The sequence below is a fragment of the Onychostoma macrolepis genome, chromosome 01 (genome assembly GCF_012432095.1).
Source record: "Onychostoma macrolepis isolate SWU-2019 chromosome 01, ASM1243209v1, whole genome shotgun sequence".
Lineage (NCBI taxonomy): Eukaryota > Metazoa > Chordata > Actinopteri > Cypriniformes > Cyprinidae > Onychostoma > Onychostoma macrolepis.
In genome coordinates, this window is record NC_081155.1 from 16,561,523 (window position 1) to 16,682,309 (window position 120,787).

The 120,787-nt window shown below is 37.3% G+C and overlaps 7 protein-coding genes and 1 long non-coding RNA gene across 21 annotated transcripts; 5 read left to right on the forward strand and 3 right to left on the reverse strand.

Moving 5' to 3' along the window:
* Positions 1-2,421: 2,421 nt before the first annotated feature.
* prr36a (proline rich 36a) lies at positions 2,422-27,775 on the reverse strand. Of its 3 annotated transcripts, XM_058777587.1 has the most exons (7): positions 27,424-27,775; positions 17,817-17,981; positions 15,463-16,176; positions 15,087-15,174; positions 8,216-8,361; positions 5,392-8,097; positions 2,422-3,446 (listed from the first exon to the last, which is right to left on the reverse strand). In XM_058777587.1, exons 3-7 carry the CDS (start codon positions 16,064-16,066, stop codon positions 2,425-2,427), a joined length of 4,566 nt encoding a protein of 1,521 aa, XP_058633570.1. In that variant the 5' UTR covers positions 16,067-16,176; positions 17,817-17,981; positions 27,424-27,775; the 3' UTR covers positions 2,422-2,424. The 3 variants fall into 3 exon arrangements, 2 of the variants coding, with proteins under 2 accessions (XP_058633570.1, XP_058633560.1); XM_058777577.1 differs by lacking the exon at positions 17,817-17,981; XR_009271556.1 differs by lacking the exon at positions 17,817-17,981 and having other exon boundaries at positions 3,308-3,446; positions 4,210-8,097; positions 27,424-27,764.
* A 421-nt stretch (positions 27,776-28,196) lies between these two features.
* Positions 28,197-43,733, reverse strand: mcoln1a (mucolipin TRP cation channel 1a). The gene is made up of 15 exons (XM_058788850.1): positions 43,466-43,733; positions 38,461-38,702; positions 37,943-38,107; positions 37,566-37,722; positions 37,137-37,218; positions 36,949-37,045; positions 36,166-36,265; positions 35,972-36,078; positions 35,730-35,879; positions 35,517-35,618; positions 34,966-35,088; positions 33,210-33,326; positions 33,028-33,117; positions 32,558-32,688; positions 28,197-31,411 (listed from the first exon to the last, which is right to left on the reverse strand). The coding sequence occupies exons 1-15, from the start codon at positions 43,506-43,508 to the stop codon at positions 31,375-31,377; spliced, it is 1,743 nt and encodes a 580-aa protein (XP_058644833.1). The 5' UTR covers positions 43,509-43,733; the 3' UTR covers positions 28,197-31,374.
* Positions 43,734-44,711: 978 nt separating this feature from the next.
* On the reverse strand, positions 44,712-47,098 carry trappc5 (trafficking protein particle complex subunit 5). The gene is made up of 3 exons (XM_058788822.1): positions 46,948-47,098; positions 46,368-46,694; positions 44,712-45,667 (listed from the first exon to the last, which is right to left on the reverse strand). Exons 2-3 carry the CDS (start codon positions 46,635-46,637, stop codon positions 45,371-45,373), a joined length of 567 nt encoding a protein of 188 aa, XP_058644805.1. The 5' UTR covers positions 46,638-46,694; positions 46,948-47,098; the 3' UTR covers positions 44,712-45,370.
* Positions 47,099-47,161: 63 nt separating this feature from the next.
* On the forward strand, positions 47,162-52,564 carry serhl (serine hydrolase like). The gene is made up of 13 exons (XM_058788812.1): positions 47,162-47,300; positions 47,567-47,653; positions 47,816-47,959; positions 48,089-48,202; positions 48,555-48,596; positions 49,339-49,358; positions 49,701-49,775; positions 49,884-49,993; positions 50,621-50,700; positions 50,784-50,818; positions 51,082-51,158; positions 51,727-51,808; positions 51,898-52,564. The coding sequence occupies exons 2-13, from the start codon at positions 47,596-47,598 to the stop codon at positions 52,042-52,044; spliced, it is 984 nt and encodes a 327-aa protein (XP_058644795.1). The 5' UTR covers positions 47,162-47,300; positions 47,567-47,595; the 3' UTR covers positions 52,045-52,564.
* A 2,569-nt stretch (positions 52,565-55,133) lies between these two features.
* LOC131553842 (small integral membrane protein 45-like) lies at positions 55,134-56,864 on the forward strand. The gene is made up of 2 exons (XM_058798812.1): positions 55,134-55,342; positions 55,581-56,864. Exon 2 carries the CDS (start codon positions 55,589-55,591, stop codon positions 55,793-55,795), a length of 207 nt encoding a protein of 68 aa, XP_058654795.1. The 5' UTR covers positions 55,134-55,342; positions 55,581-55,588; the 3' UTR covers positions 55,796-56,864.
* Positions 56,865-57,111: 247 nt separating this feature from the next.
* Positions 57,112-73,993, forward strand: septin3 (septin 3). Of its 3 annotated transcripts, none has more exons than XM_058797723.1 (11): positions 57,112-57,688; positions 58,007-59,697; positions 63,808-64,047; positions 64,137-64,265; positions 65,733-65,814; positions 66,739-66,876; positions 68,399-68,516; positions 68,606-68,701; positions 68,832-68,928; positions 70,972-71,023; positions 72,629-73,993. In XM_058797723.1, the coding sequence occupies exons 1-11, from the start codon at positions 57,276-57,278 to the stop codon at positions 72,762-72,764; spliced, it is 3,192 nt and encodes a 1,063-aa protein (XP_058653706.1). In that variant the 5' UTR covers positions 57,112-57,275; the 3' UTR covers positions 72,765-73,993. The 3 variants fall into 3 exon arrangements, with proteins under 3 accessions (XP_058653706.1, XP_058653859.1, XP_058653783.1); XM_058797800.1 differs by lacking the exons at positions 57,112-57,688; positions 58,007-59,697 and adding exons at positions 61,097-61,171; positions 62,144-62,414; XM_058797876.1 differs by lacking the exons at positions 57,112-57,688; positions 58,007-59,697 and adding an exon at positions 61,094-61,171.
* Positions 73,994-74,375: 382 nt separating this feature from the next.
* atf7ip (activating transcription factor 7 interacting protein) lies at positions 74,376-110,856 on the forward strand. 10 transcript variants are annotated; one of them, XM_058798163.1, is made up of 15 exons: positions 92,969-95,322; positions 95,672-95,752; positions 102,853-102,915; positions 103,620-104,217; positions 104,669-104,847; positions 105,386-105,532; positions 105,632-105,706; positions 105,896-105,957; positions 107,493-107,554; positions 107,643-108,308; positions 109,142-109,176; positions 109,285-109,342; positions 109,570-109,659; positions 109,774-109,802; positions 109,909-110,855. In XM_058798163.1, exons 2-15 carry the CDS (start codon positions 95,687-95,689, stop codon positions 110,374-110,376), a joined length of 2,598 nt encoding a protein of 865 aa, XP_058654146.1. In that variant the 5' UTR covers positions 92,969-95,322; positions 95,672-95,686; the 3' UTR covers positions 110,377-110,855. The 10 variants fall into 10 exon arrangements, with proteins under 10 accessions (XP_058654068.1, XP_058654291.1, XP_058654219.1 ...); XM_058798085.1 differs by lacking the exons at positions 92,969-95,322; positions 95,672-95,752 and adding an exon at positions 74,376-74,474; XM_058798308.1 differs by lacking the exons at positions 92,969-95,322; positions 95,672-95,752 and adding an exon at positions 76,180-76,465 and having other exon boundaries at positions 109,909-110,854.
* A 2,696-nt stretch (positions 110,857-113,552) lies between these two features.
* LOC131544775 (uncharacterized) lies at positions 113,553-118,653 on the forward strand. The gene is made up of 3 exons (XR_009272222.1): positions 113,553-113,734; positions 115,340-115,429; positions 117,070-118,653. It is a non-coding gene; the product is annotated as an uncharacterized LOC131544775 (long non-coding RNA).
* The last annotated feature ends 2,134 nt before the right edge of the window (positions 118,654-120,787 follow it).

Genomic DNA, 120,787 nt, shown 5'->3' on the forward strand with positions numbered 1-120,787 from the left:
TGCTGGCAGTCAAGGCCCACTGCCTACTTTTCTCTGTAAAACAAAGAAATAAAACAATCCTTCCTTTCAAAGTAATAAATTACAAAAATATACACAATAAAAGCTGGAATATGTACCACACAGAAGCAGTTATGTCTCTGCACAGTTGTTGGAAAACATGGTAAAGATCAGTGGAGAGGGCAGAGCATTATGAATAACGCTGTTGTATTCCTTATTATGTCTTATTGTAAATCGGCCCAGTCAAAGCTATTCTCAGTGCATTTTTTTAACTGCGGGTTTGTGTGTCTATACAGTAGCTTTCCCTGTATGGTATTTGTATCTGTGATATGTCAAGTTATACAACAGTAGTTAAGCCAAAATACAGTGAAAGTCAGAATCTACCTGGAATCCCTGTGTTCCCTGATTATAAAATGTAAAGCGGTTCCTTTGATATACTCTAAAAAAAAGTTTGATTTAAATAAATGCTCCTACATTTACAGTGTCAAACACAGTACTATACAGTCTCTAAACTACTTCACAGCACTAGACAAATAGGCAGTACAACAGTACAGTACAAGTGAAATTAAAACAGTAATCTCTCTTCATAATACACTAAACAGACTATCACTGTCCCTTTAAAATAATATACATGCACCATCACGCACGACAAAAAAGATAATAGGGGCTCCAATAATCAAATTGTGCTTTAATATTCCACTGGGCTACGATCAGTCAATTCATTCAGTCAGATATGTGACAAACAAAACTCCTCACCGGACTCACAAACATCAATGTTTATATAACATTATCGTTATAAGTATTATAAGTTAAATTTAGGTGAACATGTTAGGCCTATTCATAATGTGACCTATTGATTTCCATTTTCTTTAGAATATTCTTTGTATTCCAATAATTCAGATTTATTTATTTTTGTTTGTTTGTTTGTTTGTGGTGGCAGAGAAAGACAGAGACAGAACAGTGCAGAGTACTTAAAAAAAAAATAATAATAATAATAAAATTCATACTACTAGATAAGACCAACCAATTTCTCCAACCAAAGTAGGGACAGTAAACTTGGGAGACTAATCTGACACAGTGTATGAGAGTGCTTATTTAGCAAAAAGTCCTTCCAGCCCTCTAAACATGGGAGTCAACCTCAGGCACAGCAAACCAGAAAACTTCATTTAAACTGCATGAGTGCTGTTATGAGAGCTGCTCCTTGTTCCTCAAATAGATACTAATCATTCATAGTTCGGACAGGTAAGGGAGGCACAGTGTTCAGAAGGTTCACAGTAAAGATTATCATCTGATGTAGCTGCACAGTTTTTCCTGTATCACTAAAAATATAATTAATAATATAATTAAAAATCCCTGTAATGCATTAATCTACAGTGGCAAAGGTTCTAGTGTCGGCGATTTTTCAAATGTTACAGCAGTGCATATACTTGAGGAAAAATGACTTTGTATGTCATGCTTCTTGAAGATAAGGTTTAGACCAAAGATGGTCTTTGAACCTGTGCATGCTTTGGAAAATTTGTAATACTGTCTTCTATTTTACAGTTATCACAATTACTCAAAGAATTAAACATTTCATTTGGAACAACTACAGTTGTCGATTCAGCAAAATTTACTTCAAAATACTCTCCTTCACTCTGTAGTTAATCCTGCAAATCTTGTGTCAAACAGTAGAATGCACAAGCACTAAAGCATGTTGAGCTATTGAACAAGAGTTAAACCAGTTTGGGTTTTTGTAATCATAGTGCAAGAAAGAAAAAAAGCCTGCTTGATCTTGAATTTTAAACCTGCTGGTTTCGATTTACCTCAAGGATTTATCGTTTTTAAAGATCTTCTGCTCCAAGAAGTCGGAGAAAGGAGCCCATTTTGTTTTAACTTGCTCAGTCATCGAGTTGGCATCTTGCCTGCATTGTGGGTAGAGGGCTCAATAATGACTAAGAGAAATATAATTTAGTTCAAGCCAGCCTGACATCTCCATTAAACCTTAAGGAAATGGCCTTCTGGCATGAGGGCAGGTCAGATATGGCTGATCAGTTTGGCAGGGAGGTTGTTTTAGTGACATAAAAGTATGGACTTGTAGTGTTCCATTGCTTTTGGATGGGTGGGGAGTGCAAATGAAAGCTCACTGCACTAGAATAACTCTTAGGAGGAAGACGAACCAAACAGAGAGCAAGATGGTGATAGTCCAGCACACTGTTCTGCAGTATCGGTTTCAGGTTCACTCAATTTCCTACTCCAACACTCGCTGAAATACTGCAGAATGAAAACCGATGAATCAGTCAAATCCATGACTAGATCCTCTGTAAGATTTTATCAGGAGAAGGCTCTATTATCTAATGCTACAACATACGCTTCCCTACTGATGGACCTTCATCTCAAGTCTTTTGAGTTCAAAAGTTCATATTTGGCAAGCATTTTATTCAGCTTTCCTCAGTGATGTGTCTCCAGCTCTACAACGGTCCACTCACCCTGAGCAGAGCTGCCTGGAGCCTCGGGTGAGAAGCTGCTCACAGACGTCACTGTGGCTGAAGGGGGTGTCAGAGGTGGCAACAAGTTGGGCCACAGGCTGCTTTCGAGGGGGCTGAGTGTCCCACCTGCTCCTCCGGGTAGCAGAAGAAGGGGCGAGCAACCATCACCTGCGAGCAGTAATGTCTGATTGATGAGCTGCTGGACAATGTCCACTTTCTTGCCCCAGTCAAACTCCAGAGGCGGAGGTCGTTCAGGAGATCCCAAGGGAGAAGGACTATCTTGGTCTGCTGGAGGGTCTGTCTCTTGAAGTTCTCGCTGGGGACCCTGAATAATAGACTCTGGGGAAGGTGTTGTGCATTGTGAATAAAGATCAGCAGAGTCATTTTCTTCAGTGCATCTTTGCATGTCTTCTGCAGGGCACACAATAAAGGAGCTTTTACCTTCTACTTCCTCTACCACTCCTTGTCCCTCCTCCTCCTCTTCGTCACTTGTTTCCACAGTTTCATAGATGGTGGTGAGACCTGATGAAGGAGACAGGACAACTGGTGTATGCACCTTGTGTTTTTGCTGCTGCTGCTGCTGTTGTTCAAGTTCTTGTTGCCACTGCATGATCTGCTGTCGCTGCTTTAGTTCTTGCTCTTGCTGCTTAAGTTGCAACTCAAGTAAGTTTCTCTTCTGTTCTTCTTCTTCCTCCTGCTGCTCTCTCTCATTCCTTGCTTGTTTCTCCTCTTCTTCTTGTCTCGCTTGTTCTCTATTACGTTTCTCCTGACGTTGCTGGATCTCATGAAGGTGCTGTTGGTGTTGCTCTAGACATCGGAGCTGCGTGTTTGACACCACATTTGGCATTCTGGGAGGGAGGTCAGTGGGAAGCCGTGGCGGCTGGGTCACATGGGGAGCACGTGGCCGGAGACGAAGTTTTGACGACATCGTCATTTGGATCGAAAGCAAGTCATTTGGTTGTGGTGGAAAATGGGAGTTTCCTTCTGTGAATGAAGCAAAGGGTCCAAAACATGTTAAAAAGGAGAGTTAAGCAGAATGCAATAAAGCAATAATGTTACAGACTGCAGAATGCGGTGAAGCAGAAAAAAAGCATTGTGGGAAACAAAATTGTCAATTTTGCACCTTGGTGACATTCTCTCAAGAATATTTTGTGAAGATATTTGTGCATTAAAAGTGGCTACACCCTGTATATGCAGTAACCTCTAACTATTGTGAAGAGCAAACAAAAACAAGGAAATAAAAGCGGATGAGGTAAACAATCTCCCTTAATGTGACAAGCTGAACACATGCAAAAGTGAGCGCTCACCATGCATAGTATAATACAGCATGAAGCAAACAGGTATTTTTTTAACAATGAGAAAATATGACCCATCAATAGATCCATGCATAAAAATTAAAACATGCTTTACACATAAGCCACCCCAATGTACAGCATATCTCTTTGGTGAGGTGAGCATGCTTAAACAGAGGAAGTATTACAGAAAAGTGCATTGTGCAAAGCAAGTCCAGTTTTGTGGATTAAGAATCACCCAGCATTGGGATTTATTGAAGTCCAATTAGTCCAGGTAAATGCGTCAAACCAGGTCCTTTCAAATAGCTTCAGCTCAAACTGTTAATAATCAGAGTGATTAAAGCAGTTGCACCCAGTTAGTCCCAAAGTGGAAGGTGTGCAAAGTCTACTCCAGAAGCAGTGGTATCAAAATACAAAGATGGAGAACAAAAAAGGATGTGGAGGACTTAAAGCACCTTGATAGAGGGTGAGATCCAGGAGGTTGATGGCGTCAGCTCTTGTTTTTCCTCCTCTGGATGGTAGGGAGTTCAGAGGAAGGTGGGGTCAAAAAAGAAAGGGTGGAGGAATACAAGCAGAAGGAATATACTGGCATAGAATAAACTCTCCTTCTGCTGCAAGCATCCTGTTTTCTTTACATAATTTGCTTACAGAAGGTTCAACGTGTATTTGTGTGCGCAAGTGTATATGTGCAAGTTTACAATTTTGTATTAGTAGCCAACTTATAATGCCACAACAAACGGTACCAAATGGTTTAAGTTAAGGCGAATATTAAATAAATATGACTTATGTGCTCTGATGCTTAATAAAACAATACCATGAATTAGTGTCTCAGCCTTATGTAGTAGTTTTACATGTTTCTTAATATTAAATGCCTAATATTTACTCAAATTAATATACCATTGAAATGTTCATTGTTATTTGGCTACAAATGTGACCAATTTGCAACAGTCCATAGTGATGAACAGTGGGCATTAAAACAAATCTTGAAACTCAAACATCAAGAAACATACAGAGCAAAGAGAAATCATGTTAAATATCTAACCTTTATTTAAAGCTAAGACATTAAAGTACTCCAAATAAACAAGACATAAAAAAGTAAGGGGTTAGCAAACCCTAAAGTGCAGAAGAGTGAAACATGTGAGGACAGGATATGGAAATGACGGAAAAGGGATGAAAGACTTATTTATTTAATAGACAACAGAATACAAAAAGCAATGAATATGCATTTGTTCAGTAAAAAAGAATTGGTAAATACACAGAAAATATGTTGAAAGTCCATTACATTGTTCATTTTTCATCAATGGTTACTTCTGTCATTTTGAAGACTCCACAAACAAATAACTTCATGCCAGTTCAGACCAACACCCATTATTAGATTTAAAAAGAATAGTTGAGAAAAACAGTCACCTTTAGTGTAAATGGTAGTAGCTATTGCACATACAGGTTTCTAAGCCATATACTTATGTAATTTTAATAGCTGTATCATATTGTGAAAGTGGCACTGCTGAATGAGCGTTTTCTTAACTGGTTAAAAAGACATCATCAACACGGAAACCCCAAGCTAGACAAAACCCTTATATAGAGATGACATCAAGGTACACTGGAAGGTGGATTTTAAAGTGCACTCTATACGTTACCTGCCAGGGGACTATCAGTCTTTTCGCATATAGTGGAGTAGTAGGGATGCTGAGAGTCAAGATCTTGTTCCTCTTCCTGGTGCTGTCGGGACGAAGCATCAGTCAAGCCAGACTCTAAGGGTACAGCTCCCGCTACTGAATCAGGCTCAGGCAGCTCACTGGACTCTCCACACAGCATGTACTGCTGCTCTGGGTGAGACTGGAACTCTGCATGTTGGCTTTTAACAGGGTCAATCTTTTCCTCAGATGCAGTAGTGGGTATCAGGGTCAACTCTTTAAGAAGCGATGGATCCTTGGCCTCATCTGGGAGCTGCTCTTCATTTTCTAGAGAAAAGATGCCAGGACTCTTGCTGCAACTCTCGGCAGATGACTGGGCATTGGAGTTAGAGGTCATGTAGTCAAAGCCATAGGATGCAGCAGAAGTGGCAGACTGAGGGGTCTCACTACCACCACCGCCATTCTCCCCACCCATTTCTTCACATTCCTCTAGAGTTGACAAGTTGCGGCCCGCAGGTGCTGTTCCACAGGCATTGCCAGTGCCAGATAGCTCAGCTTGAGGGTCACTGATCTGCATTTCACCTTCTGTGTCACTTGCCTCATCTTCAGTAGCTGATGAAGGAGATGATGGAGCAGTTGCTGGACCACCCAGTACATCATCAGCCGGCAGAGTTTCAGGTTCCTCTTCCTCCTCAGCTCGTTCAAGGTGGATGCCTAGATCCTGCATGATGTCTGGCAAGACCGTGGGGACAGGGTTTAGTGGTTCTGGCTGGAGCTCCACTTTAGGATGAATCTCAGTACGTGAAAAGTTGTTGTCTTTCACCTCTTCTGGTAAACTTGTGTCTCTGTTACTGTCAGATGCTAGGTCAGGGTCACTGGAAGTATCAGGCTGGAACTCGCAGGTTTGAGAGGGTGTCAAGGCTAGTTTGGGGCCAACATTCCCCTCTGCAGCAGATATTGGGGCTTGTTGAGGTGTGCAAGGTGGAGGCTCCAAAAGGTTTGATGGAGAGCCCCTTTCAGAGCTAACATCAAGTCTTGCTTGAGCAGGTGTCTGTGTTGGGGTTTCCGGGTCTGCTTGCCAACATTCAGAGGAAGGACTTGAAAGAAGTGTAGAGGCAGGTTGTGGTGGCTGGGCCCAGGCATCAGCAAAGTAACTAGGCTGGTTCCACTGGGATGCTGGAGAGGCAGAAGGAACCATAGGAGGAGGCTGGATTCGGTTCAAGTTGTCTAATCTATAGTCTTCAGTCAAGTCGTCCTCATCTGCATTCCCATAACTTTCAAGCCCACTCTCAGTAATGCCCTCGCTTGCCATTTCTACATCTTCATCCTCTTCATCATCCTCGTTGTCATGATTCTGCCTATGAGAGTCCTCTGCTCTTTCGGACCCAACCTCCATGTCACAGACTCGGTCATCATCATCTTCATCATCATCATCATCTTCATTAGTAAGAATATCAGAAGCCTTCTCAAAGTCAGGGGACCCAACAGATGCACCTTCACCATCAGCTCCTTTAAGGCTTGCATCCCCTAGATCATCCATGCTCTCCGTGCCCTCCAGGACACCTGGAGCACTTAGCTCTGATGCTCCCTGCTGGCTGCAACTCACATCCTCAGAGTCAAGCTCAGACAGCAAGGCCCCTGCCCGCCAAACAGAGCTGGCAAGCCCAGCTGACCCAGGTCGAGACTCTTCAGTAGGCTGGGTGCCACTCATTTCTGACAGAGACACTTGTTGACTGCCTTCCCTCTCTTCTTCTTCCACATCTTCAGAACAGTCACTGTTAATCCTTTCTGCTTTTTCAGCCACCTCTACACCAGAAGACACTATGGCAGCTGCAGAGTTATCAAATTGCAAAGCAGTTAAGCTTTCCTGCTCAGTTGCTTCTTGTGCAACTGGTGCCTCAGCCGCAATAAGCTTTTCATCAACTTTTCTAGATACCTGCTCTTCAAATTCCTGATCGACTACAGATGATGTTGGACAAGCCACTTCAATAGAACCGGCTTCTATTAAGGCCTCTTGAGCCTCTGGCTCGGTGTTATAAATATCCAGCACACTTTGAGAGCTGACATTAGTGACCTGCACATCTACCACTTCCTGAACATCTAAAGAAGAGGCTGGAACATCCAGAGAACTCTCTACAGTTGGAGTAGCTTCAAGCCCTGAAACAGACTCTTCCCTGGCTATGGCTGCAGCTGTAGCTGTTGCTACAGCTACAGTAGCTACTGCAGCTGCTGAAAGTTGCACATGTTCTGCTGCAGGTTCTTTATCATTGGGTTTTGTTGCAGGTTCTTTATCATTGGGTTTTGTTGCAGGTTCTTTATCATTGGGTTTTGTTGCAGGTTCTTCATCATCAGGTTTTGTTTCAGGTTCTTTATCATCCAGTTTTCCTTTGATAGACTGTGTTGGTTTAGCTGGCTGAAGCTTTGCACTGACCATGCTACCTGGTTGTTTGTGACTGGGAGATGCTGCAATGTTCTTGCCTGATGCTGGCCGTGAGGCATTGTTTCGTGGACTAGAAGGCACCTTACGTGTTGGTACACTTTTTTTGTCATCTGGTTTGGGTTGAGGTGCTTTGATGCTAGGTGGAGGTCGTTTGGTAACTGCAGCTGGTTTTGGAGCCTCTGAATTTGAAGGCTTGCTGGCAGCAGATCGGGATATTGTTGAGGGAACTGTTTTTTTTGCAGGTGCCATTGTGCTTGTTTTTCCAACATCTAAAAATGACAAATAGATGTTGATAGCATTATGGAATGAACAAAAAATTAAGCAGTACTTTTCCATAAATAATTTATATACATAATCCTAATGCTATTTCTATGAATGGTACGCCACCTTTCCGAGCAGCTGATGCTGTAACAAGGGGTTTAGTAGCAGTGCGGCTTGTTCTAGGAACTGCAGAAGTAGATGTAGTTGTACCAGTTACTGTTCTTCCTGTAGTTGAAGAAGCAGCTGGTCGTGGGGCAGAACTTCCAGTTGCCCTAAGAGAAAACAAAGAAAAAGTAATTGGGAGCAGCTTCGAAAAAGTGTGATGCCTGTTTGATGTTTGCCATTTTATTTTAGATATTGTGTTTTACATATTCAGATGAGGACGTTTCGATCTGTAGTTGCTTGTTTCATTAGAATGCCTTCCAAGATGTTTTTTGCTAGCACATGTACAAAGTAGGTTCTTATCAAATCAGCTTCCTGTCTTGGGTAGTAATCTGTAGTCTGCATGCGTACCATAAAGCAATCTCAAGCAGCACCAGAAAACTAATCCACTGGGGCCATTCGTCAACTAATGCATCTACATCCCATTTCTCTAACCTGAGAGAACATGACTTGGGTAGGGAGGAAACAGGAAAAGGAGGGGAGAAATGGTGTGATGAAGGGAGTAGAAGTGGGGATGGGTAAAGCATTTTGCAAGTGACCGCATTAGGGAGAAATGGATGATAATCAATTTTTCTTTCAGTCTAGCCTACACTCCCTTAATGTAATGTAGTTGCTTCATAGTTCCCCTTTTCATGTTCCCAAAGGGGAGAATTAGTGATGAGAAGATCGCTTGCATCATCTCACACGCCTTGGTTACTTGCAATTTAATAAATGCTTTTAGTCTTGCAGCCTTGCAGTTCACAATTTGTCTTTAACTAGATAACTGACAGTCATATTTGCCCTTACCGGACCTTACACTCTAATAGGATCTGATAAAGTTCTCGCGTACAGCCTGCTTTATTTGGACAAGGGCACAACGGGATATGTGCCACGGAAACAAATATCGCTACTGAAAATGCTATGGTCACAGGTCAGTTCCAATGTATATTCATACACCTGGATGCGGTGTTAAAATCTACTAACCTAAATAACTGGCTACAACTAATCAGACCTGGTAGTAATAAGAAAATAATCAGAGTAATATGTAGGAGTGGGCGATATGACCAAAATCTTATATCATGATATGAGTCATTTTTAAGATATACATAGACAAGTAAACAGTCAGTGATTAAATAAGAATAAAAAACTAATTACAAGCAATAGGACAAAAAGACTATAGTAGAGCAAATAAGAAATGCTGTATACGTTTTATAAAACAAATCAAATAGGACCTATATAAAAACACTGCATATTCTTCACTGTGTGAATTAAATATTTTTCATCTGATTAAAGTTACAAAAGTGACTAAAATCAAGAGCAGTGATAGACTTTCTCTCTTTTGTTGTGTGATTTTTGAAGTGCTGTCACTTTAAGAGCTGCCCGGATCCAATATACTGTTACACGTTTTCTTTCTCAGCTGTTTGCTTTCACCTAAATTACTGTGTTTTATGAGGATACTTGCAAAGACGGGCATTTTAACGGTTCAAGGTCTATAAAGCAGCAAAAATAACCATTTTCAACAGTCCTGCGATCTATGAGTACCGCTGTCACTTGTTTGCGTCACTGATTGCATTTCAACAGCTTCAAATCACTTGTTTTTAAACCGCAATGCTTAAAAACATGTGCAAACTATACATTTTCGTGAACATGTAGCACAGCAATGTCACATGCTAATCACGATAGGCGATAGTCCAGTCCAAAAAAAACACATATACACATACATATATATATATATATATATAAAATTCTTTAACAGTTGAACAAATTTCTACCAGTTAATTGTCTACCACAGGGCTGGGAATAGAAAAACAATCCCAATTCCAGAATCGGATACTTAAGTTTTACAAGTATCTGATTCCTGACATTTAAAAAAAAAAATTTGATCCCCCTTTCAATTTCTGTGGGCCCCTCTCTTTTTTTCTTCATCTGTGAGGACCCAACCTGGTGATCTGCCAGGGCCTTGCTGATTAATCTAAGCGCTCCGAAGTTTGGCTACAATTGCAATCAGAAGTCGAAAAAGCTCAGTATAATATTTAGGGATGCACGATATTATCGGACCGATATTGGCTTAAAATGTTAATATTGGCATCGGCCCGATATGAAAAATTATGCCGATATGTCTTGCAGATAAGAGGAATAACTCATGTGCTCAGGGTGTGCTAGCGATTAGATCACTTCAGTAGTGTGGTCATTCTTGAAGCAAACTTTTGCTTGAATGATGATTAAATTCACTGTTTTGGATCACTGCATTTCATTTAAGAATACTTGTACAAGATGATGCATTCGGTGTGTGATAGAGTCAACAGTTTCTAGCACGTGCAGTAGCAGCAGCGGCCAGTGTTGCCAAATAGTTTTCAGAGAAAGTTGCTAAAAGGAAGGTCGATTTGTTGCTTAAAGTTGCTAAATAATGTTGTGATGTCATTTCGTGATGACATCATTACATCACAATGCAAAATTCTTTTTTTTATTGTCACTTATCAAAAGTTGCTAAAAAAAAAAAATAAAATAAAATAAAATAAAAAGTTACCAAATAAATTTTAAAAATTGCAAAATTTGTTGCTAGGTGCTTTTGGAAGAAAAAGTTTGCTAGGGTAGTCTGAAAAGTTGCTAAATTTAGCAACAAAATTGGAAAACAGCAGCAGCCTTCCCTGGGTCCTAATGCCCGACCGGCAAGGTGTTTTATTTACATTAGGGGGCGCTGTTGTAACAAAATGAAAGTAAAATACACAGAGTGGTGGAACTTTGTAGGCAAAAACCCAGAAGCGAGTGCATTTTAGCACGTCCGGTTCCATCGTCCCAGAGTCAATGGGTTTTTTGAATGGGATTTTGGTTAAATCCCTAAAATAAGGTCCGTGGTTCAGACAGGCTCAAGATACTTTCACGTTTTATTCTACGACATAAAACACACCAGTTACACCACACTCATGATTTTTTAAACTGTTACATTTCTTAAAAAAGACGGTTGGTAACAAGCTGCTAAATGGGACTACAGGCGCTGTCGGAGACATTCAACGTCATCACACTGAACAGTTTATCAATTTACAGTATTTTCCAATACGAGGTTCCAATTTGAGGTTACCACTGCATCTTTCTAAAAAAATAAATAATATATATATATATATATATATATATATATATATATATATATATATATATATATATATATATATATATATATAAAATAAGCAGCTATTGATATATAGTTGATTTATAATTATTTTCAAAGCTTTCAAATGTACTATTATTATAAAAGAACTTCATTGTTTATTTAATTCTAACAAATAAGTTTGTGTTAAAAACTAACCAAAATTTCAAGCCTGAACACACCATCAACAATGGCGGACGTTGTGTTGCTATTGATGTTCATGGCTTTGCGAACCTACATCGGCAAGGAAACACGGCGAATCCAACATGTTTGTGTTTAGCTGCCATTTCAAATATGGTGGTCAAACGTTTCTGTTAGTCTTGTTGGTCACGGTAACCCCGCCCCCAGCCCCTGACGCAAGCGGTTCTTACTTCAAGCCCAACAATGTTTTGGTGCTACTTACGAACCACTTTTCCTGGTTCAGAGCTGGTGCTTTGGGTGTCGAAAGACAAAGAACCGGTTTGAAACTAGGCTCCGGCTCTGAACCAGCACTCGAACTACCTTGGTGAAAAAGGGGTACCACGTGCAGTACCACCAAGTGGACTCGTTCTCAACATTCACCTCGCGTCTGCACTGTTGTACACGGACAATCCAATCCACACAAGCAGATGGTGACATCCGCAGACACTATTGATGACAAAAACTGCATCATGCGGACAGTGCGTGCACCATCGTGGAATGTGGATGGCTGAACTATACTTTAGACTTTAGTCTTTATGATCAAAAACACCATAAAAAGACCTTTTATTAGCAAGAATCAGAGCCACCAAAACTTAAAAAGATAAGAACTGTATGAAGCATGTTGGAATGCTCAATTCAATGCCAGTAACCATAGCACATACTCCAGCTCTTTGTATAAAAGAATACGGGCAATGAGCAAACTTCTCATAGTAGCGCACAATGTAGAATATGGTCAAACCGCTTGGCCCCAAAATACCAAGACTATAACATCTCCCCCACAGATTATTCCGAAACAACGGCCAATTGTTAAAGAATGAGAACAAAAGAACTGGAATCTCCCATTACAATTCTATGACCTACATAAAGTTTATTTGTACTAACTAGGACACTGATTAAACCATCTTTGGTCAAATTAAAGCAAAATAAAGACAACAACAAGAGGGAGAAGAAAATCACATTACATAAATAGAGGGCAACTAACATAACAGGAGAGCATTAAGGTATAAAATAAGCATAGCACAGCAACTAAGGTCAACATATTTGCATCTTTATCTTCATTTCTGTAGCATTATGCCTATCAGAGGCACCAAAACTCAATTAAAATGATGCAGATGGAAAGTACAAACCAAAAAGTTTCCACAGAGACACTGGCCGCAGACATCCAAAGGCTTAGGTTTTTACAAAAAAAAAAAAACAACTTTGCTTTTCTAGGGCTCATTATCTTCGTGGCCAAACAGAACATAAAATTGCCATGGCTATGATTGTGATAAAGACAAGACTAACAGACAATAAGACTGTTGACCATTATATATCTATTTTTCCAGCTGCTAAACAATAAAATAATGGGTTGAGAAGTTTAAGACGACAATATAAAAGAGGTCAAAGACGTAGCAATCAAACAGGAGCAATCTCCCTTTATCACAAACGGAAAGAACACAACACCCACCGGCACAGACATTTGCATATCAATAATTAAGTTTAAATTAAGTAATGGCCATTAGGATGAAGGTACTGTTCCAGATTAAATGAGTGTCACTCAGCAGAGCCTCAGGCAGTGAATTTCCATTATATTCCAGTTAAACATGGTTTTAAAACTTAACTGCTCCATTCATTCTAGACATTTAAGGGTGTGTGGTCCTTTTATTTTCGACCTCATTAGCACCATTTCAAAATTTATAAGCTCATTCATTTTTAAATATTCGTCTTGTGGTATAATGTAACAGAAGCCATCTGGTTTACCAGTAATTTTGTAGCAAAGGAAAAAGGAAAACAAACGGTGAAAGACTAACCAGCAGCTTGGTTCAAGGGAAATGAAAATGGTCGATGACTTAAGAGTTCAGAAATTCAAGAGGCTCACTTTGAAACAGACCAAAAACTCCAAATACAAGGGAAATTTGATTTGGTAAGCACAGCACTCATCCAAGTCCCATGAAACTATAAACGGAGTGAGCGAGATGGCTGGTTTAGCAAGTTGCAAACAAAGAACCCTGGCAAGTAAGCCTCTTTTACCTCAACAATGTTACCCACAAACTGGCAAAAAGTCCTCTCCTAGGAATGCCATAAATGTCTAGTCAGCACATATACAATACATATACCAGAAGAACAAAGTAAGAGTGAAAGAAGATGAGAGGAGGGGAGATGCTGTGATTGTATCACGAGGAGACTTTGATGGAGCTAATTTACATTTCCCACAGTAGGAGTGTGATTGTGTTTCTGCAGTGCAAACATTTCATTTGAAGCTGCAGTGAGAATATATATTGTGTGGCACGCAAAAAAGGAAAACAAACCCATCTAAACGGACAGATCAAATGAGTGCTCAAATTCATAACCACTATTCACTAACCATTACTCTATTCTCTGAATTAGACATTTCATTCCAGACTGAATTCAGAGTCAGTGCAGAAATACAGTGTGCACACAAACCACACCCTGTATATTTGTCTAAAACAACACACGTCCAACAAAAGTGAGCCTAAACAGCCTTGTAAACTGACATTACCGCATAAATACATAGAATTAAGCACATAATTAAACCGTAATCACAACATAAGACCAGTCATATTCACATTAACTGGCTGACTGCATTTACAACACTTACAATTGATGAGCTTGAATATGTAATCATCTGCAACAAACAAGTTTCCCACAATTTTCGGCCAATGACTTCCAGTTGTTTGTGATTATTAGATCTTTTTTAAATATAGGCCTAATTTTCATTTTCTTTAAATGATAAATATATTAGAAGTCACACTCACAAAGTGGTATTTCTAATTGATACGATTTTAGATCTAAGCAATATTAAGAAAATTCAATTACTAATTTAAGAATGTTAAATCTCTTATATTTCCAGACTTTCTATAGCACTTTACCAAATTTACCCCAAATTGTTTTTTTTTTTAATAAACAAAGTATAAATGGTATTATTAAATCAGCTGGGGATGAAAATCACATTTGTAGGGAAATGGGAAAGAAATCAAACTGATCAATCCTAATCATTATCAGAACCACATGACTAAAATCTCAAAAGTAAAACTTTGTGAGATATAGATATAAAGTGAGATATATGAAATGAACGAACAAGAGACTGAAGACATAATTGGTAATGCAGCCAGCTTGGATCATAAAATCCATTTAACTCTAGTTAAGATACCAATTATCATTCCCAGAGAGTAGCATCAACAAAAAGAGCACTGTTGAGCCTATACTCTGGTAAAGCCTAATCTAAGCAGTCTTTCAGGGAGTCTGACTCAAAGCGACAGAAACTTGAGCCAATAACCACCAGACAAACCAGAGACCCTTCACTGCAAAAAGCATGCAGTCATTGATATTTGTATGGCATATCCACTAAATGGTGTGCAGAACACAAAACACTTCTAAGATGTTACTTCATCCAGATCGATGCAGGAAATCTGCCTTATTGATACCTTAAAGCCACATCAAGAGTTGTGCAATCGTGCACTTCCCAGCATTTCAATTTTCCATTCAAATACAGTCAAATGTCCAAGCTCAAATCTCCAAAAGCTGCTTTACCTGTTAGTTTTGGGAGCTGCAGTGGTTTTGGCTGTGGCTGAAGTGCTGGGTTTGGCAGCAGGGGCAGCAGCTGGCCTTGGAGCAGGAGCTGAGGAAATGAAATTGAAATAAATCATGTTCCAAAGTAAAAACTGACTGGGATTGCTCAAGAAAATAGTGGTAAAATATAATGATGAAAAGAACTATAATTAAATAAAATTACATTTTTATTTTACATAATGACTCACTGCACCACAACAGGTTTGTATTGTCTCTGGCACATGAGAATAATATATCTTATGTTATTTATTAGTACATGTCCAAATCCAATCTTAGAAGTACTAGAACTAAACTCTGTAAGTAACCTAGTAAACCCATACATGCCAGGCCATCTTACCTGCGGATTTGGGTTTGGTTGCAGCACTAGTTGCAGCTGTGGCAGGTCTCTTACTCAGGCTGGTAGCTGTGCTGGCAGCCGGTCCTGTCTTTGTTCCACTGGCTGCGATGGTTGTCGTTGATTTGCTAGTTCCAGCAGTTGTTGCTTTAGGTTGGGCTCTTGAGGTTGCAACGGCAGTAGAATAGGCAACGGGTTTCTTACTTGGACCAGAAGATCCAACGTTAGCGGTGGGTTTCTTCTTGTCTGCTGCCGCAGTGCTAGCTGGAATGGGTTTCTTGGTTGGGGTACTCGATGCAGTCCTTGTGAGGCCATTAGCCACACGGCTTTGGGTTGCTTTGGGTCGTGTGCCTGGTCCGGTGGTAGCTGGACCTGCAGCAATCTTGCCTTTGACTGGGCCTTTGGATTTGCTCTTAGCATCTACTGCTTTCCCAGAAGCTTCTTTTACAGTTGGAGGAGCCGCTTGCTCATTTTGGGGTTCATCAGATTGTGGGGGTGTAGTATTATTTTGAGACGCCCCGTCATTGCCAGTTTGTTCTATTATGGGTTCTGTTCCTTCGGCTTCCATTGGTTCAGGTGATGCTGTGGCCACCCCATCAGGTTTCATCGCCAATATTACCCGACGAACGGTTGCCGCTTGATATGCTCGCTGGATTCAGTGCTGCTCACACACTGAACCCAGGGATAATGGATGTGTTCACCAACTCAGTAACTGCCCTGTAAAAAACAAAAAACAAACAAACAGGAAAGACAATTAAATGCTATTTGCAGTGACTTTTTTTGGCTCTACGCACCTGAAGCAACTTGATTATTACTGAGTTGGAGTGTAACAGTTGCTTCTCGTACAAAAACACAAATACAATCAGTTTGGCAGAGAAATGCTTTTGCTGCGTGTAATAGATCTGAAGAATTTTAAAAGTAACCATGGAACTGAAAGAGAATTTAAAAGTAAAACATTTTACAGCAAGCAGCATTTTTTTTTTTTTTTTTTTTTAAAGAGAACCATTCCTATGAAGGGCAACTTGGAAAATACAGGAAATTATACATTACGAAAGACCCAAAATACAAAAAGATCAAGTCCAGGTCGAACATCCTTCATAAGTCCATGTCATCTTTCAGTTGTTTAGAATCTAGAATGGACTACACTGTAAATATTTTCCTGTTAAATTTACGAAAACAAACAAAAAAACTAAGAATACAGTGACTGTTTCAAGTATTACAGAATGGAATACTGGTACCTGTATATTTTATGACTCATAACATTTCATTTCATTATGTGATATAGCTAGGTAACTTTACAATTAATAGTTTTTACTGCAGCATTTTTAGTTTTTCTGTTCTGCAAAAATTACATTTTTATACTGTGACAGTTTGATAATGATGCGGAAAAGTGTTTCTGTAAGTATTTTGATTGGGTCTCAAAGACATTAGTCTGAATTGAACACTAGGCTGCATAAAAATCTAAGTGTTAAGATGATTTATGGATTTGAGTCATTTATGTGGATCATTTACACAGAGCAGCCACCACCACCTGCCCTACAGAAATATGATGTCATTATCTGGACTTCACCTACCTGTTCATACAAACTAGTAATTTCCTGTCTGTCAAGTGTAAACAGAGATGGCATCATAATTGACAGACAGGAAATTACTAGTTTTATATACATATATAAACTTTTTTTTTTTTTTTTTTTAAATATACCCAAAATCAAAATCTGGCAGAATTCTAAAAGACAATATACCAATTTCACTGGAGCACTGCTCTACGCAAATCGTTTTCTTCCTTCAGGCACTGACGCAAAAGCTCGTCAGCAAAAAGATTGTGGCATGGGATTTGAAGAAAGAAGGATAAAGAGTCAATGTGGTGGAAAGGGGGGCCATGAACCCATTCACCCCGTCCTTTTTCCAAACTCTTTTATTCAGAATCCTCTTGTCTTGCTCTTCCCCCCTTAAACAGTTCTCCTTAGCCACAACCCCCCCTTTCTTCTACTCTCCTTCCCCTCCTCCTCTCCATCAGATCTGTTCCCTGTCTGCAGCCACACAGATGGCCCTAGCAGCTGAGCTATTGTTCTGGCTCTCCAATAAGCCCAAGCCACCAAACCAGAGAGCAAATAAAGACAGAGAAAGGAGAAAATCGTGGGATGAAGTAACAATGACCAGGCAAGCAGAGAAATCAAATTTTAATGTGGCACCATCCAGAAGATGAGTGGAGTCAAGTATGTGTGACAGAATCAAGAAGAGGAAAACAAACAACCAAACTGTGAATAAAAATGACGAAAGCCCCTCAGAAGTGTCCCTCAGGAGACCAAAAACAAAGGGGAGGCATTACACGCATTCTAGAAAACTTGTCAACCTACAGGCCAAGATGATGAATTGGGCGGTCAACTTCTGCCCACGACAGGACAAAAATTACCCAGCAGCCCTGCTGCTGTGTCTCCATGGTGATGTGAAGATCAAAAAGGGGACATTTGAAAAAAGGGATCCAATTTAATCAGAGGACAAAGTTTCAGTACAGCAAGACCCTTAGAAAACAAGAAAAATATCACTTCATTAGTCACTAAACACAAAACACGAGCAAAGTGTGCAGTTTGGATCCATTTTTATTCTTATATTTTCAGTTTTCAAGTTTTAGCAATTGTTGTCATTTTTATTATTTGTTTTATATGTCTAGTGTTTATTCATTTTTCTTCAGTTTTAGTTTTAATAGATCAAGTTAAACTAAATGAAAGAGAAATGTTGCCTTTGCAACTATAGCTGAAATAAAAGGTTTCATTTTTTTAATTTCAGTTAACATTTTCTTTTAAATTGCCCCCATTATGGCATTTTTAAGGTTGCTAATATTGTCTTAGTCTCTAAGGTCAAAAAACACTTTTGTTTTCTCAAAAAATAGATTTAATTTTACCTAATTTCTAAGTGATTCGTAAACGACTCGTGCGAAGCAGTTCGAAGAATCAGTCTCTCTAAACCCCTCCTTTCCGTGAGCCCTCACTGCTGTGATTGGTCAGATGGCGCAGTCCTTCATGATTGGTCTACTGCGTAGTGCGTACAGAGTGAATGACAGCCCATGTGCGGACATTATGCAAATGTGTTACTTAGTGACGTACAGCCGTAACAGAATAAGATTCAAATTCAGAGTCATTTAGGCAATTGAAAGCAGACTTTTTTTTTTTTTTTTCATAGACAACTTTATGGTACACTGTCGGCTTCACAACTTTGCAGATAGTTTATGTTCACATACAGCTACATGACACACTGCATGAAAGGTAATATTCGAAAAGGCATAACAGGGGCACTTTAAGCAATAAAAAAAGAAAATGCTTTCATTTGTAGTTTCAGTTAACTATAACCCTGGAACGCATAAAAGAGAACACAGGGAAAAAGAGATAAGTATAAGGACAAACTATCAAAACAATAAGGGGAGGGTAAGAAAGAATAAGATGTGCTATAATGATTGTGTGTACGAAGAGATAGGGTGGGTTATTGTGTGCGTGTCCTCGTTTGACTGGATGAAACCGTTTTGAGTGTTCACAAAGACAGCGGAAAAGGGTAAAGCCTGCTAATGCAAACAGCTTAATCAAAAAGCACTGGAGATTACGTCTCTCTCACACACACACCTCCATTTCACTCACTACACTTCAAATAACAAAACCGGCTTCTTTCAAGAAATCTATCAGCAAAAGCACTAGTGACAACATTCAGGTGCTCATGGAAAAAAACCTGCTTTATCATCCAAACCAAAGCTGTTAAAAACAGGTTCCTAAAGAGGGGTTATGCATTGATGCCATAAAGGAACCATTTATTTTTAGTGTGAAGAACATTTTAGTAAACTGAATAACCTTATTCTACGATCAATGACCTTTTGTGGACTGGAAAAGTTCTGTGAATGTTAAAGGTTCTTTATGGAACCACAAATGCCAATAAAGAGCCTTTATTTTAAAGAGCGCAGATAACATTTCCACCAACAAATGTCCATGATTTTTCCATGGCCTTTCCAGTTCAACATTGCTGCTACTGAATTTCACACTGTGTGAACCGATTCATCCAATTTATCGAAAAGAACTCACTTGGTAATTTCTTATTTGTAAGCAAATTGTTTCATGGCTTTTGAGCAAGCAGTATCTTATGATATCGTAGCATGAGCATAATTATAAAAGTGTATATTCACTATTAAAATTTCCATGAGTTTTAACACAGTTTTAAAATTTCCTGATATTTCTAGGTCTTCAATGAATGAAGGAACCCCTTCTGCCTCTCCACAACCTCATCCCCATCTTGTCCAATATCTCAATCCACACCATTTGTTTGGATTAGGGCATTTATACATGTATAGACAGAGGATTATAAAGGTGCCATGAGGACAAAACACACGTGTGCTTTCCTAATCCTAAACCTAACCCCTATATTAAACCTCAGGACTTATCAAATCTAAAATAAAATCTTTATAAAGCTGCTTTCCACACAGGAACGCCCTTAAAGTGTGTCTGTCATGTTTTACTTACTGTAATAGCTTGATGGACTGTGCTGTGACTGCTTCCCACTAAGCACTTCAGAAACATCTGCAGGTGACAGCTAGCGACATACACAGGCACTAAGCAAATGCCACATTCTAGGTCCAGTTTCCAGAGAACTTCTGCATGAGAAATACCGATAAAGCTAAAAAGGAACAAATAAAGAGGTCTTGCAAACTCAAATTCCTGCACAGGGCCTCCAGTTCCTCAGGGCCGAGCCATAACCAGCTGTCACAGACAGACATGCAGCTATTTCCATGCAGCTGTAGTTGGCCACATCCTGCATTCTTGTAATAAGAGCCAGTAGCAGGCCTTCGTTTATCAAATATGCCCTTATTCTAATCGACTGGGTATAATTTGTAATTTTACATGAAATTTATAATCTGCAACTTTAACCTGACGATAACAGGAAAATAATTGCGATAGGATGAGAGATGGATTACCAAATCAGACTTCACCAGAAAAAAGACAGAAATGACAAACACATTCTCCTCATGCAATCTGCCCATACAAGGCAGCGCTCTCACAGCTCTACTACTGGCACACATACTCCTAAGAATCAACACATGAAAACATTGAAAGAGCGCAGCAACACACCCCTCCTAGTCCCTCTCTTTTACTCCTTCCACATTACAGTCAATCAACTCCATGAGGCCGTTCTCACCAAGATTAAAATTCTGTAACGTGCATAAAGCTATTGTTTAAGGCTTGTTGTTATTCTTTGTGCATTTTTCACTTGTCAGGTCTAAACATGTCTAAAGTTTGTATTGTTTTCATAACATGAAATGTCTTTACTATCACTTTTGATCAAATTAGTGCATCCCTTTTGAATAAAAGTAAGCTATTATTGTTCCTAAATAATAAATAATAATATTACTGACCCCAAGCTTTTAAACAGTACAAGAGAACATGCAAATAATTAAATATCCTAAAGGCAAATTATCACAAAAGTATTTTGAATAAATAAAATTTAAAAATCATCAGGAATCAAGTGCTTACATATATCTGATGATTCATTGTTCAGCATTTGCACACTTGAAACCAACCTCTGAAATTTGCATGGACTTCAGTCTGTGGGTGTTCACTTTTTACTTTCACTCTTCCCATATAGGAAACAACAGCCAGTAATAACTAGGCCAAACATTTTCAGTATTAACGAAGGATGTGCAGAATATGGCAGATTTTCAAAAACCACCATAGAAAAATGTGGAGAAAAAGCTTCTGTCTTCGCCTGCATATCAGTTACATTCAGAACAAAATGGAACATGCTGTGTAGTGCTGGAAAACCCAGATTCCCATCTTTCTCCCCGAGTAACATCTCGGCATGTTTATGAGCACACCACATTCTTTAAAACGGACAAAAGACAGGAAGTCACAACATTCATATACACCCACAACTGTGAGAGTGAAAACTCCCCCTTTGAAACAGGCTCCTCACAGGAAGGGGGGAATTCTTTAATATGCTCAAGCTAATAAAACTGTTCCCAGTGGTGGGTGCGATTTCTCATCTTTTTGATTCTCCACTCACTATCACATATAAAACCACCCACAGAAATAGAATTTAACCGTATAGATACTGCACAAATCGACACTTAAATTTCTCCCCCATTCACCCTAGTTCCTTCAGGAGGTTTCAGTTTTATCTTGGTCAATTTGAAGCAACTGGTCACCATTATAGAAATAGTTTCCCGTCTGCATGAGTCTACAGATTACAAGTAATAATGTTGTAAATAATGTTCAGTTTCTTGCACAGAGTGATCGTTTTGCTTCATAAGACCCCAAAATATCTTCAGGAGCAGGGGGTTGACCGATTATTGGTGTCGATATTAAGCATTTTTATGCTTAATCATTTTCAAAACTAATTTGCAAATAAAATAATTTAAAAGCATTTTTTTTAAAGTTTGTCATAGCCTTTGTTATTCTTAATTTTGACAATTTTCATTTTTACACCAAACACATATCGGTTATCGGTCTACCTGATCAGTATCGGCCCTGAGAAACACATATTGGTTGACCCCTAATCAGGAGCCACAGGTAGTAATTTTGTGTTGCCTGATATGCTTTTTTAGACTCAAAGTGACAGTAGCCTTTGACTTGCATTTTATGAATCACCAAGGACCACAGTTTCAGCTAAGAGGCTTCTTCTCTGTTCTACCGGATGAAAAAAAAAATTGACTTACATCTTGGATAGCCTGAGGGTGAGTAAATTAATAGAATTGTTCACCCAAAATTTGAAAAATGTTCTTTTAATGCCCCCAAATATACTATGTCACTTCAAAAAAAAAAAAAAAAAAAAAAAGGCCAAAATAAAGTTAATTTGAAGTACATATATTCATCTAAACTAAGCCGCCAGCAGCGTGGGCGGAGTCAGGATGTTTGGTATCAGTATACCGCTGCTCAGGTACTTTTTACCCCTAAGCAAAGAACGTCAAAGAATTTGCATACTGGGGCCTTTAGTAGTTTGATTTGCATTGGTGAATGGTTACTAGATGGGTGTTGGGAAGGATAATGGGTCAGTATTGTGTGTGGGGTCAAGCTGAAGTGTCAGACAGCGCTGAGAGTGTGAAACGGTAGTAACGATGCAGATAAACAGGAAGAAATGCAACGACCCTGCTCCCTCTCACCCAAGAGGATTAACTCCAGACAAGCGAGTTGTGTGTGTTGTCTCAGTAAAGGGTGTGAATGGGGCTTAATGACCCAGCAGGGCTTGATTTTGCCATGCTTAATGTAAGGATTAAGAGAGGACATTCCCCATTGTGTGCAGCATACTATGCTGACGGGGGCTGGGCACGGCTAGAACAGAGCTGCCAAAACAACATGAGAGATACTGGACAAAAACAGGCAGCAAAATGGCACAATGCAAAAGTAAAAGTGGTGTAAAAGGACCGTCGCAGAAACTCTTAACCTCTTATCTTATTGAAGACAGGGCAGAATTAGAGTAAAGTGAAGGCTGCAACCATCTCACATGTTCAAGGCAGACTGACAAAAAAAATATTAGCGTCATAGAGGTTTTGGAGAGGGAGTGAATTATGAGCGGGAGAAGGAGAGAAAGAACAGATGGTAAATGGTGGCGTGATGGTTTGGGTGTAGTTTGCATACTGGACACGCAGCAGGACGCTGTGATGGATAGGGATGGAGCCCAGGAGGATTAAAACAGGACATCAGCTCCATCTAAAAACACACACAAACAAACTGTCTGCCAAGTTATCTAGCACTAGTTTGTAGACAGTTAAAAGCTCTTTTGCCAGTGCCAGTGTTTTAGCAGATTATGGGGTTATAAAACCACCAAGAAGGATTTAATATAATAACGTGGCATTTCAAAATGTTCTTTCCAAATGCAAAACTGACGTCAAGCGCTGAGCAGATTATCCCAATAGTAAAAACTCAGGAAACCATTTCATAGGAAACAAAAGAGTACCAGGATTTGATGGTAGTCTGGAATTTACATTACTGCAACTGGAGTCAATCCAGTTCATACTATTAAATGTAAACAGAATTGATTAAACATATGACTGAATTCAGGTTAAAGTATTTGAAAGGCAATGGATAGGTGCATAAGCAAACCGATTTGACGATTAACATGGTTTATTTCATTAATGCGTAACAGAAAATTGGAGCTGCTTCCTTGCTGGGCATCTGCTTGTTCAACTCGACCACCCCACTGTGAGGTCACGGCTAAGCTGGAGTCAACCACACATCTCAAAAGCTGCTAAGTGGTACAATCTGTCTTGGCCAATGCAACAGTCACATCGATAGAGATGCATAAAAACAACTTTTACTAAATTAAGTGGATAATATTCTAAGATCAACAGTCAGTGCTGGGATAGTTAACCCAAAGGTGAAAATTGTGTCACCTCCACAAGTTCAAACTGTATGAGTTTCTTTCTTCTGTTGAACACAAAAGATGATATTTTGAAGAATGATGACAACCAAACAGTTGATGGTGGACATCGATTTAAATAGCATTTTTCCCATACTATGGAAGTCGATGGCTACCGTCAACTGTTTGGTTACCAACATTCTTCAAAATATCTTCCTTTGTGCTTCACAGCAGAAAGGTTTGGAATAATTTGAAGGGAGTAAATTATGACATTTGTCATTTTGGGGTGAACCATCCCTTTAAAACATGATGGGTGCAGTAGGTGGATTCCAACTGAAATGACTGCTAACGTAAAATTAGCCGAAATTCTGCTAACTTGACCGCACCTTAACTCAGCAAAGAAGTGATGTGTGGAAAAATGGCAGAAAAAGAATCTGAGTTTGTCTGCAAAAAACACAGACCACAGACTTGAGAGGGATCAGCAAACCAAAATCACAACACCACAATGACAAAACCTATATCGGTTCCAGCACAAGATGACTCAACAAGTGATGAAATCATTAGCTCACAGGATGCAATAGAAAGCACAATCAATCGCTACATAATGCCAAAAGTGAACCAAGTCTAGCCAAGCAGCAAGAGAGACTGGTGTGGGCGTCCTGTTTAAACAAAGCCGTTAGTGTCAGGAGTCCTTCATTGAGGAGTGTGGCTAAAACAACCAATGACAGCAGCGGCCCTGCTCAACCCCATTCTGACCGACCTGAGCTCAGGCACACGTCTAAACAGAGAGGGGCCATCATAAATCTTAGGACAAGCAGGCCCTATTTTCATGAATTCTTTGTTCTACCATTCTAGCATCAAATTGGTTTTAGTTCTGGACTGTTCGAACAAGTCAATCGGGTTTTTGGGGGGGGGGGGACCATTACAACAGCTGGCATTACAAAGTGTATGACGAATTCCTGAGACAACTGGGAGGACACAATAGACCATTATGGTCTTAGCAAGACATCAGTGGATTCATATAAGGCATTATATGACATCGACAAGGTTGATTAAAATTACCCTGCAAAGAATTTGATCCCTTGCAAATTAGGTGAGCTCAGTAAGTTTTTGTTTAGCTGTCTCTTATTCAACCTAATAGTACCAGTGGTTTTGGACTTTATAGTAACACTTGGCAGCTTGGATGCATAATCTTTTTTCCACTTGTACTTATTCTATTTGGACTTTCTGGCAAATAGAACATATGCCAATCAATTCTATCTGGACTATGCTGTTAGTCTAATTGCTTAGAAGTAGGGTAAACGTACCTATTAAGCTCACCAAAATCTACATTGAGACATTTTTAGTGCACAAGATATTGGTTTCAGTACAAAAAGTTATGTTAAAATAAAGTATTAATCTCTCACACAAAAATATTTAATTTTATTTTAAATGACAAAAGCATTTCAATTAAGATATACATCATTAAATTCAAACAGTCCGGCTGTGCCTGTTCCCATTAAGCTCACATCATGTTTTCTTGGGGAAAAAAAAAAAAAAAAAAACAGAACACTGAGCTTAATTGGAGCAGCAACAATTTTTTATACATTTCATGTAACATTTATTACAATGACAGGATTTTGCTAAATAAATAGTCTGTCATGTATTAAGTTCATACATATTTTAATATAAACAACTATTATTAACAATATCTATAAAATGATACTTTCTTATTGATGTCACAATGAAGCTGTGTGATTTTCATAGTAGTGTACCCTTTAAGCTCACCTTAAAATAATATGAAATCTTTAAAAATTACAGCAGTGCAAAACCACAGACCAGCAATAAACTGTAAATTTATAATATTATGGATGTAAAAGTACAAGCCAGTAATGCCTGTGAAGTAATATGTTAGCGTAGCACACAATCTTATACAGCTAGTCAGCTAACTGTGTTCTGTAGCATCTGCGCTATGTTGCTAAAACTATCTTTTGGATCTAATGTAATTATTTCCCACATCCAAGTTCCAGGTTATAATATGCAAAAGTCAGAACATTAATGTCTTAATTTTACAACAAGTAGTGAAACTTACCCAAAATAAAGGCTTAAACATCTTTTTTTTTTTTAAAAAGAAAAAAGAAAAAGCACATTTAAGGGGCTACTCTTTTGGTGAAAGTTTTTAGACAGCTTTCAAAATGGCTGCCAGACAGTGTGAACACACGGAGACCCACATCTCAGTGTGCAATGAGGTATATAGTAACAAACATATCAATTGGTTAAGACATCAAGTAGGAAAATACATTATTTTTTCTTTTTATAATCTGATCTCAAAAATGGAAGCGTGCTTAATAGGTACGTTTACCCTACTTACAGGTTTAAGCTTTGAGTACCGTCTAAAATCACTGTACAAAGTGAACATAATATTGTTAAAAATACCAACTAGTTAATTTTACCATACAGCTGGTCACGTGACTTCATGGCCACGCCCATGAGGGGCGACCCGCTCCAGGTAGAACTAAACGGCTTCTGCCGTAAATTGTCTGGAGTCTTCCTCTCATGTGAGTGTATCATTTTAGTCTCAGTATATAATTTTATTTCTCAGCCCATCTCTTTATCTAACCCCTTTAATTTACAAGAAATTAGTGAATGCACCTTAAAATCAACAGTTTCCACACAAAACGACCGCTCATGAAAGAACTGCTCGTGAATGGGCAACAGTTCCCTCAGGCCGCGTAAATATCCGGGCCAAGCGGTCATGAACTTCTAGAATGAGACACAGGGTGTGATGAGAGAGAGAGACACGCTGTTATCTACAGACCTGCTGGCGTTACAAGGCCAGGGTGATAACACAGCAAAACATCAACGCGATTCAAACGATAATTTCCAGTCAAAACAAGGCAGTGGCCAGACTAGCTCCGAGGAGAAGTAGCACAGGCAGCCCACGACGGCAGTCCATGATAGTCCACTCACACTATCGATTTTCTCGGAGCTTTAGTAGTTTATTCGGGTAAAAAGAGGACAGCGATGTGGACCAGCGCGTGCACTAGTTTCGAAGCGATGCTATCAGTGCGCGTTTCGATTCAAATTGGTTTGAATTCCTCAACATCAAATCTCTCGAGCACTGCACATTTTAAGCTTAACCCTATGTTAGAAGAAATCCCCACAAAAGGCAGCGATTTGTTTGCATTTCCAAGACAGATGAATATTTGACGTATTTTTATTTTTGCATTAGAAAATACGATTTATTTTATACGTGACAACAAAAATGTTCATCAAACAGCATTCGTTTTATCCCAAGATTCGCTACATGTAACCACAGCAGCCATGCGAGTCGTTTCATTAGTTACGATGCCCTTCACGGGCTGGGATTAAATGCAAACGTATATTAAAAAAAGAATCGTTGTTAAAAACGGAGCACAGGCCGCTGTTCAGTTCAGACCATGTGTGTGTAAACCGATGCATCCTTTAAAAACCCAGCCCAACCCAAACATGCAAAATCGGAACGAAACCAAACCTGATTCCAGAAAACATTCAGAACGGAAACAGGACGTAAACCAAGTTGATTGTGGTCCCAAATGAAGTGACAGAGAATTTAAACCTGGCAAACAGGTTGAAAGATAAGCAAAGTAAACATGCTCCAAAATGTCATTCATTTACCTTCAGATGATTGTAAAAGCGCCTGGTTTCTACTCTTCTGCTTCAGTCCGGAAAAGCGGAAAATCCACGACTTCACACCGGAGACAAGGTGATACAGGAGGCGTGTGGCTCCTTGTGCAAGTCGCTTAAAATATACAAACGTGCAAAAAAAATAAAAAATAAAAAAAAACCTTTATATCAACCCACAGCTTCACCCTCGCGATTCACCGTGAGCTTAAACCAGTGTGAAGGATGTTGACCAGATCCTAACGTGGCAATTCAGAAACAAAAAGGTTCAAGCCACCAAAATGCTCATCGGACTCCCGGTTTTCATCCAATGGGGTCAAGTACCGAAATTCACTTCAAAAGGGCAGTGATGTCACTTTACAAACTATGGCCCCGCCCATCTATCATCCGGCACGCTGCATCTCCATCATGTGTCTGAAAAACATGCATGACTGAGTACTACTAACTTAACTATTAAACAGACAGGAACGTAAAAATATAAAAACAGTGTTGATGTATTTATATTTTCCAACACAATTAGAACTAAACATTTTTATTTACAATTTTATAGATTGTATCTGCCATGAAAATTACATTAAAACATGTAAGGGTTAATTATCAGCAATCAGGGGCCTGTTTCATAAAACAAGTTTACCAAATAAGCCAGGCTTATTTCACTTATTTTGAACCAAATCAACTGGCAAAAGGTCAGACTAAGTGAAATAAACCTGGCTTATTTGGTAAACTTGTTTTATGAAACAGGCTCCTGACAAAAGGAATATTGTTTGTTTTTGCTCTAATCTTTGTGCAAGTGTGATTGATAATTTGGAAATAAATAAAAAAAGATGATACATGGACACATGTGTGCTTGAGAAAATTGTTTACAATAATTTCACTCCCTTATGAATATGTATTTCCTTTAATAGCAGAAGAGAAAGAGAGTTAGGATTGAATTGCCCGTAAAAAAGCTGTTTTCCTAAAGCTAAAATAGTGCATTCAAAGACTAAAAGTAGCGTTCAGGCAGAGAAAAATACTCATGCAAACATTCTGTTAAACACAGAAAGGGTCATTGATGGACGAGCGATACTTGATTTTTGTTTACATACATAAGAGGAACATAGAAAACTTCGTAAAAGAAGCAATATCCCAGTCTCTTCCCCATCACAAGTAAAGTGATTCTTCTCAGGCCTGCAGCTGTGCACTGTTCTATACTACATTGCTCTTTTTGTCTAGTTTTTAAGATCAGCTTCCTCTTTAATATGCAAATTTGAATCTATGGGTGGAGCCAATCATATAGCACCACTATTAATGATCCTCTACCATTTTAAGGCGCACAAGTCTGGTAAATAGGCTACCAACTAGTTAATTTTATGATACAGCTGGTCACGTGACTTCAACATTATATTAGCATTATTAATGATCCTCTACCATTTTAAGGCGCATATTTCTGGCATTTGCTATCCTCACCCCTACGATAAGGTTAACGTAAAATATAAGTAAGATATTGTGAACATCTAAGCACATTAGACACCGTCACAGAAATATTTTAAGAAATCAGTCAAAATGAAGCCTCAGAAGATGATCTTGTTATAGTGCTGTAAAACCTGCCTGTATATGATAACAATGAGCTTATTGAGGTGGTTAAATTAAATCTCTTCCTTTTAACTCATTCTGTTTGAATAGCTGGGTGTGGCTCATATTCAGAGTCCCACCGCAGATTGAGAATAGGAAAGCCGGCCTTTATAGAATAGCCTCAGGTCTGAGATCAGCATCTGAGGGGGTTGCTCTGTTTGAACAGCACGTGTAATCTCTTTCTGTGGTTTCAGATAGCCAACTCAAACAATGTGCATTGGCTAGCGCACCTGTTTAGACCAGCTATTCAAACATGCCTACAAACTTCCCTCTTACACATACACAAATATTGGCTAAATAGGCAACTTTCATATTTTACAAGTGCAATTTAGGTGCCACAGACACCACTTTCAGTTGAAAGTGCTCAGATTTGTAGTAAAATGCTCTGTTTGTACCACCTAGTGGTCATATGGTATAGTAAGATAAAATATGAACATGAGTGGCAGTCAATACAGTTTTAAAAAGTGTTTTCTAATTGACTCTAATGTGGAACAACAACAGGAAAAGGAAAAGTGTCTATATTATAAAGACTTTAGAAAATCTCTGTATTGAACAAATACATGTGAACATAAAAATACGACCCTGTCAAAACCAAATTTTGGACAGAATGTGCAATGACACTTGTACAAGTGTTTAAAACAAATAAAAGAAAAACCCTCCACTTTGAAAAGGCATTAGATTATTCTACATCATTTGATCTACATACTGTTTGTGCTGCCATTGTCAAAGCAAAGTATTTGCACAAGTTTTCCATTACAAAACATAAAATAAAAATAAAAAACAATTTATCAGGCTAATATGAAATATTTCAGGTATACATCTGACAACACGTGAAGTGACTTTACTGAACAACATCACTGTGTAGCTTCACATGTTAGTAATAGAAAGTGTGGTCTGTTTGCAGATTGTGCGCTTTAAATTAATTTGAAACAGAAAGGCATCAGAGCCAACACAATATAAATAAAACACTACACTACAACATGATTGAATCACACATTAAAATAACATAGATGTAATGATAGGAAAATCAAATCAAAATATGATTGGTCCCACTTATTCTGTACTTGAGTTAATGACTTGTACAGACCCCAGAATTCAAATATTTATGCTTCCTTCTCTTATCAGTCAAGTATAATGGAAAAGCTCAAATTAGGCTTGTTTGTCCTCTGAAGTGAGAGTCATGCATGGGTCAAGCATTTTTGATGAGTTCTATTGTTCTATGTCACCACGGTAACAGAACACTATGACCTCGTCAGTAATCTTGTAATAGCGTTCTTGAAGGCCTCGGTTTTAAAACAAAGCTGATGAAGGAAGGCCGTAAAAGTCTGTATTTCTCTATAAAATACTAAATCATCAAGGTTAAGGCTGTCTAATATCATTTATAAAATAAGATTTCACGTTACAGTATGCATTCGATTCCATTTGCATATAAAACAAAATTGAATCAGTATGGAATAAAATAATGGAGGTGTCATTACTGGTAAAAAGTTCATAAAAAATACATAAAAGCAACTCAAAGTCATCCTATTCACCAATGAGATATTACATTCCAAATTACAGCCAGCTCTACGCACCAGAAAAGTGTTAAGGCTACGTTTCTGAGGCATTCTGGGTGTGAATTCGTTCTAGCAGAGCATGTATTTTTGTTATGGGTAAGTGGAGATGATATTATGACACCAGGGAGAGCTGTTTCTGCTCTAAATGCTGAACAAGATGTTTAATCACATGTTCTCCTCATCTTTTGCTGCAGCAAAATGCTTAGGCCTGCCAGTTCAGTCTCCTTCTGATTCAGACGTTACACATGACTAGACGTTACTCAAAGACATAAGAACTATATTAACAGAACAAACAGCAATAGTTATGAATCACTGACCACTGTCTCCCTGTATTGGCGACTGATGACCCACTTGCACATCACAGCACGTGCACTAAACGAACATGTGGGATCAACATTCAGGGAATGATTACTGTACATATCGCCTGCACGTGTGCAGTTTGTTATCCGTCTAATATTCTCCCAATTCTAAATGTCTGAGTGTTTTTATCAGTATAGATTAAGAGACAGTGCTGGGCTGCCTTTAGCAACCTCCAAAATTAAGTTAAAACTATGAATAAGCTGAGGTAAAACGTAAAAGATCACAGACTGGAGCGATTCTTTTGTAAAAATCATATGTGCTCTTCTCCTCATAAGGTCCGAAGTGAAGCGACTGTGACTTCTTGGGTATTTTGTCTGGAGGTGTCCTCTCATTGCCACTGGCTTCCTTCCTGTTGCAGTACCACAGTATGACCAGCAGAGGGAGGTTTAGTCTTCAGGCATCAAGTCCCAAGACTTTACTAGTTGACCAGGAGAACGTCCTCATATGTGGTGGTCCTGCAGAGTTACACCAAGACATGATTACAGCCTTCAGTTACAGTAAAAACTCAAATGTGTCATTTTGTTTATGCTAAATATTTTTTCCTAGCACTGTTTAAGTAGTGACAGATCTTTTCTTCCGTATTGTTACGGATTATTGAAAATGTAGGGCGAGGACTTTATTCTATGCATCAGTTGTTGATTGGATATTGAGATTTGGGTGTTGCACTCAAAGTACACTGAAAAAAAGATTTTTTAAATTTGTAATAAAACAAAGATCATTGTTTTAAAAGAAAGTATCATTTCAGTCTTCCAACTTGAAAATTTAATGTTTAATTTAATGTGTTACTTGCTATTTCTTTGTAATTATGTTAATATATGTTGAATAATATTAATTTGTTGATTTGCCTGTTTCTGATGTGCACGATGCCTCCTGCCATATAAAGGCAGGTATGTTTTTTTGGTTTTTTTCAAGATTAACCAAGGCATTGTTAGATAACAGTGTTTCCTGCCATAGCTATTAAACTAGTTCTTGTTATGATTTCAAATCGGTATTTAACATCAGAATTGTCTCAAAGTAAAAAGAGGTACTAAAGTCTGATTTTGTGGTGGCTGTGCTTTAAAATAAATTATTGAAATGAAGGATTTTGAAAGTCTGACAGCATTCAGTGTTGAGTACTACTGTAAGGTTAATGCCGCAGCTGAAAACATTCATTAGAAATGTATAAAAGTAATCAAATGTAATCAGTTACATTAATAAAGTAATTGAAATAGTTACGCTACTTATTTTATTTTAAATAGGCTAACTTGTAATCTGCAACATGCATTTAGAAAGTAGATAGGGTGAATTTTCATTTCATGCTGACTTTGTGTAGTAACAACCATATAAACAGTGTGGTGCCAAAGAAAAATTGCAAAAAAATAAAAAATAAATTTTGCAATTCTATTTGGAAACACAAGTGGAAATTATATACTTTACCTTTAAGAATTGGTATCTCTCTTAAACATCAATGTATTTTTGTGTGCAACTATTATTTGTGCTCTTCTCAACTGCATTCTAATTATTTTTAATGTAACAGCAATATATTTGTGTTAATTAGTGGCGGGTTAAATTCGTGATTGTTGATATTAAGAGGCATTTTCTTTGTTTCTATGCTGACACACCTGTCACAGCAGCAGAAGAAAGAGCACGGCGAGGTCTCGATGCCGCGGAACTTTCCAGAGCTGGGTGTGTCAGTGCACTCAGCGATGAACGCATGCAGATCAGTGATATGGAAAGGCTCCTGAGTTTGATGCTGAACAGAAATGAAAGGATATCATGTTACTATAATCAAGCTGTTTGGATCATCTTACTCCACACTTTGTTTTACTACCTGCCACATATAACACTTTTAATCAGGAATCAGGAAAAATCAGGAAAAAAACACTGATAATTTACAATAACAGGAATACAAAAATAGATAATTAAGAAAATGAAGTAAAAAAAAAAAAAAACAGTAATAAAAAATGCAAATAAATTATATAAATTCTATGGTCATGAATGTTTGTATATGCATGTGTGTGTGAGAGGATATCAGGAACAAAAACATGTTTTTCATTTCTATCTCTGCATCTGCCTCGTCTTTCACTCTTACCTTGATGGTCTCATAAGCTCCAGTGATAAGAGCGATAAAGAGAGAGAGCACCATGTAAATGAACAGGGAGATGAATGTGTAGAGGTAAACCTGCAAAGAAACAGAGTATGTTTACTGCACTGAATCCTGTAGCATTTGTGGTGTACGCACCTGTGTGAGGAGGACGTGAAGGTGAAACTCACCTGACTGAAGACCCAGACGAGCATGCTGCTCTCTTGCATGCCACTGAAGGTCACAAACATGTCATCTCCATTGATCAGAGAGAACAGACACTCGGACACCAGCGAGAGAGAGCGGAACTGAGGAAACAAAACAAAAACACCACATACCGTAATGAGAGAGAAGACACATGTATATGTGACCCTGGACCACAAAACCAGTCTTAAGTCGCCGGGGTATATTTGTAGCAATAGCCAAAAATACATTGTGAGGGTCAAAATTATCCATTTTTCTTTTATGCCAAAAATCATTAGGATATTAAGTATAGATCATGTTCCATGAAGATATTTTGTAAATTTCCTACCGTAAATGTATCAAAAATTCATTTTTGATTAGTAATATGCATTGCTAAGAACTTCATTTGGACAACTTTAAAGCCGATTTTCTCAATATTTAGATTTTTTTGCACCCTCAGATTCCAGATTTTCAAATAGTTGTATCTCGGCCAAATATTGTCCGATCCTAACCAACCATACATCAATGGAAAGCTTATTTATCCAGCTTTCAGAAGATGTATAAATCTCAATTTCGAAAAATGTACACTTATGACTGGTTTTGTGGTCCAGGGTCACATATTTGTTTATTTATACACTACTGTTCAAAAGTAAATTTTTTTTTTCTTTTTATGTTTTTGAAAGTCTGATATACTCACTAAGGCTGTATTTATTTAGTAAAAAATACAGTAAAAACAGTAATATCATTAGTTTAAAATGACTGTTTTCTATTTGAATATGTTTTAAAATGAAATGTAATTTATTAATGTGGTTCAAAGCTGAATTTTCAGCATCATTACACCAGTCTTCAGTGTCTCATGATCATTCTGAAATAATTTTAATATGCCTTAATATGATTTGATGATAATAAAAAAAAAATGTTTCTTGAGCAGCAATGTTTAAAACAGCAGTGCTGCCTAATATTTTTTTATGGGAACTGTGATACTACTGTGAAAACGTTCAAAAGAACAGCACCTTTTATAATATTATAAATGTCTTTACTGTCAGTGGATTAATTAAATGCATCCTTGCTGAATAAAAGAATCAATTTCTTCCAAAAAAAAAATCTTATTGACTTCAAATGATGTTTTTTTGGTAACACTTTACAATAAGGTGTCATTTGTTAACATTAGTTAATGTATTAACTAACATGAACAAACAATGAACAATGCATGTATTACACTATTTATTAATCTTTGTTAATGTTAGTTAATGAAAATACAGTTGTTCATTGTTTGTTCATGTTAGTTCACAGTGCATTAACTAATGTTAACAAACACAACTTATGATTTTAATAATGCATTAGTAAATGCTGAAATTAACATTAACTAAGATTAATAAATGCTGTAGAAGTATTGTTCATTCTTAGTTCATGTTTACTAATGTTGTTAACTAATGTTAACTAATGAACTTTATTGTAAAGTGTTACCGTTTTTTTTTTTTGATTCTCTAAAAACATTCTCTCTTTTGGATTTCTCTGAATTTTGTTACATCGCAGCATGTATGAAATTAAAATAACTTTTGTCAAAAAAAGTAAAAAAAAGTTCAAAGGAAATTAAGAAAATGACATATTGCTAAAAAAATTAAAACCTGACAACACATTCACCTTGAGAAAGGGGAATACTTCTAATAACCAACTGGACACACTTTTCTTTTCTTTTTTTTATACTTGGAACCAAATCTGGTACCACATTGAATTATTTGAATTATAATTGAATTTGTGTACCTTAACATGGTAGGGTCCCAGCACAATCCACCCACAGAAGCAATAACCGAAGTAGATCACCGCCACACAGCAACAGAAACGGATCACATTAGGGAACGCAGCTCGTAAAGTGACAATGAGAATCTGAGAAATGAAAACACCATACAGTACATAAAATCCACATCCTAAAAAAACATCTCAGTTGATTCACAAGCAAATCTCCACTAGAGATGTGGTGACGTTTCAGGTGCATTTAATGATAGAGTGAATGGCACAAAAATAAAAAATTTACAAAAAAAAGAATATAGTTGTTATTTCAAGACAATACTGTTCTTCAAAGTGTAGTATATTTATTCCAAAAAAAATTCCGGCCTTTGTAATGATATATTTCAAATATATTCAATATCTTAAATGCACAGTATGAATAAGGTTAGGCAGGAATTTTACGTTTATTTTCAGCCAATGACAGTGAAAATCTAGAAATGTCAGCAACATTGTTAAAAATAATTTACAGAAAAATGGCCAGTGTAACTGCATGAACACTGGTGTGTGTGGGTGTGTTTGTTTCTCACATTGTACTTCTGAAAAAAGGTGAGGTAGCGAATAACTCCAACCCAAACCAATAACGTCGAGGTGCCCAGGAGGATCCCGCACTCATCGTAGGATGAGAGGTTCTGAGGGTTGAAACAAAGTATCGTGAAATATCACTGCTGAGTGTGACGACCCAATGCAATGCCTCCATGCACATAAATGTTTCAGAATTTCCATTTTCCGCACTGACTGACCTTTAGCTCAATGCCAATCTTGATAATGGAGCCTGTGATAGTGAGCATGTCGCTAATGATGAGCAGAATATACCATCCGTTAATAAACTCCATTCTGTCTCCCCAACAGACATCACGCTTCAGAGATCTCCTAAAGTACTTCACAAACTCCTGAAGAGAAAAGGCAAGAGAGAATGTTAGGACAGGATTCACTATATAATCACGGTCACATTAATGTGGATTTGTCTGATACAATGTCTTACATTTTGAAGAATGATTCCTCTGATGATCGAGCGACCGCAGAGGAGCAGAGAGAGAATACAAACCACTATAACGGCCACATCAAACCACACACGAGCATAACTATCAGCTGGAGACAGAGAGACAGCATAAGTACAAGAATATATAATGAATATCCACAATGTAAAAAATGATATGTGGGGTAGCTGAGTCTTACCGTGTCCAGACACACTGGGGTCTCTGCATTCCTTAATGGAGGCCTGATTATCAAGACTGATCTTAACTTTACCACTGTGGGCTTTGTTATCCAGCAGAATCTGAACATAAAACAGGGCCAATTATATACGGTATATCAAATTATTTTGAGTGCATATTTGACAGTTGACAAAGTTGACAGTTATGTACAAAAAAAAAAAAGAAATTACTTGGCCAAATAGGAAAAAGAAAATGTTGAAACGCATTGGGTCAAAACTAAAAACTAAAATTACAGATATACCGTTTCCTTTTATAGGCATTTTAAATTAAATAACGTATTTTCATATTTTAGAATTATAAATAAATATAATTAAATTATTAGTTATGCACTCTAACACACTCGGCAAATTGGAAACAAATCTAGACACCATTGAAAACTAAGGAATATATTTTTATATATACACATGAGATCTATATATGCATTTTCTCCATATACATTTCTAATTGTATAAATACAAAACAAACATTTTTAATATATAGAAATTTATAACATTACTAGTTATGCACCGAAACAAAATTCCAAATGCCCAAATTGGAAACAGAAAATTTAGATACACTGGGCTGAAAACTAAAAATGAAAAAGTATTAAAAAAACATTTTCTTTAAATAATTTATATTTTAACACTTATATATTCTTACATGCACATTGCTTTTTCTCCATGTCAAATTTCCGTTAACAGATCTGTTAAACTGACAGTTTTCTTTTTTTTTTTGGATAAGAGTAGCATTTTATGTGGAAACTCACCGTGATAAAGAACGTGTAACAGTCAGGAATTTCATTGTGGATGATGGTCTGAAGATTTATAGCCTTCAGCTGGAACTGTATGGTGACATTAATGAGCCTGAGAGAGAGTGTGTTGATATTAGAGTTTTAGATGATCAATTGAAATTTCTGAGAAGAAACCTGTATTAAAAACCCCCTGTTTAACTTACTTGTGAAACTTGAGGGTGAAGTTCCTGTAATCACGGCCCAGACCTGCTGTGGGAGTGGACAAAGGGTTCACTCCAATACAGTCTACAGAGAGGAAGAGAGAAATTCAGCCCCAACTGAACCAGCCGCAGTGACCGACAGGGCCCTCAGGAGGCAAGTCTGGTCAACTGCAAGACTTTTTTAGATATATTTTTGAAAGTGATTCCTGTGGTACACACACAGTAACAAGGAACTGCAAGTAATAACAACGTGCAAGAGAGGAAGTAACGAGATCTTTAAGTTCATCAACTAATGAATCATGAATTTCTAAGTGCTAGAAAACTGATATTTCAGGATCCTTAAGTCTTTGCCTTGATCCTAACGTCTGTTATGGTTAAAACAACGACTAAAATTCACAACTTGGGATGAAAAAGAGGCTGGAAAACTGTCACCTGTGATCACATGCGGATCGATGTTGAAGGTGTCGTTAGCTGGGTCGATCCTGCCTTTTTTATAATACTGCTGACACAAAGACAGCGCACTTCCGTTCACACCGACATTATACACATATGCATAACGGCCCACTGTCGTCTCCGGCAAAGCCAGGTACTGAAAGACAAGTGAAAATAATAGGTGTTATATAAGACCTTAAAAATAAACATGACCACGCATAAGCAAACTCCAGCTGGGAAAGGCAGAATAGCTGCTTGTAGATAATAGTATATATGCATTAACAATACACTTTCAGAAGAACGTAAGCCAACTTGTGTTATGACTACACTGCAAATATATCCCTCAAAACATAGGAATTAGTAAATTGATACATTACCTGTTCTATTGTGTAAAACATGTGGTCATAAACATCGCTCTGTGTGTAAACAGCAAGTGCATCATTTGAATCATCGTAGTCTTTGAGAAAAAGGTGTTTAAATGAAGCTGTGTTTTCCTCTTTAAACGTCACCGCCATCTCATTGCTTAAGCCAAAAAGTACCAGCTAGACATAATGAAACAGCACAAAAAGAGAGAGGAATCATTTTTAGTAACAAGTGATCGGTGCCAAAGGAGACCAAACATTGGCTGTGTATATATATTTATTTTTTCTTGTGTATCAGTCATCTGACTATTTTGCTTAAAACTCTACAAGAGAAATTCATGCATATTAGCCAACCTATTAAACTCTGTGACACTTCAGAGTGCAAAACCAAAGGTTAATTTAGATGGGCCCACAGTAGGGCATGTCATAGTGGTTAAAGAATAATTTTGGGGAAAACTGAGACTTTAGCAAGCTGTGGGATGCGTATATGAGCTTTAGAAATAAATTCTAAGAAAAGAGTGTAATTTAAATACCTGTACAGTTACTATAATAATCTTCAGTATTTGCAACACCAGTTTAAAAGGTTTTCGGCCTTTGGCTCTGTACTTTTCACAGGGACTCATGAAGAAATACTTTAACTTCCTGCACAACGCTTCCTCTTCTTTGTCATCACCTATACAGCCACATGTTACCGGGGATGGCCTGGGGTTGGTATACTCATCCCTGCAGTCATTCGAACCGTAGCCCATTACCGGAAACAGTAGCCTATCCTCTTCTGAAAGAGAAAGAGAGATACAGATAGTACCAGTGGGATAAAGCACAATGTAAATAGTATCTTTGTTTCAAACTCTAATACCCTTTCAATTACATTCACATAAACTATCATGTTAAGGTTCAGTAAGTTTTTTGTTGTTGAAATTAATGAAATTAATACTTTTTTCCCCCTAAGGATGCATTAAATTGATCAAAATTGACCGTATATACATTTACAATGATACAAAAGATTTCTATTTCAAATAAATGCTTCTTTTAAAGAATCCTGAAAGACATGCATTACAGTTTGCACAAAAACAATAAACAGCAACTGTTTTCAACTGGGATAATAACCAGAAATGTTTCTCAAGCATCAAATCAGCATATTAGAATGATTTCTAAAGGATCATGTGACACAAGACTGGAGTAATGATGCTGGAAACTCAGCTTTGCATCACAGGAATAAAGGACATTTATATTAAAATTAAAAAACAGTTATTAAATGCAGCATTGGTGAGCATAAGAGACTTTTTTCAAAAACATTTAAAAATCTTACAGACCCCAAAACTTTTAAACAGTTTACCCTACAGTTAATAAAAACAGAACTTGTTGATTTAATTTGAATCAAAGTTCACATTAAGATCACCAGACGGACTGAAAGACAAGATGGCCTCAACTAGAGCCTAAGGACATGAACTTCAGTCTACTTTATCAAGACAGAGATCGCCTATACGTGCACAACCCGAAACTTGAGATCTGATGAGTGTTCCCTTCCTTAAAGTGATGCGAGATCACTTGAGACAGGGCAGATTGTCAAAGACCTCTCGAAAAGAACATAAAATGGTCAAGGCTTCATTGTTGACCTGCAATGCAGCAAATCTTAATGCTTCACTCCATAGCAAGTCATGTGAAATGGGCTTAAGACTGATTCGTTTGTCAAGGACACGTCTTTAATTAGCATGGCTGGTTTGTGAAAGAATGCTGGATTTTATTTCAGTCTCTTAGTGTGTCCTCAAAGCTCTGTGAGTTTAACAGCTTGTCTTCATTTCTCACAATGAAAAAGTGTCAAAGACGTCAATCCTACTTATGCGCTTCCTATACAGCTGTTCTGTGGAACAGTCAAAATGATGCTTTGCTTTTTTCTCTCTTTCTCCACAAATCACTAAATGCTTCCCAAAAGTAGACTTTTTAAAGTGGTGAAAGCATGTTTTTCTTGTGCAATTCTGTAAAGACCTTTTTTTTTGTGCAAACCGAAACAGTAAGTGATTGATTCAGTCCTGTGTTTTTATGCAGTAGCTCTGCCACAATGACCAGTTATCTCAATTACATGACTACAAAGACCTGCCAAGATTATAGCAGGTATATCACTGAGTAAATTATAAATCACACAAAGCTATACACTAGGGCTGCACCATTTGATGAAAAATCAATGAATCAACTTTTTTGTTTTTTTTTTACAGTGCAGTTTTTATCAGAAAAATCATTGATTTTTCATCAAATCGTGCAGCCCTACTGTATAGCTTTGTGTGATTTATAATTTACTCAGTGATATACCTGCTATAATCTTGGCAGGTCTTTGTCTGTAGTCATGTAATTGAGATAACTGGTCGTTGTGGTAGAGCTGCATAAAAACACAGGACTGAATGAATGATTTAAAATTCAATTAAAAAGGTCTACTGTGTTTGTAGGGCTGGACAAAATTGGGCAAATATGTTGTGATTACATATGACTATAAAATAAAAATAAAAACAAATTGTATGATTTTATTACTAAAATGAAACTAAAATTATTATTAATATTGCGATATTTCACAGTAAAATAAAAAAAAACAAGGAGAAACCAGAAGGGTCTCTTAAATCTCTTGTTGATAACAGCGTGAAGTGCTTCTCATTACAAGTTAAGGGAAGATGCCATATTAATTTATTTTTTATTGAGATTAATCATACTATACACAGCCACACGCCTATGTAACGGAAATATGGTGGAACATCATTTTTCATGCCTCATAAATCACATCCCAGAGTGACAGCGTCTAATCTAGGCTGAACGGAAAGTGAAATACAAAAGACAAAAGTAGGTGAGTCAGCCGCTTAAATGAGATTAATGATTGCAGCGTGATATATGGGAATATGGGACATTTAATGCCGTTTTAGTACCACACAGCAGGAAGTACAGACGATCAGTGTTCCTTTAAGTTCCTGTACTGTTCACACTGAGTATCCAAGCTGATGTGATTTCCCTGATTTCTTTACTTTCTTGAACACCTGACCTGCCGATGACTGCATGATTAAGCAAAAATGGAGAGAGACTGAGAGCGTTTATGAAACTCTACCTATTGGCTCTCATTGGTCTCTCTAATCAAAACCATCATTGTTCATCTAGCAGCAAGTCTGTGTGCCTGTCTGAGCCAAGTTACTGGAATCTTGCCTTAAAGCACAATGCCTCAAATGCGCCGCATTCTTCTTACTGTATAACAGGAAGATTTTCAAGGTAGTCTAGTGAAGTGATAGGAATCTTCACAGCAAAATTGTAGAGTATGTGGGCGTCTGAAGCCGCTCATGAGCACCGCAGAATGACTACAAATTGATAAGAGTCAATCAAATGCCGAAAAATAAACTGATAAAATCTCATCCTTCCTGTTTTACAGGTATTGCCATGTTTTCGGAGCACAGGCGTACACTGGCTCCTCACAAGCTCCTGCTGTCATAATAAGTCAAGGGTTTGATTATCAGCATGTTATAATAACCCTATCACAGATGACATCAGGGTTTGTCGTTCTGCCTGAGCCACCCATGAACTCCACACACCCACACGCAAACACAACACAAGCAAATCTGTGGGTATATAAGGCCACACAATTATATTATCAAAAACTTGGGATGCACTGAAATTTCAGCAACTAAAAAAGGGCTGCAATTACTGACCATTTTGTGCACAAAATGTGGATAAACTACAACAGCTGAACTTGTAAGCTGTGTGGACTGAACACACTTCACAGAGACCAAATATAATGTTACATCAGCAATATGTCAAATTTGTTTGGTTGAAATAATGAGATGTGTGTCATTGCCAAAGAACTGTACTATGACTGACTGCTTTATTTTATTTTTGATTTTTTTTTTAGCTAAATGACACTAGAAAAAACTAATTATGAAATATTCTCAAGATATTTTTCTTGTATGTAGAACTAGGAGACATTTATTAAAAAAAGAGATAAGTCTTGTTTAAAATTTGAGCTTCTATTAACTTGAGTGCAGCATTTTTTTTTTTTTCAGATACTACAAAAGATGCAACCACAACAGCTGAACATTTCTATCTATTGCATGTTTTTCAAGGAAAAACAACTGAAAAGCTGTACATGCAAAAATGTGGTACTTCCATAATTTAACATATTTTTGAGCAAAACATCATAATATTAAGAAACAAAAAGTACTTTTTCTAATCTGTTGTGAAACGATTGGATGTTGATAGTGGGTATTGGAGTGGGTATTGAATTGAATGAATTAAGATTTTCTATAATAAATCATAAATAGGTTTGGTTAACTTGATCAAATAAGCAGCAGAAAGTCCTTTCAGTGGGGGAACAAGTTGCTAAAGATTATAATGACTTTTTTTCTCTCACTTTTTTCTTTCACAATAAGACCAAAAAAAGAAAAAAAGAAAGCAAATACGTGATTTTTTTTTCTTAATGTTTAGCTATTAGTTTGGATATATAACTGCATTTTAGTCACAAACTTGAACTACTTTGAGGCCATGAAATTGCAGTTGCCAGCCAATATTGTGGTGGGATTTTAGAATTGAATACCATGAAAAATGTGCAATCCGTCAACACTCAGAATGAACAACAATACTGTGGGGTGTTAAACATAGTTTAAAAACTATACGCCTCCAATCTACAACTCCAAAATATCTGAAACTGATTCACTGGCTCTTGTTGAGCAGATCAGTTTTAGATTCTCTACACATTCAGTGGTTTTATGGTCATTGTAAACCAAGTGAAATGAAAATAAAAACAACAGGCAAATGTAGTTATAATTTCCAGCGACTTTTATGACTCCATAAGCACATTGTGGTGTTACTGTAGGAATAAGGTCAATGTGACACAAATGAGGAAGAAAATCCGAAAACAAGCGGAAAATAAATTACATACACAGTCTATGTACTAACACAGCAGCCTCGTGATGTAATACTGAATCATACAAACCACAAAAGCTTTCAACAAACATCAAACAGGATAAGCAAGCACGTAACCAAATATTTAGGACTGAGGGGACCAAAGGGAAGATGCAAGTCATTGAAAACTCCACACAAATCCGGGAGTACATACACTGATCAATGGTAACTGTTAGTTACGGCACTGAGCATAAGTGAAACATAAATGGTGACCACACGAATCTGCACAATGCTCGAAACTAAATATTGTAGCAAAGACTGTTCAAGACAATTACATGAATCATCATGATAGCACTTGCAACGTATACAAAAACAGCTATTTATTTATTTACTTCCAGATCAACGAAATACTGCTAGACTAATAACCCAATCTGATCCTGTGCTCGTGACCAATAATACTTAACCAGACTCTGTTTGACATTTGTGCATTTTAAGCACTTTTGTTCACAACAATCACAATACAGAAAATAAACGCACTATTTTGTAATCCATTCCATAAAAACAGGATTATATTTCCACTTTTGCGGTCTAACACCCCATCGACGCACTGACAGGCTCCATAATAAACATTATAATCAGCATCTAGTTCATAATCGCCACATAATCACTCACCGGAGGAAATATGATTGACTTTATTCACGTCCACCTCGGCCATGTCAGCGGTTTAAAATCACGCGCAGAGGCTGTCGGCATTAAATCCCCGGTTTAATTCACAGCACAACGGGACCGAGTCTGTTTAACAGGCTTGTTTTGGCCCTCAGTGGTTCATTGAAGGGTTCCTCTCCGGTTACCGCATGTTTACAAGCATCCAGTCGCTCGCGAGCAGCACAGTCAGGCAACTTCCGACGGGGTCACGTGACAAGACAGAATCATGTGACACACTCTGAGGCTGCTGAGGTGCCATAAAACTTTCATGGCTTGCGTGGATACTGTAAACAGAGTTTGTTGTGTATTATTCACATTAAGTGATATATGATACCGGAAGAGGGAGTTTTTTTTTTTTTTTTTTGTGGATGTATTCTCAATTCTACTTTGAAATAAATCAGATAATGCACCCTAATGTACCATTTGATTTTCTCTATTTTAAAAATAACATTGCATTATCCTTCATATATTAAAACACATATTAAACTTTTATATTAAGTTTAATTTACAGCTGTCTTATGTTTTATATGTTGTTTTTTCCCTTATATTTATTTAACTCTGACACAAATTATTTAAAAAAAAAAAAAAAGGTCCTGTTAGTAGCAAGCAACAAAATAAAAATAAAACGACCACTGCATTTAAAATGATGTGCAAAACATGGTCATTTTTTCTACAGTTTTCTGACTGTGGTGAATCAATAATGAAGCTTGGAACCATGCTAGATTGTTTAATATATACAGAATAATATATTATTTTATATTTGTTATTTATTGGTTTTAACCCATATTGAGTGAGTGTTAGGGGAAAAAAACTTTCAGAGAAAATGGAAGCAGGAACTTGCAACCAAATGTAGCTTTATAACTTTTTATAATGTTTAACAGTTAATCTTATATTTTTTTCAGTTTTATAGCTTGTTTTTCCCAGTGCTAAAGAATCAGTGTGAGGCTAAACATGTAACTTACTGGGAATAGTTTGTGATTTTTTATACAACATGACAAGAACTCAAGACACTAAAGTCATGATTACACTTAATTACACTGAACTGCTAAATCCTGTTTCTGACTAAATTTCCCTACCATTTACTAGTTATTGTTAATGCAATAAAACTGTAACTGTAAACGTAACTGTCATTGAAAAAACAAAACAAAAAAACAATGAAACAGAAAATATTAACATGGAACATTTTTAAGGAACAATATTTCCTCATCTCTCCTTGCAGTTTACAAAGACTTTATTATATTGTGTGATGAAACAACATGAACAAACAAAACATATACATAACAACAATCCTCTATAATACAAAAAATCAAGTCCAAATATAATAATTCACACTGTAAATAAAACATCTCTGCAACTGTTTATGAGCATATTTATCGCTGCTGGCACTAGTTTTCATTTTGACATACGTAGTGTCTGCACAATTTTGAGCAACTAACAGTTAAAAGGTGTATGTTAACTTTTTTCAATATCAGTGCAGTGATACTCAATTCCACTGTGATCCAAGCCTAAATTCAATACTGATTTAATTTAACATTTATTATAATTTATTAATATCTTATGGAACATCTGTAAAATGAACACCCAAAAATTCTCTGAAAATAACCCCTCAATGCATTAGTGTATCAGTAAAGACATAATTTTACACCGAACTGGACTAGTGAGATGACTGTGTTGATGTGGCTTGTCCTCACCAATATTCTGTAACATTATTAAAAAGAGGGACAGCTAGAGACAGTCTTGAAGTTATTTTGAGATCTGTGCTAGATGCAGTGAATGTGTCAGCAAAGCTATAAAAATGAGTGAAAAAAAAAAAACAATGCTGAGACTCCAGACTCAAGGCTAAACTTAAGACTCGATGTAATAAGCAATCTGCTATCTGCCATCAAGAGTTTTATCACGAGCGATGACTGCTTCGTCAAACTTGATCATCAGTGTGGTTCCCTTATGCCAGTGGACAGTGACTTTGGCTGGGAAGCCACTGTGGGTTAAAATAGCCTCCACGATGCCACCAGTGAAGGCTGCACAGTTTAATGTGCTATTTTCTTTAGGTACTGAAATGTAGGCATTGATCAAAGGCTCCTTTTCAATGATGTAGTACGTTTTGTCATCATCGTTGGCTTGCTCCAGTTTGTCTGCTTCCTTACCGAATAATGATTTCCATACATTTACCTAGGAAGAAAGAAATAAAGAGTTAACACTATAGGCTATGTGAACTTTAAAGGAGCAGTTCAGCCAAAAATGAAAACAGGCTGAAAATTTACTCACCCTCAGGCCATCCAAGATGTAGATGAGTTTGTTTCTTCATCAGAACAGATTCGGAGAAATTCAGCATTGCATCACTTGCTCACCATTGAATCCTTTGCAGTGAATGGGTGCCGTCAGAATGAGTTCAAACAGCTGATAAAAACATCACAATAATCCACAAATAATGTCTCCAGTCCATCAGTTAAATGCTCTAAAACAGTTCAAACAAATGAATTGGTGGATTTTGATATGAGAGGACAACAGGAGATAGACTTTTTTGTCACTGGAGGAAGCGATACTACGAATAATAGACTTCTATTTTGGCCAGAAGTGATGGTTAAAACTGCTTAATAATGGATTTGTTTCTTACAAACACACATAAGATGTTACTGATGGACTGGAGTTCAGTGGATTACTTATGGATCATTATGATGTTCATAACAGCAGTTTGGACTCTAATTCTGACGGCACCCATTCACTGCAGAGGATCCATTGGTGAGCAAGTGATGCAACATTTCCCCAAATCTAAAGAACCAAACTCATCTTTGATTCAGCAGATTTTTAGGTGAACTGTTCCTGTAACCAAAAATGATCTACACTCTGCAAAACAAATAAACAGCAATACCTTAATAAAGAGAAGTATGTTCAAAACTTTGGTCTCTCTTTTTCCGTTTTTCTCCCTCATCACAAGAACATCCAGAAGGCTGGCTCCAACCCCTTGACCCATGTCAGCCAGCCGGGCCTGGAGCTCAGACACCGAGTACACACGGCTCTGGCAGTACTGCACCATCTCCGAGAAGAGCAGCGCAAACGCACTCACGCTCACCTCCGTTTTGGGACGCGTGAGCGAGCGCTCGAGGATCGCGGATTTGCCTCGCGTGAAGCGGACCTCCATTGCGTTCACACCGAAACTGGATCACAATCCCAATCAAAGAATCAAAGTGCCGGAGTCCTGCAATATAAACGGTTTTGAGTTATAAACCAGCATATTATAATTTGCAGAAAACGTGTCAGTTGTCCTCATAATTCATTGATTTGTCATTCATTGTTGCGCTTATCATGTAGGTCTCTGATTACATGATGGGGTTTCCTGATTAAAAAGGAATTATTAATAATACGCCGAACGAGCCACATTGTACAGAAACTAGGATATTATAAAGCAGGTATCACAATCAAATCGTATTTTACTGTGTATTAGCGTTTACCTGGTGTTTTGGGTTTCAGTTCCGGATGCGTGAAGCCACGATTAGTGCAAATGCTTACTGTTCCCCTTTAACCGGATATTTTCAATATAAAAGTAGGACGGGACGTAGTAATGGTAACTGAAGCACGGTGTTTGTATTGGAGTGTAGTTTTGTAGTGTATCAAATTTAAAATTTTGAAAATGCGTTTTTGTTTTATTTATTTTCCGGATGCATTTTTCGGGAAATGAACATTCAGCGGCAGCGACTTTTATTTTGAAATCATTTAAAAGTCGCTGGATATGCTGCGCCTTGCTCAAAGTGAGTGCTGTGCTTGTGAATCGTGAACTTCAAGAGCAGGCGATATCCCCCTCGACGTGAGTATAACGTATCAACATGTATTTCATATAGACGTATTTCCTTATAATGTTCCGGGACTGTTTAGGAGCATAACATCTTCTGAAAGAAATGATTCATATGTTAAATGATTCTAGTTGCATGTCTGTTCTGCATCTGTGAAGTTAGTCAGCAAACTTTTGTGTTTGCATGTCATGATCAAATGAATAAGGTGCATGCTAGGGTGCCCTCCAAAATTTACAAATATCTTTTTCAATGAAATATAAGTTTGTCCTTATCTTGTAAGGGGTTTGAACTGCACTGCAAGGTGTGAGAATGCTGCCTGCCTTCACGAGCCTCAGACACTGTGCCACAACCACGATGAGGAGAGCAGGTGAGAAACTGTCTTTTTTGTAATTGAAAATTTAGCTGGGTAACTTTCATCATCAAAATTAACTTATAAATACATGTAGGGAGCACTGTTTACTAGTTTTCATGTTTTATAGAATATACATGGTTATGAATTTAATTATGACTCCTCTGTATTTCGCCACAGCGTCTGAGTTCAGAATGACTGTCCCATGGGGAGAGATGAGAGGTCAGGTTTGGGGTCCTTCTAATGGCCGTCCCGTGCTGTGCTTGCACGGTTGGGCTGACAACTGCGGGACGTTCAATACCCTGGTTCCATTGCTTCCTAAAGGTATAGTGTTTCCGAGTCCAGAGAAGTTATTAACACTATGAAGGTCCACATGGATAAATTCATTCTTACATACATCAATGAAGTGAAACTGGTTCCTGTTCTCTTTGTTTTTCTCCACATCTCTTCCAGACTGGAGATTCGTAGCCATTGACTTTCCAGGTCATGGTCTCTCGTCTCATAGACCTGATGGATGCTTTTACAGCTTCCCTTTGTACGTGGCAGATGTGCGGCGAGTTGTAGAAGGTTTGAAGCAACAAACATTAATGAATCATCTTCACTACAAAAAAGTTCTTCATTATTGTTGAAACAACATAAATGTACTTGAGAAGCAACACTAATTAATTTAAATTTTTGTGCATTTTGGCAATTTGATTTAACTTGGCAAGTAAAAAAAAAAAAAAAAAAACAAGAGGAAAAAAATCTGCTATTGTGGAAAGACAAAAAATAGGCCTGCTTATATTCAAGACACAATCTATGAAAACAAGCCTTAATAGTTATGCTGTGTTGCTTAAAATTGTTTAATGGAAAACAAAGCAAAATTCATTTAAAACATGGGTATGTCTAAATTTGTATTTTCTTCTCCATTTGTTTGCAGCTCTTCAGTGGAAACGATTCTCTATCATTGGACATAGTATGGGTGAGTTAGCTTTGTTGCTGTCTTCACTCACTGACAGGTCAAAGTTTTGTGTGTGAAAGGTCAGAGGATCTATGTAAACTGTAAGTTAACTGATGATAAATACTATGATTGTGAAGCTGTGTTACTGTAGTGCTCTGTAAATCCTTTTGTACTTTCCTTCTATGGCATAAATATATGTTAGTAGATCAGTAAGAGGGCATTAGAAGGACACTGTGGGATGAATGCCATAAACCTGACTTCGTAATGCCCTATACTATGTATAGCATCACCACTTCTCTAAATGTCACGCTTATTCACGCCCAGATGATCCAGTTTCTTGAGTACCTGCAGTATTATTTTCCAGGATTTGAGCTTAAATTAATCAAAATATATTTTAAGATAGAAGATTTTAAGATTCCGCAGTAGAAAATAAGTAAGTGTGTGTGTGGTTTGAGTCATAACTTTTAATAATTTAAAGGTATTTAGTTGTTGGTAAAGATATAGAAAAACAGAGACGTGAACGCATTAACACAACCTTGCACAAATCTATAAACAAAATTAATGCACAGTCTTGGAATAACATAAAATATCTTCAACTTTATAATAATAATTATTAGTAGTAATTAAATATAATAAATAATAATCATGGTTACTGGATAACACTGGAATATATGTGAAATTACAATAAAAATAACTTTCGCAAATAAGCTGTTTTTGAACTGGGGTAATAATTTGGGTTTATCATTTGATGTTTCTTTAACAGGTGGGAATGTGGCAGGAATAGTGAGTATCCATTATAATTTTTTCATATTTCTGTAAATGTTATAGTTGTTTAGAACGGTTTCTCAACTGGTTGACCCAGATTTGACATAAAGGGGCAACCTATCACAGTTTCCAAAATGATGCAGTGTAAACGAAAGTGTCTTTAAATGATTCAATATTACGAGCTGTAGAGCTGTAAAGGTCCAACAGTTTGCAAAATGATTAACTTTTTGCTATCTTCCTGTGCTTCCTAAGGCTGCCTAGCATTGTTTTTATCTGCTGTCCTTGAACAGATACATTTTTGGTTTTGCAACAACTGAGAACCAATGGAGGGTGTGATAACAGTTCCTTCTGGTTTTCCAGTTTAGTGCCTTGTACCCAGAGATGGTTGATGCCGTAGTTCTCCTGGATACTTATGGATTCCTCCCAACACAAGTGGTAACAATAAATGGAGCATTTAGCTGTAAATCATAGAGAAGACTTCTTACTCCACATGCATGCGTGCATCAGTGATAACAACATACATGTTTATTTGTCCTTCCTTAGACTGAGATGTTTAAGAACATGAGGAAAGGGGTGAATGATCAAATCCAGTATGACAACAAGACGGAGGAGAGGAAAGAGAAGGTGTACACATATGAGAAAGCTAAAGGAAGGTGAAGAATGCCTGATGTTCTGTTGTTGTTGTTGTTGTTCTGTATTCTGTTGAGTTTTAGCCATGGTCTTTCCCACAATTTTTAGGTCTTTTTGACTTCTAAAAATAGACAATTGATGCAGTGCGATCCAAGCAGACGAAGTCTTTCAGTACAATTGTAATTGTATCATTTATCATTTTTGTCTTTAAATAAATTACAATTTTAATTTAATCTGCCTGGATCCCACTGCATGATTAAATTAATTTTTTTTCTTTTTTCTGGAATGTTGCTGTTTATTATAAATGATTTATAAAAATTGATAAAATCAAGTCACAATAGGGAAGAAAAGGTGATTGCATTTCATGCCAACTTCAACTTTTTAAACTTTTTTTTTTTGTTTTCCAATTGCAAAGCTGAATTTTCAGCATCATTATTCCAGTCTTCAGTGTCACATGATCCTTCAGAAATCATTCTAATATGCTGATTTAATGCTCAAGAAACATAGCTTATTGTTATGTATGTTGAAAACAGTTGTGCTGCATAATAATTTTCTGTAAACCATGATTTATTTTTTTAGGATTATTTGAATAAACAAAGTCACATTTGTTTATTATTATTATTATTAATATTATTATCATCCTCTTTCAGGTTGAGGGCTGCAAACCCCTCCCTTTCCGATCAGTCTGCAGACATTCTGTTAGAGCGAGCGGTCAGAGAAGTTGAGGGAGGTAAGACATACAGCAATTGCACACTTATTCTATGGACCCAGATTTTCTCCCTTTTTCTCTAAATTACTTCCTTTCTCTTGAAGGATTTGTATTCACCAGAGATTTCAGGATCAACCTGGTGAGCCATTTCAGTATATATTTTTTTCATACCTTTACATTTTAGTTTATTCACGATCACAAGATTTCAGATTTAGTTTGACTGTTTGACCCATATTTATCTGTGAAAGATCTTCCAAATGTCATGGTTTCTGCTATACAAATGTTTTGTGTTTAGGAAGGAACGTATAAAAACACACTATGCACATCATGATAAATGTTCGTTCTTTCATATTTAAATCTCTCTCTTTTTTTGCCAACTGGTGATATTTGGTTTTGTTTCAGAAAAACATTGTGAATAATAATATGGAACAGTGCCTCCACATGATATCAGTAGTTAAAGCCCCGGTGATGATACTGCTGTGAGTTCACACACAGACACAGTTTTCAAGTTTTTCACAGTTTTTGTAGTGTTCAGGAGAAGCTCAGTGCACATTTAAGCACAATGCTGAAAATTAGAGATGCGCCATTATTAAAATTCTTTATAGTACTGAAAAGAAGATAATTATTTTCATGTTATGGCCAGAAACCAACAATTGGCAGATATTAAATCCTCTGATATTATGTCTAAATAATTTCAAATTAAAAAACTGAAAGTTGAAAATCAGTCATTTTAAATGCTAAAAGTCAGTTTAGGTATCATAGCCTTATAATGAAAAATATTTAAAATGTACTGGCCACCAAAAGCATTGTCAAATTTAAAATGCCTGAATGTCACTGTATTAGACAATAAGATGTATATAAACCAAGTGGCATCTGTGAACAATTGTATAAATGTGTGTTAGGTGTGGCTGAAGTAAATTTTTACTCCTGTTATAAACCCATCATATTATTATCCACACATCATTTACATACACTATCAGACTGCTTTTGTGTCCTGTGACATACGTTGCCTCATTGTTTCAAAATCAAAGATGTGTCTTTCTTCAGGGCCAAAGACGGCTTGTTCAAAACATTTACTCTACCGAATGGATATCTTGATAAGATTCTGAAGAGCTGGAATGATCAAAAAGTGAGATGTGCGCACATACACACAAACATAAGTGCAAAATGTCTGTCTGGAATGGTGTTATCTAGAAATATCTTTCTCACTCTTCTCAGGCCACCATTGTTGATGTGGAAGGGGATCATCATATTCACCTCAACAAACCTGAGTCCGTGGCCTCCATAATCACTGATTTTCTTCAGTCACACAGTTCTGACAAAACAGAGAGCGAATCTAGCAATAACAAGTCTTCCAAATTATAGCGCACACATGCTGATTCAAATAATGAAGTAGTCTATACTCATTCAAAATACTCATACCATTCACCAGTTCTTGATACTGTAATATTTTAAGCATCACAAACCTAAAATTATTATTTTTTTAATATACAAAAGCTGTTTTATTAGAAAACGTTAAGAACATTTCCAGCATTTTGCACTATCCATTTGCCTTCCATTTTTAACAAGAGGTTTAGTCCCTGCTGATGGAAATTGCACATTTGCACCTCACAGTAGGTATGCTGCTTTTAGAGACGTGGATCGTGTTATATTGGCAAAATACAAATGCTGCTGACAAACACTGATAATAATATTGAGAAAAAAAAAATAGGTTTAGTGTTGAATCACTGTGTGCATTACCAGATGTAATCTGCTCAAAGAGAAGCTGGCTATATGTGATGTACATAAAAGGTTTTTGGAAACGTCTGTTAATGTTAATAAGTATTAACTAAAACATCTGTTCATTTTTCCTTTTGTTGTGATGAAGCAAAACTAAAGATTAAAGTGTATAATTAAATTTGTGTAATTTGACTTTTTTAACAAAAAAAAAAAAAAAAGGGCAGTCGTGGCTTAATGGTTAGAGAGTCAGACTCGTAACCCAAAGGTTGCGGGTTCGAGTCTCAGGTCTGGCAGGACCGCGTGCCGCAGCATAAATGGCTGCCCACTGCTCTGTGTGTGCGTTCACTGTGTGTGTGTGTGTGTGTGTGTGTGTGTGTGTGTGTGTGTGTGTGTGTGTGTGTGTGTGTGTGTGTGTGTGTGTGTGTGTGTGTGTGTGTGTGTGTGTGTTCACTGCTGTGTGTGTGCACTTTGGATCGGTTAATTGCAGAGCACTAATGCACTAAAACCACAATATGGTATGGGTATTATTTGCACCCATACCATATTGGTGCAAATAATAGGTCTGTCACTATGAATTTCAAAGCTACAGTGGCTAAAAAAGTATTTAGATAATTAAATCAGGTTTTAAAATGAATTAATGTACAGTTCAAACTTTTATGGTTGGTAAGAATTTATGTTTTTGAAAGGTGCTTTCATGCATATAGTAACAAAACAGTAATCACAGTAGTAAAATAATAATATTGGGAAATATTATTACAATTGAAATGAACTCCTTTCTGTATTTTATTATATTTTAAAATGATGGCAAAGCTGAATTTTCAGTATCATTACTGCAGTCTTCAGTATCGAATGATCCCTCACAAATCATTCTGATATGCTCACTTGCTGCTCAAGATGCATTATCACTTTTTTCAGAATTGTTTGATGATGAAAAAGTACAAAAGAACAGCATTAATTTAAAATTGAAATCGTTTGTAACAAATGTTTTGGCTGTCACTCTTGACCAATTAAATGCATCCTTGCTGTATTAATTAGTATTATTAAAAAAACAAAAACCTTACTGACCCCTGAAATCAAGTCAAGTCACCTATATTTATATAGCGCTTTTAACAATATAGATAGTGTCAAAGCACTTAACAGTATCAAATTGGAGGATAGAGTGTCAGTAATGTATAATGAAAAGATTAAACACTCAATTTTCAGTTAAAGGCATTTCATTATTGAATTCAGAGATGTCATTGTCTAGCTCAGTTTAGTTTAAATAGCATCTGTGCAATCAAATCGACGATAATCGCTAGAAATTAAGTGTCCCCAACTGAGCAAGCCAGAGGCGACAGCGGCAAGGAACCAAAACTCCGTCTGTGACAGAATGGAGAAAAAAAACCTTGGGAGAAACCAGGCTCAGTCAGTTCAGTTCCAACAGCAGCCGTGTCAGATTGTGTAAAGGGCTTATCTGATTCCGTGGTCTTGTCCCGATGGAGCATTTTAATTTATAATTTAATGTATTTGTTATATTTGTGTTTTATTCATTATTTGATTTATTCATTTGCTATAATTGTAATGTATAGTTTAATGCATTTATTGTTTCTCTGTCTATTTTTATAATATATATATTTGTTTGTTTATTATAATTTAAATTTATAGCTTAATTCATTTAATATATTTCTGTTGTGTGTATATATATATATATATATATATATTTTTTTTTTTTTTAATTGTTATACTATTTATTATTTTAGAATGTATTTATTCATTTTTCATATTTGTATATTATTATATTTTAAGTAAAATTTTAAATGTATAAATGTATTTTATTATATTTTTAGTTATTTTGTTATAACTACTATAGTTAACTGAACTACTATATCTATATGTATATATATCTATATATATATTGTGTACTGTACTGTGTGTGTGTGTTTGCATTGCTGTATTTGTGCAGATTGCTGTGAATGTGTCTGTGTGTTTGATTTCCTTCAGGCTTTGCTGAAAGCTGCACATCTTGCATTTGTCTTGCGCTCATACAGTATGTAGGTCAGTGCTGCTCAGTTTTGCCTGACATTTGAGACTATCAATAGCATGATACTGTAAAGACTAACAACTGTGTAATGGGAGCTATTGTTATGAGATTGTATTTGTGTGTGCTTGTGTTTATAAATATGCTTTATGTATATTCAGTCAAGCATTGATCACTTCAAGCTAGTATAAGAGTCATTCAGCAGCTCCCAAGTTTGTGTGTTTGTATGTTTATGAGGGCACAAATTTGTTTTCTGCACTGCAGAATACATTTGTTGTAAAATGAGATTTAAAAGCTATGTTAGTATATGAACCATTTTTATGATCCTTTTTGTTATATTTACAGCTTCATTGTACCAGGTCACTATTCATATGCAAAAGAACAGCATGAACATTCTGTTAAATTTCTTATTTTGTATTCCACAGAGGAAAGTCAGTCATACAGCTGTAAAACACAAATAATGACAACTACGAACTATCCTTGATGTGTGCGATGCTGTAGGTTATTTGAACCTTTTGGGGATGTGAAAACATTTATACAACATAACATTCCTCCTAAAAACTCCCTCTAATTTCCAGTTTAACGTGAAATGATTAGGAATGTGAGAGCAAGACTGAGAAGAAAGGGTTACAAAATATTACGTAACTTCTGCTCTGACCCTTTCCTCGTCAGAGATGTCTCCATGGTTACCCCCTCCCAACAGGAATGGGATGGTACAGCTTTGACAAGGAGAGCATGAAAGCAAGGGTGCGAGAAAAGCCCTCATTCCATAGCATTGAATAAAATAAAATGTCTTTGTCCACATAGCTTCACCAGCTGCTGTTATTCAGCATTTTAATTAGACGATTCTATCTGCTCAGCCTGGGTTTGAGATTTTAAACCCAAAACTACAGCGCCAGTTCAAAGACGATCAAGGAAAGACTGCAGGTATGTAGAGACACATGATACATATGTGCATGTTTAATGGCATGCTGTAGAAGTATGATTCATTTTTAGCGTATTTCATCTTCATTGTACTTCATTGACAGAACGCTGCACTGTTAAGTATGAGTGACAGTACCGTCATATTTTGATATGGATCATGCAGCATTTCATATACTGCAGTGCACAGGTTCTCATTTAGAGAATAACTGTCTCTCTGTTTCTCTCTTTCTGTACCTTTGAGATAACGCAATGCCTTGGATGTTTTTGGACTGGTTCGTCCCCGTCTATCTGCTGGTCTCGGTCCTGGTCCTGGCTGGTTTCGGAGCATGTCTGTATTTTCTGGAGCCGGGTCTTCAGGATGCCCACAAGTGGAGCAACAAGTCACTGAGGCACCAGCCGCTGGCTCCCATAAGGCAAACACACTGCAGAGATGACGACAGCAACGCCTTGTTATGATGGGACATGTGTGGACGTTTGTGTCAAATCATATATTGATGCTACTTTATCAAAATCCATGGTCTTTAACAGGGTCTCTCTGCAATTGGACTACAAGCCAAAACAGCGTAATACACTGTAGAACTCAATTCATTTATATTTACAAAGATTATTATTTGCGTTACATTTTGTAATCTCAACAAAATTGGATGCATTCCCTGTAATACTTCAAGACTAACCGTGAAAACTGCCTCTACTGTAGTGGTTCTCAACTAGGGCCCCAGAATCCACTAGGGGACTTAAAATGACTTAAATTAATATATAGGTCATTTGTGTCTAAAGCTTGAGAACTGGGATCATAGTATCATATGAAACCGTTGTCCATTGATGCTTCCCACACAAGTCAGCGTCAAAGTAAATTTTGGTGACATTTGGCCAAACTGGAGGAACAACCTTGCCTTCTATGTGAAGGGGTTATTGTGTGAAAACACATTACATACAGCGAGCAAACAAGAGGGAATGTTTCCAGGTCATGACGGTCATGTTCATTTTAGAACATGCCTGAAAAATCTGGAAAACCCATGTCCCAAGATACATACAGTATACTGTGAATTAAAAAGTAAAGTAGGGAACTCAAACTACTCAGCATGCTATTTGTCATTATTCATCAAATAGAAATGGTAGAAAGGGCCACATTTCAAAAGTATGTTCAAGACCTTTTATGAATACCGACTAGATTTTAGTTGTATCATCTGCTGTAGATGTTTTAACTTTCGCAATGTCCTTAAGATACTAAAAAAATACACTGTTCAAATTAGTTTTGGCTTAACTCAAAGTAGTTTTAGTAGTTATTTTTATGTGCCAGTAGATTGTCACTTTGGTCTGATTCACCAATTTCATCAACAAAAAATGCAATTGTCCCTTTAAATTTTGATTAAGCTGTTGGTTATAAACATACTTTGGATAATCATATATAATAATGGCATTTGTAATAAAGTGGCTAATTGTATAATCAGTTGTAGCATGTTTTTCCCCCTCTTGGAAATATTACTATCATATTAAACACAAACTGGTCAAGGAATACTTCTCTTCTGCATGTTTTCACTTGATTTTGGAGTTTCACAAATTCTGCCATTTAGTGAGTATGATGTGAAGAGAGTGGGTGAATGAGACAGTGGAGCTTCAGATGAGAAGAATGGAGGGAATGTAAGTCTAGTTCCCACCATTTCCTGACGCACTCTTCCCCCTTCATTCTCTCGCTTCTCTCTTCCAGTAAACAGACCAGAGGATCACAGGTCAGTCATATTACATATCATTTTCAGAATTTGAAGTACTCACTATATGCCTTAGTAGAATAATGAAATTCAGTGAAATATTTGACTTTAGAATCCGTTTTATCTAGGCCTATATATTCAGTTTATGTTCTTTTTATTTACAGTGAAATCTCAAACTTTTGCTCAAACTTTTTTATGAATTCTTATAGGCTGTGTTATATACTGCAATGAACCCAAGGGACCTAGATCAAACTGGAAACACGTTACCTATTGAATCTCCCCTCAACTCCCCTTCTCTGTCCTCAGCAAGACTCTCCCCATGTCTTATCCCTCTTTTTCCTTCCCCTTCTTGTCTCTCACCGTGTCCCGTTACCTCAGGCTCTTCTCCCTCCCGTCTCTCACCTTTGTCCACTTCTCCTTCTCGTCTCAGTCCATCTTCTCACTTTATTTCGTCTTACTCTCCTGTTCGTCTGTCTCCCTGTCCCACATTTGACCAATCTACCTCACCCACTAGAGTGTCCCCCTGTCCTGTGCCTCTTTCCCCCTCTGTTGTCTTAAAAAAGCCTATCCGTATTTCCTCCTTCAGTCAAATAGGGCAAAGCTTGGAACAACAGAACCAGATTGATAGTTCTCCTGAAAGGTATGTTTCTCTCAGTACAAACATTTTTAGTGCTGTCAAACGATTAATCGCATACAAAATAAAAGTTTTTGTTTGCATAATATATGTGAGTGTTCTGTGTATATTTATTATGTATATATAAATACACACTCATACAGTATATATTTTGAAAATATTTACGTCTATATTTATATTCATATAATTTATATTATAAATAAATATATTTAATATATAAACACAACATTTTTCTGAAATATATACATGCATGTGTGTATAACCTTCTAAGGAACCTCCTTCCTAAAATATAAAGACTAATTTATTCTGTGCTGTGTCCTACAGCATCATCAATACAGTGGATACATCCCTAAATTCACCACAACTGAAGTCAGTCAATACCATTTCTCTATTAGAGACGTCAATTAGAGTGCTACCAACAGACGAAAACAAACCATTACATTCTGCTGATATGCATAGTAAAACATGGCCAGTAGAAAGCAAAATGTCTAGATTCAAGCCTGTTTCATTTAATGAGAGAAGTATAAGATCAATCCCCATAACCAGCACGAGGGGTCAAAAAAAGCAAACTGGCCAACAACAAGAGTCATTCAGACCTCCACAGCAAGATAAACCAAAGCAAAATTCGAACAACTATTGCAGGGGCGCTACCAAGCCTTCAACGTTTGAAAGCTTAAGCCCAAAAAACCTCAGACATGTTGAAAAAAGTGCATATAGACCACAAAATTTTGCTAGCTATCAAAAGAAGCGCCAATCTCAAGACCCTACCCTAGTTCGAATCCGGCTTGGATTGATTAAAACAGGCAGGATTATAAACTCTGGTGCCCAGTTTTCCAATCTGGAGAAGATCAAGGGAAGCAGTGAAGAGAACAACCCAAAAATTCAGAGCGATGGACATCCTGCTGTTTCAGAAAAGTTAAAACAGCCTATTCGTTCAAAGACAATGTTAGGAGCAGCCAAGCGGATAATAAGACCGACTATGATGTGTGAGAGGAGCTGTAGGACACCTCAAAACCAACCACAAGCTTCAGCTGAAGGAACAAGACAGTTCTCCAAACAGTCAGCACTTACAAATCCAGTCTCATCACCTAAAGCTACCACAGACCAAAAGGATATTTTTCAAGAACTGAATAATGCAAGTTCTCTAAAGGAATACAGTGAACTGGTTTCATCCAACTCAGAGCTTCAAGACAGAGCTTCAGAGGACTGTAACGCCACCAATGATAGTTCTCATAAAAGTAATAGGATGATGAGCTCCTCCCAACACAATCAAACCAGTGCTAATGACAACCAAGTGTCTAAACCAAAGATCAGTCCTCAGTCTGCAGCTTCCGAGACAGACAGCGCCGTCATCAGATACAGTAATGCATCAGATCAGTGCAGCCGGATGAGCTGCTTCCACTTCCCTTTGAACAGTCACAGATCATCCACTGAATCCGGTCAGCTGTGCCGAATCTGTAGACCTGTGATCAAAAGAACATCTGACAATAGACCTGCATACTTCAAAACTCCTCAGGCATGGAGAAGATCTTCCTCAAACCAGACAGGGAACACAAGAAGGGATGTCAGCAATTCATCCCAAAATAGATGCAGCCTTTCGGATTCAGATTCTTCTAAATCCTCTTCAAGCGAAGCGAACTTGCGTGAAGATTACAGATTTGCAAGAAGACACAGAGGCTTGCAGATACACAAAAAGTGTGTTACTAGTCCAACTAAATTTGTTGGAGAGAAACGTGATTCAGCCATTCACCCGGACCTCTTGGACAGCTCAAACACACACACAGACTCTGAAATGCTGAAATATCCCTTGGCTGGATGGATGCCACAGTGTCCGTTCACTCTAGATCAACAACAAGAGTCCAAACACACACTTCATTCTACAGATTGTGACAGATTTCAAGACATGAACTCCTCGCGGTTAACAGAGCGAGAAGACCCCCTACCATTACAGCCATCTGTAGTTGCAGACACGAGGAGCGGAGTTGACTCCTGTCCTGAAGAATGTGGGTCTACAGGTGCGTGCAAAGATAAATGACTGAAATTGCATTAAGAGGACTGTATATAAAGCTGCTTAAAGACATGAGACATCCTAAATAGGCCTACTGTATATACATAGGGGCATTATTTAAATTTAGTATATAAACAGCCTAAGCATTCAGGGAGGAAAACTTTAATTTGTCATTAGTAGTGAACGTTTTGGAGAGAATCACAGTTTTATATTTAGGGTTGGAGATTTAAAACAGTCCTTAAGCCTAATAAATATTTTACTTAGGTGCACAATATGACATTTCAATTTGATACCTCAAATCATGTGGTTAAGGAAAGTAAGCAACCAACCTCAACATCGTAGCAACCACAAGCAATGCACAAAATCACTCAGAACACACAACCACTTAACATGCTAAAATGAATTAAAACATCATAACCACATAACAACATGCTAAGATCACTCAGAACGCCCTAGAAACTGCTAAAAATCATGCAGAACATCTTTGAAAGCGCATCTTTGAAAGCTTAGGAACTTAAAAATGACAGCAAACACATAGCAACATGCTAAAAGTCACTTAGAACAACTACATAGCAATGTGGTATAAATCACTTTGCATAACATCTTATAACCACACAGCAATGTGCTAAAAATGAACTCTGAGCATTTTATCAAATGTTAGCAAATATGCTAAAATCACACAGAGCACTTTAGCAACTACGTGACAATGTTTAAAAAACACTTTGAACACATTAGAATGTGCAAAAAAATCACTCAACTACATAAAATTAGCTAAAAATCGTCGGCGCCAATAGCCTCGTGGTTAGTGCGCCGACATATAGTGCAACTGTGCTCACGGTGACCCGAGTTCGATTCCCGTCTCGAGGTCCTTTGCCGATCCCGCCCCCTCTCTCCACCCAGTGCTTTCCTGTCTGCTCTCTACTACTGTCCTATCTAATAAAGGCATAAAACAAAACAACAACAAAAAAAAATTTGCTAAAAATCACTCAGACCTCTAGTTGTAGTAACTACAAAGCAATATGCTAAAGATCGCTCAAAACACCTTAAAAATTGCAAAACAACAAGCTAATCACTCAGAACAGCTTAGCAACTAAATCGCATTGACCTGGCACAAGTGAGCGCCACACTCATTTTCATTGGAAAATATAACCATATAAAACTAAGGTTGTGGTAGGTCAGTGTTTCAAAATACTCAATATGTATCTACAGATATGAACCCTAGAAATTCTAATATGCGAGTGTTTTCTGAATATAAGCCAGCCTATATAGACATAATACAAACTGTAAATGGTATAGCGTGCAAAATAGGGCCTTATCATCAAGCACAGGCCTGTCTAAACACAGTGAGATAACCCGGTTATGAGGAAAAAGACACACTGAAGCTCAACAGCACTTCAGTGGCCACTGTTTACGCCACAAACACTTCACATGTGAACAGAGCGCATGAGACAGGCAGGCGCGGGACTACAAGGCCTTGAAATGTGAGTAGTTTTGATGACATAAAATGTGCAGTGCGAGATTAATCTTTTATTTTGTACCGTTCTGTGGTATTGTGCGTTTAAGTTATTTGCAAAATACGATGTATTTTAGAATATTCAATGAGGACAAAATGGAACAAGTCAAATGGAGCAAGGGGGTTGGGAAATAAAAGGACTTGATGACGTCAGCAGAACGGGATCGTTGTCAGTTGATAGCTATTGTTTCTTTTTACTCTTATTATTTTGCTCCGTAAGAATTAAGTGTTTAAGAAATTATATATTATTTTGATCAGCATATGTGACCCTGGACCACAAAACCAGTTTTAAGTCGCCGGGGTATATTTGTAGCAATAGCCAAAAATACATTGTATGGGTCAAAATTATCAATTTTTCTTTTATGCCAAAAATCATTAGGATATTAAGTAAAGATTATGTTCCATGAAGATATTTTGTAAATTTCTTACCGTAAAATGTATCAAAACTTAATTTTTAATTAGTAATATGCATTGCTAAGAACTTCATTTGGACAACTTTAAAGGCAATTTTCTCAATATTTAGATTTTTTTGCACCCTCAGATTCCAGATTTTCAAATAGTTGTATCTCGGGCCAAATATTGTCCGATCCTAACAAACCGTACTTCAATGGAAAGCTTATTTATTCAGCTTTCAGATGATGTATAAATCTCAATTTTGAAAAATTTACACTTAATACTGGTTTTGTCGTCCAGGGTCACATATATTTTGGAACCAAAAAAAAAAAAAAAAACGTTTTCATGAACGAGAGTCGTTGTGATCCACATGTCGCTGTTTTACATTAGTCACCAGTCCTGTAATTAATCAAAAGCCACAGTAATAGCATGATACAACAAGCATAGCAAATGTAGCCTACCAAAACAAACACAGGCAAACGGCTAAGATTTAAATAGCCTAGCAGAGTGCCAAAAATCACCTAGAAACCCGAATCCCTAATTTCAGCACTGCGCATGCGCGCTGCATCACCCAGTCTCCTGTTAGTTTCCTTGGAAACGAGAAAAGGGTGGAGGAAGGAATGAGGTGCATCGAGCTGCGAATAGAAAGGCGAGAGACGGAGTGGAAGAAAGAGGCACCTGAACACATGATCACTCCCTAACGGCTGTTCAACCACTGCCTTAGCCTACTTATACTTCAACAGACTGTAAAACAGCGAGAGGCAGAAAAAGGACTAAAAATAAAACACATCCTGCGACCGCTGCAAAAACACGGATCGGTGAGTGGGAAGAGTGTTTCCCTCTGATTACTCGTTATTATACGAATCTTTTTGAGGTAAAACAATCAATAAATGGAGCAAATGGGGAGGTAGACGCGTACATTCATCCATGTGTGTTTATGTTTGGTTTTCCGCCTTTAAAAACAGTAACGTTTAAAATGACAATGATCCTAATATTGTTCTCTAAATGAAAGGCGCGCATCATTGTCGCTTGTGTAGAACAACATCTCATGTTATGGCGTTTAAAAGGCGACTCTGTGCGTGGGAAAGGTCCAGCCGTGGGTGATTAATCCGATAAAGAGATTTGTTGAGTGGCTTCTGTAATGATTTATTGTTTGTTGCTTATTTTGGGTGGCATATGGTGCTTATATAGGCCGACAATTCAGTGGAGCATTTAAAGTGGACTAGGCTGGGAAATGGGACCACTAGGACATAATAGCATACATAGGTTTTATAAGACAAATTGTTTTCCTCAGTTAATAAACAACTGCATATTGTACATGCAAAAGAATGTAGGTTGGAAGGTAAGCTGTGCCACTTTTTACTTATGTTGTCCTCTAGGCAAAAAGAAATGTGAAATAAAGGGATAGTTCACCTAAAAATGAAAATTCAGTCATCATGTACTCACCATCCGCTTCCAAACCTGTATGAGTTTTTTCCTATGCTGAACACAAACGAAGATATTCGGAAGAATGTTGGTAAAATTACATTTGACGGTAATCATTGACCTCTATAGTATTTTATTTCTGTACTATGGGAGTCAGTGGTTACTGTAAACTGTTTGGTATTGTAACTATTCGTTAGAATATATTATTTTTTGTTCAGCAGCTGAATGAAATTCTTACAGGTTTGGAACTACTTGAGGGTGAGTAAACGATGACAGATATAACAGATTGTGTAACACAGAGTCATAGATATTCTCCACAACACAAAATAAAATGTGACCTACATTAGGTTAGTTGGCCTGTTAGAGAGTAAATTGGAAAATACATTTCAAATAAAAATATTATCATAATAAATATTAATAAAAATAAAACATTATTTGCAGAAGCTTCATATTTAGAATATGTGAATGTATATAACTTATTTAAAATGATATTATCATAACTAATATTCCTATAAACAATTATTGCATGTTGAATTTTGCTGCAAGTTTATTTGCGTTTTAAAGTTTAATATACAGAATGTTTGAATGTAGTTGTATACTGACGTAAAATAAAATAAATAATAAAAATAATTATCACTTCTAGCACCTTAAATATATAATCACATGACAAAATCTTGTTTGCTAGATTTAAATCTAGTTTACTATATTTAAGGGTGGCGTTTATAGTGAAATAACATCTAGCCTGATTAAATTTATTGATTGTTTATCATTTACTCTTTCACACAGACATGTCAGAAATCGTGCCCCCTGAAGTGAGACCTAAACCTGCCGTCCCAGCTAAACCCTCTCATGTGGTCCCGCCTTCTAGTGGTTCCTTTGTGCCTTCACCCCAAGGAACAGGGGGCGAAGGTCAAGGGTCAGGTCGAGGATCTGCATTGCTTGGATACATCGGAATAGACACCATCATCGAGCAGATGCGGAAGAAGACAATGAAGACAGGCTTTGACTTCAACATCATGGTGGTTGGTGGGTGGGAGAGCAGTTTGTTCACATTTACTTTTTCCGTTTTTCACTTTCTTAACATTTCTCCTCTTTTTCTCTCTCTCTAACACCAGGTCAGAGTGGTCTTGGGAAGTCTACTTTAGTGAATACTCTCTTTAAGTCACAGGTGAGCAGGAGGAGCACAGGCTGGAGTCGTGATGAGAAGATCCCAAAGACTGTTGAGATTAAATGTGTATCTCATGGTAAGAGCATACTGATCATGTGTCTCATTTAGTCAAGGATTCACAACTGCATCTATTGCTTGTTCAAGGAAAGCTTTTAAACACTGGTTGCTAAAGAACAGACCTTTCACTAGACAGAAATAGACATCATGAGCTAATTAAGAAAGACTCATTTAGTGTCGGCTGATGTAATCAATACACCAGGACCTGTAGCAAAGCGGCGGCCTAAAGCATATGTGCTTGTGAGTAAGATGTGTCTAGACTGGCATGTGTTGTGCCCAGGGCAAGTTAGGAGGCCAGCTGTTGGTGAATCCCCTATAGGTAACTGAACAGCTGGCAAACTAAATGATATAATATATATCCAAATTCTGTTCGGAAAAAAGGCTGGATATTTATTTCTTGTTGACCTTGTGTGATGGAGTTGCAAATGTAGTGTGAAATAGGTGTCAGGTGGAAAATATTTTAAATCATCATGACATTGTGTCAGGATGAACATGTCTGACTTAAAGGAATAGTTAACCCCAAAAAGACAACACTGTCATCATTTACTCCCCCTCATGTCATTCCAAACCTGCACTTTTTAAAAGTGACAGTTCACCCCAAAATTAAAATTCTGCCATTACTCACATAACCTTATGTTGTTAAACCCATAAGACTTTGGTTAAACGTCAAAATACAAATTAAGATATTTATATCATACTTCCTTTGAAAATCCAGGTCACCAAATTTAAAAGATCCAAGACTTGGATTAAACTGTTTGATTTCATATGGATTCATTTTACAGTGCCTTTATGACCTTTTTGGATCTTCAAAATTTTGGTTACTTGGACTTTCAGTTGATGGACAGAAAAATATCTTAATTTTATGGCTGCAAAATGATTAATCGCGATTAATCGCATTCAAAATAAAAGTTTATGTTTACATACTATATGTGTGTGTACTGTTTATATTTATTATGTATATATAAATACACACATATATATGTATATATTAAAAAATTATTTGTATGTATATGTATGTATATATTTATACTTGTGTATATAATTTATAATATATATAAATACTTTATTTATAAATCTAACATATTTTCCCTTAATATATACATGTATGTGTGTGTATTTATATATATACATAATAAATATACACAGTGTACACACACATAGTATGTATACATCATTTTACAACATTATTTTGATTGCAATTAATCGCAATTAATCGTTTTGCAGCCCTGCTTAATTTGTGTTAGAAGATTAACCAAGGTCTTATGGTTTGGAACGACATGAACGTAAATGATGACAGAATTTTCATTTTTCAGTGAACTATCCCTTTAAGAATGTTTTACTGTTTTTGTCCATAGAATGGAAGTCAGTGGTGTCCAGACAAAAATGGTGTTATCTTATGAGATTGAACCACTGTATTCTGTCACAAAAACAATCACAGTTATCTAAAATGCTTTATTTGTAGCTGTGATAAATGTTGATTTTGCAGTGATTGAGGAAGGAGGGGTGAAGATGAAGTTAACAGTCGTTGACACACCAGGTTTTGGGGACCAAATCAACAATGAAAATTGGTGAGTATTGTGTGATTTCTCTGTTAAAGCCAGAGGACTGGCAGCTGTTTTTAACCGATTTAGTTTTTGCAAATGATCCAAAATGCCACTGCATCTAGGAAACTGAGGACATGCATTTGTGTCAGCTGAAATAAATGGGGTCAGTTGTGTGCTTAATTTCTGTTGCTACTAACTGGCATTAAAAACGTGTTCCAAGTGTGAGGGGCAGTGTTTTGACTTCCAGATTTGCACTTAATTTGCACAGACAAGAATCAGATTGCTGGTAGGGATGCCAAATGTGAGTGTGGTTTGGCAGCTCGCCCTCAGTGGTCACATCCAAGGACCTCAGTTAAAGGGACACAGCGTTTTTCCTTTGTCATTCAAATGCCTCAGACAAAATAGTGCTGCACTGGCTGTTGGGTGCTGATGCTGACAACAAAAAAAAACTGCCTTTTATGCAGCTTTTTATTTATACAGAACCAAGCTTAAAACCTACATTTCTTTTTTTAATTTGTTGCTTGTGGCAAAACTAAGTTCGAAATACGTGAGCAGTGGTATATCATTTGTAAATATCCCGACGCTATCCATACTGCTGAGAGAGGCATTTAGATGAATATGTAAATATGTTCTGTGCGCTTTCCTCTCAATAACAAAATAAACACACAGCAAAAATTATAACAGTGAGAAAACAGAAGTCGATCTGATCATAGTGATGTGGATATGTTTGCAAAAGCTCTGCAGTTTGGCACTCCAGTCACATCACGTCATGTTTATTTATGTAGAACTTTATACAATAGATTGCTTTAAAGCAAGCAGCTTTATAGTATGAAACATGGAAAAAAACAGCGTCAGTGGTTTTTCATTTGCTGTTTCAAAGTTTCATGTGCTCTAACATAGCTCTCAACATGCAACACTGTTGATTTTTTTCCCCCTCTGTGTTCCTAGCTGGGAGCCCATATCCAAATACATCAATGAACAATACGAAAAATTTTTGAAGGAAGAAGTCAACATTGCTCGCAAGAAACGCATCCCTGATACCAGAGTGCACTGCTGCTTGTACTTCATATCTCCAACTGGACACTCGTGAGTTAGAATTATATAGTAAAATTTTACTTTAAAGGGGTCATCAAATGCAAAATTCACTTTTACATGTTGTTTGAACATAAATGTGTGTTGGCAGTGTGTGTACACATCCACCCTTTAATAATAATAATAATAATCCCTTTCTTAAATGAAGCCGTTCTCAGATGCTTGGCTGTGTGTCGTCACACAGACCCAGGCCCCTCCCACGATTATTGATTGACAGTAGTGTTTCAGCACAGACTGGACTGGTGTCTTACCTTAGACCCGCCCTGAATGAGCTGTCATCAGTCTGCCATTGTTTTGATGTCGGAGCAGGAGTAGACAAGAATGGCCCCTAAGCGATTGAGGTGTTTTGTTGTTGGATGTAATAATGAACATTGCAGTCGTCATTTACTCTCGACATCTGAGCTGCTGAAGACGCAGTGGATTACTTTTGTTTTTGAAGGGAGTGCGCCCCCCAATCTACCTAAATGTGTTTATGTTCGCGCGAATCATTCGTGATCCAGCCTCACCTCCAGAAGAAGTGAGTAAGGTTTTTTTTTTTTTTTTATGAATCGTTGCAAATCACCTTTCCTAATAACGTGCTAGTTAGCAAGTTTTGCGGCTAAACAGTACGGCTCCTCACCCCACAGAAGAGAGGGGCGGGGTCAGCAGAGCTCATTAGCATTTAAAGGAACATGCAACAAACCGGGTTGCTGGGAAAAGAGCTGTTTTTGACAAGGTAAAAAGGGTGTTGTTTTACACTACCATTGAGAAATTTTAACCAAAGTATGTTATAGACTTTTCTTTAAGACTCTAAAGAATCATATCAACTTGTGGAAAATGGGCATCTGATGACCCCTATAACTCATGTACCATGTTCTCTGTTGAGAACAGCAATAAGATAATGGATTTCTGTTTGCTTCTCTAGAGTATTCACATCTTTGAGATTTCTTTTTATTATTTGTCAGCAGTTGAAATATGCTTGTAGTTGCAGCTTTGTTAATTAAAAGCTAAAATACACTACACATTTTTTAAGTTTTTAAAACTTGTTGATGTTATAAATGGTTACAAAGGAAAAACAGGGCATCTGAGGATCATACACTACAAGACTTTCATGTCGTTCCGAACACACAAACACTGGACAAACGAAAACAAAATGTGTTCAAAAATTGGCTCAAAATATCAAACATGTTTGATATCTTTGGACTGCACAGAATCATAGTCTGTAGTTAAAAATTAAAGTCTGTGATCATAATACGCTAAACGATTTTCTGTGGAATCTCTCATCTCAAATTTGCAGACTGGCTTTGACTTTCAACAACTAGCATTGACTCGTCCAGAATGCAAATCGGAGCAAAAATCTGGGCAAAAGTCGTGTAGTGTACTCAAGCAGCCGTGTTGATTTAAGACCGTGTTCATTCAGCCAGCAATGCTTGACTGAGCTGCATTAGGCAAACTGTGAACCTCAGAAAGGCCAGTGGTCCTGTAATAAAATCTGCTTCTATCGGTCTATTAATTATATCTCTTTCCCCTTTCTCAGGCTTCGCCAGTTGGATATTGAGTTCATGAAACATCTGAGTCGTGTGGTCAACATCATTCCTGTCATTGCCAAGTCAGACACACTCACTCTTGATGAGAAAACTGAATTTAAACAGAGGGTGTGAATGAAGACAGATTCACAAGATGATTCAATATCAAGTTAGTTTTCTGGTACTGATTAACTACAGTTCACCATATTCCCTTGCAGGTGAGGAAGGAGCTGGAAGCGTGTGGGATTGAGTGTTATCCACAGAAGGAGTTTGATGAAGACATGGAGGATAAGAGTGATAATGATAAGATCAGGGTAAGAGGAACTTTGCACATCTTGCATGCTGCTCTTTTTTTTCAACATCTCTTATCTCATCTTTCATCCCTCATCTGTTGGTCTGTGTGTTTTCACATTATGTTTGTCCCATTAAATCTGTGCATTACAGGAGGCAATGCCCTTTGCAGTGGTAGGAAGTGATAAAGAGTACCAGGTCAATGGCAAACGGGTTTTGGGCAGGAAGACAGCCTGGGGAGTGGTTGAGGGTGAGTGGGCAGAAGTGTCATTTCACATCTTTTTATGCAGATTTCTGAAATAAAAAATGGTATTCTGTTTGTTTCACTGTGCCAGTTGTGATTAAAATATTTATGTTCTTTAAGGTGATTCTGTTATTATAACAAAGTAGATACTGTAGTGATTTCTTAGGCAGGACAAGTCAAATCCTGGAGTGATTTTCCGCAGCTGGCTAACAAACCTATAATATTTGGGTCATTTTCTATATTGGGTGCATTTTCTGTCCCTGCAGAAAATCATCTTATGTTGCATTTAAAACATGGACTGAAATTGCTTCCAAGAGGATTATGTGTTAGATTTATACAGTGCCGTGAAAAGGTTTTTGCGCCCTTCCTGTTTTATTATTTTTTTATTTTTTGCATATTTGTCACACTTAAAAGATTCAGATCAAACAAATTTTAATATTACACAAAGATAACCCGAGTAAATACAAAATGCAGTTTTGAAATGATAATTTCATTTATTAAGGGAAAAACCTGCCTGGCACTATGTGAAAAAGTTATTGCCCCTAAATCTAATAATTGGTTGTGCCACCCTTTGCAGCAACAACTGCAATGAAGCATTTGCAATAACTGGCAACGAGTCTTTCACATCGCTGTGGAGGAATTTTGTCCCACTCTTCTTTGCAAAATTGTTTTAATTCAGCCACATTGGAGGGTTTTTGAGCATGAATGGACTGTTTAAGGTCATGCCACAGCATCTCAATCGGATTTAAGTCCAGACTTTGACTTGGCCACTCCAAAACCTTCATTTTGTTTTTCTTGAGCCATTCAGAGGTGGACTTGTTGGTGTGTTTGGGATCATTGTCCTGCTGCATAACCCAAGTGCGCTTGAGGTCACAAACTGACGGCCGGACATTCTCCTTCAGGATTTTCTGATAGAGTGCAGAATTCATGGTTCCATCAATTATGGCAAGTCGTCCAGGTCCTGAATCTGCAAAGCAGCCCCAGACCATCACACTACCACCACCATGTTTGACTGTTGGTATGATATTCTTTTTATGAAATGCTGTATTGGTTTTACGCCAGATGTAACGGGACACACACCTTCCAAAAAATTCAACTTTTGTTGCATCAGTCCACAGAATATTTGCCCAGAAGTCTTGGGGATAATCAATATATTTTTTGGCAAATGTCCGACAAGCCTTTGTGTTCTTTTTGGTCAGCAGTAGCTTTTGCCTTGGAACTCTCCCATGGATGCCATTTTTACCCAGTCTCTTTCTTATTGTTGAATCATGAACACTGACCTAAATTGAGGCAAGTGAGGCCTGCAGTTCTTTAGATGTTGTTCTGGGTTCTTTTATGACCTCCTGGATGAGTCGTCGTTGCACTCTTGGAGTAATTTGGTAAGGAGGCGTGGCCGGCTTACCAAACCACTTACCAAACCACAAACCACAAACCACATTTCTAAAATAATGTGGTTAATCACAGTTCTTTCATGATTTAACAGGAGGGGGCAATTAATTTTTCATGTAGGGCCAGGTAGGTTTGGACAGCTTTTTTCCCTTAATAAATGAAATCATCATTTAAAAACTGCATTTTGTATTTACTATTATCTTTGTATAATATTAAAATTAGTTTGATGATCTTAATCGTTTAAGTGTGACAAATATGCAAAAAAAATAAATAAAACAGGGAGGGGGCAAAAACCTTTTCACGGCACTGTATGTATGCATGTTTGCACAAAGTAATACAAATAAGTGAACATAAGGCATTTTAATCACTTTTTCAATCTAATGACGTTCTCCAGTTTTCTCAGAAGCTATTAGTCACCATATGACATTTTACAATCTCAAGATGTTACAAAAACAAACATGTTTTTTGCATGTTTTCCACCGTGTTAGTATATACTTAGGGCAGCTATAACAATTTAACTTAACCAACAATGTCAATTTCCTAATAACCACATTTCAGGGCAACTTGAAGCATTAAGTATAAGGAATGTATTTGTATTTGTGTACAGTATATTGTGTTGATACATATTTTCTGACAAAACATGTTTTTTAATCCCTCTAGTTGAAAACCCAAATCACTGCGAATTCTCCTTACTTCGTGATTTCATGATTAGGTAATGTATAAAACTTTATTTGATATACTAATCTTAATATTATTGTATTCACTACTGTTTGGTGTCAGAAAGATTTTTTTTGAAAGAGTACTCAGCAAGGAAAATGACAGTACATTTACATTTAGTCATTTTGCAGATGCTTTTATCCAAAGCGACTTACAGTTGGGGAATACATAAAGCGATTCATCTTAAAGAGGCAAACAGACAGAGGAAGTGCTTGTAATACCAAGTCTCAGGCATTGTTCAAATGAGTACAAGCTAGCAAGTGAAGGAATAAATAAAGAGAAAGATGTGTCGAAAAAGATGAGTTTTCAGCTGTTGCTTGAAGGTTGACAGGGATCCAGCATTCCGGATAGGGGCGGGAAGATCATTCCACCAGCCAGGAAATGTGAACGAGAATGTTCTGGAGAGTGATTTTGAGCCTCTCTGTGATGGTACCACGAGGCGTCGCTCACTAGCAGATCTCAGACTTCTGGAGGGGATGTAGATTCGTAATAGTGAGTGGAAGTAGGCGGGTGCTGAGCCTGTGGCTGTTCTATATGCAGGCATCAATGTCTTGAACTTGATGCGAGCTGCAACTGGTAGCCAGTGCTAGGAGATAAAGAGAGATGTAACATGGGTTCTTTTGGGCTTGTTGAAGACCAGTCATGCCACTGCATTCTGAATCATTTGTAGTGGTTTGATTGTGCTTGACGGAAGTCCAGCCAGAAGAGCATTGCAGTAGTCCAGCCTATAAATGACAAGGGCCTGGACAAGAAGTTGTGCAGCATGCTCTGTCAAAAAGGGCCTAATCTGTCTGATGTTGTGTAGTGCAAACCTGCAAGATCGAGTATTCTTTGCTATGTGGTCTTTGAAGGTCAGCTGGTCATCAAAGATCACACCAAGATTTCTGACCGAAGTTGATGGGGTAATTGTAGAAGAACCTAGCTGGATCGTGAAATCATGCTGTAGAGCTGGAGTGGCAGGGAAGACAAGAAGCTCAGTCTTTGCCAGATTGAGCTGTAGGTGATGTTCTTTCATCCATGCCGAGATGTCCGCCAGGCAGCCTGAGATCCGTGCAGCTACTGTTGGATCATCTGTAGAGCAGTAAACACATTATAATGTTACAAAAGATTTCTTCTTTAAATAAATGCTGTTCTTTCTATTCATCCTGAAAACGTGTTTTTAACAAACAATATTAAGCAGTATAACTGTTTTCAACATTGATAATAATAATAATAATAAATGTTTCTTGAGCAGAAAATCAGCATATTAGAATGATTTCTGAAGGATCATGTGACACTGAAGACTGGAGTAATGATGCTGAAAATTCAGCTTTAGTAATTCTTACTGTTTTTACAGTATTTTTGAACAAATAAATACACGTTTGACGAGCATGAGAGTCTTCATTCAAAAACATTTAGAAATCTTACTGTCCCCAAATGTTTGAACCTGTATAAATGTATTTATTCACTCATTTGTAAATATTTATTCACATATGTTTCATTGTTTATTGCTCTCTTAATTTTAAAATGTATTTCATATAATTGAATTTGCAGGCTTTATGAAATATTTCCAAAAATGACCAGTGACTCAACACAAATAATAATGTTACCATGTACTCAGGTCTCACCTCCAGGACCTGAAGGAGGTCACTCATAACATCCACTACGAGACGTACCGTGCCAAGAGGCTCAACGATAACGGAGGTCTGCATCCCATCTCCTCCTCTGGCCAAGACACACAAGAAAGCAACCTGTGAGGAAACAAATGAGCGGCATAGTAAGGATGTGAGAGAAGACTAGGATTCATCTTGTAGTAATTCAGCTGTGCATGCTCAGATGATTTCATCGCTGTGGAGGTTTTGTCCTTATGCTCCTTTTAACCCTTTGTGGAACTTGTCATCATCTCTTGTCGCACAACCTTTGAAAATTAGAAAAAGCCTTCCCCAGTTGCTCGCTCTGCTGACTTTAGTGAGCAAGTTTGCTCGTGATAATCTTGTTCAGGTCTGATATGATGGCACATAGTCATTTGTGATTGGAAATTGCCCAGTGTTGGCATATTACTAGCTCTGTCCTCTACTGGAACCTCTGTTAGACACATTTGAGCAGTTTTATATTGTTAGATGGAGGATTGCACTGCCACTGCAGTCTGCAGCTCAATGGGCCTTATTTATTAAAACATTTAGCACACTTTTAGTACCTATGCCAATTAAACATACTCAAGTTATGAGTGAGCCTACTTAATTTTAACATGCAAGTGTTTTAATAAGTATTTCATCTCTTTGGCCCTACAAGGGTGCAGCAGTGTTTCTCTAAGTACGTTAGATTCTGTAGTACTAACGTCTTTTTACCTTTGCTGTGTAACTCTGCCAAAGCAAGTCTCAGAGGACTCTGAAGTGACCACTGAAGTATATTCCTACAGATCATTCCAAACAAGTACAACAGTTTAAATGCACGCCAGGATTTACAGTGGCTAATGTGTTTAAATAGCTTTCCAGCAGCCAATTAAACTTCAGGAGGAAACGAAAGAACACTGATTAAAAATGATCAGTGCCTTTAACAAATCAAGAGTTTTAGTTTTGAGGTTTTTCTTCAGCACATTTTGTATGGACACACCCCATGTTTGTGTGAATGAGTATAAAAATTACAAAGCTTTCTCAACATTTTGCATATGGTAACAGTGATTTCTGTCTGATAATGTGATGGAATTTTGATTTTCATTTCCCATGTGTGCCAACATTTCCAAATGTGTGTTTATGTGTAATTCATCTCACAATATCACTTCACAGACTGATACATTATGTATGTAGGAATTGTGTACATACTGATCCTAAATCAGTTCTCCAATCATTCATATCACGTTTAATTAATGCTGGTGTGGAATAATAAAACGCCTTTGAACAATAATTATGAAACATTATTTATATTGTATTTATGTTTTATTTATTATGATACTTATGTTTTAATTTAATAAACATGTTTGCCATAATTGCCTTGACTTTTTTCGGGTCCAAACACAACACCTGGTCTTTTCTAACAGTTCGCTTTCAGTTTTACTGTATAAAACAACAACACAGAGACTGTCATCTCCGCATTTCCCACATTTTGCCTGTAGAGGGAGTTGTACGACTAAAGACTGAACCGAGTCAGTATTGACAGAGTCCAGTAAGTGGCGCGATTCTGAATCGTTACAGCACCACAACAGTCCACTCTGTTCGGTTCACACCGCGTTTACTAGTCCATCCGAATTCTCTTGTCATGTATGTGTCGCTCCTGCCATCGTATTTCAAACGCTGTAACATGGCTTTGACTTGATGAAAACCGTTTTTATAAGTGAAGTCAGTCTATTTAGATCCTTTAATCCTTTAAATGCCCCTTCATTTATCATGTACCAGAGCTATCTATCTTTGAGTGTGTTCTTTGCAAAACGCGCCTGGCGCGGTGACATTTTAACACACTCTGGCTGTGAGGTAATTGATTTTAAGTTGGTTCTCATTTGGACAACGTTATTAATCGTAGCGTTTTAGACGATACAGCAATACCGTCGTCTTTGTCTCTCCGCGTGTCGTTTCGGGTTATTTGTGGCTGGCTTGGAAAAGGAGGCGGAGCCAAATGCTCTCCCTGCTCTGTTATCTGAGAGAAGTACCTCTGTTAGTGAGTGTTGTTTAGCTTAGTCTAGTCTACTAATTGTAGTGTGCTTACAGACCACATTTTACTCTTTGGAACTTGAATGAATCTGTGTTATTGATCCAGTGGAATCCACTGAAACTGTTTAGAGCTTTAGGTGGAGGAGGAGAACTAATTAATTAGGTCTACATATATAATTTATTCCTTTAATAATGTTTAATTAAGGTAGAGTTGTGTAAGTTACGCAAATATAGACCTTATCCAGTGAAGTTTTATGTTGGTTACATAAACGTTTCTGTCATCTTTGTGAGCTCCCCAACAGCTCGCAGGCGGTACTGCAGTTAGTAGACATTTCAAAAAGAGAAATCCACATGCTGCAATTCATGACAACAAAATGGCTGACCTTCACGAGAACAAAACACTCTCTATACATAGTAACCGCAATTTTCACTAGAGTTGTTTGCTATAAAAAAAAGAAGAAAAACATGTTTACATGTGAATCAAGTTAAAATACATTATTAATTTTGCCAACATATGAAATGTATTAGGTATGTGCACTTTATATGCATTTAAAAATCATAGCTTTATTTTTTTAACCTTACTTCTGTTTATCATGTTGGTTATGGGAAAAAAAAATGCATACAAAGCAGACAAAAGTCCTCCCATGGGTCAAAGCTCCCATCCCCCTCACATTAAGTCTCCCTCCCCCTCCGCCACGGTATCCTTCTCCGTTAATATTTAGTAGCTGTTCACAAAATAAAGGGCATAAGTAAAAACAGCTCTCATGATGTTCTGTTCCATTAACGGTTCCCTAACATAGACTAGTATTTCCTGCACTACTATTCAGCAGGACCGATTCACGAATGATTCCTTTGAATCGGTTCTTATTTTAGAACCGAATTAAAATATATAGCACAAGGTAGTCCGATTGGCGACCGAATGACTCTAATGAACCGGTCCAGAATAAAAAAAAAAAACAGGCATTGAGCAGTAACTAATTGAAATAACTCACACACATTGTGTTCAAATTCAGATTCGAAATGAACCAAAAACTACTTGTAGCCCACTCAGGACTTGTTGTTCACATGACAACGCTTAATGCTCATTATGAGCTTTGGTGTATCGTGGCAACTCATATTTATATTTAGAAGGGTGGTGCTATGTAGCAGCTCAGAAGGGATTGAAAACTGAGGACATTTGCCAGGGTTTGTGAACGATGGAAACATAAACTCGAACTTGTTTATTAAGGCTCTGTAACGGTAGGCACATACTATATAAATGAAAAATTACAGCTAAATAAATAATTGTTGATCATTGATATAACGTTACTATATCAAACCCAAATAATATTCAACTGAACACGGTTGAACCAGAGGGAAATTGAGTCTGACTGTAATCACTGCTGGTGGAATTTAGAAACTATGTTAAATTTATTAACGGATATTTTGAGTGAAGATTGAGCAGTGAGCACGCTTTTGCTGGTAGGAGGTGCTTAATTTTCGATTCTCCTGCTGTCCCGCGAAACGCGTGTCTCCGCCCCCTGTTGTTGTACCGTTGGAGAGGAGAAGAGAGCGCGAATCACCAAGCAAACTACACCGTCTGTGGTAGAGTTGCTGTCGCTCTCACTGTAGCCTACAGTCAGTCACCTTGTGCAGCTGTCTGTACGACTGTATGTGATTCCGTTGCGTGACGATAAAGACGTTACCAACAGAATCCGCGTTTGCTAATGTGCCGTTTTTAAATTTATACAATACAAAACAGAGACCGTTGTAGTAACGCATTTTTGGAGATAACGTTACCGGTTGTAAGGCTCTCCGACTGACCAAAACACTGGGTGAGTTTTCACACTTCTGAAAAATCAGTTGTCTACTTTTTTTTTGTCTGAGAATATTTCTAACTTTAATATATATTGTATTGTAATGAATGTGTTGTTTATAACAATGTTGAATTTGGGCTATGTTTTTATTTAAAATGTAACGTGATTTACCTGTCACATAATCAGGTGCAAACTCATTTACAAACTTTATATAGGGTATAGAAATACATTTATATGTATACTGTCTATGCTATTTATGCTGAATTTATATAAGGTGAAATTTAACTTGGGTGTAATTTTTTGGAGGGTTTGGTTTTCCAAAGTGATAACTACAATGTAATTCCTATCAAACCTGGAAAAATTACTTCTATTTACACATACAAAAAAAAATCTGCATGTGTAGATTTATGTAATATTTACATTTTTTAAATGTTGGCTGGCTGATATTGATGTGAATGTAGCATTGTTTGCAAAAGTGTTGTCACTGATGTCACTGAAGAAATCTACTAATTTGTCAGCCATGATTCATTATTCCATTAACAGAGGTGTCCAATAACACTTACCTGTGGTCATGTGATCTCAAGATGATGGCCCCACTGAGTGACCCATTCCACTTAAAGTAAAATAGCTCCAATTAAACCATGGATATTTTTTTCTGAAGTCTTCATGTGTAAATACTGTTAAACATATATTTATATATTAATGTACTAATCATTTTTAATGCTTAAATCTTTTTAATGGGGAAAACTTACTGAGACAGAGAAATATCTTAAAATTACTACAAAAATGACCTTTAGGCCTAATTAAAATTGTGTGATTTTTGTGCCACTACTACTTTCACAAAAAAAAAAAAAAAATGTTTTCAAACAGGTTTCCCTCAATACTCCCTCAGGACTGTCATTTATCAGTAAACAGCTCCACCCCACACTTATGGCTTTGGTTGAGCCAGTGTTGCTATGTCAGGCTGGCTGGTATTTTTGTAGTGCCAGTGTTTAAAAATCCGTAAATACATTTTTTTCTGTTGTTTAAACATCCTGATATACCAACTTTCTTTGGTGGTTGGAGAAGGATTACCTTTTCATCTGAACAGTTTGGTTATTAGCATTATTTTTTCAATTCCATTCAGTTCTGTTTGTGGTGGAAAAATGACACACTTCATCTTTAATGATTCAGTCAATCGTGCCTCAACAAGGCCTCTGTTGCAGTATCCCAAGTACTGCAGTTCACCATTATTTTATTTTGCTTGCAGTCATTAAGCCTAAATATAATATTTAGAGCAAATAGCTTGTTTCATATCACTTGCTAAAACAGAATAGCATAATGCTAGCAATGCCAAGATCATTTGTCAGATGGGAATGCATGAACTGATAAAAAATGGATAACCTGGATGCAGGTCACTTTGAGTTAAAGTGTTTACCAAATTAGGTGTAAGGCCATTAGATTGGGTAAATTAGGCCAGGGGCCTTTAAATTGTAATAAGGGAATTATGTTAATCAAACAACAACATTGACAAAAAAAATGACCCTTTCTGTACAAAGCAAACTTATTAAATATGAAAATAAATAACATTTTAATTAAACACCCAAAATTGCTCTATGAAAATGACCTTGGCTTCTTTTGAAACCGTATATGAATAGAAGATTTGAGTCAAGTCAAGTTGAGCTTTATTGTCATTCTGCTACATGTGTGGACATATAGTGGAACGAAATGTCGTGTCTCGCAGGACCACGGTGCTACATACTAGTTAGACATGAGATACACATACAGTAATGCAAATATGGGGGAAAAAAACAAAAAACACAATAGGGCTATACAACAGTTTATTATTGATTTACCGTATGCGCATACTGTACTTGCACAGACTATTTTTGCCTACTGTACGCGCAGTTCTTACATGCACCTCGATTTGTTTTGTGCGTTAATAGTTTGTCCACAAGGTGCAAACACTGCCCCAAGCCGTTGTTTCACACGAATTTATGAGGGAGTCGCTTATAACTTTTGGAGAGAAATTGCGCAGACATTGGACAGGGATGAAAATTTTTAGTGCATGTGTTGGCTGCCTATTTTTGCACATGCTATCAGATGGAGTATACCTTAAAAGGCTATGCATTTGTACTGCTTCATAAAAAGATATCTTTGAAGATGTGACTCCAGTAAAGGAAACTGATATGCTGTGGCTGGTTTTGGCTTGTGCATAGCACAAGAACACGATGCACCTTTGTCTTAAATTTCCTTGATGTCGACCATCTAAGTGGTAGAGTGTGGGATTTGGAAGCCGGTGACAAATATTATCCGGTTATTAACACTACATCACTTGGCTGGTAACATTCTGTGGACTAGTGAACATCGACATTTGAAGATGGGTATAATGGTCTGCTGAATCATGTTACCAGGGATTAGAGTAGACTTCAGTATATACATCTTGTTAGACTGGAATAGATCCATTCTAAGAGATTGTAGAAAAATCTTTGCTAACCATCAACAACCATTTATAACTATCCTCAGATAGCCCAGGCCTAGTTGAAGGTGCATTCACTTCACAGTTGAAGAACCCTGCGGTTCTGAACATCAAGATATAGATGAACAGTCTAAGTTGAGCTGGCGATTCACCACCAGAGAATAAGACTGAGTTATGGACCGCTATTGAAAATGCATGATCTTCAATAACTATAATATGTTTTGCGCATCATGTGGACGTCATGTGCCACCAAGGTGAATTGTCTTACTTCTTTTGCCTGTCTACTTATTCCACAGCTTTAATAGTTGCTTTTGTTTTTTAATAATATAGCAATATATTATTTTTCCCTTGACTGGGGAAAAAGTCTGTGCTTATAATACATTATTAAACTTTTACATTATTAAAGTTTTTTTTAGTTCCACCCCTGAAGATCTTTTAAATGGTACGGCCCTTTCTGTCAGTAATTTTCCACTCACACGTTGACATTCACTGTGGGGGAGGGGAATGACTGTGCTAGTCTCGAGTCACAGGGTAGCTGTGCTGTTGTGCGATGTATTTCCTGGTATGTTTTTACTTCTGTGCTGCGTGACAGTCGTACACATTTGTTCACAAACGTCAGGTTTGAGTGTACTTGATTAAAATGCAATTAAAGATGCAAGCTGTGCAGTGGCAAGTAGCTTGTGTTTGTGCTTCCAAGAGTACATGGTTCAGTCCTCCCTTCCCTTTTAAGCACTGCTAATGTGTTCTGTTATATCACATGTCCTGGTTTCGCTATAATTTATCCACCACCAAAAAAGTTATATGTTATAAATATGTTATTTCTTAGTTTTCGTCCATAATTTTTTGTCATAAATAATGTAATGACTTGAAAGCGCAAACTGTGATCCTAAAGGAAAACGTGCCTCTTCTAACATGTATTCTTATCAAAACAAACTCAAAAATGGAAAAATGAAAGGAAGGAGTAAGAGAGCTTATCATATCCTGAGTGAAGAAACTAGGACAGAACTGGCTGAAACCGGTTTACTTCCTGAGCACACAGTGGCACTGTGAACAACAGCTGTGTCGCTAGCTATTACTGCCATTTATAAGAGTCGAACTGTACAAACTATTTTGTGCATTAAGCGATTACATAAATTTAGGATGTTTCACGATTCTTAATACTGTCGTTGACTATTAATAGTTTAAAAAAACTTTCCACAAAATGTGAATCTTTTAAGATATCTCAAAATTCTCGCATCGCAATAAAACAATAAGACAAGGGGTGGAAGGAGAGCTTCTCATATTCTGAGTGTAGAGAATAGGACAGAACTGGCTGAAACCGGTTGTGGTATCACAGCTTTACTTCCTGAATGCACAGCAGCACTATGAACAATTAAGATTTCAGGTCACTAGCTATTTGTGCCGTATTGATAATGTGTTATTATTAATTTTACAAATTTTGAACAATTCTGTGTTTTAGGTGATTTCACGATTCTTAATGCTGAGTTGTTTAATGACAGGGGAATTTAAACAATGCTTTAGGTTTTAAAGGTTATAGTTAACAATATCCCTACAAAGAAAAGAGATTAATTTTGAATGAGTAAAAATAAATTACAAATTGAATTTCTTGAGTAAGTCTACCTTCCAAAAGATCTCAGATGAATATTGCATCTCTGTAAACCAAATAGCAATCTGTGTTCTTGGTGTCATATCAAGAAGGCGTGATTTAATACTTTTTATCTTAATGGTATAATGATTGTGGTATATGGTCAAGTTTGTATGTGCATGTAGTAGGTCAGGGTGAATTTAAAGTGGCCACACATTAGTGTCACAATTTTAAAAAAAAATCACTGTCATTTACTCATTCCTAAATTGTAGTAAATGATGACAAAAGTTTATTTTGGGGTGGACTGTTATTTCTTTAATTTCACATGATAAGAAAAATACAAGCATCATCATCTCAGTGTTCTGCTCATACAATAGTACTGCTCATAGTAGTTGCCTCAACACCAAATACTGGCTTCAGTATGGTAACCAGCCACTGGTATCTCCATAGAAATCGATAAGAACAGACAGTAGGCAGGCCGTGGAATATGCATGATAGATTTGCATGTCATGTAACAGGAACGTTAGCTAAACTAATAATTTAAATACACATAGTATCAATCATTTAAAGGAAGGTTCCATGAAGGCCAGATAAAATTTATGAGCAAATGATGATCAGTTGTGTTTCTAAATATATTTTCCAATTATTCAAAAAGAAAAAATACATCATAATTGAGCAGGAAAATAATAATGAATTTACTTTGCTCATATGGATAGACACAAATATGAATAATGGGACAAAAAGTGTAACATTCTTATTTAAAGTGTACTCCTTTTCTTCAGTCTTGCATGCTTAACACCTGTTGCAAGAATGTGCACGTAATCTGATATGGCCTTTGTAACATATTGGCCATTGTGTTTACAAAAATCTGTAATCGATGCATAATTTAAGAGTGAAAATTTCAAGCGAGAAAGTCTATCGCGCTAACAAATGTGGCATGATGAACCTGTGCATCGATTACTGACAACATTATCAGCGGTTAGACAACACCTAAAATCTCCTTCAAAGCACATGGTACAGCCCCATTCCTGCCACCCCTCCCCCATGCTTATATATCATGTGCTGCCTTATGATTGACTTCTCCTGGCTTCCTTAAGTAATATGGCATATATGTAAACATGTTACAAGATTGGTAGTATTGCGTAAAAATCATTAGGATTTAAAATTATCAACAGCACAGAAATTGGTTCAAAATGTTGCAGCTTTTTGTTGTTCTCATTAACATGTGCTGTGACACTCCCCTATGCACAACTGCATAATGGTATAGTCCATCCTTTCCTTTTGTTTTTCCACTTTATCTCTTTTTCCTTATGAGGGGTGCTGTTTACTATTCATGTATTTAACAACTAATGAGCTTTTTGCTAATTAATATTACCTGAAGGTTTTAGGTGGGAAACATTTTACTTTCTCTATTTACAGTGGGGTTTCATATTTGTCCGATCTTATCTGTGCATATTTTGTTCTGACTATTTGTTTTATGGTTGCTGACCTAATTAAGCCCTGGTTAATATATTTAATCATACTTAATGTCTCTCTACAGTGCTTGGCTGCTTTCCAGAGCTCATCTGCGTATTTGCATGCACGTGACCTTAGCAGTTTTGCACCATGCTATGCTAGTTATGCTACAGGAAGTATGCAGCAATGTCATATGTACATTTTTCCGTCATTTATATTGCAAGTGTTTGGTGGAACAAATGGTTTGTTTCTTGCCATCTGTTTATTCAACCAGGCTTTGTGCTAACAAATAATTGAAGATCCCATTTCTAGTGTATAATGGTACCTACAGACTTATTAGCTTTTTCTGGAAACCAATAGCGTACAATAATAATGTTACAGGTTTCATTAAAGTTTTCAACGTATTCAAACTGAGGCTTCCAAGACACTTGGAATGGTGTGAAGGAATTATGCTTGTTCATCCGTGCCTCTGCTTGCACATCTGCAAGTCTGTGTACATTTGATGTAGTTTATGTGAGCCCACTACACACACACACACAAATTGTACTGAACTGACAGCATGAATCCAATTCTGGTCTCATTGGGTAAGTGACAAATCGGTCAACTGCGCAATGTGTCATTTTTGCGCAAGTAGTGGCACCAAATGGAATTGCCAAAATAATGACAAAATGGCTTTGCCAAATAATTTTACCACCCTTTCTGCCTTACTTCCTGTCATAATTTTTGAAAACAGGTAGTATAAGATTTTTCTTTTTTACCTCATTCATTGTTTGTGGATTTGTTTTAATTACTAGCATACTTGCGAGGCTTCTTTTCCTCGCATTATGTCCTCTGAGAACAAAGATATCAGATTCCTGTTTCTTTGCCTACCTTCTGTCTTCATGCTACATCCTAGCTTAAAAATAAACAACTACTCTACAAAAATTGGGCTAAATTGTGAGCTCTTCATTTCTTCATTCACTCTTCAAACTCAGAACTGTACATTATAAGAACAGGAACACTTTCCTCAACAGTAACACTTTTCACTTCATGTGTTATCAAACAACATTACGCATTACTTAACAGACGCAGATATTACATAGAAAATCTCTTTATTCATATCGTTGCTTGGCTATTAGTTGTCCGTTCTGCTGGAACTACAGGAGAAGGTAAGGGAGTAGATACAGTCATTACCCTTCCCAATCAATGAAAAGTGCAGACTGCCATTTAATGCTGTTTCCTGCGCCTGGCTTCCTCTGCCGATACTAGTTAGATTGTCTCCCCCTCTCGCTCCTTATAATGGTATGATCTAAACTCTTCCAGTAATTTTCCGTTGTCTGCTCTGCTGAATTACTTGGTAGCAAGAGGGTGGAGCTACACTGCAGTGTGACTGTGCTCTAGAACTAGGCTAATTTCAGCTAGTTTATTTCAGCTATGTTGTGTAGTCCAACTACATTATTTTCACACAGTTTTCTATTTTTTAACATGTCCACATTAAAGTTTATGCTATGAGAAAGAAAAACATTTTCAGTTAGGCTAATTCAAAGAAAAAAAACCCCAACCCAATATTGTTATGTGTAATTATATACACAGTACTGCTTTTTTTCATTTTGAAGTATATTAGTGTCTTTGTTGATTTAACTATGAATAGTAATATCCTTTCAAAATTAATGGTACAATCCTGCCCAAGCCCCTCCCCCACCCATCCCCCAGCCTGCTCAATTTAGTGCTATACTTTTGATTTAAGGCTAGAGAAGGCTTGCAGGATTTGCCTCCAAGCAGAAGGTGGCCTGCATTTGATGATAGCAGTATGAGCTCCCAGTTCTCAGTTTTTTTCTGTCCTTTTGTAAAAAGTTGTGTCTGTGTTATGATTCGAATCGAATTAGAGTTAATGTATGGTTCGTCTCTTTAGTACTAATCATAATGTTCTGTGTGTGGCTTGTTTGCGATTTGTTTGCAATAGCGGGACAGTGCTAGCATTTGGTAAAGAACATGTATTCACCTAGGTGTAAGGTTGGTTGGTTTTTAACCAGTTTATTTTGGCAGATATATTGTGGTTTGGGTGTGCTCAGTCTTGATCATGGAGAACTTGGTTCAATAATCATTTAGGTAATTTATTTCTTCTCTTGGAAATTTTTGTAAGGGGTCATTTGACTATAAACAGTGAAGTACAGAACTTCCTTGCCGTCCAAGTAGCATTTAGGTGTTTCACACTGCAGTAATGACTCATTTTGAAAAAGGCCACAATGTGATGTCAGGATGCTGGATTCATTTGAATGTCCCCACCCCTGCAACATGCACAATTGTCTTGGTGAATTGATAAAGAGAGAGCGGCTGAGGTACTCCATCACTGGAAAGGTTAATATTGTTACTGTTTAAAAAAAGTGACAAATTAAGATGTCAGGTAAGGTCCGCAAACAATTTGTTCATGGTTGTAGAAAAACATCTTTACATGCCCTTCCAAAGGTTCCAAACATAGGTGGCTGAAATTTTATTGGTAACATTTTGCCTGATTGTGTGAATGTGGGATCATTTGTTTGGCACGTTTTACCATTGATTCACAGGTTCAGCTGTGATGCAGGTAAGTAAACAATTTAATTCTAATGTTTTGATTTGTTATTGTTTGTTTGATCCGCAAAGTGCAACGTAACGCTAAGCATGTGTTATTTGTAATACTCATGTGTTTATCATACGAATTGATAATAAATCTGTCTCCAGATACCAGTTTAACTCTTCTTGTTTGTAAGTAATATTAAGCCAGGTACACACTGTACGACTTTGGCTATGTTAAGATTTTGCGAATCCTAAAAGATTAATCTGATCCTATGCCAAAATCAGCAGTCTTTGATCGCTAGTTTGACATGTTTGCCAACAGCTGATTAATGACCATTGTGATCAAATTTTATCCCTGATGAAATGATGGCAGTATTTTTTAAAGCATAGTCCTGCAGTGAGGCTTCTCCTACAATGACTGTCAAATCAAAAACATATTGGGAGCTAAAAACCTTATGACCCAATTTGTGCGACGCACGTCCTGATATTGCAGAGTTAGACGTGTTCCTGGGTCAACATATTTTGTCGCACTCGGCAATATCAGGTTATGCTTGTGCGACAACAACACGCATTGGGCCTAAAATGGACCTTCCCGAAAACTCTCCTCTGGATTCACAAACGCTTCGTAAACTTCTGATTTGATAGTTAAACATGCATATATTAATGAATTCCAATCATTTGTGAATAGTGCACTCATTCACAATTAGCATAATCCCTGCCTATGAATTACAGCTACGCAAATTGCGTGTCCACAAACGCCAGTAGTTCCATATCAGGTTTTGAAAAGTTTGCGTACTTGTGGAAGAGGAACATGTTTTGGGTTTCCAGTAAATAACGTCATCACTTTAATAATCTGATACTGCTTGACTTGAATGGATCTTTAAAAGATTCAGTACTACGTTAAAGTCTACAGACATTACTTAGCTGTCACTCATCAAGCACAAGGTGTCGAAGACTGCCTGTGTGGATTGAAGAAAAGGCCAAATATGTACTGTACACGTGAATGCTTGGTTAACGCATTGCAAGTGCATTAAATTCTTGTGGTGTTGTTGTGATCGTTATCAGAGCTCAGTAATTAAGGCAGCAAGAGTTGGTTACCTTCAAATGACTGTGCCATTAACTGGATCTATTTTCAGATTTAGTTACCTATTAACAGGTCAACTTTAACTTACTTGCTCAGCAAGTTTCTCTTCACGCTTATCATGACAGTAATTATCCTCATAGATAAATGAATGGTTAGCGGGTGTTTACACCAGTGCTGAAATGAATAGTCGACATTATCAACAATGACGACAATTTTTTTATTTTATATTTGTTGATTTCAGGTGATCTAATGTAAAGGCCTGCAATAACATGGTTTGACCAGTGTGGTGCTGTAGCGTAAGAGATTCCAGCTGAAGTTCAATAGAGAAACACAAACAAAACCGAACCAGTAGAATGTGGGAAAGTTTTACAAAACTATGAACAAAAAGAATGCTGTCTAACATAAAGGCCCCGATACTGATACTGTTAGTGAACATCCTCCTTTGCTCTCAATGAAAAAATAATTTTGAAGTAGCTCTATACGTATGTGAATGTGTTTAGAATCTGTATATTTAAAAAATTGCGAAAGCTGAATAATATATCAGTCTACCGATTAATCAATGATTAGTAGAGGTCGACCGATTGATCAATTTTTTGCATTTAAAAAAAAAAAATTATCTGCATTAATTAGGCCAATTTATAGGCAGGCGCATCTGCAGGCAGCTAAGCATAATCTCTGAGGCTGCATGAGACAGAGCAACTCCCACTCTGCAGCAGTGCCTTGTCCACACATAGCTTCAGCTAACGATGCCAGCGCAAACATATTGGCCAAAAAAAATCGGCGTCCTATATCAGCCATCAGCTGCCCTGATTTCTAAATACTGTCATCGGCCAGAGAAAAACCCATATTGGTCGACCTCTAATGATTAGCCAATTAATCGGTCTAATAATCGTTAGATTAATCGATTACCAAAATAGTTGTTTGTTTGCTGCCCTAATTTAGCACCCCTTGTGGCAACACTAAATGTAATGCGTACTTGTGCAACAGCATTTTTGCTCCGCAACAACTTGCAAAATGCAGTTGCATCTTAATTCAGTCTTTTATTATTATATTTGTTCTGTCTTTTTGTCCTTATTTTGGTGAGCTTCACGTTAAATCGCTGTCTGAATGAGCCTTTGGAATACAAGACGGAAAAGAAGAGGCAGTTGAATCTGTCAAGCTGTTTTCATTCTTAATTAGTGAGCAAGCTTTCAGCAACAACAGTCAGTAGTTCTTTAGAGGGTGAAGAAGCAGAAAAAACCATCAGATTAGGTTGTGAGATGAACCAGCTTCAGTGTTTAAAAAACACTGTACCTTGTCTTGAAGTGGTGTAACCTTGATGGTGGAACAGTATTCATTTTTTATTTTTATTTTTTTGAAAAGAAACAAAGCCCACAGATGACCTTGACCTGAGGATAAAGAAATGTGCTAGATTTATTCAGTCTGTGGACTAAATTAGACAATGTTTGAGATCAAGACACTCTGTATGTTTTGTTTCTTCACTCTTAATTCACAGAAATACTGCAGTTGCTACTGTTGGCCTTGCTAGAAGCCGAGCTGGTGGCCATTTTGTGTTATTGCAGTGCAAAGTCTGAAATGGCAGAATGGGGGAGGGGCTCTTAAAGAGACTTTGCTAAAGTCTGGCTCTCAGTGGTAGCTGCAGTGTGCATGCTTCACTGCCGTTGTGCCGTGTTTGGTTCTAGTCATTCTATAGGAATTTTAAGCTCTAAATGAAATATGTTCCATTTCATGCACCTGTTTTACAATTTTGTGGATTTTCACAGTAATAGCATGTTATTCCTCAGAAAATGAGAAGAACTGATCATTGTAAAATTTGTCACATTTTATAATTACTTTTTAATATGGTAGATCAGATAGTGAGTTAGTTTTTATATATTTTACCAGAAACCTTCAAACTCTGGCCGATACACGAGGTCAGTGACAGGCAGTAACTGAACTAGTCTAAACTGGTTTCAGCCAGTTTCTGCCAGTCATATCTGTGAGTAGCTGACTGAGCATACAGTAGCGTTGAAAAATGATAGCTGTTTTTTTGCACATTGTTGATGTGCTTTTTATTTTTTTTAGGTTGTAAAGTATTTAACCAACAATTCTCTGTTTTAATTTCTTGGATTTTATTTTTGTTGTGGATTAGCTCCAGATGCTTCTGCTCCCCTGAAATGTAGAAAATGGTATATTCCACTTCCAGGCATGTATGTTTCTTCTTAGTCGTCTTTGGTCTCAGTCAGGACTGGGGTGGGGGTTTGGTTGTTAGCAGCAGATTTATTTGCAGCTATGTCTCTAGGCAATTTTTATTATATGCAGTTTTAGAAATCTGTATTGAATTCTAAGTTTTTAAGACTCAAAAATAAACAAAATGCCATTTTGTTTTCTTTTCTTTTTTGTAATGCACTAGGAAATATCAAAGCACTTACATTGCATGTATATTTATTCATTTAGCACATACTTTTATTGACAGCATCTTATATAAATAACCAAATTTAAAAAATAGACTTAATCTATAATCTTAATCTATATTTAAAGAATAGTATACAGGTACGGCAATATTAAACGTATGAAGCTAAAGCTAGTGCATGGGGAATAGAGAGCAGTAGATATCAATATTCTTCATAACCTAAAAAAACATCATAATTGCGGCACCAGGCTTCATAGTTGTTTCCTCATTTAGCAGCAGCTTTGATCTTTTAAGTATGCAATTTCATTTTACATTTTATTAATTGTTGCTCATCATAACTGCAATATATTAAGTCCATGTTTTATTAAATTTTCAAGTGACAAAGGCACTCATTACAACAACAAAGTAATAGCTGCTGTTATTTAACCTCAAATTTTGAAATTATAAAATAACACCTTTTTAAATAATTATTTAATCAGCAATGTTTGGTCATGCAGTTCTATGTAAAATGAGGAGTGCCTATGCATATTGTTTTTCCCTCTGTCATCATTCAGTTTAGACTGCAAGCTCATAGCTAGGTAAAAAAGTTCCTTTGTAGTGCTGTAGATTCAGCAGAGGTGCGTTGTTGTTTCTAATTAGCAGTGCAGAAAACACTGAGGCTACCTGTGCCGGGTAAAACATGCATGTGAGCATTCATCCACAAAGGTAGCCAAAAATATCAAACCGCTGGATGCATTGCACGCTGGATGCATTGCATGTTGCATGGAGAGTTGCTTTGCTAATGTATTAGCATTTGGGAAGGGCTTGATTTGACTCTAGCATTTTTGCGTAGTCTGTCTGAGTTAAGAGAATGTGTTTATATTCACAGTATGATTTTTATAGCGTTCCAATGGCCTGGATGCTAATGGCAGAGATTTTAAATAGCTGTCATGTTCGTTCTTCCATTTAAATGAAGGTTTGTGTCACCATACCCCTTTTTAAATAATAGTACAATCCATGCCTGTCCTTCCTACCATTTTGACTGTGCTCATTCTGCAGCAGTGGGGGAGGGGTGAGTGTTCTCACTTCCATGAGTTTTACCCTCACTAATATTTAAGTACTTATTTCTTTTTCTCATCTTATACTTAATTTGTATGTTCGTACTTGGAAACACAACAGTTTGTTGAAACATGTAGAGGTCTTGCAGGCTATTCTGATCACTGAGGACAGTTTGTGTCAGTCTGGTTTTGCAGGATACAGTACGGGTCCCGAGGATATTGTTTATTGGTGTAGAAGGCAACACGTTTTAAAGACGCCTCTGCAAACATGGTAGAGTCCAAGCTATGCTCCCCTCCCCCTTCCACGTATTCTTTGTGTGCTCCTTAAGGTAGACATGCTTGAGTTCTCTCACGACTAATCATGAGCTACACTTGAGAACCGCTGCATTACTGACTCATTTCCACAATTAATTGTATTTATAGATCAACAAATCTTTGTGTGCGCATATTCGTTAAAGGTGAGGGGCACTAATTAGAGAAGATGCTGATCATCTCAATGTTAATTGGCGGATATGTCGGACCTCTGAGTATTTGGACCCCAGATGGAAATGACAAGTAGTTGACACCTGTTTGGAACTCAGGCAGTTGCAACATCCAAGTTAGCAGTATCTGCCCCTCTCAATCCTTATAATGGTATGATCCAAACTCTCCCAGTAATCTTCCATTGTCTGCTCTGCTGAGTAGCAAGAGGGTGGAGCTACACTGCAGTGTGACTGTGCTCTAGAACTAATTTCAGCTGGTTTGATATTTTGAGACCTGATTTATATTGGAACAGTTCTCAGTTTCAATTCTGTTTCACAGCAGGTCACCTGTAAAGTAAATTTGGTAAGGAAAAAATTAGAATCTGAATGAATTTAAGTTTTTATTTTCTTTGTAACACTTGTTTCTTTTATCTCTTGCAGTTAGGTTAATGCACATAGTACTACTTGTTTTTCAGTGCAAAGTATACTAGTGTATTTATTGATAGAAATTAGTAGAATTAAATAGTAGCACCCCTGTAAAATCCATGGTTCAGCCCTAGCCCTGCCCCTCCCCCACATCTGCTCAGTTTTACTGCTAGACTCTTGATCGCACGGAGGCTAGTCACGCTTGCAGATTTCTCCTCCAAGCAGAAGGTGGCCTGCATTTGAGAATAGCAGTGTAAGCTCCCAGCTCTCTGTCTTCCTGTCCATGTTTTTGTCTTCTTATTAGTTTCTTTCTTTGAAAGTATTTATATAACAATACAAAATAAATCAAATGGACTAAATGTAATATTAACGCAGTGAGTGGGGTGCTTGCGATTTACTTGGCATTAGCGTGAAAGTGTTAGCCATGTTTAGCTATGTTATGTCTTTGCTAGCATGTACTGAAAGCAGTAGATTGGTTTTTAATCAATTGATTTTGGAAGATGTGTTTCAGGTGTAAATCTTACTTCTGGAGACTTTAATTTCAGCAGCGGTTTGGTCCAACCCCCCTTAGCACACCTGCTGGTAATTTACAAGATCCTGAGGACCTTGATTAGCTGCCTAGTGTGCTTGTTTAGAGGCCGTAATAAACTCTAGTTTACACAAAGGACTGTGTGAAATTGAGCACCCCTGTGTTACAGCTTTTCTGTACTGAAAGCGGTAAAGCTGCACATCACTTCAAAATTGTTAATTAATATATTATTGCTAACTATGGATCAATTAGCTGTAAACTCGGAACTAGTTTTTAGTAAAGTAACAATAAAAAAATAAAAATAAAATACTTGCAATGATAACCACAGATATAAAATTTGATCTGGGTTATTTTTAAATGGTGAAAAAAATGACACCTTGTTAGTGTTGTTTCAGCTGTATATAGTGAGGGGGGAAAAAAAGAGAACAGACTAGAAAATTGAACCCAGCAAGGTTCAGACGATATATAAATATTAAAATACAATCCATATTAATGAATAAAATCATTTTATTTAGGACTGACATGGGAACAAGTGGCTGGAGTAGCTGTAGCGCAGCATACATAAAAAAATAAATAAAAAAATGGTGTTTTCGATAACTGAAGGCATCATGTGCTTCCACTGTAGACTGCTTTGTTAATTATAACGAGAGTGATTAAGTTTTGATGCGACATGCCGCTTGTAAGTGGTGTAGTCAATGTGTTAGGACGTGGCTTTTTCAGATATTATAACAGTATTTTTGATGCTGCGTGACCAACAGAGCGGTTAATGTCCAGAGACATTGCTGCTACTCCATAACTGTCACTCGCTGAGCACAAGGTATTGGATTGAAGAGACAACCCTTTAAAAGTGCTCCAATGCAGAAGGATGAAGCCAAGCCAGAAGACTTAAATATGATCTGAAGAATCCCAGGAGCAGCCCACATCTGACGTGTCAATGGAAACCATCTTTGTTATCCAGAAGACAAAAGACCACCTCTATCATGTCACGTCAATTGGTGGGATGACAAGGCTTGAATGATTGAACACACTGTGTTCTCTCTGTAGAACCTTGGTAATCCAGTGCGACTGAAAATTTCAATTCAATTTTAAAAGCAAGAAATTCAGCTCTTATGTGGACAAACTGCTGGACATATCTTGATGCGGGGAACCAGAAAAGTCAGATGTGAAGAAACATCCTACATGCAAGCTAAACACTACATCAAGCAGCCCTGAACCTGAGCCGCTTTTTTCATTTTGAAATTTCTTCCTGTGATTTGTGCAACTTCAGTTGTTTAACTTGACAGCAGCCGAGCTGGTGGCCATGTTGTGTTATTGCAGTGCAGAGCTGCAAGTGTAAAATGGCAGAATGGGGGAAGGGCGCTTAAAGAGACCTCGCTGTCTAGTCTGGCTCTGAGTGGTAGCTGCAATGTGCACGGTTTACTGTTGTTGTGCCGTGTTTGGTTCCAGTCATTCTAGAAGGATTTTAAGCTTTAATCCATTAAATGTTTTCATGGATTTCATGCACTTGTATGATAATTTTGTTTTTAAAAGTAGTAATACATTACACAACAAGGAGATTCTAGATTAGTTCAGTATAAAATTAAATCTGGTAGCTTGATCCTGTAATTAGTTACCATGTTACCATAAACCCAGTTTAGACCGACACACAAGAGAACTATGACATACAACCCACAGATAAGCCAGTCTAAACTGGTTTCAGCTCGTTACTGCAGGTCGCGTCTGTGATTAGGTGGCTGTGCATACAGTAGCATTACAAGAGGAAAGCTGTTTTTTTGGGGGGGTTTTTCCCCTAAAGGAAAAATGTTTGTATGTTTGTACCCATTTCACAAGCAACCCTCTCTAATACTACTTTGCATTTGCATTTTATTTTTGGCATGGATTAGCTCCTCTTAATATGCGTGTTGCCCTGTAATTAAAAAATGGTATATTCCACCGGGTATCTTAAGTATTTTGCTTAGGTGTCGTCTTTCTCAGTCAGGATTGGGGGAGGATCTTAGCAAACGTAGTTTTTATGTTGACAGCAAATAATTTTGCAGCTGTGTCTCAGGTGTCATTGTTTATACAGTTTTAGGATTCTGTTGTAAAATGCATTTAAGAATTTGTAATATGTTTTTACTATTAAATGCAAATGGTTAAGGTACCCCCAAAAATATTAGCAGTCCCTCAATACCAAATTTCAAAAATAAATATAAATTAAATATTTAGGTTTTTTATGTTGCTTATTTCAGCAGTGTATGATGTCTGTGTTTTATGTTATGCCCAAGTGACAAATAAGGAAAGAAAAAAAAAAAAAAATAATAATAATATATATATATATATATATGGATTGCTAACAATATAACTAACCTGAATAGGTACTTTTAGTTAAAGTAGAGAGAATAGATTGCGCATTGCCATAGTTTGCTTATATATATATATATATATATATATATATATATATATATATATATATATATATATATATATATATATATATATATATATATATATATATATATATATATATATATATATAATCTGTAATGTTTTTGTGTAGCTAGATTAGCAGTGTTCAGATTGTTCATGGTTACTGTCAACAGCTCAAAGAGCACATACAATGTGGTTTCTTAGGACAAATATAATCCCAACAGCAATGATGAATATCCTTTAAAAACCAAATTCCACTGGCCACTTTTCAAAGGCAAAAATTTTGATAGTTATGTTTTGAATTTTAAAATTGTAAACTGTATCACCTGGCTAAAGTACAATTCTAGTGAATGAGTTGGCATCTGCTCCAGTAACATTTACTAATGAGATGCCTTATTATTGTATGTCATGTGAAGTCTAAGTCAATTATATTTTCTGTTAATTCTGAGTTGGACATGACTAAAATGACAGTGAGTCAGATGTTAATTCATCGAGTGAGTCATTAGACTGATTCAACATGATAATTCAAGTTTGAAACAAAAATGTTTGATTCACTACAAAGAACCAGCACATAGTCATTTGTTCACAAATGACACTGCAATGTTTCCCGTGCAGTCAGCGGGAACCATGCAGTAGAAAGATGTTTATTTGTTTCGCAGTTCTTGGTCTTTCTCATGACATTCAGTTCAGATTGTGAGCTCAACTATATTTTTTCCTGCCGTAGTGCTGTAGATTCAGCAGCAGCAACGTGTCGCTGCCTCTGATTAGCGGTGCAGAAAAATCTGTGGCTACTTATGCAGGGTAAAATAAGCATGTGGAGCTTCATCCAGAGAAATCAAAAAAACACCAAGCCTTTGGTTACACTGTGTCCTAAACTTGTATGAAGAACAAAATGCTGAAATTAATAAGCATTTAGGCAGAAATTTACTGAGGTTTTAAATGAATACCTTTTGCCTTTTGTAAATTTGTACTACTGAAATGGTTATAAAGGCTCAGGACTCGCTCCTAAAGCTGTATTCTGATTTTTGAAACTAATGTGGTGACCAATCCGAATAGCAGTTCTGACAGCTAGTGCTACGCAGGAATTGCCAAGTTCCAAGTTGTTGAGATGAAGGTTGGCATATGCCTCCACTCAGATATAATCTGAGTGCAGTGACACGCTATAATTTAATTGTGATTTGTATTTAAATTTAGGCAGATTTAACATGTTCTTCCTTGTACGCAAAGGATCATGAATTTTCACACCCCTCTGTTTAGAAATAGTACATTCCTTGCCTATTACTTTCTACAGTTCTGACTGCATGTTATGCAGCAGTGGGGGAGGGTAGTGTTCTCTCACTTCCATGATTTTTATCCCCACTAAAATTTGACAGCCTTTTTTTTGGTTCTGTACATTTATTTATTTATTTGACAATGCGTAATTTTAATAGAAAGCCTGCTGTTGTTTTGTCGAGTGTGTCTTGGCTTGTTCAATCATGTCAAGGTCTTGCAGACTGTTCTGGTCACTGAGGACAGTTTTGTTTCATGTTGTTTCTCAGATATAATGGCTAGGGTTTAGTAAATGTAGTAATGTTATTTTTCTAGTGTAGAAGATAAAGTATTTAAAAAAAAAAAAAAATGACAGGCACAAACATGGTAGAGTCCAACCAATGCTCCCCTTCCCCCCTCCATGTACTCTTTGTGTGCCCTTTGAGGTAAGGTGCCTAGATGTGCTTGAGTCACGACTAATCATGGGCTACACTTGAGAACCGCTGCATTATAGACTCATATTCCAAATTATTCGAATGTTTTTTTATTTTATTTGATTGAAAATAAAAGAATTACAGTGTAAATATTTTCGCTCCAAGTTGGCTCTGATTGGAACGCCTCACTGCTGATTGGCAGACATAAAAACCCTCTGATTAGTTGGACCTCAGATGGAAATGACCAGTAGTTAGTGTCTGTTTGGAACTCGGACAGTTACAGCGTCCAAGTTAGCAGTGTTTCCCCCTCTCAGTCCTTACAATGGTATGGTCCGTACTCTCCAGTAATTTTCCATTGTCTGCTCTGCCTTGTTACTTTGCACGAAGAGGGTGGAGCTTCTCTGCAGTGTGACTGTTCTCTACAACTAATTTCAGCTAGTTTTCATGTTTCTGCTAATGTATGTTTAAACAGTTTTCAGTTTCAGCCATTTCAAAACAAGTCAAAACATTTGTCCAAGCTAATTTAGAAATGAAAATCTAAAAGTAAACCCAGAATAAAAAAGAGTTGCTAAGAGAACTCTATGATTCAGCCCTTAGTGTGTACATAGTACAGCTCATTTGTCAGTGTCAAACACCTATAGTAGTGTATCTAATATTTATTAACATAAATAAAAGTAGCACCCCTGTAAAATCCATGGTTCAGCCCTAGCCCTGCCCCTCCCCCACATCTGCTCAGTTTTACTGCTAGGCTTTTGATAGCACGGAGGCTAGTCACGCTTGCAGATTTCTCCTCCAAGCAGAAGGTGGCCTGCATTTGAGGATAGCAGTGTAAGCTCCCAGCTCTCTGTCTTCCTGTCCTTTTGTTTCTTTTCATTAGAATCTTTGTGTGAATGTGTGGTTTGTTTTACTAGATTGCTCTAAATGTATGATTTATCGCAGTGAGATGTGTGTTTGCGATTTTTGTTTTCAGTAGCGAAAAAGTGCTAGCAATTTTTTTTTTTTTAAAGAGAATGCATATTTGGCTACATAACATGATATTGCTGAGTGTCTAACATGATTTTTTAAGTGTATGTTGGTTGTCTTCCAGTTTATTTGGGAAGAGATAATGTGGTTCAGGGGTACTCAGTCCTGAGATTTTCCTTTAGGTCACTTTTAACACACCTGTGGTAATTTACAGGTGACCCTGAGGAGCATGATTAGCTGGTTCAGGTCCTTTTTTGGAACCAATCAGAATCTTCAAAACCAAATCTGCACAAAGGTAAATCTTCAGTAGGATTGAGCACCCTTGTGGTAGAGCTAACATACTTAGGCCTTTTCTGTTTCTGTCAAAGTTTTTATAATCTAACACTTCTGAAGTATAACTTTCTAGATATAATAGATTAGCGTACCCATGCATAATTACTGTCTAGAGATGTTGCTGCTGTCCTATAACTGACTCGTCAAGCACAAGGTGTTGAAGACGAAGAATACCTGACCTGCATGGATTGAAGAGGACCTATAAAAGTGAAGAAGTCCGGTGCACCAGAATGAAGCAAAAGAAGGCCCCGATCACACTGAACGTGTTTTTTAGGTCTGAAAACGCAAGGTGCACCGCACTACCTTTTTTTTGGTGACACTTATAAAAGAGCAGTGCGCTGCGGTTTTTTTATGTTGCTAGGCAACCATCAAATCAGCTGTCTTGTCAGTCTAATCAAAGGATTTTAGCGCGAGCTAATCTTTTTGGTAAATTGTCATATTAGCAGAAACCTTAAATAAAAAATTAAAATACAGCTCCGGGTAACCCGTGACAGACACCAAAATTTTCTCCTCCGTCGTTGCAGTCTCCGGACTTTCTAAGCAACGGTAAACTTTCGTCACCACAACGGAAGACCCACCTCTCCATTCATTCGATTGGACATTGGGGAAAAACGCGAATGACTTCAGGCACTCGGAGCACTCCTCCAAAAATCCTGAGGCGCCGATGGCGCCTAAACGGTGCGCAAAGCACTCACTGCCAACAGAAAACAATTTAAAAAAGACGCCTCTCACTGCAAAAAAAACCCGCATTCTGTCTGATCGGGGCCTTGCACTTCCCAGAAGACAGAAGTCAGAAGTCAAGGCCACCTCTGTGTTATCACATCAGATTATTTTGTGGAATCCAAATCCTTGGTTGATAGAAGACACCCTGATGAAATTTCACAACCTTCATGAGGATGAATTGAAAGCTGTCTTTTCTAGGAAGGAAAAAAAAAGAAAAAAAAATCAGCTGCTGGAAGCAACTTCAGTGTTAGGAACCAGAGAGAGTCAAATGCATGTTCTGTGCAAGCTGGCTAAATGAGACAATCACAAGCCACTTCATTTAAATTTTATCGCCTATTCTGGTTTCATGGATAAGTGCAGCTTGCCAGCAGCTGAGCTGGTGGCCATTTTGTGTTACTGCAGTGCAGGACTATGAGTGTAAAATGGCAGTGTGGAGGAGGGGTTCTTAAAGCAATCTCGCTGTAAGTCTAGCTGCAGTGTGTGCACGCTCTCCTGCTGTCGTGCCGCGTTTAGTTCCTCTCTTTCTAGAGGAGTTTAAACTCCAAATATTTTCTATTACACGCACATGAACAACAATTTTTTTTGTAGGGTTTTCAAAGTGTTATTGAGCAAAGTTTAAATAGGAAACAGAAATCCAGTTCATTTATAAAAGTAAAATTGACCACTTAATCTGCTGATTAGAGTTTAATTGCTTTACCAGAAACCTCCAAGTGTTTTTAGACACACGAGAGAGAGATCTATGAGGTGTAAACTCGTCTCAACTGGTTTCAGCCTGTTGCTGCCGGTCGTGTCTGTTATTAGCTGGCTGTGCATTAAATTAGTTGCTAGAGGAAGCTGTTTTTATACAAACACTTGTTGTGACTTGAGGGTTTTAAGATGGATTCAGTTGTTATTTCACCAGTGGCACTGTAAATATTCCATTGCGGGTCGTCTGCACTACGTTCTCATAGGAACGGGAGAACCTACTTAGGAATTCGCTATTAAGGCATGATGTGGTTTTAAGTGATTTTGTTCAGAATAAATTCCCCTTTTTCACTAGTGAAGGGAGTTTATTTGGTACTAATATAGCATAATAAAGAGCAAATGATGAACATTAGGTGTGTAGCTAATGCTTTATAAAATGTAGTTGGGTCTCCTCATTAAAACAGATGTTTCATGAAGCTGTATGGATGATTTTTCAATGACCGATGTTAGGGTCTTGTGAACAAAATATTTTTAACTGGAATAAAAAATATAGGTATTAAAATAGCTTATACTAAGACATTTAATTAGAATAAAACACAAGCTAATGTACGTCATATGTACCCAACAATATTAGCAGTGCTGTAACAAGAAATTCTAAATACCTGAGAAGTTGCAGCAGTTTAAAATATGTAGTATTGAAGTAGCTACAGCTTGTGCAAAACCATAGAGAGCAATGAAAACAATAGAGAGTATAAATCTCGTTTTACACCCTGATAGCACACAGTTTCTTTATTGTTCTCATCATAGCTGCAGTTGCAGTATTATGTTTTTTATTTATTTTTTTTATTTCCATGTGACAATTTATAAAAAGGCACCGCACTGCTTCCATATAAAAATGTAGAGCTTCAAATTTTCAGATTAAAATCTTGGTGTTCAGCCGCATTCAAGGCTTTTATCAGACATTAGGAACATCAGTATAATATTACCTGGATTTCTTTTAAATGGATTTCTTAGATTATTTTAAGCAGTTACAGACTTCCTTGTATTCAAAGTTCTGCATCTTCACAACCATTTTAGTTATCGTACGATCCGTGTCTGTCACCTTTTACTGTTATGACTGCACATTCTTCAGCAGTGGGGGAGAGTTGAGTGTTCTCACTGCGCGAGTTTTACCCCCAGTAAAATTTAAGAACTTCTTTCCCATTATACACTTTGAGTGCGTGTTTGACTTCTCTCAGTAGTTTCATGGAATGTGTTTGTAGTGGTCTTCCAAAGTTTAAAAACAGAAGGACACTGTTTTCTGCTGTAGAGCAACCCTTTCCTTTCATTCACACTTGGGGTGTTCCTTGAGGTGAGACGACTAGATATGCTTGCGTTCTCTCACAATCATAGGATGAAACTGAGAAGTATGAGGTTCATTGTGTGTGTACTTTTATTGATTGTGGATCGGACCAAGTATGTTGGCACAAAAGGGACATTGACAAGCTCTGTGCAGGAGACACGTATCTGGTGTGCACAAATAGATTTCAACGCCAAACGATCTTTCGGTCCACTCTGACAGTAAAAACGTTGCGATGCAACAAAATTACATCTAATCAGATTAGTATGTGCTTTTCTTGGTTTGCACATTCTCTCAACCTTGCAACGTATTTGCACAATACTCCTGAATGTCATGACTCTTAAGAACACAAACCTTGTGTTTTTAAGACTTCCATGCTGCTTTTCCAGACAGCATCATTTTTCTTAATATCCTTGTGGATCTTGAGGGATTTGTCATATCAGATGTTTCTGAAAATGGGCGGAGATACCCGATGATACGTATAAAAATGGAAACCAAGAGGCAGGCGAAATGCAGTGTTGCCTGTCATGGCTTGGACAGAAGCGCAGATTAATGTGGAAGAACGCTTTGGTCGTGTTGCGTCTGGTTGGGAAACTGTGTCAGACCTCTGAGTATGTGGAAACCCGTCAATATTTACTGTCTGTTAGGAACTCAGTCAGTTGCAACAAATGTCATAAGGGTTTTACGAGATCTGATTTTAATTTTTTAAATTTAGGACTTGTCTGAAAATTGACAGTCATTTGAACTAGAATTAATTTGTTTAGATAAGGAAGGTTCTCTGCTTTGTTCTCATGGACTGAATGTAGGCTTTTTTTTAATGCCCTTGTCACTTTTATTTATAGGCACAGTAGAGAGATGACAGGAAAGGATGGGGAAAACAGGAGATCGAAAAATGTCATGAGCCGGATTAGACTGTGCATCGCTGCATAAACGCTAGAGTTAAATGTGTTGGAGTATATACAGCTACGTCTAATAAAATGTAGTTGGGGGACATTTAGTCTGGTTTTCAGGATAGTTTAACAAATGACACTTTACTAGGAAAACAATGAATAGAACATTAGGGATTTGTCCCCATTTAATCAACTTGCCTTTGGGAATAACTCTCTAGAAAATCCAAAATTGAAGCAGAATAAATGACGCGCTTTTGTCATTTATTAGATTTGATTTTACATAGTTCAAATTTCTACACTACGATGTGAAATGGTCATGAGCTGAGACTGATTCATTGCGACTCGCCTCTTTTTGTAAAGAAGGAAAAGTCAGAAGTGATCAGATATGCTGATCATTGCTTAATTGTCTGTCATTGTACATTGAAATGGTGACCATAGCTCATTTTGTTGTCATGTGACTGCATTTTGACCTTTCACTTCATTGCCAAAAGATGTTTGTGCTGTATAGAGATTCATCAATTGTCACTTGGTGTATTTTTTTAAAATAAAGAGCAGATTCAGTTTTGCTCTGCGCCCTCTTGTGTTGACACGTAGTGGTGCATGTGACACCCCTCTACTGTTATAATGGTACGATCCACATCGCAGTAATTTTCCACCCTGTTTTCTCTGTGCCTGCAGCAGTGGGGGAGGGGGCCGTTTTTGCTTTTCAGCACATGGCAGTTTTTCTTTCTTGCTGCTGAGCTTTTTGTTCTTTATTCTTTATTTTCCTCTGATTTCTAAAGTTTTCTTGGTTGAATGTCATACTTTGGAACACTTTCTTCAATCGCAGGTTTTAGAATACCGCTGGTGGATCAGTGAGCTTATAAGAGGTGATGAATCATCTCACAGGCTCATGAGTCAAAAAAAGTGGCCTTTTGTTTCATATGACGGTGTACTGTTGGTTGTAACGCTACAATTGTGTGTAGCTACACTGTTTTTTTTAAATTCTGGTTACAGCCAACACCTTACAAAGAATGTGCTCCGCCTCTCCACACGAGATCCCTTCCCCCTCCCGTTCTCTCTGTCTCTCTCTGTTCCTCTTTTCTGTGTTGTGTGCGCTTTGAGCTAGTTGGGAACTAGGCATGCTCTTGTTTTTGCGCTTGCTACTAATCAAGGCCTACTCCTGAAGACTACACCTCAAGGTTGTTATCGAGCTGTTTCGGTTCTTGAAGATTACATTTTTTAATTCACCTTCATATTTAGTAGTGTTTACTCAAGATTAATTGAGTCTTGTTTTTTTTCTTTTTTTTGTGGATGCTTTTTTTTTTTTTTTACACCTAATTCTAGCCAGTGTTTTCGTATTTTCGTGGACGTTGACATTTTTACGATTTTTATTTTTGGGTTTGTTTTAGGCTTTTAGTAAGAATTTTTGCAATTCTGACGTGATTGGGATCGTCTATTTTACATTCGACTAGGAAATTTGATTAATGCTTTGGGTTTTCGCATTAGGAAGTGCTGATTGCGTGTAATCCGTAAACGAGCGTGATTCTTTGCGATCTTTTCATATTTAATGCTTTTTGCTAGGAACTTTTATGATTTACTTTTAGATTTAAAGCTTGCTTATTTGAATCACTTTTGTTCGCTTATCATCAATTATTTCAGGTATCAGGCAGGTATCGACCTTGTACCCTGTCAAGACGCAGTACCAGGTTTCTGTTATTTTGCGAACATTTCTATATTAGAAATCCGCAAGAGGTTATGTTTCTGAAACCAGCTTCCGTTGAAACTGAGTACAGGTTCTATGGATTCAGGTCTGAGCTTCAGGAGGAGGAGTATTGTAGAACTGAGCCTGGCTTTCCACCGCAGCTCTGGCGACCATTTCGGAATGAGCGGCAACCTCAGCGTCTATGTTTACAGATGGGGTGGGGGAGGGCCACAGTGAGCCTGTGCGAGGTGATCAACATTAGAAGAACAAGCTTTTCAGAAGCTAGCAGCCATTTTTATGAAATGAATGTCCTTTTCATGGACATAAAACTGAGGAGATGGAGGAATACAGAGATGCATTTTATTACTGTTTAGTTTTTGTCACACATTTGTCTCTTCTTTTCGGGTTGATGACATGTTGGAATATGAAAACTTGATGCCGCCTTTTGTGTCTTGTACAATGTAGTCACCTGTCTTGCTCCTGACTGAACAGATTGTGGTGTTTAGGATGGCAAATTAGTGAAAAGCTATATCAACTGAATTACTTAAGTCTTTTTCGTGGTTGTCATGGGTACCAGACCTCAAAGGAATGGCTGTTGACAGGAAGTTAAAGGTGTTGCCAATGGTCCAGGAGGACGAGATTTTGGTATATATAGAAGCCACGTCATTCTCACCTGCCAGGATGATTGTTAATGTAGCAGTGCAGCAGCAATGCGGCGTGCTGTGGATTTATGTTTGCAGCTCTATATTTTTATTGGATGTGTAGTAAAACTAAGAAGATGAGAGGAGAATAACTAAAGTAAAGTTGATGTGCAGCATTAGAATGAAATCAAGACAGATTAATTGTTTGAATCCAGGAAGGTGCTTTGCTAATAGCAAGTTAAATTCAATGCTAGCAACTCTTATTCATGAGAGTGCTGAGAAATATAGGAAACTGCTTATTGTAAATATTTAGTTGAGCTTTGATTTATATCTGTGTGGTCTTGGCTGAGAGGTGTCATTTTCAGAACAATTTTAGCATTTGATGCTAAAGTACCACTAGTTTCAGACTTGATTATATTTTTTGTGTATCAGATAATGAGTTTATAATTAAGAACTATGCCAGGTGGCTATTCTTTGCGTGCAGTTTTAGTTTTGAGAGTCTCTTAATGAGCACTGAAAGAGAACACCACCATACCGTAATTTACTTTTAAATACCTGTCCTTCTGTTAAAAAAAAAGGTATTTTTAGATTGAAAATAGGTTTTAATATCCCTTGACTTAACAAAATGCTCTTTGATTCGTTTCTGAAATAAATATTATCGACTTGTATTTACAGGATGGCATCAGCTTTGAGGTTTCTTTAGTTGTTTGCTCAGATTCTTTGTTTCTCTATAGACAATATAAAATATTATTTTTACACCACTTGTAGTGAGTTCATTATATGTGATCTATATCATAACATCTGACTGCAGATTCAGCATGGATTGTAAGCCATACACGTAGAACTAAGGAAGTATGTCGACTGCATTACTAGATAACCAAGAATATGCCAGCGCTCATGTGTTGCGATAAAACTACTGGGTTATGATTATACAACTTTTTGAGAACAGCTTATTAATTAAAACATGAGTGAGCTGTACTAAAAAGGAACTGAAGGATCGGGTTTTGAGTTGAAGATCTAATTCATGTAGCAGAAATTAGTGAAAATGAATTTCTAACTACATTTCAAACCTAATATTTCAATTTTTATTTTTTTTCTTAGGATCCTCAAGCGACTGGCTGCCAAATCCATGAACAGGAAAGTACGAGACCTCACAGAAGCCTGGTAAGACAAACTAATGTCTTATTGTGATTAACACTGAGACAGAAGTACTAGTCTAGTTTAAGTACGATAGTAGCTTTGAAAATCTGCATTATATAATGAACTCCTCTTGTCGCTAGCAGATTCTGTAGAGTGCAGCTCTTATTGCTAAGAATTGCACCAATCAGCTTGAAGGGGAGGACACAAAGTCTGCTCTCCCTCTCTGTATTCTGAAATCACATGCACTGCTGACTGTTACGGCCCTACCAACTCACTAGTTATGTCAATTGAACTGAGGAAGGTTATTGGTTTTCATTTGGTTCAACTACTTTTACAACAGATGCAAGGTGGTTTGTGGACTTGTTAATCAGAGAGGTGCTCAGCTCAGACTTAAAGTGTGGGTATCTAAACAGATCAGTTTAGTACTTCTACTTTGGCAGATATTTTTTTAGATGGTATTTAAGCCAAAGTCTTAGTCCAGGGTTTTGGTTACGGTTTTGTTCCAGTTAAAGAAAGGTACTGTGATCTTGGCCAAGAGAAAATTCTAGAACAGCAGGAAGTGGCATTTAGATGAGTGACAGTGACACCTTGTGGTCACACTTCAGTAAAGGCACTTGTACTTGGTCAGATTAATCAGATGTGTTGAGTACTGGATGGAGTTTAGCGAACTAGCCTGTTTAGGATATAAAACATTTATTTGACCATATCCTCCCACTGTTTTTCCGCAGGTGAAAATGGAAGTAGCTGTACCAGAGGAACCTCAGAAGAAAATCTTTCGTGCACGGAAAACGATGAAGATGAGCGATCGGCAGCAACTGGAAGCGCTGCACAACACCTTGGCAGCCGCCACCTCCAGCTCCGCCTCTTACTCATCTTCCTCCTCACCACCTCAGACACCACTGGTCAATGGCACCCACAACGAAAAGGAGAAAGAGAAGGTCAAGGAGAAAGACTCGAATCATAAAGAGGCCGACTTGATGCCACCCGCCCCTGATTCAGCTCACTGTTCCCCTTCTCCGTCTTTCACCCTCTCCCGATCTCCCTCTCCACCCAACACACAAACTACCTCACCTTCTATGGATATTGACGACCCCCTTGTGGCCGCAGAAGAGAAAAAGGAGACAAGCAATAAAAGTTCCTCCTCTTCTCTTTCTGCTTCCCCCTCTGGGTTGCACTGTGATCCAGAGGTGAAAGAGGGATTTCTGTGCTTGAGCGAAGAGGATGAAATCCAAGCAGACAAAGATGAAAAGAAAGACGGTAACGGGGAGAAGATGAATGTAGATGACGAGAAAGAGGACCAAAAAGGCACTTCTGAGAATGCAGGAGGTGAGAATGTCTAGAAACTCAACCTGCCTGCAAACTACTGGTCAGTCTATAGGCCAGATATTAAATTTCTCCCATGCATTCCTGTACAATGTATTTGCAGAGACTGTAAAAATGCTATTCTGTCAATACTTAAAAATCAGAAGTAAAATTAGCTTTTCCCGTACCTATTCTTGTAATAGACTTTCAAACAATTACAGATTGAGAAAAACTCGAACTGTTTCGAAACAATGTGGATGACAAAATTAAATGAATTTGTTGAAGGTTGAACTATGCATTTTACATACTCTATAGACTCAAAATTGTTTGATCATTTTGAGACCCAAAATCTACAATTGCTGTTGCAAACAAATTTATTTGTTATAGTTCAGTAGTATTGACATGAAATTTAGCATTTGAGCTAGCATTACTTACGCTAGTAGCTCTGAACCCTTCCTCTGCTTCTACTCAACAGCAGACAACAGTGCCTCTGCTGGTACAAAGAGATCGTTGTCTGAGGAGAAAGATGAAGATGACAAAGAAATCAAGGATGAGAGAGACGGAAAACGAGCAAGGCTGGACGGTGAAGAGCTGGAGGCTCAGCTAGAGCTGAAAATCACAGCCAATGCTGGGAGCCGGCATAAACTGGAGAAGGTTTGTTATATCTTATTTGTTTTTTTCTAAATCATATCTATATACAGCATTTAGTTGCTTACCCTATACAACGGCAAATTTTCATATAATTGAATGGGATACAGAGATATGCGATTACAGTAAATGAATCTTAAAGGGATAGTTCACCAAAATATTCACATTCTGTCATATACTCAAAGTAAATAATTAGAAGACTTTTGTTCGTCTTTGAAACACAAATGATGAAGAGGGTGTTCTGAAGAGACACTATTGCTTTAATTTAGGCTGTTATATACATAGAAACATTGATAACACACATACATAGAGCCCATGAAATACAGTAAACCGAAGCTCAACTGTACCCGTTTCACACGAGAGCAAAACGCATTGGTTCTCACTTGTCTGAATTTTCTTTTTTGAGTTTTGTGGAGAATTTTGGAAATTTTCTGTAATGATGGATATTGGTAGATAACATTCATGATAGACATCCGAAGGTCTTCTGCAACAAAGCTCAGACATAAGACATTATTTATTCTTTTTCTCTCTCTCTTCTTATTAGATGGTACAGCAGTTAGTCGAGGAACGGTTACGGGTGCTGCAGTTGACTGTATTTGACCGAAGCATAAAAGAGCTGAAAGAGAGAGTGGAGAAGATTGACAATGCAACCAAACAACAGAATACAATGCAGCATATTAACACACTACAGGTGAGTTTTGACGTTTTTAAATACATCTACAATAGTTAATAGAATGGGACTGTCAAACTTGATACTTAACATCAACAAAACTCCGTGTTTTCATTTTAGGCTAAGATTTCCCGGCTGGCCAAAAAGTTTGGTGCTGCTAATCAGGCCTCGGAGAACTCAAAGAGAACTCAAGAGGTAAGACCATGAATCACTGGAAAAACAATTCGGTTATTGTGTGATTTTGGTCAAAGTGGTTTATGGAATTAAGATACAAGCCATTAATGATCTTTATCCATAAATACAATACACGTTTTAGTGATTGATTGCAAGCAAAATGTGCTTTTGAATGTTTCATTAAAATGCACTTTGTTTCCTGTTAATCAGGCTCACGCTGCCGCCGCCGCCGCTCAGGCCAACAATGCAACCAACATGACTACACCGCAACGGTAAATATATCTGACATATCAACCTCCATCCTCACAAGATCATGCTGCTCCTCTATTGCAAGACTTTACAATCTTTAGCTTATTTTTTATTTTTTTCCAAAATTATTAAAATAATAATAAAAAGAGACACGTTCAGTTGTCAAAGATGTACTTCTAGTGTAGGTTTTAGGGATGTTCATTTTAACCGTTTAACCGTTAACCGACCGATAAGAATTCTGACCGATTAATACAATCAGTTAAACGGTTTAAAGTCACTTATTTATTTATTTTTCAGTAATTTATCAAAATATTTTAAAAGGTTTGCTGCATGGTTAAAATAAGCTACGAGTATTAAAAAAAAAAAAAAAATTCTCTCTTTTTTTTTTTTAGAGAGAGAGAGAGGAAAAAAAAAACATAAGTCGCATTTTATTATTTCATTCAGAAATAGGCCGACGCGAATTACAAACACATTATAAACACAGTAAACATATAGGCTATTTTAGTTCCCTTCACTCCTCAACAAATCCTTTCAATTAACAGTAGGCTATTTAGAAAAGAACAAGAATTAAAAATGTAAGAAGGTATAGACCTAGCTATATAAACGACAAACCAAAACACATTCATTTAGGCTAAACGAAACTGAAACCAATGTTGGGTCTCTCAATCATACAAAATCAAATGTTTCCGTATTTGTGATGTATTTGAATGACAAAATATTATTTACCTTTTATGTATAGGCCTACTTCACTCGCGTTCCAATATCCACGTAAAACAAAATGTTTAGCATAACTTCACGGCGGTGCAGTGATAACGCTTAACGGCACAGATTTTACTACATATTTAAACTGAACAGTGTTTTTTTTTTTTTTTTTTTTTCCTTCCTCATATGTTTGACTGATTGTTTTTTATAATGATAATGAACACTGGCGCTGGAGCAATCACTTGATTTTCCCCATATATATATATATATATATTAGCGCCCAGCTTTATTATGTTTTTCTCCGCTGCAGAAGCGCTGCAGGTGCGTGATGTGATAGCTATGATGACCATGTGAATCCTCATGTTCTGTTGTTTGCTGCTTTTTGCGCATGTAAAATTAATCCCCGGAAAACCAATGTTAGTATTTTTAACGGGTCACAGACACTTACTCTTACTAATTTAATTCAGTTCTAATTTAAAATAATCTTGTCGGTTAACGGTTAATAATTGGTTAACGAGCGTCGGTTGGGAAAAATAACCGAAATGAACATCCCTAGTAGGTTTACATAGGAAAAGCACAATTGAATGCAAGCATGCGTTTTCTGTGAACGGCCCTTAAAACTTGCCAACATCTATACGGTTTACCACACTTTTTCCACATTGGTTGAACAAAGTGCTTGCTAGCCAGCCACAAAATCCTTCTAGACACACTCTTGAACACTCACAGACTAATTTGTTAAAACTGAACATATTAGTGCTGCAGTTTGTAATTCAAAAAGCTTTAGTGAATAATATTTGAAATGCTTGTGCTATTGCCATAATTTTAATGCTTCCCTACCATTTCTGTTCTTTTACAGTACTGTTAAAACCACAATGGATCCCAAACTGTCCAGTCCAGCCACTGGTTCTAATTCAACTGGTGAGCTTTTTATGAATTTAAACCTCATTTATATTAATTCTAGTTCTCGTTTTAGCTCAAACATTCTTTTTCTTTCTTCTCCCCTCAGCAATCCCAGCCCAGCCCAAACCTCTGTCCACACCGACTACACCAACCTCCTCCGCGCTAGCTTCTCCTGCACCCATTCTACAGATCATTACCACAACAACAAGCTCCACTCCCTCATCCACCTCTTTGCCTGGCCAGTCTCAGACAGGCACCCTACTACTAAAGACTGGACCCAGTACAGGGGTCATGACTAACACCCCAGCAACTTCAGGGGGTCAGTCAGTGTCTATTCAGCCTCTTTTGATACAGCTGCCTTTAGCGATGGCGAATGGGCAAAGTGGAGCATTGGTTAATACTGCCAGTGGTGTCGGTTTAATACCGGTGTCGTCATTATCTACGGTTAGTAGCAACAATAAGGCAAAGACGACTACACCTGCTACCACCTTCATCCTTCAAAAGGCAGCAGGCAGTGTTGTTTCATCTTCCTCGACCTCATCAGCTCCGGCGGTGTCGTTAGCGAGAGCCGTGTATCCGGGTGGCACAGGGATTGTTAGTTCACCCAGCACAGGGATATCTGTGACTACAGCCCGGACACCTACACAGTGTGCTGCTGTTGTAGGAGTGTCTACAGCTGCCTCTTCTCCAGGAACCACGGGACCTGCAGCAACAGGATCAGCGGCAGCTGCAGCTGGTCCACCATCGGCTTCTGCGCTGGCCTCAAAGACAGGTATAAGAGTGTCTATCATATGTGGCTACTTTTTTTTTTATTTTTTATAATATCCGCTAAATGGAAAGTGCATTGTTTTGTTTTGTAATTTTGTTGGGTTTTTCCTATTGAGGGATATAACACAAAATTAATGAATATTTAAAGCATAGAGTTCACCCTAAAATTGAAAATTCTGTCATTAATGAGTTAACCTCATGTCGTTCCAAACCCATAAGACCTTCGTTTATCTTTGCAACACAAAAAGTATTTTTGATGAAATCTGAGAGCTTTCTGACCCTCCATAGACCGCAACGCAACTTCTTATGGTCCAGAAAGATAGTAAGGACATCAATAAAATAGCTCATGTGAAAACAATGGTGCAACTTTTTCATTCTTTACGCATGAAAAATATTCTTGTAGCTTCATAACATTACGGCTGAACCACTGATGTCACATGGGCTATTTTAATTATGTCCTTATCTTTCTGGGCCTTGAACGTGGCAGTTACACTGCTGTCTATGCAAGCTCTCGGATTTCATCAAAAACATCTTAATTTGTGTTCCGAAGATGAACGAAGGTCTTGCGGGTTTGGAACGACATGAGGGTGAGTAATTAATGACAGAATTTTCATTTCTGGGTAGCAGTATGTTTTCATTTATTTTAGTTTTAGAGAATTCGGAGCATCTTGATTATTATTGTGACTAAAACTTTTGCGGTTTCGCTCAATTATGTATGTATAAATTATTTAATTTTTTTTTGCATGATTCTCACATTGCTTTTATTATGTAATGTATATTTGAAAATTGTATGGGCTGTTTCATAATGTAATCTCATTAATCTCTCATTTTAAACAGATAATCAGGCCTCAACACCGAAAACACCCTCTCAGGTAAGCAATGTCTCATTGTAAATAATGTAATGTTTCAAATGTAATTGCAAATGCTGCTTTTGTCAAAAAAGTGCAGTTTTGTACTAAATTTGACTCTTTTCTCTACAGACCGGGCGACCCAAAGGTTCTGTGATAGATCTGACTGAAGATGATGATGATGTTCAAGGTAAAACACAGCTGCTCTTTAGTGCTCCGTCTTAAGGTGCCAGTCACATTTAAAATTCACGGGTAAAAAAAGGGTCTATTGTTTGTTGTTAATAGTGTAGCGATGTATGAAGAGGAGCAGGTCACACAAAAGTCACTTCAGAGCTTTAGAAGGGAATGTTTTCACCTTCAGTATTTTTAAGCTACCAGTTGGTTATATTTCCTAATACTTTTTTCTGTGTTATCCAGTGACAGGAGTCCAGAAGGCCACTGTTTCCCCCATCACTACCCAGCGTGCATCTGGGCCACCTCCTTTAGTCAGCTCTACCACTAATGCTGGTGAGTGAAAAGTAGTGTTTTTTTTTTTTCTACTCTCCTTTTATTCTACTTTTTGCCTGTTGTTATAAAATTCAGAGCTGTATACTGAGATGTTTTATATTTTCCCTGGTTCAGGAGCTCGATCTGCACAACGGTCCTCTGTGGTGAGTGTGCTGCCATAAAAATATTATAAAGAAGATACACTTAACATTTTATATTTTTAACAGTGCCTCCTATAATCTTTCTTACCTTCACTCCTTGTTCTCTCAGGATTCTCCATCTCAATCCCGTCCAAGCTCCTCTTCCTCCACCACTCTTCCTCCATTACCACTGGCACCATCGCCACCGGCACGTCTCCCCCCGGAGGCCGCCCACACGTCCCCTCCACAGCAGCCCCAGCTCAAACTGGCCCGTGTCCAGAGCCAAAACGGGATCGTCCTGTCCTGGTGTGTTGCAGAAACTGACCGCAACTGCGCCGCTGTAGATACCTATCACCTGTACGCCTATCACCAGGACCACCAGGGGGCAGCATCGGGTGCTTCGGCTCAGTCACTGTGGAAGAAGATCGGGGAGGTGAAGGCGCTGCCGCTGCCCATGGCATGCACCTTGACACAGTTTGTGTCCGGGTCGACATATTATTTTGCTGTCAGGGCCAAAGATGTGTACGGCCGCTTCGGTCCTTTCTGTGAACCGCAGTGCACTGACGTCATTAACCCAGCATCCTCTCCATCATCCTAAAATAATTCCAGATAAGGGTGGGGTGGTACAAAAGGAAGTGGCCCGACGGAAGTATGACGGGAGATTTGTAATTGTTAACTATGCGCAGACCACTGGTTTAGTCTTGCCCTTTGTGTTAGGAATTGTAGGGAATTCAAATAGGTTGTCTTAATGCAAATGGAAATACAAATAATCATCAGTGCATACAGACACACACACACTATTTGTTTCAACTTTATTTTACAATAAGGAGGGAACTATCACAATTAACTTGTGCTTGAAATTGTATTTTCCGTGTGCAGAATGTTCAGAGTTAAGTATTGTTTTTCAATTTCTTTCTCTTTTTTTTTTATTATTTTTTTTAATAAAATGATATTCAGTACATTGCACAGATGTTCCATTATAGGTCCCGGTCATTAGCTACAGGACAGGAAAGCTGGGGTGTTAAAGGTTTTGTAATGTTTTTTGTCTGGTACCCAGACACTGCAAAATGACACTCAATAAAAGTATTGATATATTTAAAAAGGTTTCTTTTCATTTGTTGAAACTACAGTGTGAATTATTAAATGACATGTACAAGACCCTGTTAGAAATATTTCAAACTGTTCATGCATGGATCTAATGCGCTTGTTTCCTTACCTTTTGATTTATCACTGACTTTGAATTGTTATCTGTTGTTTTCCAATTTCAGAATGGAAGGGTAAGTCACAAGAAAAGTAAAAGCTATTCGTTAACGTTCCGTTCAACCTTAATGGCAGTTCCTCGGCTCTCTGGAAGTATTGGATGCGAGTTCTTCCGCATGGCTATTTGCAACATGACTAATGAATCCCTGAGTTCCAGGAAAATTGAGAATGCTGTTGGCACCACGACAATGCCACAGTCTCAAGGCCTTTATTAGCAACTGTCCCAAGATGTGATGTGGAAGGCAACATACTGGAAAAAAATATAGTCTTATTTCATCCTTCAAAACAAACGGGCACTGGTAAGACATCTATTATAAAAGAAAGAAATATTAGTGATATGTTGCTTCTCTCGCTCTCTCTCTATATAATATTTTACACTAATTTTGAAGGACCATCACTGGAGGAATAAAACCAAACCTTTTCTAAAGTTCTTTATTAGTTAATGTTGCTTAGAACACACTAATGCACAGTTTGTTGGAGACAACTTAATCACAGTGTTTCCAATTACTGTTGAGCCCTCGAAGGTTGCAAGGTCAGCATATGTTAGAAAACCCAGAAAAAAACGAGATTAATCAGAGGTATTTGTTTGGCGCAGTGACTAGATTAACGAGAAAACAAAATCTGATGAAGCCTTGTAGCTATATACTGTTATAGTGTAGTAGCTATGGAATTTCCTCTCAGACAAAAAAGAAATACAGAACAGGAGAAAGAAACTTGGAAATGCGTAGTCAGCTGCCTCAGCTTCTTGGACGACATCCAGGAGAAGCTTCGGATCATTTACTGATACAGGGCGGACTTCACAAAACGTATCGCAGCTTTAAAACTTTTACTTGGATGTTTGATGGTCTTTTGAGTGGATCAAAGATTCAGTGTGGACCAGACTTCATGCCATTAGTCAAAAGTCTGGATATTCAAGACTACATTTCTAATATCCGCCTCAGAAATATTAAAAAGCTTGCATAATATTCTCTATGCATGTTGCAGGAATGTTTGTTCACGCCTTCATAACTTTACAACTTGCTTATTGTAATGTGCTGTCGCCTTGATGTCCATCTGTTTCCGTGAACACGTTTATTCACACAGTTTATTCAGTTCAACCAGATCTAAAATAATAATAATAATAATAAAATTAATCAATCTTATAATTCACCAGTGCGTTTCATTTACCAACGCATTAATTTGTCAATATTAAGCGTTTATTTGCCTACCAGAAGAGGCTGCTGTTATGATCTAAGGCACTGTGTAAAGCTCTCTTAGAACAATATGTATTGCGAAAAGTGCTACACAATAGAATTAAACTGAATGAAAATTAAATTAAACAAAACTGATCTCTAGACAAGGAGAATAAGCAGAACAGCACTAGTGAAGTTTTTTGACCGACTGTGCAGATTTGACCTACATGTTCTTCCTAGACTAGCCACAAGGGGGCAGTCAAAGACGAGCAATTTCTGCTCAAAATGCGCCGCAGGCTTCAGATTCATTCATTCAGTCACATACTCAACAAAATTGTAGTAGGTCTATAATTGATACATCTCAGCAAAATTACATTCTTCATTTAATAAGTTTTAGAGATCATATAAAGAGGAGTTTCAATTTAACTAAGAGCCTCATATCAGTTTTAAAAAGAGTTTCTGTTAGTGTTTTAAGTACAATAACATAAGAACACAATATTTCATAAGAAAGACTAAGGGCCTGTTTACACGTTTTTCTCTGATCGGATATCTATCTGATTTGTTAAAACGTTTCCATTTACACTTGGCCACATAAATGTGTCTTCGCAAAACGGATATAAATCCGTTCTTAAATTCCCGCGCTATATGCAAATTTAATATCAGATAGCTATCCGATCAGAAAAAACGCATGAAGTGACCAGGTGTAAACAGCCCCTAAGAAACATGAAAACACATTTTTGCAGTGTTAACGAATAAGCGTGGCTCATTCTTGAAACAATAATATAGGCCTAATTTTATAGACCCTTTTTCTGTTAGTAAACATTGTGAAGTTTTTCTGTGGGCGGAGCTTAGCTGGAGGCAGAAAGATTCCACTGACCGCTTCACTATAAGGCTAGCTAAAGTCTGTTAGCTTGTTATTTTTAACAATTAGTGGAGAAAATCCGATTTTACTTGCATAAGATCACTCACTGTGCAGGACCGTGATTGTTATTTAAATAAGTTAACTTTAAGGACGAAATCAGATTGGCCGACCTGTACTAAAGGATGGACGATCTGACAGGATTAAGTTACACTGAAAAAAAGGAAAGGCAGTTTTACTGAATTCACTTAAACAATACACTTAGAGTCTACTTAATAAATTTCTGTTTGAGATGCAAACATAATTTTATTGTGTAAAGTCTAAATGAAATTCAACACAGTCATCAAAACATGATATAATCACTTTGCAAGAAAATGTTACAATTGATTCAGATTTCCAACAAATGGTGTTCACGTAAAATGATTTTTTTCTGCCGTTTGATTTACTTAATTAAAATTGGCTCATGTCACACAATTACGTTACTTTTTCTTCTCAACTTAATTCCATTGCGTACAATTAATCTAATTAAGTTTTGCGAAGTTCTCATTTACGCGGGAGCAACGTGCGCGAGAGCATCCGCGCATGCGCTTTGAAAACCAGGACCGTTGGTCTGGGAAAGGACACTTGAGAGGACTGACTGACTTGTTTCCAAAGCTCGTTAAAAGGTAAGAATTTAATTTTCAAAAATCGTATGATAATTCCAAAAATGCAGTCATCGTCAGATTAAATGCAACAATAGTGTTTTAAGATAACACACGCTTTTAAATCATATCGACGGCATATTTCGTCGAGTGTCATCGCAGAATTTTTTTTTTTTTGAGGTAAGGTTAGGCCTATAAGGTTAAATATTACCAAACTGCAATTAAATCACTCACAAATGGATAAAAGTTTTCATCAGGCGATTAATAGGCTAATGCCTGTCAACATTGGCTAAAAAGTGTTCATTTAACAGCGTTTAGAGTTAACTTAGATTTTCAGAATCAGTGATTATTACAAGGGGAAACCTAACTGAATTTATTAATGCTTCATAAGAGCAAGGTTTAATAATACCTTTATGACAATGAATAATTATCCAAGTCTAACTATGGAGATGGATATTAACGTTAAACGTTTTTGTACTTTACGTGGAACGTAAATTGTTTAATTTTTTTTTTAAATGTCCTAAAAATGTCAACGTTGTTGTGCTTTGTATCCAGAAAACCCGCTGCTTGCAAGTTCACTGATATGTGTTTTTAGGACCAGATTCGACAATCTGTGCTAGCTCTCAGAATGAGCTACCCTCCACTGACTTTAGGTTTGGATTTAGGTGGGGGGAGGGTTTCGTCGCCGTTGTAGTATCACAGCAATGGACAAAAGCGCTCAATGCTCTGTCAGTGTCATGTCGACAAGCGACACCACTGGAGCAAAATTCATTTCCAATGGAGAGTAGTGCGGGAGCTGCGTGGAGTTCCGATATATATGCTTGTGTCTTTCAAAACTTTTTCACCCCGATGTGTTTGCATCCCTGAATATCACCATTTACATTACTTCCCCTGTCGACAAGAGTTTTTCTTTGTTAAAGTGCCATTTTTTGTCTTATGATTAAAATATATTTATCAGTAAGATTATTTGTGTAAGTGTTGACTGATTATAGATAGAAATAGATTTTAAAGGTTTACTACATAGTTGGTTAATTGCATATGATGACACTGAATTAGTAAACCCTCTCTTGGTGTTAAAATATTATCAAGTTTTACTAAAAACATGCATTGGGAAATTAGTGATCAAAGGCGTGAACAGTTATTTTTGCACCTTGCATATACATTTATAAGGGTTTGCCTGTCAGACTGCTAAATTTATGGGTCAAGAGTATTTCATTGAATCACACAACATGATATGATAAGGTGTAAAGCAGTCAGTCTAGCTGTATTTTCTTCATTATTTACCCCACCTTAACCCATTTTGCATCAGACATGACATTACATTTTCAAGTAGATTGAACCGATTTAAAAAAATGCATTGTTTAGCACACTAGAAATGATTAGCATGTATTCATACTCTATTTTTTGTACTTGATGTTAATAGCATTACTTAACTTGCATTACGTTTCACATCATAAAATCAAGCTATTATCTATTTTCTAGAGTATAACATGCATGTTTGCCATACTCATAATATAAATTATGAACTTTTAGTGAATGAGACCTATTGTGCTCTTTTTTTTTTTTAAATTATGTTTTGAGTAATGTCTAACTAACCTTTCTTTTTCTGCTCTGGCTTATTTTTTTAAGGATGACATTGATGCAGCTCCTGAACTTGCCATCAAAGGACTCTGTATCTATCTTAATGAGGACCCTAAAGATCTCATTCAGGAGTATGTGGTGAGTGGTTATAGCTTGACTGATGGAATCTGTACTATGTTCAACAAGCAATGCATTACTACATTTAAAAACCATGGTTTCATCTAATATGCACACTTTTTTGTTTTGGGTTCTAAAACTCCCCTTACCAAAAGAAGTATACTTTAAGTTAATTTTATTAAGTATACTTAAGTAAAGTTCAAGTATATTTTTAAGCATACTTTATGTAGTAAGTATACAAATATCAGTGTACTAGTAGTATACTTGTACTACTTAATACTTATTTCAATAGTTTATACAGGTGCTGGTCATATAATTAGAATATCATCAAAAAGTTGATTTATTTCACTAATTCCATTCAAAAAGTGAAACTTGTATATTATATTCATTCATTACACACAGACTGATATATTTCAAATGTTTATTTCTTGCATTGCATTTCTCTCTAAAAGCGCGTCTAATGAGGAGACGGCGAGTCAGGATCAGCAACTTCATCCTTGCGACACGGACTCAGAAAACATAGTTTATTAAATAATTCAAATATGTCCTTACTATTTCCCGCGGACACATTCATGGTCATGTTTGCTGGGGCTTTGCGGCAAGCTTCAGCCTATTGCGTGCATTTGAACGCAGAACTCTTCAGCTGCGCTGAAGTCACTTGCTCTCGCTGCTGCTGCTGTGGGACACTAAACACCGCCGAGCCGCTCTCAGTCGCGGCAGCACGGTCTCGGCTAATACGGGACGGTTGGCAACCCTACTTATATGTATCTGAGTATTTAAGGTTTCTCTGTGAATCAGGGAAATCTGAAAGTGAACGAACCGGCGCGCGGAGGGTTAACGCCGCTGCATTCAATTTTATCTTTAGATGGTAAATTTAGATTTCAAATTCAATATTGATTTTAGAACTGTTGAAATTATTTAGTGTATGTAACGCAAGTACTTTATAAGTAACTGTAATTAAATTACCTAAAAATGAACAGTAATCCCTTACTTTACTTTTTCAGTGGATAAGTAATTTAATTACAGTAACGCGTTACTTAGTAACCCATTACACCCAACACTGCCTGCACCCCTCTATTTATGCCGTATACTGTAACAGTCATTGACTAGCAAAAGGATTCCTGTTTCCCAAAATTATGTTTTTGTAACAGTGTTTTGAATAGATCTCACTAGTGTTCTCTAGACAGGAAAATAGTATGTGTATTTGACAGGTTTGTATATCAACTGAGGCCAAAGTTTGACTTTTTGACTAAAGTATTTGATTTTGACCTGGAAGTTTGAAGTTTGCACAAGTTGGTGTGTAGTTTTGAGATTGTGTTTATAGTTGTGAGAAAATGGTGAATTGTTTCATGAATTGTGTGTTAGCAATCGAGAAAAACTGTAAAAGAAGTATACTAATAGCACACTTGAATAAACTTCTTTTTCGTGAGGGTAACCCCATTTTTGTAGTTCTTAAGTCAAAATATAATGTAAAATAACAATTTGATGGTCCTTTCTTTAAGTAATATTCCATTATGCCTTTTAATAGGACAGGATAGTAGATTGGGGTCATCGCAAGCACTGGCATTTTCTAAAAATGACTTGGTAAGATACAAAAAATCTACGCTTCATATTTCTTGTTCATGTGATAAATACATATTCATCTTGTTTTCTATCTTTAGGACATGGAAGAAGATCTTTTACAGAGTGCCATTGAGAAGACCACCATGGGCATCTTCGTGATAAAGGACGCTGCAGGCAATGAAGCGCATGATGTGGGAATTGTGCTAGAGGGTGTGACCGTGCTTCAGGACCTTGACAGCGTGGCTTTTGCAACGTCAATGTTGTTCGGTCTAATTTATACTCTTAAAGGGATAGTTCACCCAAAAATGCGTGAACTATTACGCAGGTGCGTAACGCGTCAAGGCACATAGAAATATATACATAGATGCCTCATTAGCGACGGTTTCTATGGGCTGCGATACGTAAGAATCTGTGTATATATATATCTATGTTCCAGAGTCTTTGACGCGTCACACGCCGGATGTTGTGGATGAGCTCAGGAGAGTTGGACATTGCCTGTATCAGAGGTAAAAAATGATATAAATGCTGTTCAGTTTCTCACACAAACCGATCGTTTCGTGTCTTAGGACATCAATGTATCGTCACAAGCTGCAAGGTTTAATTTGAATTTGTCTGTGCATGTTTTTATTTCTCTCAAAGATTCTGTGCCCATTGACTGGCATTATATGACTTGACAGACTGCAAAAAAAACTGTTAAAAATCTTTGTTTGTGTTCTACTGAAGAAACAAAGTCACCTACATCTTGGATGCCCTGGGGGTATGCAGATTAACATCAAATTTTTATTTTTGGGTCAACTATCCCTTTAACCTGCAGTGCCCCACGAAGTTGCATTTTACTTTTGAAATTCTGCAAAAACTCATCATGGAGTTGGATGGAGGGGAACTCTCTATCAAGGCCCAAAATTTCAAATCTAAACTCCACCAGTGGGATGGACCGCTTTTTGAATAACTGCTGAGACTATAAATGATAAACCCCAGAACAAGTCCAACAGCCTTCATGCAAGACACCACCGCAGAGCGCAAACTGATCTCATCATTGTTTTGACTGTTCCCCTTTGCCTTCTTTTGTTTCTTAATCCCTTTTTGTCTGAATTTGGCCCTCCTTTGGACTGGCTCAAAAGTTGATTGATTAGAGAGCTGAATCTTTGACACATGGATGATCTAGCATAAATAAGATACATTGTTTATAGTTTGGGTAAGGGTCAGATACTGTATGTCAACATTATTTTTACATTTCAGTTATTAAAACATTAATTATATTGGTGCATATATATGTTATGCATACAACAGTAATTGTCTTTGTTTTTATACTAGTCTTGTTAAAACTAATATGTAGTTTTATTACATTTAATCATCAGAGAAGTTATTCATGCAAAGTTTTTGAAAGCAAAATGTTGTTTAGACATGTCAACTTACCTGTGTCTATCTAGTCATGAAGATGCATATATATATATATATATATATATATATATATATATATATATAATGTAATTTCAGCAGGCAACTATTTTTACAGCTAACGTTACATGAGAGTAAACTGGGCCAAAATACAAAAAGTAAGTTAAACATTCAATGTGATGGATATATTAGGCTATTTGAAGATGTATGTGTCATGTAATGAGCAAATGGTTATTTTCAAGTATATACATCCTGTAAATTATGTAAGTTAAGTTGACGGTGACATTACAGTACAATACTTTACATAGTACATTTAAAGTAAAATGTGAATATTTTCTAGACATAAAAAGTCCAGAAACTAATTTTGAACTTTCTGTTTGATTATTCTTTCTTACCAAGTTCTTAGAAATTTCAGCCACTGTCAATCACAACAATGTATGTTACAGATGATTAAGCATATAAATCGTCAGTTTGTTGTTCTAATTTACATAATTTAATTTAATTTCCAGCTAGCGCTGTGACGTAATCGTGACGTCGGCACAAAAAGGGTCTATTTTATAGTAGTTGTAGTATTTGAATGTTAAGGGGAAAGTGTATATTTCAAAGTATATAATTATTTATTCAGTACAAATTTAATCAGTAGCCTAACTTTAGTTTTGTTTCTAAACAACATTTTATTTTCGTTCTAAATTCAAGTTGAAGCAGCGTCAGAGAATTTGACGTTAGATTCCAGTCTGAATTGTGATTGGTCGGAAGTACCGCGAAGAACAGAAATACACATTATTCATGAGAAGGAACGCCCTCCGAATGATTTCATCCAATCGCTGCCACAGCGTTCCACAGGTGTGACGACGAAATTGACGTTGAGAGCGTTTTGGCGGGAAGTTGAAAATCCTTTTTGGACCACTATCATACATGGACCGAGTAAGTTTACAATGTTTATTTTTTTTTCTGGACATATGTCACCTACCTGCTACCTCAAGCAAGAGCTATCATTTGACTGAACATATTCAACTTCACCTTCAGCTTTAACTTTTATTTATATAGCACATTTTAACGCAATTGTGTTGCCCAAAGTGCTTCACAATTTAAGAGAAAGCATATAGAAAGATTAAAAACAATAACATCTAACATAATTAGTAAGAATAAACCACTTGATGAACTAACCCACAGATGAATACCCTTTATCAGGTCATTACACATTGGGGTTGTTCCTCTACGAAGGTCTTTCCGCTACGAAAGCTAATGTAAAAAGATGAGTTTTCAGCTGAGACTTAAAAACTTTAAGGATGGAGCCTGCTGAATATGAAGTGGAAGACTATTCCACAATTTGGGAGCCACAACTATAAATGCTCTATCACCTTTAGACTTTTTTTTAGAACGAGGAACTGCCAGTAACAGTTTATCTGCTGATCTCAGTGTCCGAGCCGACGTATGGTACTAAAAGATTGGTGATATAGCGGTTATATTCGATAACGGCTTCTTCAAATTAGGCCTGTTTATGCACATTAGTCCTGTAATTGCAAGCATTTAGTCACTTTGACAGTAGTTTCTGTAAAAACCTTGATGTGAAATTAAATCATTTCAACCAACAGATATTCAGTGGAGTGTAAAAGTCTGAGAATATTGTTTCTTAAACACTGGAAATTAAAAGTTGGGAGCTGGTGTTAAATCAAGAAAAAAAAAGCAGATATTCTCTAACAAATATGAAGAAATTCTCAAATATTTTTCAGATCAATCTTTCACTCAAAATATAGTTTGTTTACTTAAAGAAAAATATCGCATTAAATGAGATAAAAACATTTGCATTTTTGGTCTCAGACGTTTGCACCCTACTGTACTTTTAAATCCACATTAAATCATGAAATCTGTTTAGTCACACAGACAAAAAGATTATAACAAAGACGCAAGGAAGACAAAATATAAGGAAGCCTATATATGGAATTTGCTTCGTGTTACGTGGCTGACGAGATGTGAGACGTGCGGATCCATGTGCAAGCTTTTATTTAAAGGCATGGTCATAATTACAGGCAGGGTCGAAACAATGGCAAACAGGTATGGCAGGGACAAGACAAAGAGTAATCCTAAGGCAAGCGAGGGTCGACGATCTGCAAACAGTATCCAGAGGGGCTAGGTAGAGAGAATCCAGGTAAAACAGGCTAGAGTCCAGTAGGGGTGCAAACAATGTCCAAACGGCAAGGCAAGGGTTAATCCAGGGAACACAGTCTTGCCTGTTCTAACAAGGGCTCTGAAAGTTGCTACAGCTAGGGGAGCGGTAAACGCAAACAATACTCGGCAGTGAGGCAGAGAAAGTCCAAGGCTTATAAAGCCTGTGTGATCAGTATGTGCCTGGGATCAGGTGTGCGTGTGATTAGTGCAATGAGTGATTGGTGACAGCTGTGATCAGTGTTGGATGAT

What these genes read in the sequence shown, in the direction of transcription:
- atf7ip (XM_058798003.1), top strand. Translation starts at nt 101,164, where the DNA reads ATGTTTCTGAAACCAGCTTCCGTTGAAACTGAGTACAGGTTCTATGGA. An exon ending in CGAGACCTCACAGAAGCCTG is followed by an intron (nt 102,916 to 103,619) that starts GTAAGACAAACT and finishes GTTTTTCCGCAG; the next exon opens with GTGAAAATGGAAGTAGCTGT. An exon ending in CACTGGTTCTAATTCAACTG is followed by an intron (nt 107,555 to 107,642) that starts GTGAGCTTTTTA and finishes TTCTCCCCTCAG; the next exon opens with CAATCCCAGCCCAGCCCAAA.
- trappc5 (XM_058788822.1), bottom strand. Translation starts at nt 46,637, where the DNA reads ATGGAGGTCCGCTTCACGCGAGGCAAATCCGCGATCCTCGAGCGCTCG. An exon ending in ACATACTTCTCTTTATTAAG is followed by an intron (nt 45,668 to 46,367) that starts GTATTGCTGTTT and finishes CTTTCTTCCTAG; the next exon opens with GTAAATGTATGGAAATCATT.
- septin3 (XM_058797723.1), top strand. Translation starts at nt 57,276, where the DNA reads ATGAACCCAAGGGACCTAGATCAAACTGGAAACACGTTACCTATTGAA. An exon ending in GATTAAATGTGTATCTCATG is followed by an intron (nt 64,266 to 65,732) that starts GTAAGAGCATAC and finishes TTGATTTTGCAG; the next exon opens with TGATTGAGGAAGGAGGGGTG. An exon ending in CAAATCAACAATGAAAATTG is followed by an intron (nt 65,815 to 66,738) that starts GTGAGTATTGTG and finishes CTGTGTTCCTAG; the next exon opens with CTGGGAGCCCATATCCAAAT.
- serhl (XM_058788812.1), top strand. Translation starts at nt 47,596, where the DNA reads ATGCTGCCTGCCTTCACGAGCCTCAGACACTGTGCCACAACCACGATG. An exon ending in GAGATTTCAGGATCAACCTG is followed by an intron (nt 50,819 to 51,081) that starts GTGAGCCATTTC and finishes GTTTTGTTTCAG; the next exon opens with AAAAACATTGTGAATAATAA. An exon ending in GCCCCGGTGATGATACTGCT is followed by an intron (nt 51,159 to 51,726) that starts GTGAGTTCACAC and finishes GTCTTTCTTCAG; the next exon opens with GGCCAAAGACGGCTTGTTCA.
- prr36a (XM_058777577.1), bottom strand. Translation starts at nt 16,066, where the DNA reads ATGAAACCTGATGGGGTGGCCACAGCATCACCTGAACCAATGGAAGCC. An exon ending in AACCAAACCCAAATCCGCAG is followed by an intron (nt 15,175 to 15,462) that starts GTAAGATGGCCT and finishes TCATTTCCTCAG; the next exon opens with CTCCTGCTCCAAGGCCAGCT. An exon ending in GCAGCTCCCAAAACTAACAG is followed by an intron (nt 8,362 to 15,086) that starts GTAAAGCAGCTT and finishes GTTTTCTCTTAG; the next exon opens with GGCAACTGGAAGTTCTGCCC.
- LOC131553842 (XM_058798812.1), top strand. Translation starts at nt 55,589, where the DNA reads ATGCCTTGGATGTTTTTGGACTGGTTCGTCCCCGTCTATCTGCTGGTC.
- mcoln1a (XM_058788850.1), bottom strand. Translation starts at nt 43,508, where the DNA reads ATGGCCGAGGTGGACGTGAATAAAGTCAATCATATTTCCTCCG. An exon ending in TTCACCCTCAAGTTTCACAA is followed by an intron (nt 37,046 to 37,136) that starts GTAAGTTAAACA and finishes ACTCTCTCTCAG; the next exon opens with GCTCATTAATGTCACCATAC. An exon ending in AGATTGGCATTGAGCTAAAG is followed by an intron (nt 35,619 to 35,729) that starts GTCAGTCAGTGC and finishes TTCAACCCTCAG; the next exon opens with AACCTCTCATCCTACGATGA.